Genomic DNA, 142,537 nt, shown 5'->3' with positions numbered 1-142,537 from the left:
CGCTAAACACACAACCAGAAATACAACAGCATAAAGTTATTCTGTACAGGAGAGCCAAAAACAATGAAGCCAGCTGCTGTGCAGACTGGTGACACAGATCCGTCACGCCTCATTCAGGGGCTGGAGTCTTCTGTGAGACGCTTCAGTCGGTAAATACTGTTTTTGTAAACTTACTCTGGGGTTGCAGGAGTGTCCTGTGCCTGTCTCAGCACACTCCTAGTGGGCACGCTGGCATTGTTAACATAGCCGTGTAGTGTTTGTAGCCCATAGAGTGCATAAAGATAAGTTGTAGTTTTGGATTCTGGATTAACAGCAGCATGATTGGCAGATGACAGCAGAGTTTACAGTGTCTGAATGACATCTGCAGGTCCATGATATTGGCTCAGGACTAGACTTTTGACCTTTAACAGAAAATTTGAATAACGTGATCATGTCTATTTAGAAAAAACTTATGCTGTTTATAAAAAATTGAAATGCTGTATCAAGGGTTCATCCTCACCATTAAAATGTTTGATTGTCAACACGTTAATAAATATAACAGAGTCCTGTGTTTATTTTATTGTTGTTGTAACTGTTTTGATGTGTTCTTCAGTCTGAAGGCAAAGGAAAACATTATTGGAAGATCTTTGTCAGGGAAATAGGATCCACATGGAATCTGTAATCAATCAAAATCTAACTCTTGTTCATTTGTAAGTCAAGAGTGAATCAATCAAACCTCCATCTGATTGATTATTAATTGACTTACTCGTGTGTCCAAAGTCTGTGCAGTCTGTGTTGTGTTTGTCGAGCACCATACTTTTTTGGGATAAAGATTTCCAAACGCTGCCAAGAACATACAGTAAATACATACAGTGGGGGTTGATGGTGTGCAGGTTTTTTTTTATGTCGATAAGTTCTCACGGAATAGACCACCACCATTAGCAGAGTGTGCTCACCCCTTCCCCTTTTCTTCCCTCTCCACACTCACTCGCTCTCAATTTGACTTTTGATTCAGTAATGACTGTGCATCTAAGTCAACACAGGCTGAGCAACGTGACAGACTTAACTCTGTGTGTGTCTGTGTGTGTGTGTGTGTGTGTGTGTGTGTGTGTGTGTGTGTGTGTGTGTGTGTGTGTGTGTGTGTGTGTGTGTGTGTGTGTGTGTGTGTGTGTGTGTGTGTGTGTGTGTGTGTGTGTGTGTGTGTGTGTGTGTGTGTGTGTGTGTGTGTCGTTGGGACCCAGGGGACATTCAATCATTTCCGGGCAAAAATATGGCTCCAATGAAACCTAATTCTGTAATCCCTAAGGTAACGATCCAGTAGAGCCCAACTCTCAGTACACACACACACACACACATACACACACAGGCGTATGGGCAAGGAAAATAAGTGCATACTTAGCGGAGCATTTTTGTCTTATTGTGTAGCTGTCAAATCAACACAGACTTTAATGTCAAAGTGCACAGTTGTGTAATTATGGATCCTACTGCGGTTACAGGCTGAAGTGCAGTGATTGGCCCGTCAAAGCCTGAGTCTTTGCAACTGCAGCACAGACTCGTTAGTTGGCTGGCGAGCATCCACAGGATGAGATGAGATCAGGAGGGCACCGAGTGACCTTACAGTCAAATAATGGTCCGCTGGTGAAAAGATACAGCTGGCAACTGGTTGTGTGTTGGCAGCGGTAAGGGGCCTAGAATCTATCAAACCTAATTTGTTTTTGTCAAAAAAAAAAGTGAAACGCCTTGAGATAATGTATATTGGGATTTGGCACTATACAATGAATTGAATTGAATTGAATTTTTTTTTGTGCAGGCATTTTCACCTTGGTTTGATTTTTCTACACAAAGAAAAGTAAATAAAGTAGAACAAAATCCTTAGGGGTTTTGGTAATGTTGTTTTGGTCCCCATTCAAGTGCAATTACTGTGGTCAGGTGTGCACAAATGAATCAGACTAATCAGAGAAAATTAACCATAAACAAATTAAACCAGAATTAACATTGGAAGTTTGAAAACAAGAGTCTACTCAAGCCTTTGTAGTCATGCTGGCCTGACTGTGAGACTGTACTTAGGCACTGTGGTGTGTACTGTGACCATGGCAACCTGCTATAATATCTGTATCATCTGTAAAAAAAACCACTTGTTACTTGTTATTGGAATCCTTTTTGAGAGCATGAACATCTGCACAGAATTTCATTGCAATACTTTTACATTTCATTTTATCCAAAGCGACTTACAATTAGTGCCTTCAACCATAAGGTTTTAATAGTCTTAAGGATATTTAAGTATATAAATATGTTTTTAAAGTAGGCAAATTGGAAGTTTAAATTTATCATATGAATATATAACAGTTTAAAGTATGCTGAAGTTAAATATAAAAATATAAGTAAGGTACAAAATACTCCAGCTCCAAACTCCCCATCAATTGTCTCCCCCCCACTGGGGTCAGTAACGCCCACACTGCGGCTGATCAGCTGGACATGGGGTCACGCCAGCAGTCAAACACAGTGCATCCCTCAGGTTTCCACAGTATCCGTGCATCACCAGGTGCTTTGTTTGTCAAAAATGTGCTGCACATCCCGGTGTCGAAATCCTTCCACGTGGAATACAGCCACACCTTCGACCTTTTACCTTAACATTACATTTCATACACCTCTAGGCATTTCATTGTTGAGTCGACTTGAGGGTTGAGGTAGCTTCTAGCTAACTGCCGACTGACGTTACGTGCTGCCAGAGCCATCTAGAGACTTTGTTGCCAGCAGAGTTATTTTTAAAGTTAATTAGGCTCGTTTGGTGATGTTAATGTTGCCTGGAAGCAGGGCAAAAATTTCAGAACAAAGCTCAGACACTGAAATGAGGCACAGAAATCTGCGTTGTGATTCAGTCGTGTCGGAACCAGTGCCTGATTGTAACCAGATTCACTACAAAACCCAAATGGTGGATTGACCAACTGATAAGTGACAATCCAATTTACCAACTAAGTAATGGAGCCTGAAATCCAAACGTTTGAAAACAATTCTAGAAATCTGGGAGCTCTCACATCGGTGAGAATTCTGCTGTACCATGGAAATGCCCTTGTGCCGTCATAATGACGTCAACCCTTTAACCCAATTTCCCCACAGAACCAAATTTCTCCACCTCCCACATGTAACGTGTATGCATACATGTCCCCATGTGGGCTTGTGTTTAGATGTTTGTGTCTAAGTGTGTATGTCGGTCTGAAACAGGAAACTGAGGGGGGGAATAAATCCCACTTCGGTTGATCCTGTGTGAGGAGGCCACTGACCACAGACAGACCACAGAGTGAGAGGCGTTCACCGCAGCCTGCATGGTGAGACAGGAGAGTTTTGAGCTGACTGGGCACCCAGCAGTCACCAGCACTGTGGCAAAAAGATCTGTGCAACAAGACGGAAAGCATGGGCAATGCATAAACACTCTCTTGCATGTCTCATGTGGCTCACAGATGCCTTCTTGTTTGCACACAATCAAACACAGCAGCCTGTGCAGATACAAGCCACTCTATCTAACTGGATGCAACGTCTTTTATATGAAACAAAAGCAGGAATAATATGCACCAGAGGCCAAGAAGCACCTCTGCTCTCCCAGTGAGCAAACAATGGCGCACAGAGGCCATTCAGGGATTATCCAACTTTTTTCTGTTCTATTAATCTTCAACAATAAAACATGATGCACTTCTGTGAGTCATTTATTACTTTATCAGTTCCAATCAGCAGGGGTGCGTAGTTGAGTAAGAGAAGAAAATTGAGTGTTATTGTGAAAGTGAGGGATAAGAGGGATAGCGAGGTTCCCAGGAAATGAAGATACAGGCAACAGCGGCCTGTGGAGAGGGAGCATGGAGGATGATGGAGCGAGGGGATTGAGAATCGGAGGAGGAGGGAGCGCTTAATCAAAACCATATGCAGGCTGAATCTCCAGTATTGTTCCCAACTCAAACCAGCTGGCCGCTCTTGGCTGATCCATCAAAATAAACATTTTCTCGATGGCCACGAGCAACACGGGCCTGTTAGTCATTAAAAGAGCTTACTTACACCCTGCAGCCTCACACTGACTCCATCACAGCAGCATAGGAATACATTTAGAGGTACAGGGATGCAGAAAATAAAAAATGCACATGTATAAAGAGACTACTTTGTCAAATGCAACAGCCTGTACCGCTGTTGCATTGCATGTTTGCTTATTCCAAAAAGACCTTGCCTCTTTTCTAGCTCTTCAACCTGAGCTTCACGGGCTGGAGGACAAAGCATTCTGAAACAATTACTTTGGAGCCCTTGAAGATGAGTCACACATTTGTTTCCCTCTTTTCCTGGCTTTGTTGCTGCCATTAAGGTTTTCATCAATTTACAAACCGCAGCGATGCTTCAAAGGCATCCTTCAGCTGAATGTCTGTGTGTTGTGGGGCCTGTGTTCAGTCTGGAGGCCAAGGAACCTGCTGCCAGTGAAGTCAGTGCTCTTCAGAGCTCCGTCAGTGAGCTGTCTGTGGCTTCTGATCTTCATGGACAGACACAGAGGAGGAAGTGAATTATGAGTTGTGGAAGGTGCTCTCATGTCTTGTTACATTTCTTTAAATCGCATCGCTGGTCTAACACCAAACACTCGTTAACACACACCCGCACTTTGACAGGGGAATGTGCAAGTTAGAAGCAGACATGAGTACATGTGTGTTCCTCATGGTTTAATGAGCACGTACGAGACAGGATGGGTTATGTTCACTAAAGGACTGTATTAAAAAACTGGAGGGTACGTGATGTTGCTTCCAGATGTTAACAAAACTAATACAGACAATAGTTGGGGCTCTGCAACAAAGTACATTTACTTAGGTGTTGTACTTTTTTGTGTGTATCTGTACTTTCCTTAAAGGGATAGTTCAACAAAAAATGTTTATGTATGCATTATCTACCAACCTGTATGCTGATGGAGGCATGGGTGAAGTGTTTGAGCTTCAGGGGTAAACAGTGTTGCAGCTGAATCCAATACAATTTCAATCAATTGTGACCCCTTCTTCAGACATGATTAAACAACAGACAAAACAAAACTGTCCTCCATACTGCTCGTGTCGCATCATCTAAGTGTTTGCAAGCCCCGACATTCAAATTTGACTCAAGACGACGTCATTTACATCAAGTTTCAGGCCTAAATGTCCTCTGATAGCCTCCTTGGAAACGCATTCACGTACCCTCAGGCACCTTTATTTTTTACCACATTTTGCATTTATTTGTGTGTAATGTGAACTCACAATAGGTTATAATCATCACTAATATAAAGACAGCTCAAATAATGCAGGATACCCTGATTAGGGGACAAATGATGAATAAATAATGACGATTGATTGTTTCAGACACGGACGTATTCAAGGAAATTAACTTGAAATCCTAATGTAATGTTTTTATGTTGCTTCATGACACAGGGTGTTAGGGCTGGAGAAAATGTTCTCAGGAGAACATAGATTTATTATGGCAAAACAAGCTTAAAACATCATCTTCAAGTTTGTCTATTAACACACTGAAACACATAGTACTCAAGAAATTTCAGTCCAATATTTGTTCTCCTTTTCCTGTTTAATCTCCACCAACTCATTTGGGAAAAAGCTGGCTCTTTATTATCTAAATAGGTTTCCTTCTATTATCCTCATAGCTGGATTAATGATGTGACCAAGCAGAGAAGGGATCAGGAATGTACAACTTTTATTTCTAGAATGTTTTTTAGCAAGATACTTGAATAAGCTGATCAACGGAGACGCCTCCGGAGGCAGAGGGCTGATCACCTAAGTGAGGTACAGCCAGATGTTGGGCACCTCTTCATCCATTTCAACAGCTGATCTATGACGTCTTCCAGCACTTTAGCTACCTGCTCTGCTGTTCAACATTTCACGCAGCAACAGGCCCATCCTCCTCCAGCTCCGTGTCAGGACCATGTTTAAACTGACAAAAACCTGGAGCACAGTCTGCCAGAGTGCTCATGGTGTCCTCCAAGCTGCCATGGTTGTGAAAACTGTCAAAAATGATCTGTGAAAGCGTCTCCATCCACCTGTGGCTTGGTTTGAGCAGGTCTGTGCTTCTTCCTCTTTTTTAGCTTGATCTTGATCTTGATCTTGCTCCTTTCCACCATAACCCTGGGAGATTTCTCTCATTTCAGACTCCTGCAGGAGAGCGATAGTGGAGTCAGTCTGGCTGCTGATTTGCTGCATCTCCTCCTCAGTGTTCTGGGTGCATGCAGCATCAACAGTGTCCTCAGTCAGCTTCTCCTTCTCCTCCTCTGTGACTGAGGTCTTCACATGAGGAGTGAGAGTGAGGTCAGTCTGCTCATTTAAATTCACTAGATCCAGATTTTTATTTGGATCTGCACCAAATTGCACACACTTATTAATAATACTCATCAAGATCCATGAATTATTTTCTGAGAAATCTACAGCAGCTGAAAAATCCAAAATTAAATGGATCCTTCCCTGACCCATGTGGCATCCTTCCATCATGTTTTGTAGTAACTCATCAAGTTTGATCACCAATGTCATACAGATTCAGCCACTGGGAATCATTCTATTAGAAATTTTGTGGAAATCCATTCAGTATTTGTGGAAATGCATCAGTCTGGACCAAAGTGGTGGACAAGCCAGATGAGGAAAACTCAACAGGAATGTGTCGTAGCAAAAACATTGTGGCATTTACTCTGGATAATCAGAGACACCAGACACAGACCTCAATTTCAACAATTTCCCTGGAAATGCTTTCAAAGAAATAGTCCTTGTGAAAATTGTGGGCGGCGTGGTCTGTGGTTTATTCTAAGTAGATGGGACTTTGTTTCTGATGAGACACTCATGGTTTTTTATTGTTGTTGTTTGTCGTGTTTTGATTATCTTGAGCTGCACAAATTAAACTTGACAATGGGCAGCAGATGTTTCAGAGACGGAGAGATGAAACCCCAACAAGCGAAACTACCTATTCAGCTTTTTTATGCCTCCGCACCGTCAACAGCCAGTGGCTGTGACTGAAGCAGTCTGGCCTTATGGGACTGTGCAGTGCACATTGGAAATGACAGAAGCCTAGACATTAAAGTAAATGTTGAAAACCCAACTAAAGACCAATATTTACTCATGATTCTCATCAACCACTGGAGGTGGAGCTGGGGGTTAGGGTTATCAGAATTCTGCACCACCGGGCTCAGAATGTGCCCACAAGGACCGGAGGAGGAAGGAGAAGGAACATAAACAGGGAAGCACTAAAATCCTATTCTGGATGATGGACTAATTTGACAAATAGTGTTCATAACAGGGTAAAAGATGTTCATTGACCTGTGTTGAAAATTATCTTGAATATAAGAATCTGATTTAATAATTGTTTATATACATATATATATATACATTTATTAAAATTACCTTGTGCGTGCTGCAGTAAACAATGTGACTTTATACATTCACACACAGCTTTTAGGAAGAGTTACACATTTTTATGGCAAATGGTCTCCATCTACAGTATATAGCGCTGTGACCACTCACAGAACATCAACTACATTTTATCATTCACACCTTTCATTCATTCACCCATATCACTTTATCCTTCGCAGATCATCGACACATGGTTCAGTGTCTTGCCGCCAACTTGTCTTGATGCACAATGGTAGAGCCGGGGATTGAACCACATACCCTCTGGTTAATGGACGACCCACCATATCTCCTAAGCCACAGCCCACCAAGAGGGTCTATAGTTCATGATGTGACATAAACAATATCCTCAACATTGAGATAGTGTAGTGATGAAATATTTGACCCAAACAACTCACATGTTGGTCAAGTAATGACTGACCTCAACTCTTAAGGTCTTAACCCACAAAGGGGTTAAGGCTACATCCACACAAATATGTAGCATTCTGAATCAGCATTTAAAAAGGTTTGTCAGTTGTTGCATTTACTTTAGTCGAGTTGTGACTTAACACAATCCTGGAGTTTTCAAATTAATACAGGGTCAGCAGTGTTCCCAAAAGTCTCCAATTGCACAGCTTAAAATTCCAGATCTTAAACATGAACACATTAGTGTTAACTTTGCCAAAAATGTTGGGACCCTCCACCAGTCATCCAGAGCCGAAATAACCTTTCAGATAAGACAGGGAGCATCTTGAAGAACCTCAAGCAATTCCAGATGCCTTCACCTGGCACTTAGGACAACTGAGAATCTTCACAGATGGAGCCTCTGATGCTCTCAAACCTCTGGCCTCTGCAGAGATAAACATGCACAGCCTCTGTTATAGACACGATGCCACACACAGCAGGTATAACAGACCCTGTAAAAGAAAAGAAAGAACGGAAGTGCAAAGCAAAATAAGAAAAACAGGTGAGTGGGGAGAGAAAGATGAATAGGATAAATGTGGACTAAGCAAAATGCACGTTGAGACAAGAAAGGAAATGAAGATGGAGGCAGATAATGGTCTGATATGGTATAGTAATCTTTAGGCTGCACAGGAGGAGTGGGGAGTGTAACTGCTTCAAGAGGAAATAGGGGATTTTTCTTCTTTTTTTCCCCATGCAAGCAGGAGAGAGTTTTGTTTGCCACTGTCTATTGTCCTACTGTCCATATGTTTCCTACCATCAAGCAGCTATCTGTCAGACAGCAATGGGCTAATGGGACTCGGTTTAACCTCTGCGAACAGACAAGGGCATACAGTCTGGACAGTTTGGGTGGCCTTGTGCCATTAGTGTGCAGCATCCTTCCTCCCCATAGTCCACACATTATAGTTCTTTGTCCCATTCTATTTCAGCGTCTCAGAGATGAAGATGGATTTAAAAGTGTCCTGTGTGTGTTTCTGTGTGTTGGGTTCTGAGGGGTAGGGCCGGCTCTGCTTGACCACTGAGCTGCTGCGTATCCCCCAGCAGGCTTTGTGTGTTCTGCGTCCGGTGCCAAGACAAACAGCACAGGCTTTGAGACCTGGAGAGTCCATATCCTGCTCGGCCTGGACATGTGTGTGTGTGTTTGTGAGTGTTTGTGAGTGCCTGTTTTGTGGGCAAATCAGTGGAGTAGCATATAGATGTGCAAGTGTACACATGTATATACTGTATATATACAGTATATTCATGGACATGTGGCATTCATGTTGAGGCTTTAGCATGCGTGTTTTCTGTTAATGCACTTGTGTGAGACGTCTCAGCCCCCTTGGAAAACACTAGTATGCACACGTGTTTATATGCAGCAGCTCATGAAGCTGTCGGGCTCAGGTTACACGAGAGGAGGCTACAGTACAGTCTCAGGTTTAGACCAGGTGAACTCTCTTTTAACCCAGAACAGTAATGACCTCATCACGCTGCTCAGTATCTGACGGGACTGACAGGGCCCACTGCCTCACATGACTAAGAACTAAGAAGTGAATAGTGTCTTAGACGTTTAGATTTTCACACATAAATTGCTGTGCATTAGACACATACACAACATAAACATCCTGCAGTATGAATGTGCTTCTCTGGGTGTGAAAGTCAACCCTAGCGTAACCCCACCAGGATTAACACAGCAGCTACTGTTTGCCCATAGAAGGAGCTGCTCATTACGTAACCACCAACAGACAGTGGAGTGTTGTGTATGAGAGGAAATACTATATGCTCTACTGGTATACAGCAATTACTACATCAATAGATTATGTTCGTGTAAATTTAGGAATGCAGCGCGTCATAGTTTTTCTTCTGCTGTGGGTTACAGTAATTGATTATTTCAACTCCTTTTACTGCGACCAGTTTTATAATCTTCTAGTGCAGTGTCTGCGAATCTGGAGTGTGACATCACCTCGGTTTCACCTCTGTCTCAATACTAAAGAAAACACACAGTTCCCATGACCTCCAGTGTGCACTGGGACAGCTTGCAGTGTGAATCAGTCGAGATAAGAGTCAGCACCCGTAAGTCCGAGGCCTTGGTTCATTGCTGGAAAACGGTGGATTGCTCTGTCCGGGTTGGGTGTGAGTTGCTGCCCCAAGTGAAGGGATTAAGAATCTCGGGCTCTCACAAGTGAGGAGAGGATGGCATGCAAGATGGACAGGAAGCTCGGTGAAGCGCGAGCAGTAATGCAGGCATTGTACCAGACTTTTGTGGTGAAGAAGCTGAGCCGCAAGGCCAAGCATTCGATTAACCTATGGTCGCAGCCAAAATGAGTTTTCTGCGCTTGCCTTAGAGATAGAGTGAGGAGGAAAGACGTCCTGAGCGAGCTCAGAGTAGGACCACTTCTCCCTCACACTGAATATAGATAGAGATTCCTGAATTTGAAGTGAGATTAGAAGATTAACAATAAGCAAAATCAAGGAACAACAGACTTTGCTCCATCATATCGTCCGTGGTTTCAGGGTAAACTTTGATGTTAAAAGTCTTGTCACAGCCTTTGAAGAAACAGGGATTTGTAAATGCAGCCTTTCCTTGGCTCCTCGGGGTGCTGAGATGGAAAAGAAAGGACTCTCAATTGATTCTTAACACAAACTGCTGACTGTTCTCTCTGCGGGACAAACTCTCTCCCACTCTCATGTTGCTTTCCTGTTGTTAAAATAAAAGACCTGACAGTTTTACTCAGGGTACAGAGTTCAATGGCAGGTCTCTTGTGTCGCTGTTGACTTCAGAGCTTCTGGCCGAGAGCCTTACTGGCAGAGGGGCCTTCTAGCTTCAGTTTCATTCCCAGTTTGATTAAGATTTAGACAACAATACTACTTGGTGATGTTTAGAAATGATCATGGCTCGGGGTAAAATAGACCCTTTCACAAGGTTAGCCTCGTGCCAAGGTTTTCTGGCAGAAAGCCTTAGAGGCAAGCTTCTCCCATGTGCCCTCTTTTCTCCTTTAATCTTTCCCCCTGCAAAGCAATGGAGCTACCAGGTACCAGGTATCAATCAACAATCAGTCAACTGTCTCTATAGCAGGTACATTCCTTTGCAGGTAGGACCATTTCACAGTGGTAGAATCATTTCTGCAAATTAATTCAGCAGGCTCTACAACCCTGTGCTGTAAGTTTTTTTGCATGTACAAACGTTTCCTGCAAGTTTCCTGCTGTACTTCAAAGCTGACTTTGTGGTTCAAGAAATATGTAAGGTAAAAACAACAGCTGGAGAAGTCGACCTGTATTCCCCGCTCACTCTGACTCCTTCTGCACCACTGCAGCCTTTTCATTCATCTTCATATATCATCATTTGCCAGATTGGAAGTGGAAAAGCTACTCTTTTTTTTTCAATCACAGATATGTACAGTAATCAAAACAGGCAAACACCTTTGAAGAGCCTGAGTACTTTCACTTTAATTTTCCGGACTGAAAGCATAGGTAGTCACAATATAACAGTATTTTGTCAAAGTAAAAATAAGTTCTCTAACCCTTTAACAAGCATTTAAATTATTGGTGAGAGTTAGATGAGATAACCAATACCACTGTTTAATAGCTTGACTTATCATAAAACACTTACCACAGCAAAGCAGTGAGGGAGCTATAGGGTTTTTGTAAATCATGGGCCATAAAGGGGCCACACTTTAAACAGAGGGTTCAATTATACATACAACATCTATAAACATTCACATTTAAGTCATTCCTTGTTTATTGTTAGCTCTATAGCTTTGAGCAAAGCCCCACATCATTAAATCAAATTTGAAAAATGTGTTCAAGCGCAGTGTTTATTAAAAAAAAGGGTAAAAAAAAGTGTAGGTGATAAACATTCTTAACAAATTGTCTTGTTTATTGTCAGTATTGTTGGTAGGTTTGTTGCTTGTAGTAAAAAGACCACTGCCAGGACAGGGGCACTTGATATTTCAGCTGAGGCCCCCCCCCTGGATCTGCTCCTGAGGCAAAGGGAAAACGGCTGGCCTTCCTCTATCCTCAGGAAAAGTTACCCTATAGCTGTACTTCTACAGCTCAATAACTAAAATTTGTTATTATTTGTTTAATCTGAACAAAACAGTTCTGTGCTAAACTCTTTCTTGGTTTTAGTAACATAGCTCATCTTGAAATATGTCTTCACCAGTGACACAAAAGGATAGTTTAGCTGGTCTGTGAGTTACTGAAGATGGTGATGATTATTCCATTTTAAAAAAAATGCTATGCCTGAAGAGACATCACCAAACTGTTTACCCCAAAGGAAAAGCTGATTTTGAAAAACTAAAACCATGTTTTATTTTATTTATTATTATGTCTGTAATCATCTTGGGACCTTTTTCATTCAGAATTATCCGTCAGACACGAGTGGAGGTCTTTACCCCCAGGTTGGAAACCATTACAAATTCTTCTGAGTAAGTTGTTGCCAGTTGTTGAGTTGGGTTTCGTAAGGAGGGAGAGAGCCATATGTAGACCGCTGTACTATTGATGTCCACCATTAGGATTTGAAGGATGCATTATGTTTGTTTGTGTTTGTGTGTGTGTTTGTGTGCGTGTTGTATATAAAAGCCCTGACTTGTGCTTTTAACTTTTCCATCCTATTTACAATCACAAAACTTTCAATGAAAGAACAAAAAATTTCTCGATCATTTTTCGAAAGTTTAAGTCTCCAGTAGCCTTATATCCTGCGTTCACTCAATGTTGCAAAAGCCAATCAGTGTTGAGAAAGATACTGTAGGAACCTCGACCAGGGACAGGTCTTGATCCAAGCTAGCAGGTAATCAGACCTGCTGGAACTGGTAGTCTTCCGGACACGGCTCATGGATGACACTGTGAAATTCCCCAGACTTGTGGTCTTGTAGACCCACACATGATGGTGCTGGCTTATCCAGCATTTACACAGCAGCTACAACATAACAATTGTAGTCACTTCTGCCAGTAGTCGTCCTCTTCTCCAAAGCGAAACAGGCAATTCTCAAAGGTTGTGTTTCCTCGCCTCGCTTGCACAAGTACTGCAATGCCAAACTTCAATTCACGTTTGGTGTGAACACAGCATTATAACTACTGCAATGCATGTTACTGTCAGTCGTATGTTTGTGTATATGTTTGTGCCAGAAACAGTTGTTTTTTGTTAATACTAAAACATGATTGCCGGAGAAGCAAAAAACAGCCACAAACCAGTGATTTATGCATATTTGACCAAAGCAGAACAACTTATTAAATACACATTAAATGTTAATTGACTCTGAAATGCTTTGCTGAAAGGTTCCATGGAACTAAACCATTTGACTGAATGTCAAATCTGTGTGCTGTTAGAGACTGTACACATTTGATGACGTCTGATAATTGATGGAGCTGACGTAGCATTGCTTTTATTGAAGAAATCGCCTAAAAAATCTCTTTGTAGTCCAAAGAATTACTCAATAGGACCCATTAGGTTTACTAGGGTATAAAAAAGATGGTGTGACCTGATGATGTTGACAAAGCTCATCTCTGGTGGGCTCCAGCTCAGTAACACCTCTGGTTTTCACATTTATCAAACAAACATGGTGGAGGAACGCATACAGTATTTCGCGGAGCCAGATTTTCCTTCTAAAAAAAACATTATCTGTCAAGACAACAATCGTCCCAAAACAACATAAGACAGTAGCAAATGAAGATGAAATGTTATAACAGAGCCACAAGGTCTTAACAACGTAGTAATTTTAACCCAAACCACAATGTTTTTCTAACATAGTGATACATGTTGCAATGTTACATCATTAAATTGGTAATGTATCTTTTTTGCTGAAATCCTCTTCACGGTCTGATAGCAATCAATAATTAAAGCCAGGACTGTAATGCATGACCAATCATTTCATTTGGAAAGAATTAAATGATTTGCTGGCCTGTCTGTCACTAACCGACCTGCTGTCTGCACACACCCTGATATCGTGCTGCCAAATGAGCCATCAGGTATCAGTTAAACACTCTTCTGTGTGTTCCTGTGGAGAATGATAGATAAATGACTTGTTTAGTCATTTAGAATTAAAAGTTTCAGGAAATAAGACGATGGTACAGCACATTACTTGTAACTTGTTGTCAATGGGGATGCTTGTTTACCAAATGTGTGGATCGAAACCATAATCAGCCCTTCATAATGATGTCCTGGAATGTTTACATCATCATGCTGCATGGTGACAAACAAACACTGAACACAAAGCCACCATCACCACTCAAACACACACACACACAAAATCACATTCAGATGCTAGTACCTTCACTCTCACATATCATCTTCCAACCACTAGGGCTGAGGCTGTTAAATCTAATAGGCCTGTTCATATGCTGCATTAATGTAAAGCATTTATTCTTCACAGTCTCCTTCCACGGAGCTGAAGCGCTGCTGGCCTCAGGCTCTGAGTGATAAAACCTTTTTATATACAGTCTATGGATAAAACACTTGCCAGCGAGGGAGTTGATGATCTCATCTGTTGTTCTATATCTGCAGGTCAGCAATCACACACACACACACACACACACACACACACACACACACACACACACACACACACACACACACACACACAGTGTTGGGGAGTAACGGAATACATGTAACGGCGTTACGTATTTAGAATACAAATTATGAGTAACTGTATTCCGTTACAGTTACAAATTAAATAGATGGTATTCAGAATACAGTTACATTGTTGAAATCAGTGGATTACATGACGGTACTTCTCGAGTTTATTCACTCTCTCGTAAATCCACCGGCGGCAAAGCCCCCAGGAAGCAGCTGGAGACCAGGGCTGCCGTAAGAGCGCACCTTCCCCCGGCGGCGTGAAGAAGCCTCACCGCTACCGGCTCGGGGCCGGGACCGAGGCTCTGAGAGACTTCCGTCGCTACCAGAAATCTACGGAGCTGCTGATCCGCAAGCTGCCCTTCCAGCGCCTGGTGAGAGAAGACCGACCTGCGCTTCCAGAGCTCCGCTGTCATGGCTCAGCAGGAGGCCAGCGAGGCACGCCGGGTTCACACCGGACGCTGAAGCGCCGGGCAGCGCTAATAATATCACCCGTTGACCCAGAAGTATAAAAGCATATGGTCACTTGTTGCTCCAACATTAACTGCAACAGCGTCCCAATTTAATGTCATCTATCTGCAAGAACTTCTCCGCTGTTTGTTCCGTTCAATGTCGGGTGTCGAGGGTAAATTACGTATTCTCCGCCCCCCCCCCCCCCCCTCTCTTTTTATCTTTATGACTGCTTGTGTGTCTGTAGTGGATGGGCAGAGGGGGGCATTTAATAATGTGATCGGTAAAATTGGTAAAATTAAAACTCCAGGACAACAGAAGGGGAATACAAACTATGGGATGCATACTTTATCATTTATATCATATAAAATGTCATCAATATCGTTTAAAATCATTTTTCAGTGTGTTTCCTGGAGCGATACGCTCGCGTCAAGCGCAAAAAAAAATAGACTCGACGCCGAAACGATCGCTGCACGGCGCGAGGCAGCCTTGGCGCAGGGGGGGGGGGTCCTTCAGCCTCCGGTGGGGCCGGCACAGAGGTGGGAGTGGATGGGAGCCGGACATCCAGCTGGCCCACCGCATCGGTGGAGAGAGAGTTTAAACTGCTGCTGCTCCACTGACTATAACAACGCCGCAATCATACACTTGCATTACAAACCGGAAGTATTCCAAGTATTCAGAATACGTTACTTAGATTAGTTAATGTAATGGAATACGTTACAGATTACATTTTTGGGCATGTATTCTGTATTCTGTAACGGAATACGTTTTGAAAGTATCCTTCCCAACACTGCACACACACACCCTACTTACACCAGATATATCTTTCGGGTTTCACATTCTTACCTCTGCATCTGAACGCCTTCATTCCCCCTTGACGTCCATAAAAATCTATAAAAATGTATGTGCGTGTCTGTTATATGTGTATGTTGCTCATAAGTACATGGCATATTTCAGGAGAAAGGAAATATGGTGGAATCAGAGACTTTCGTTACACTTTAAATCACAGAGGGAGAAAGTTAAGGATACAAAAATTAAGAAACCAACATGAGGAGGGAGGTGGAGAAAGGAGTGTAGATGAGGGGGAGGAGGAGTGCAGTTGGCATCATCACAGGACACAGGTGTGTTTACGTTACGAGGCAGTGTTTCTGTGCAATTAGCACACTTTGGATAACTATATCCCCAACAAAGCCCTCCACAACCATCGCAGTGCTAACGCGCCACACGCTGACACCTCCACTGGGACCTCACTGGTGAGAAATCACTGGTGAGAAATCAAGACAATTGCTTAGCCCTTGTGCAGTGTGTGTGTGTGTGTGTGTGTGTGTGTGTGTGTGTGTGTGTGTGTGTGTGTGTGTGTGTGTGTGTGTGTGTGTGTGTGTGTGTGTGTGTGTGTGTGTGTGTGTGTGTGTGTGTGTGTGTGTGTGTGTGATTGCTGACCTGTTAGTTTGTGTGTGTGTGTGTGTGTGTGTGTGTGTGTGTGTGTGTGTGTGTAAAACCCCTGCTGATAAACAAAGCTCACATCTGCTCTACATTTATTCTTCACATCTTGAGTGCAGCACTCCATCCACTGGGCATGCACACACACACTAGCTATCATTTCATGTTAATATATACACGTTGTTGTTTCTCCATTGTGTTCTCTGTAACATAACCCTGTCATGTGATAATGCCTGGAGGTGCCTGATAACTGTAAAACCAAGTGGACCTATAAACATGAGATAAGACCCTGCTCCGTGGGGAGGCCTGAGGTTGGCGTGGAAACCCCTGCAAGAGGTTGAGATGAGTTCAAGATAATTTGACCGGATACTGGATCCAGCTGGAGGTCAAAGGTTAGTGGGTCAGTGTGTCAGGATGGTTATATGTCTTTGTGTTTTTAATGTCTGATGTTTCTCATCTGTCATGCACACACGGCACTTGAAAAATGTAATTATATAGGTAATTATATGACTTTATAAATGACTCAACAGCAAATGTAATTAGTTAAATTATATGTTATTCTCCATTACTCAGCTATGTCAGAGGTGCCTTCAAATACTCTAAAGCTTCAGCATCCACACATCACATATTTAAAAGACATCCAGAAGAAAATGAGACATTTAACAAGCGGCTCAATTTAGACAGTGGGACATGTCACAGTAGGAAACATACAGTGTAAATAATACAGAGAAAGGTTCAGGGTCCTGGTATTTTTCCTGCTGGCTCACTTTCACATGGTCATGCATTACTGGTAGACAGTAAACAGTGTTATCAGTAACACTTGAGCTTTCCCTGCTCTGCATATCAAATTGTCTGTTGTGAATGAGAAATGAAAAATTCAACGGCTCCTTTCTCCACTCTGCACAGCTGGCCAGTCACGGCGTGAATGTGAATGTTGAATTGTCGGTTTCATGTGGTTGCAACACTGATAACAAACCCTCCACCAGCTCCTGGTGCCACAGCAAACAAGCCAAACCCCTGAATGTCAGAGTAATGAAGCATTAGAGTGATTACTCAATTTAATTTACTGACTAGATTTCAAATTATGCAATGTCTTACAATTCAAGTTATTGAAGAAGCAAATAAATGCCCTGATTTATTGAAAATGCACAGCAGAGTGCTCCAGCAAAAAAACTTGGCTTGGCTGGAAAACAGTGTGGTATCATAAGGTAAGACTGGGCACTGAGCAGCTGAATAGATGCAAGCACACATTCCTGTTAGTTTCGTGGTATGATAAGAATTTCTGTAATGTTTTCTTGGTGATTCCCATGACAATCCTGAATCATATATTTAAAAAATCTGTGTTCAGTGTTCTGACACCTGATAGGACTTTAAATTTAGGGCTGAATTACTCATTTTTTTTACGAAGCTTTCCTGGATCATATTTTGAATAAAATTCAAATAAAACACCTCCAATGTTTTATATTAATGTTTTTCTTTCAAAGTTTTAACACCCTAGTATGATGAAAGTGGTATACTGTGTTTACATCTTCATGTATCTATACATCACTGACACATGTTGTCTATGTAACATGGGATTCCAATGTTGATGTTCATGTAGGTGAATGAAACCCCTCACACATCTGTGCTGTTTCTCTCTTTCCATGTCTGGAGGTAATTTTGCCTCTTCTTACTCCATGATTTCATTTAAAAACTGGACTTAATTTGACCTGCGTACTTGTTGCTAAGTCTGTGTGGCCCCAAGTGATTCAGCACAAATAGACTTTTTATTAGTATTACAGTATCTTGAAAAATCTCTGCAGCCTAATGACGGCCGTGTGAGCGAGCCAAGTAATAGAGAGCTGTGGTGCTGTCATTAGGCTTTACACAAGACCTGATTAATTGAAACGACCTGGGAATTGGTCCTGCAACCCTGCTGAGTAGAGTTAAATTGCATTTGTAATAATACACGGACAAAAAGAGTCACACACATGTGCCAGGAGAGGGAGTAGGACTAAAACAATTGCTGTTACATAACCTCATACACACAGATATGGGAAATGGTGCTTTCTTTATGAGGTCACACTGACAAGAACTAATCCCTGCAGCCCGATCTGCGTAACCCGAAACATCCTACAGTAATCGGGGAATGGAAATGGCCCGGACAGACTTCTCTAACAAAGTGACGGAGCAGCTCCTGCAGCCAGGATGGGTTTCAATCAACGAAAAGAAACAAACATTTAAATACAACAAATCAAATCCAAAAAGTCCAAAAAACTCTTATTTCCTCATCCCGAGCGGTGATTAATCAGGGATTTTGTCAGGTACTCCCTGTGGGTGTGGGCATCCATGTGTTTAGAGTTGCCAGCTCATTACGTTGCACTGTGAATGCCAACAAGGGACATTGTTGCCCACTCCTACAGGAAAAAGTCAAAGCCAACAGTTAAGTCACCAGGGAGGAGACGGGGGATACGGACTGTGCAGCAATATTTCCACGAACAAGCACTCAAAACCCCCCAGTGGGAGATCTCTTATCAGTTGATGCAAGAAAGGATAAGTAATAAATATGCGCTTAGACTCGGCCAAATGAGTAGTGTCAATCAAAAGAGCGGCCTTTCCCCAAGCCTAGAATAACTGCTGTGAGATCCGATGTGCGTGTTTCTGTTCAGTATCAGCCGCCCGCTCTCTCTGTCTGCCTCATGTATGACCTATGGTAATGATCCATCTGCGCCTCACCTCTGACCCTGCAAAGCAGGACCAGGTGTGTGTGGTGTGAGCACAGACGATGGGGAGAGGCATGGATGTGTTTATGTGCACGGAGGACCCCTGCCTATATGCTGAGTGACAGGTCCTGGTCCCTCAGGAGTGATGCTGGGGTGCAGAGCCTGAGGAGAGGAGGGAACTCTCGTGTAGTTTTCAATCCTCTCCTCCTTGGAACCAGCAGGACACGTGTCTGTCCATGTGTTCACCAACCAGACCTGACCTTGCAGAGGGGGAGGTAGAGTATAGTGTCCACAACCTGGTGGCTCTGGAGCAGGGGACAAACACCCAGCTGGGGTCACGTGCTGGGCTCACCGACCTCGAATACACGGGTGACATCAGGTAAACAACCTGCTGACAGGAAATCCTGTCTGTCAAAAAGCAGCAAGACAGTGACGTCAGACTCCTGACCCTAGAGGCAGCACGCTTCCCCCGACCCCACCCAGTAACACCATCACAGAGAATCACTCGTTCACATGCACACACACAAACACAAGCAACAAACACATCTATTTCCTTTTTGCATGCGATTACAGCAAATCTTTTGTTCAGAGGATTAGTTCACACTAATCCCTTAAAAATCTATTTTTGCTTTTCCCTTCTGTTGTTCAGGCACATAGATATTATTATTTAAATTAGTCAGCATTCTTAGATACCAGGCTCTGCCATTTTTGCTGGCCCCCCAATATAATAAAAGTGAATAAAATTGCGTTTGTGGTTTTCAAAGAACTCAACAGAAAGATTTAAACAAGGTTAAGGACTCTACAGAATCTGTTTACATAAGGCTGGGGGTTTGTGATATACATTTTTTCCATTTTGCAAATGGAGTAATCCATCAAATAGAAAGGAATTTCACGAAAACCCACTAATGTCAGCCTCATTTTAGCGTTACAACAAAGATGGAGAATTTCTAGAATCCGTAGGATTCCTCCTTTTGGAACCATGAATGTCCATCAGACAGATGTCGAGATATGTGACAGAATAGGAGACAACATTGACCTGTTGGTGGTGCTGTAGGGGAAACCAGTGGATCACCTGAATGCTGATGTATCAAAACCATGAATAGAGAACATCTTGCTGCAGAATTGTGTTCTGGTTCTGTTTCCCTCTCTAAACAGCACAATGACCAGCAGAACCTGGCAAACAATGTAAAAGAGTGAGTACAAGTCGTTAACGCATGTTTCTGTTGTTAAGTCATTAGTCAGTCTTTTGTTGGCCAAGAAGGATCAAAGCCCAGAGGCCCCGTGTATTTATGATAGTTCGGGGATATGGTAGCCAGTTGCGAGCTTTGTGTGTGTGTGTGTGTATGTGTGTGTGTGTGTGTGTGTGTGTGTGTGTGTGTGTGTGTGTGTGTGGTTGTGTGTGTGTGTGTGTGTGTATCTGGGTTAAGGCCCGGTGTTATCACACTGTGGGTTTGACTCAGTGCTCCCACAGGATGCTGCTTTTTTGTTTTTTTGTGTTAGTGCTGCAACATTGATGTCGTCTGATCCACAGCCAGACACACAAACAAGCAGAGTGTGTGTGAGGCGTGTGGAAGTACATGTGCATGTGTGTGTGTTTAAATGTGTTTAGTTTGGACTGGGGGGTAAAGCAGCACATTGCCAGAGAATAAAACAGTCCTGACTGGCTAGGAGAGGCCTAGTGAGGGTCTCGAGTAACGATCTCAGTCGGTGGGTGGCAGTTAAGGGTTTGATCAGTTTGCTGGTCAGGGGCTCCTCAGGGCTCTAACCATAGGATTCAGCAGTTTATTCAAAAAGCCAAATGTAGCGCAGCCTCAGCGATGTGTCAAATTGTCTTTCCAAACGGATCTTCAAACAAAAAGCACCAACAGGATAAGACTGTTTCCCCCTCTCACACATCCCCTTTATCTGGGCTCCAAACCCCTGAGGAGTCTCTTCAAAGCAGAGACTTCTGCCCCACCACAGCATAGACTTTGGGTCCTTTGGCTCTCCTTTCACTTCCCTTCCTTCTCTGTTTCCTCCTCTTCGTCTCCTACTGTCTCTGTCCTCCCGCCTTCCTCCCTCATCTCCTATTTGAGAGCAGATGGAAATCTCGTCAGGTGTGATAGTCATTTGTGGGACTGCCCGTCATCGTTGAGGTGGACATCCGTGTGAGAGGAGCAGTCTGGTGCCTCCGTGGCTGCTGGCACTCCCTGAGACAGAGCTATTTCAGAGCTGCGATACCGGAAAACACGCACACAGACCTGTAAATAGAGCGATGGATGCCCTTTAAAAAGCTGCTCAGTGTGGAGATAGAATTTCCGGATGAGATCCAAGACAGGATCCCCTGTTGCAAATGTGGGAATCACCAGATGAAGAGGTAGAGGAAGAGAGGACAAGAGACGTCACTGAAAATGTCTTAAGGAATATTGCTGAATATACATGTTTCCTTTGTATTCATTTCTTTATGTCATAAAGGCAGAAACAGTCTCAGCAAAAATGTGCATTTGAAAGGTTGAAAATTTACAAATATTGTCAAAAACTACACTTAAAATAGACCTTAATTATTTCCCCCTGACAATTGACCCAGAGTGGACATAATATGGACTATTTTCTCTCAGAAGCAAATACAGATAGAGCGTGACGTCAGAGCCTAGCAAATCATTCTAAGTCGGAGGCCCGGCTGTGTGGCAATGTGGTGTAGGTTGCATTCGTGGATTAATCAGAGAAATTTTGTTTGTGCTGAGAGCAGCTGCCTACAACAGGCTGATGAGAAGCAGGTGAGCGTTAGCCAAGACCAAAGGTGTGGGCCAGAAACACAAAACAATAAGCTGAAAGAGCTGAGCTGCTCTGCAGAGTCAGCTGAAAACCTTCTGTGGGTTTATCATTATGAGCAACACCCTTTGCCTTATGTATACTGCTGTCTTTTTTTAAATATAAAAACATTGATGAGGGCAACTTTAACCATTGAGATGAAGATGAAGACATTCTGTTTAAGAGCTAAGTGAACTCATCATGGTGATTAGTATCTGCTCTAAAACCTATTATTAACTAACTCTTCTATGCATTTATGTTCATAACCTGCAGGTACACTTAACACACAGCCAGTCTGTTTGTATCATCATCCCACTGCTCTTCCCTTCAAGGCTGCAGTCAAATGGGCAGGGCAGGGCTTGGTCCGGGCGGGCCTTGGTCCCCTGAGGTCGGCTTATCAGCTCTTCCACCTGGTGCATCCTATACCTCCGCCTCTGAACAGCCTCGACAGATGGTTATTGTGGTCCTGCAGCTCTGGAAGGGCTGGAAGTTTGGAAGTGACTTATTTACCTGGCCAAAAGCCACCTTTCACTGAAGAGAAAAGCATGTGTGCTTCTCTTTGACTTCAAATAAGTGTGTCTCTTTATTTGTGTGCACTTTCAGGATCTACAAGTGAGGGAAGTATCTGGGTGTCGGTACCACCGAACAGCATTGAGTAATGAAATCAATTGTATTCTAACCCTATTACACAAAGTTCTTGCTGCAACACCTCCACACAGTCCTGAGAGCATTACATCATGCTCATCAGAATATAATTGGCAGTTCCTCAAAAGCCTCCGGACACAGATGTGGTCAGGACCAGAGGTCACTCTGTGCAGAGTTGAATCCTACAGCATGGGAGGTACATTATGTTTGAGAGTGTACATGTCACTTCCAATTATATGTGGTCCCCCACCTCACCACATCCAGAGTGTGTTATGACACAGGATCCTTGACTGTATATAGGTACAGACCAGAGAGGAAAGCACACACCCATCAGCATCCTCATCTGCATCTCAGCAGTTCCTGTTTTTGGGACCGACTATATATATAGGATATCGTTAATGTACAAGCACACTTGGATGCTAACACAAACACATACACACACGTACACAATACACACAGTGCGGCCAAGCAAAGGAGGAAGGAGGGCTGTTGAGAACCTTTAAACAAAAATTCATTTTTAGAAAGGTCCTCTTGAGCAGGGAAACAAAGGACGGAAGTGGCATGACGTTGCACAGGAGGGAATCTGAGGGTCACCGGTGACATGACGGACACGCCTATGGAGCAACACCGCACATACACATTCTCGCTTCACACACTCACACTCACAATTGACAAACACAGTCAAGGTCAGCCGCGGTTCTCTCAAAATAGCCATTTCCTAGTCTCTCCTACTTCTTTGCTGATATTAGAATCATGAGGATGTTTTGTGTCCACGTTGTCTTTCCTTCAGCAGAGGCCACAAGAAATCCAAATGTTTTATCAAGGGATGTTTGGATTATTTGCCCCGATCCACCTGTAGACCTGCGATAAACTGTGATGTAACGCGAAGGGAACATTGTGTAAAGTTTCTCTCAGCGGAATGGCCTGACAAAGCCAATTAATGTGGTTTTACTGGTTTATCACTGGCAGATTTTGGAAAGTATTTTGAAGTCTTTGGTCGCTGTCTGGTTTCCACACTCATTGCAGCATGTTCTCAGTCTGGATGAGATACAGGTCTGTTTACAGGAAGTATTTACCAAACAACCAACACACTTCCTTTCTATCTAAACATAGCTGTGTACAGCACTAATGGCCAAGAATAGCAGATAATACAGCAGAAGACAATAGATGTTAGGATGAAGGGGCTAAAATCATAACTTTGCTGCAAATGCTTCTGTAAAGTATATATGTTCTGGGTGCAATTATGCAAAATTATATGATAAATAAACAGCTGGAGCCAGACAAACATTAAACAGCTCAGCACAGAAACAAGGGAGAAAGCTAACCTGCATGGCTTTGACTATTATACTCATTTGAATGGTTTTATCTGCACAAACTGGACTATTTCTTGGCTGAGATAAAATCCCAAGTGGGTATTTAAAAGTTGTTGTCTTCTTTATTACAAAAATAACCTCTTCAGGGTTCATTGTTTTCAGGCAAACTTGAAAGATGATGAACCAATTGAATACTTTTTGGAATGATGCTTGATCTGGAAAGGAGGACATGGTGTACATACACATACACAAACATGTACGCACGCACACACTTGCACATCTGGTGTTGGTTAGATTTGTTTCACAGTGTATGGATCTCTAAACCAGAGGGGGTAAAACCATCAATCATACCCCCCTCAACTTTTCTCTGTTATCACGTCGCTTGAAGCTGCAGGGGGAAACATATTATTATTGCTTATCGTGAAAAGTTAAGGTAAAACCGGTGTTTTTCCCTTTTTTTAACATGATATAGAACAAACATGGGCGCTACATGCTGGTTCGCTGTACGCAAAGTTGAAATCCCAGTGTGGGGTAGTCTTCATCATCATCGGGACAGCATGAGCTAATCAGAGTTAACTGGACTCTGGTCTGAAGGGTAAATAAGGAGATTCAGTTACATATGATTTGCAAAGGGCAATATAACTGCTTCTGGGGTAAATGTGTTGCTGCTGCACTACCACACACACACACACACACACACACACACACACACACACACACACACACACACACACACACACACACACACAAACAGAGAGAGAGAGAGCTAACAACATTTTCTCATTAATCTAGATGTAAGGCCATACTCCTCCTAATTCAATATTTGGACAGTTCCTCTGTGTAAGTGTAGACTCAGCTTTGATTTCATAACGAGGGTGAGGAGACTGGGGTCAGGAGAGTAAAATGTAATAACCAGTGACACACTGCAGGAGAGAGGAAAACCAGGATTCACACTCACACTCACATCAGTCTCTGATGGATGCAAAGTAAGAATCACATCATACTGATTAGTGAATGTTCCTAACTTTATTCTGTTATTACACCACTGACCCGGACAATCTCCTGCTCGTTGCTCTTATGTGGAAGGCAAAGTCTGGTAAATGTCCAGACTCAAAAGTTTCTAGAGCTCAGGACTGAAGATACGGCTATTTATATTGAAAGAAAAAAAAATTGAATTGAGTTTTTGTGGGAAAGCTATTTTGTCTCTAACAGCTAAGTTGTGATTGAAGACCCCTCTGCTCAAAGTGAAACACCTGAACAAATCTTTTTCTTCTTTTCTCTCACCAACAGTAATTCACTGCAGCAAAGATGGATGACGGACATGAAACAGTGGAGAGTTCTCTGTGTAGTGGGCCCAACTCAACCAAACACCATTATCAGTATCAGGGAACCTCAGACTCACCTGCACTCACACAGGGGGCATGATTCACACATAGAAACGTTTTAAATTCAGGGTTCTGTTTGTAATACTTGATGAACCTAATACTTACATTCTTATATAAAGTATGTGGAAAGCACCTCATGGTGTTCAGTTGCCTGCCGTTTGTGCTTTTACAGCTTTGATGGTTTAAAAATGTGTTAGGTCAGAGAATGGTGTGAGAAGTTTCTGATACTAAAGCTAATAGTAATGATGACAGATATGACCTTCTGTAAAACAAAAACATTGTTTTACAGAAGGTCCAGGGAGGTTTGGTAAGGGGGGGAGTGGGTCTGTGAGGATGTGAGTGTTTTTCTGTCCAACATGCTAATAATAGAGTTTTTTGCAAATGAATGTAGGCTAGGGATGATTATTTTAATGACAGAGAAAGAGCTGTAATAGCCTGGATAATGGCTGCACATAATCTATACATGTTTCAGGGATGAATAGCTGAATTGGCTTGGGGTTTGGAAGCATCGCGGGTGATGACCAAATAAATATAATTGTTTGACATAATGGGAACAGCAACAGGAGGGGTAATGTGATTCAGTGGACTATCAGCTGTCTAATAAGCATTCAGTTCAAAGAAACAAACACTTTCTGTTGGTCAGATAATAACCATGTGCAACTTGATTTTTCCACCAGCCAGACTCAGGATTCATCAGCTCAAATGCATGTTATTTGTTCTCCATGGAGAGCACAGTGGAGAGCACAGTGAGGTTCAAAGCTGATGAAGTTGATGTAGGTTCCCTATTTTCCAAGACAGTAAATATTGCTAGATGTTAAATGTAATAGAAGCGCATGATGAGTCATTTATAATTCGTGCCTGAATGTAATTACTGAGGACCCAGCAAAGATGGTGTTGTGTCGTGTGAGATATTTTGTGGTTCTTAATGTCTTGTTTCACGCTGGGGCGGCGAGGGCTCTCATACCAAGATGAGTCAACTGTGACCTTTAATGCTTTCCGGACACTTATTGTTCATTTGGATGAGCTAATGCACACATGCTTGAAGGAAAACAAAAACACCCATGCACATTGAAAAGGACACACACACATAAACTCTCTCACACTCCAGCATAGTGTGAAACTCCTTTTGCATATTTATAAATGACTGGTTAGCAGTGAACTTCTGACATTTGATGTATTCCTGATGAGTAGGATCTGACTTTTCTTCACCATATATTTTCTTTTATACACAAACCTGGTGTTATCAGATGATCTATCAGATGATATAGAAATCTACATGTAAAGGTTGATTTTATGTTACACTGTCATTTTGCGAGTTAGAGAGCATAGTCTTGCTCCATTATCAGTAATACAATGAGTAATACTTTCACTCGTCAATTAGGGGAAGCAGAGCAACCTGTAAGCACAATATTAACATATTCTCGCCTTATAAATTTAATATGACATACATGTGACCAGCATTCATTCTGATCCCCTGGCAGATATAGGCCCTGATATTCACTCTCCTTTTGGTCTCCATCAAACCCTTGTTAGAAATGTCTGTATCTTCATCTGCTAAATGCTCCATTGTGATAGTTTTGGGCTAGCTGCAAACTTGCGAACTTGACTATTTGATGTATAGTGACGGGCAAGTGAACTTGCAGCAATACAAAAGCAATATTAAAGGTTGTAAAACCAAAGGAGTGGTAAAAAACCTTAAATGCTCTATCGAGTGGTTCAGTTGAATGAAAGGTCTTTAAGCGCACATTATCAACCAACAACATCTTGTGTTCGGTTTCCCAGTGGACTTTAAAAACTTGGTCTAAATGACATTGATCGAGTCGGATATGAATATCTGGACTTCTGGACACTTGGATGACAGCACAGGAGCAGAATGGATGAAGTGTTTTTATTACGTCTGAAAAAGTCAACAGTTACTAATTGTATTGGATTTGGCTGCAACACTGTTTACCCCTAAGACTCCTAAAGTGTTTTGCGGACTCAAACTCCCTGTCCTCCATAGGCTTAGTGGTGAGTAGATAATGAGTCAATTTGAATTTTTCGGTAAACTGTTCCTTTATTATCAGCGATTAAAGCAGCTTTAAAGGTGATATCTGCAGATGTGAAAGTGTATACAACTCTAAATGTATATCATATCAAGGATGAACATATTGTCAAGAATTAAAACAGCTCACTATATCTGTTTGTTCTTCCCTAAGAAAACATATTTCAAATATCAAAAGTCCTCAATGACATTGCACATCTTTCATGACAGAGATTTGAAGTGTTTTTAGTATAAATCTCCTCAGTAGTGTGGTCAGTGTCAGTGTCAGTGTTTGTGAGTGTGTGTGTGTGTGTGTGTGTGTGTGTGTGTGTGTGTGTGTGTGTGTGTGTGTGTGTGTGTGTGTGTGTGTGTGTGTGTGTGTAAGTGTGTGTGTGTGTGTGTGTGTGTGTGTGTATGTGTGTGTGTGTGTGTGTGTGTGTGTGTGTAAGTGTGTAAGTGTGTGCGCGCTACACACAGTAGAAGGGGGAACTGACTCGTCTGGTGCCAAAGAGTCTGAGTGGGTTCTAATGGGGGGGGTCTAAGTCGATGCAAGTCCATTTAGACATGGTGCTGGACACACTGCAACATGAAAGCAAGACTCCTCACAGAGAGTCAAAAATGGGGGGCACAAACAACCGAAGTGCTCAGGGTGAGCAGGGCTAAACTAATTTAACACTTTAAACAGGATTACACAGGGCTTGTCTCAGGTGTTGCTGGTTATGACTTCCTGCAGAGAGATTCTCCTCGGTCCTCATCTCTACCATGGGAGCAGAGCTGGATCTGAGGCTGGAGCCGGAGCCTGACACCCTGTCTCTCCTACCTGCTGGGAACAGCTGGGCTCTGTCTCACGTCCAAAGTAACGTTGCACCTACAGTTTTGTGCCACAATCCCATCTGGTCTCGTTTTACATTTCTAATAATGGAATGACAATGTGGACATTGCCCCGACAATCAAAATGGATTGCATTCACCTATAGAGTCCTTTAGCTGTGTTCCAAGACCTACATACTGTACCTGATGGAAGTTAGCTTATGGGTTAGAGTTTCAAAGGAGGGTGAGCTGTGACATGCTCGTGTTCTTGCGTCCTGGCATGATGAAGGTGTGAGCAGCAGAGTGGAGTGAATGATTGCTGTGCCAAAAGTTGACCTCATGTGGCTTTTCATGCCCTTCCCGTATAGAAGGCATTTGAAGTCTGACACAGTCCCTCAGATCTCACATGTGGCTTGTGTTTGCAGTGAAATAACTCCCAGATCTATTGGCTGCTTTGGAATTGATGTAAACACGAACCTCTTTGCCATTTATCTCGGGCCACTTGGCTGTTTTTACAGTTCCACTGCTTTACAGCAGCGTCTTGGCATTCAGGGCCGTTTATCCCGTCACGGCCTGTTAGTGTAAAAGGACTGAAGAGAGGTTTCACAATACTACTCAATATGTTGATGTTGCCCAATTAGGCGAAATGCTAACTTTGAGCAAGGCCGCAAAAACACAGAACAAATGTGGTTTGAAAATGACTTTTTGAGTGTCCTTGTTCGTTCTCATTCATGAACACAGGCGATATTTTCCCAAACTTTTTGCTTGCTTGTCAGTTACACAACACTGTGGTGTGGCATACTGCCTTGTTATTGTTAACAGGCCCAAAGTCCATTTAAGACTTATGGGGAAACAGCTCCTCTGTTGCAGCTGATGCTGACATTTGTTTCATAGTTTCTCAGTCACATTTCTGGGAATGTCCTCAGGTCTGTCAGACTAAATCATGTGGAGGCTGTATCGTTTCGAAAGATCTGAAATGGAATAATTTCTTTGTTGACTTAGGTTTATTTTGTTCGTTTTGCGTCATCGCATAAGTAAGTTCATTTGGTCTATAAGTTGAAGCTGCAGTGTAATTCTAATCAGAATCATCCTCATGTAACTGATACAAAACCTGGCATTGTATGAGACATATGTAAAGACATCTCTAATGCATTGTTTCAGCCATTGATGTTTGCACTCATCTCTGTTACCTCTTAACGGCCTTTTCCAGCATAGACACTGACCTTGACTCATGGGGACCTAATAAGGATAGCTGCACAAACCCTGTGCGTGTGTGTATTTGTGTGTGCAGTGCTGCATGCTAAAAAGGGGTTTGCGGTCTGAAACAGTATTTTATAGTTGCAGAGGACTCATTGTCTGCACCAAGTCCCCTGATGCTTGTGGCTTATTCAACCCTGAGAACCAGCATCTACATTGTGGAATGTAAAAGAGCTAAAAATGTCTTGTTGACGACTGAGTACAGCTGATTCACAACTTAAATAGGGTCAAATATGATCATGTTACATAACTGAGAATCGAGAACCACTACAAAATAATATAGCCAGAGGTACCTAATGGTTCTATAGGGTCTGACCTAACACTGAAATCTTCTGCCTTCACAACTATAATATAAACCTCCAGAATGGTGCTATACCTCCACCAAGGCCAAATAGCTCACCTACTGCACAAGAGAACCAGTTTGTCCTTAACTGGAAATACATGGAAAAAGAAGATAAAGAAATGCTGTTGCAATCATTTTACATAGGATCCCATACAAACGTGGCAGTGTCATTTTTGACGTATATTTCTTTTGTTTCCCTGCTTCCTTTTCTGTAAAGGCAACACCTAGAATAACAGCCCTTTCTTTTGAAAATACGAATAATTGGAGATTGTGAGCGGAGCGGATGTAAAAATGCTTTGACAGGTCCTTCCATGCTTCCTTCATTTCTTTTCAGCATCACAGCGAAATACATCCACTTCATATGCTTGTACAAAATCAACAACATACACATTCCCTCTATCTGTACTTTCCATTCCACTGTTGTGAAAAACACTAATACATATTTAAAACAAAGTAACAAGTTTCCAAAACCAAGCTCAATAGCTGCAGTGTGGTCTAGAGTTTTGCGGTACTTTCCAAAACTGAATAATATAGGAAAGGTTTACCTATGATTAGTACGTTACCTCCGCCTCTATGCTTGACTGTGTGCTGGCACTCACAGGTAGCTTTTAGAAAACAGCTCAAAAATAATTTAATAGACCTGATTTCAGAGCCATTGGGAGGGGAGAACAACTCATACCCCAGGGCTCTGGAAAAAAGCAGGGAGAGAGGGAGAGATGGAAGGGATCACGACACAACGGTAAATAATGTTACAGTATGAATAATGAGATCCCTCTGTGCCGGGGCCTGTACTGGACTAATGACAGAGACCTGTTTTAGATTATGTCTTACACAAACATACGCGCAAACATGCATACATGGGCATAACGCAAAACACACTCAGACGAGAGGCCCTATCAGCTTAGATAATGTGTTGCCCACGGCAGCAAGAACACTGGGAGGAAAAAAAGGAGGCAGAGGGCAGCTCACACATCTTCAGTCACTCTTTAACCTTTTACTTTGAATTGTCATGTGTCTTTCTTCTGTTTCACTCCATCAGTTTCACTCTTACCACCTATTAAAGGCTGAAACTCAAATGTCCTCCAGCAGTGGGTTAGGTTTTCCAGAGATATATAATATAATATATAATCAACTATGCATCCATACAAGTTCTTATTGTGGTGCAGGTCTGCCACCTGCTGTCAGCAGTAGGTTGGTGTCAAGAAGGCAAACATGCAATAAGCACATCATGATTTATTTTATTTTTTTAAACTCCAGTTTTCTTTGTCAGAATCTCCAAATAAAAAAACAACCGTTCAACCAAATTAAACATGTCTCTTTCATCTATAAACTTCAAACTGATTGTGATTTTCAGCGATCCTCTATACAGTAGCTTTTAAAATAGTGATCTCTTATTAACTTTAGCAGAACGTGGTGCTGTTCACATTCTCCAGGCACATTAGTCTATAAATAAAAAGGATACTGTCTCTGAATGTAGGTTTCAGGTTTTAAGTCAAATTCTCCCTTAAGGGGGGGTTAGTTGTCTAACTTGAACATAATTAGAGGGATGGGAAATTTAAAAAAAAAAAAAATCTATGTACATTGTTCATCATGTTAATTATCTACATATGACAAAAATGTCATTATATACACATCAAACAGTGAAGGGCCGGCCAATCCGCTGTGGTTTTCATTAGATCCAGTCTGTTTCCATCACTCATTTAGGATATGCTGGTTGTTGAGCAGATTTATTCAACATAAAGCATATCTGCAGAGGAATGTGGATAACTGTGCATTCATGTACATCATGGCTGCAGATCCTCTGCCGAAAACAGGGATACTGGAGTTAAATCTAAGCTGAGCACTGTGATACGAGTTCATGTTCCTTCAGCTGCTTCCTCCTTGGTCAATTCTAGGTGTCAAAATGGCTCCGACTTGTTGTTTCAGTCTCAGTTAACATCTTGCCCACAGCTTCTGGCTCCACTGCCAACGACAGACTTAGGCAGGGCAGGGTGAGAGAAGGTGAGAAGCCACCGTAACTCTCAGTCTGCCTCTTCTTCCTCCTCATCGCTTCTCCAGTTTTTTGAATCTGGCCTCTGTAAAGAAGCAGAAGGTCAGGGAATTAATCAGTCTACAATCAAGAGCTACTGAAGTCAAAAATTGCAACACGATCCAGTGACATTTGGCTGCATGCATCTGTGGGCTGTAATGTTTAAATATGTCGGTATGATATGTCTGTGGGATCACAGCACCATCTGTTGGTGGAAATCGTAACAGATGTGGATGGACAATAAATTAACTGGGAATCACATCCGAAGAGAGATAGACTACCATGCAGAAAGTGGGCTCTCAGAGGCACAAACACAATAAGTAAGTTAATAATATTTAACAAGCAGCAATGATAGGATTGCTAGACTTTAAGAGGGAGAAGGCTCGAAGCATTCGGTGTGATAACCAATGACGCATCCAAAAACATATTCTGATTCTCCTGATAAAGAAGAAACTCTGCATTTAGACGAAGGATTGCATTTTTAAAAGAAAATGTTCGACAGCGAGGACAAACAGATTTAGGTTTGCCTCTAGATCACTTCCAATCAGCGCACATCTGCAGCATGGCTCCGATGGAGTTCAACATTGTTGTAGTGCGACTTGCCACATTTGCATATATGTGACCATGCACTGTTAGTGTAATTACTCTCATTGCCAGAAGGAGGAGACAAACCTTCTGTATTGCAGGTTCAAATATGATCAGTACTGCTAATAATAGTCTATGGCAGAACATCTTATACATAGATACACAAGTTGTGCACCTCTGTCTTACCCAGCTTTTTGGAGTACCCGTCCATTTTGTAAGCAGCTTGTTCAAGTGCAGATACTTGCTCCTCAATCTGATTTATTTGGTCCAAGTAGGGCTGTAGGCTTGCATCTGAGGAGAAAGTACATCCCATAGGAATAATATATAATAATATATGAATTAGACATATTGAAAATGCATTTTTGTGCAGACTGTGCACATCTCACTCACACTTATTGTTGAGGTCCTGCAGGTTACGACTGATATTGATGCTGATGTCTTTCATTTCCATGTACTTCAGGCTGGTTAACTTGTTCATGTTCTCCAACAGACGGTAATCCTCGCAGGTGGCTGGGAGGTCAAGGAGAAGTGGAGAATGTGCATGTGAGAACACCAGGAGTAAAGAACAGTGCAGAATGAACAGGAAACCAGAAAATGACTCTTGTACACTGCAGCTGCGTCTGCGTGCAGGAAACACAAGAGAAGGGTGACAACACCTGTGAGTTCCCCTTGCAGGAAGATGGCCATCTTGTCAAACATGTCAGTGCACAGCTCGTTGATGTCCGGCTCTGCAGGCTCCACAGCCTCCTCTGCTGTCTCCACACCTCCATCACCTGTCATGTGAGGCAGCACAAATACACTGAAATCACCAAGTTCAAGCATAACAACCTAAATTAGATTCAAAATTATGACAAAGCCACATTTGAGAATAATATAAGTGTGAGGGGAAACTGGTAGACAACTTGTACCACGCTAAAAACTGAATGTTATTGATTGCTGTGCGCTGTTAGCATTAGCATGCTGGGGAACAGGACCCACTGTTGGTGTGGGGCTTCCTGGGAGCGGGCGCCGGGCTGGCCGCTGCATCCTCCGGGGCCTCCGCCTGGCTGCTGGGGCCCGCGGCCGGGGTCAGAGCCGCCGGGAGGGCCGACGGGGCCCGGGAGATGTCGTCCATCGCGGAAGCCTCGTCCCCGGTCGCTGCCATTTTATCTCCGTTCTGTTTCTCCGAGTCACATGAGCGGAGCGGTCACGTGATGTCAACCCGCCACTACAGAGCACCCGGCCCTGCTCGCGCGCATTGCCACGCCCTTAGGCCCCCCCCACAGCCTCTGGTCCTGACTGTGATTTCTTCATTAAATCATTCAAAGGAAATGGTTAAGGATCAGTGGGATTAATATTGAAAGGCACAATCTGTAGCTTTACTTTGAGTACAAATTATATTTTGACAGTTTGTTGTATATTTCAACCAGTTACTACTGAATCTATGAATATATTCATTGGAAACAACTGCTACTTAGCCAATAATTGTATTTAATTATTTGTTAACTAATCAACTGATGTGTTATTAATAATTATAATAAGACCCTCATTATATATACTAATTTGAGCTTGAAATGTGAATAAGTGTTGTAATAATAATTACACTTAATTTATTGATTGTTATCACAATAATAATCTAAATCACCCGTAGCAGTGTTCATTATTCTCCCATGTATAGCTTTATGTTTTATTACCCAATACCAATATGAAGCCTACAGCCTCTGGTCCTGACTGTGATTTCATAACTTCATTAAATCATTCAAAGGAAATGGTTGATGATCCGTGGGATTCATATTGAAAGGCACAATCTGTAGCTTTACTTTGAGTACAAATTATATTTTGACAATTTGTTGTATATCTCAACCAGTTACTACTGAATCTATAAATGTATTCATTGGAAACAACTCGCTACCTAGCCAATGATTGTATTTGATTAGTTGTTAACTAATCAATTGATGTGTTATTAATAATTATTATTATTAGACCCTCATTATATATACTAATTTGAGCTTGAAATGTGAATAAGTGATGTAATAATAATTACACTTAATTTATTGATTATTATCACCATTATAATCTAAATCACCCATAGCAGTGTTCATTATTCTCCCATGTATAGCTTTATGTTTTATTACCCAATACCAATATGAAGCCTAGACAACACTTGACTCAAATCCAAATCTTGTGTGTGTCTTTGTCTTGCACTGTTCTTACTTTCTTTCGATCCATACTTGTATTGGTTTTTTTTCTTTTTCATATATGCAAATATTGTGGCTCAACTCCTGATGTTTCACTTGCTGTATGAGTAAATCTCATTTGGCTTACGAATTCCTTGCAATGTGATTCAACTATAACTGTTTTCTTAAGTATGGCATATTGCGAATGGCATTTCCATAACAAATTTAGGTCCAATAACCGCATTCAATTCAGTGTGATGCTCACCTTATCTGCAATAAGTAGCTAAACTGGTGCTCAAATACACAGTAAATATTTTCCTATTGACACTTTGGACACAGATGGTTTTACCGATGAATATTTGAAGTAACTTTGACCTGATTGTGTGAAATGTTAAACATGCAACACTTCATGGACGATGAAACTATATATTGGCAATATATATATTTTGTATATATATATTTTTTGTCTGCATAATTCTTCATTCGATTTATTTATTTATTTGTATCTATTTCAGCTTACTTGCATTACTGCTGTTTATCAGAAAGAGTAAGCGACTCTGTAACAATAAATCCCACATCTATAGGAGCTTTCGCAAAGCGCGCTCCCGTACGGAGCATGCGGTTCCTGGCAGGCAGAAATCGGCGCAACACCTGTGTCGGCGCTGTTGTGGGGGGAAGTCAGATCGTGACAGGCTAACAGCGGCGGACTGTAAACATGGCGGCGTGCACAGCCACAGGGCTGCGCCGAACACCCAGTTACTATTAGGCCGAGAGACCGAGACACCCCGACAATGGAGACCGAAGAGGAGCAGCACATCACCACGCTCCTCTGCATGGGCTTCCCGGACCCCGACGTGATACGGAAGGCGCTCCGGCTGGCGAAGAACGACATCAACGAGGCTGTGGCGCTCCTGACGAACGAAAGCCCCGGACTCGGGTATGGATACGAGCCGATGGAGAGCGGGCCTGCCCCGGGCTCGGGCTCGAGTGGAGACGGGGAAACCAGCGGGCGGACGGGCACGGGAGGGTTCGACCCGCCGCCTGCGTACCACGACGTGGTGGACAGCGAGGTAAGAGCGAGCATCCCGCGGAGGAGCCAGGGAGGAGAGCGGGACTAATTACAACTTAAAGGGAGATGGAGGGCTCGCCCATTTAACTAGCTACACCTAGCCGCTGCAGGGCTACATGCACCGAGCACAACGCGCTGTCAGAGCAGGGGGGGGATTACTCCACAGTCCTCCGGGACCGGGCATGTCACTGGGGCATAGTAACCGGATGACTGGATGCTCACATGGAGCTCAGCTACTTCAATCACGGGACTAAATACATTAATAAACTTACAAGCTAACATAGCTAGCTAGCTGCTAGCTTAGCGTCATTTGGGAGTTGAACCCGCCAGTAAGTGGACCAGGGGGGGGACGGCACAGAGGCATCACCGCGGAGGATTTCAACCCCACATTTGAACTGGGTGTGATGTGGTTGCGAGGATCTGGCCGGTGTGTTATCCCGCGGTCAGATGTTTGGATGTGTTTCATTCTGCTTAGCATAGGTTAGCCACCGTTAGCTAGCAGGTTCTCTGACAGCCTCGACCCTGCTCGTGTCCTGCACACATTGCGGTCCACTCGAACCCGACTCACAATCGGTTTCTCAATTTGATTTGTCACACGTGGCCATTTTGATGATTCTCTTGCACACACTGTCAGCTGTCAACATGTGTTTGTGTGTGATAACACTGTGATCCTTCCAGGCCAGTCACTGGTTCTGTGACAGCTATTTGACAGTTGTCAGTAATCTAGCTGCTGGCCCTCTCCCTGGGTGCTAGCTCACTGTCACTGCGGTGTTGTAACAGTACTCTCTACTGGCTACTTATAAATACACAATAATAAATAAAGTGGTACACATGACATGGCAGGATTGATTTGACTGACACCTCGAGGAGCTTGTGGGTGTTTAGAACTTGACCCAAACCTGTTTCTCTCACAGATCTCGTCCAGCTGGTATGTGCAGTCAAAAGATAATAAATCCTTTTATGGCAGATATTCACCCACATGTTGTAACACTTTGACGGTGAAGTTGTTGTGCTGCTGAGATCCAAAACTGTGTGTGTGGGTCAGTACAACAGGTACCAATGAACAAAATCCTTTCTGTTTCATTTCATCTCTTCCTCTCTAAAATCAACCAGTCAATAGAGGAATATATGCAAGCTTGAGCCTTAAATGCCAGAGTTTGTATACATACTTTTGAGACGTCTACAAAAATCACATTTGCGGTGAGACTAAGAAAGTAACAAGTGAAGATAACAGGGCTGTATTTCCTCCCTTCTCTTCCTCTTTCTGCTGTATTTATGCTTAAGACACATGTCACAGGGATTTGGCCTCATGTTATGCTCCTAAATATAGCCCCTGTGGACTCCCGGACATACACAAACACATTGCAGCTTTTTGCCGAGGGGGTCCCAGGAGGGTTGCAGGGTGCATAGTAACAGAGAGGCGATGAGTTACCTCATGCACCTTAATACAAAGTGTTGCAACGTATCTGGAGGTTTGATTTCACGTTTAATGGAGAAAAGTAGGTTCCACTGTTGTAAAAGAGAGAAAGATTCATATTTAAAGAACAGGATGAAATTTTTACACTAAAGTTAAATCAAGAGGGGGTTTCTTTGTGAAACTGTAAGATGGGAAATCTTGCATACATAGATTATGTTCTATTGCTTGTGTTAACATAGTGTCTATCTCTCTGTCCTCTCATCCATCTTGCCTGTCATTTCTAGTTTTCTGAGAAAGGGAAAGAATGAAATATGATGCTTCTCTGTTGCTTCCTCCTCCCATTCCCTCCCCTCCAGTTAGCCTCTACTTAATGTACCTTCCATCAATTTATATTATCCAGCATATTTATCAGTATGCAGTGCACTAACGCATGCACTTAATACATTGTCCATTAATTATGCTAATATAACTATAGGTATAACCCTAGGCAGTGCCCCCAGTTACAAGAGACAAATTAATTGTAATAGTTTTGGAGAATTAGAATGCAGTGTGAGCTGAATCCCAGGACTCAGTCTTGTTTAAAGATACTTTTTCATGCAAGAAGAAACATAAATTACTTGATTTCAAATAGGACATGCATCAGTGATGCTTTAGTGTGCTGAGCCATTCCACTGGGCAGCACTGTTTCAGAGGAGGGAGTTCTGCAGTTTGATCATGAATATTCAAATGACTTCATGAATGTGTAAGCAACTTAATGATATAAATAATTTAAAAATCCTTTGTCTGCTGTTGCTTTCACCACACACACTCACAGACCTTACCCCTCATTGCAGCCGCTTGCTGAGATTGAACTTGTTGTTCTGAGCCATAAATGCAGAAGTTGACTTGAGTGGGTTGAATTTTAACTTGCCTTTCATAACCCGTTCAGATGTGACAGGAGAAGACTGGCACGGTGAATACTATCATATTGCTCTCAAGAGTGTCATGTTATGTGGCAGCTTGTTCATTACCCTTGACTTTAGCTCTCACATAGCTGTCTTGCACATCACAACCCTTTTCATATAATCGCTGGTGCACTATGTGAAATCGCCCAAGTGTGTGGATTTGCCTTGAAAGCAGAGGGGAAAATAAAGCAGAGATGAAGGTCAGATCATAGAGGACACACATTCTTACTGCTCATCTCCCAAAGGGAGAAAATGAATCAAGCATCGTCCTGCATGAATCTATCTTTGCTGGAGGCCATTTGGATTATCTTAGCAAGGCACAGACTGTTGCTGTCATTATAAAACAATGAGACCAGCTGTTTTAAATGAAGTCACTCACTGCGCTAGATTGTGACTTTGCATTGTGCGTGTATTCCAGAGGAGCAATGATGAGAATGGGAACTGCTCAGGGGAAAGCATGGAGTTCCCCACCACCAACCTGTATGAGCTGGAGAGTCGAGTCTTCACTGATCACTGGTCGATACCTTACAAGAGAGAGGAGTCCCTGGGCAAGTGCCTGATCGCAGCCACCTGCCTCGCCAGGCACAGTAAGATTGTTTTTCATGTCTACATGAAACTAAATGCTTTCCATCTTTGTTACTGTGTGGGTGTTTTGTTTGGACCGTCTGGTGTTTATCACATGTTATTTTAAAACCTCGTGTTAACATGGCTCAATCTTTTTTCTTCCCAAGTATAAATGTGGGTAAAATATGTCAATCATCATCTCCCCATCTGTCAGGTCTCGCTGACGCTGATGAGAACTGCAAGCGGTTTATTGATCGCTGCATGCCGGAGGCCTTTAAAAAGGTGAGCAACAAAAAAACAGAGCAAGTGGGTTGTGTCGTTAATCCATATTTTCACTGACTTTAATCGTGTCTGTCTATTTGCTCTCTGTCCTCAGTTGCTGACGAGCAGTGCTGTACACAAATGGGGCACAGAGATTCATGAGGGGATCTACAACATGCTCATGTTGCTGGTGGAGCTGGTGGCAGAGAGGGTCAAGCAAGACCCTGTTCCTGTAAACCTGATGGGAGTCCTGACTATGGTGTGTTCTCTCTTACTCTATCTCTTGTCTTTTGATACCTCTACAATGTTTTTTGTTTCTGGAAATTTTCTAAATCTTTTTAAGAAACTATGTTGCTGGGAAAAAAATTTTACATTTCGCTCAATAGTTGATCATAGTCAATGGTAGTAAGCTCCTTGATGCTTCTTGAGCAATGAATCAGCCATTCAGTTTGTTTCTCTCCATTTGCAAGACAATTTTTTTTTAATACAGCCTTAAAAAAGTTATCTTCTGCTATATACAAAAGCCTTTTGGGGTGAAATTTAGCGTCAATTTATCAATTTGCCATATATATTTGTCTAGCTTTAAAATTAAATTCTTATTTTTTTCCTCCCTCAGTTATACACATGAAATTGAATGTTTAAAACTTTTCTTCAGCATGTATTTACTTTCTGTATCTTTGTTGTCGTCCAGGCCTTCAACCCTGATAATGAGTACCATTTTAAGAATCGGATGAAAGCCTGCCAAAGGAACTGGGCTGAAGTGTTTGGAGAAGAGGCCAACATGTTTGCTGTCTCTCCTAGCAACACCTATCAGAAAGTAAGGGACTACTCTTTCATCTGGACTCACCCTTTACTTTTTAATACTGTGAAGTTTTATTTTAGCCTTACTGCCCATTTGTCTGGATGCACTCACAAGAAAACTTTTGCTATTATTTCTATGCACACTTCATATTCAATTTTGTTCATAGTGTAAAGTCATGTTCACGGGCAGACAGACGAGTTCTTCATCCCATGTGTTGTATAACAGATCTACAGGGACTCAGCAGAACATGTGTGACACAACAGCTGTCAGAAAACCTAGCTTGTGTGTGTCACAGTAACTTATTGTTCCAATTCCTTGCTGATTAAACCCATTGAAAACATAATGTTTTGTTTCAGGAGCCTCATGGTTGGCTGGTTGATTTGGTGAATCGGGTGAGTAACGAGCAGTCACCCCTTTTTTTTTTTTTTTCCATATATTTCATATTTCACAGTTTTGTCTCTAATCCACCTTGTTGCATGTATTTTATGTCCAGTTTGGAGAGTTGGGAGGATTCACTGCCATCCAGTCTAAACTCAACACTGAGGAAATCGAGATCGCCGTAAGACTTTTCTTTAACCTTTGTCTTTTTGCTCTCCTTACAAATGTCCTTGCGTATCTTTGGCTTGATGAAATAGTTCCCACTCTGGTGATGGTTTGAGAGAGGGACTGTAGACAGACTTTAGAGATGGCCTTATACAGGGAAAAGGTCACCATGTTCACCCCCACTGCTCTCAGCTCCAGGGTGCTGAATGTCTCTCTTTCCCCCTCTGGTTAATACTCACTTACACACAAACACGCTCTCAGCCTCCCGCTGCGTGATGGTTGAAATGCTCTGTTGTGTTTTGTGTTCTGAGGCATCTTTGTACTGATGCTTCCTTCTGGGAGCCTAGCCGGAACCACAGCAGCACATAACCATTGATTCAATGTGTGTGCGTGTGTGTGTGTATGTGTGCACCCAGCACACATGCTTCCTCTAACATTAGCATATTAATATGGCAGTGACTGGTTGCAGACCAATGTAGCTCTCCTCAATGGCGGTGGGAGCTCAGTAGAGTGTGTTAGTTGTCAGATACCTAACACACTCCGAGCTTTGGAGAGAGAGTGACTGAGAGTGAAAGAAAGAAAGATAATGGGAGGAGTGTTCCCTCCTCTACTGACTCCCAAGTATAAGTCATTCATTTGTCTGCTTTGAGCAGGAAATCGAGTGCAGGGGGAGGGGGTTTGCTGAGTGAATAAAGGAGGAGGAAGGTGGAAGAGCTGCTCTCAGGGAAGCCAGAGATAGCAGATAGATAGAAACATAAGTCAGGAACATGGGAACCACTCAGTAAGCCCCTATGATTTAGCACTAAATGACGAGTGACAGCTGTGCTCGGCTATCACAAACTCACCCGCACATGTGGTTACGCTCCCTATCTGTTACTCGCATGCAATTTAATCGCTGGCCTGAACATTTAAATCTTAGGAGTTCTTTTCAGTGCTGTTGTTATTTGTGTTTTATTTGATGAGCCGACAAAGACATCATGTAAGACATATTTTCTTGATTACAAAAACAAAGAGATGGAGTGAATTATTCTTATGATAGTGAGACTCACCATAGTTGTTACAGATAACTTTATTTCATTTTAGTTTTGTTGTCATGTCTGAGTTATTCTGTCTCTTTCCATCTCCCTACACAGTGTGTATCAGCTCTGGTCCAGCCTCTCGGAGTTTGTGCAGAATACCTGAACTCCAGCCTTGTCCAGGTAACCTTTATTGTCTGAACACACACACACACACACGAACGTATTTAGCATATTTAATTTTGTGCCCCCCCCCTTTGTTCCTGCTGTGTTTATGTGTATGTGGCCTCTTAGTGTGTATTTTTTCCTATCTATCTGTCTAAAATGATCAGCTTTGTTTGTTTACATGTCTTTTTATGCTCCGTTTTGATGTATTCTTGTTTTCTAGCCGATGCTTGATCCAGTCATCCACAAGATGATCAAATATGTACAGAACTTGGAGGAAAAGGATCTTAAAGACAAGGTAGGCTTGATTTTCACAATTACCCCCTCTGCTATCAGACTTCTTACTTGGACAATTGGATCAGGGAGGTTATTATAAATCTTCCATTGTGAAATATAACATGGTTTATTTAAGATAGGGATTTAAACAAGTCTTTGTAATTTGATTGCATAGCGCTGCAGTAGTTGTGGTTTAGTGAATACGGCTCATTGCAGAGTTGCAGAGAGCTACAGAGCAATAGAAAGTTACGGCACTGTAGAGAACTGTTGACCTCCTATTACACCTGACTCACCTGAATTGTTAAATTAGAAGCATGAGAACTAGGAAAGCCATGGTGTGGTAATTTCCCCTCCGGGTAATAAACTTGTGATTTGTAACACCAATGTTACAAATTACACTGGACATATAACAAGAAAAATATTTAAAAAAAGAAACACAAGAAGTTGTTGGTCGGCAATTTATGTATAATCACATTGTGTAACACTGACTACCACTGCAATCCTAATTAGGACTAGAAATGAACAAACCATGCTGTTTTGGAAATGTAAACAGAAATGTAAAGCAATTACCAGCTTATATCGACACAAAGACTTGGATTCTATAAACTACACACTAATGATTTGTGTGTTTTTTATAATGATAGGACAATTCATGTTTTTTATGTAACGTTTTTTGACTAGTTATCACATAGTCATTCTTTGTGTGTCTTGTAACCCTAGCGCCTGGTGAGCATCCCGGACCTCCTGTCGGCCATCAAGCTGCTTTGTATGAGGTTCCAGAGGGAACTGGTCGCTGTGGTGGATGATTTGCGGCTGGACACGCTGCTGCGTATGCTCAAAACCCCCCACTTCTCCACCAAGATGAACTCCCTCAAAGAGGTCTGCTCTTATATGTTCTATAGTATAAGTATACTATTCTTTACGTATCAGGTTATTGATTTTTCTAGGTGCTTCCATTTTTGACTCAATGTCGCACTATTTTTTATATGTGTTTGTTCTTCAGGTGACAAAGTTAATAGAAGAGAGCACGGTGTCCAAGACCGTGAAAAACGCTATTGACACAGATAAACTGCTGGACTGGCTTGTAGAGAACTCAGTTCTGTCAATAGCACTGGAAGGTAAGAAAATACACACATGTATGGCCACAACTCAGCTTATTATTACAGTCTTTTAAGAAAGTGCTTAACAAAACACACAGACAAATAAGAAGTAATTTATATTAATTGCGTAAAATAATAATAAAGCATATTTGGTTCAAGGTTGACTTTATTCACTGTGGTGCCTTAAATGTTTGTCTGTACCAGGAAACATCGATCAAGCTCAGTACTGTGAGAGGATTAAGGGAATCATTGAGCTGCTGGGCAGTAAACTTTCTCTGGATGAACTCTCTAAGATCTGGAGAATACAGGTCAGCACCATGGAGCACATCACAGTAGATTCATATCTGTGGTATTATTGTGTTTTCATGAAGCACACTCAACAGGTTTATCTTCTTCAATGTAAAAAGTAAAACCCTGTAAACCGACGTGTCCATGATGGATGTATTGATTCTTGTGTGGGCGTTTCAGGCGGGCCAGTCATCAACTGTGATAGAAAACATTCATACAATCATCGCTGCTGCTGCTGTGAAGTTCAGCTTTGATCAACTCACTCACCTCTTTGTGCTCATACAGAAGGTCAGTGCGACAAAGACTCTGTAACAGGACTCCTGAGAAAAAAATCAATATCAAGTGGCTTTTAAAACAGAGCTCTCAGGTAATATTTATGATATTATTTATGATGTGTTTTCATGTGATTCAGAGCTGGGAGGTTGAGAGTGACCGTGTGAGACAGAAGCTGCTCAGTCTGATAGGGAGGATCGGCAAAGAAGCTCGCTCTGAAACAACAACTGGAAAGGTTTGTTGATATATATCTGTCCTTCAGGTGAAGACATTGAGAGGTGTTACAAAATAGTTATGCAAATCTACAGTACATTAGGTTCCATTATTAAAGTGTATGAAAACGTGTCTGTGTGCCCGTTCAGGTGCTGGAGGTGCTGTGGGAGTTGGCTCATCTTCCCACCCTGCCTACCAGTCTAGTTCAGCAGGCGTTGGAGGAGCACCTGGGGATCCTGAGTGATGCTTATGCCGTCAAAGAGGCGGTGAAACGCAGTTACATCATTAAATGTATTGAGGACATAAAGAAGGTGAGACGGATGCTCCAGTTGTTCACTTTTATCTATGTAGTTATGGGGCAAAGGTATTGATTAGTGTCACTTGGTCGTTGAGGATGTGTATATATATTTTTTCTGACTCATATCTGAAGCCAGTGACTGTTTATTATGCAGCTCAGCTTTTAAAGCGAACGTTACATTGGGCCCCTACATTTTTGCTCCTGTTGTGACAGTTGGTCTAAAGTTAACAAGTCCCTGTTAGTTCTAGATATTAAGCTTCAACTTCTGTTTGTGTACCTTCGTGATCTGAGTGTGTCCCAGGCTCGCATCCTTAGAGCAGCAGTGAGCTTAGGGATTTGAGGCAGGTTTTTTCTATAAAGGTGAAAATCTTTTTTAGTCCTTCAGGTCATGATAGAAAAGAGGCCAATGCCACATCACCCCTTCCTTTTTAATCTTTCTTCTCCATTTCTCTCTTCCACAGTTGTTGTTTGAGTCGGCTGCGATTATTTATCATGATGATTTCAGACTAACTTCCATAACTCCTTCATATTCATATTTGCAGATAGAATGATTTAAATAGGTAATAAAATGTACATGAAAACACTCACATATATTGATTACAATGATTTCTTTAATGGAGAACCTTTTGCTTTCATTGATTCTTTTTGTTACACAACCCATTAATCCCCTTATTGTAGTATTAAGGCAGTAATGTTTTAACAGACTACAGTGTAATTATTAATTAATATTATTAATGCATTTGTTGACTTTAACTTGTTCTCTGGGTACCCATAAGTAAAAGCTGATGTATAAACACAACATAATTGTAAAGAAAATATTCTCTCATAGGATAAGTTAGAACTCTAAATTAATAATTGCTTTAATATGCATTTATATTTGCTCATACCTGCATAATATTTGTTCATAGTCTTGATGTATTCATAGATACTTAAATCATCAACATGTTAAAGAAGGACTTATTTTGTTTTACAGATGCAGCCTGCTGTTTAACAATTTTAAATGAAATTCTGTTTTGGGCCTCTGAATCTAAAACATCCATAAAATGTAACAGGTTTTCATCACCCACCTCTGAATATGTCTGTTGTCAATTTGCCAGTAGAGCTATATCTCCAATATGGTCGACTAGTTCTCTTGCTGTGACATGATGTCTAAATATATGCTTTGAAAAAATGACTGTTTGTGAAGCCATACATTTTCATTCTTCCTATCAACCTCCAATAAAATGTCTCTAGACTCACACTCAGGAGGACAGTAAAGGCAGCGACACTCAAAGCTCTTTTCTTTCTGGCTCTTGGAGCAAGAAGAAAGCTAACGCTTTGGCCAAAGTAAGAAAAGGAACCCGTATAATTTCTAATTCCACTGACCAAATCTGTATCCAATCTCACTGCTTCACGCCTGCAAACCAATCGCGGATCAGGGCTAAACTACAAAGGGGTTTCTTTTGTCACAGGTTGATAATTTCACACTTTGATTGTAACATCAGATAGTTTAACAAGGTGTGTGTTAATTTTCTGCTTTGGCACTGACTAATGATTTACACAGTGGTGTTGATCTTGGGTGAGAGTAGAATCAAATGAGTGATTTAGCTGCTGGATGAGTGGACAGCTTTGGTGGAAGTGCTAGCACGGTTACTTAAAGGTCCAGTGTGTCGGGTTTAGAGGGATCTATCTGCAGAAGTCCTAATTTAACATTCATAATGATGTTTTCATTAGGGTTCAATCTGCCATGTTGCACTGCCATGTTGCTACAGTAGCAGTAGAACAGACAAACCAAACAGTGGCTTTAGAGAGGAACCGCCACGTTTTTGTCTTACCTGAAGGCTAACGTTGTTTCTCCTACAGGTTTGGACAGGCAGGGGTGAGGGGAGGGGGATTCAGTTGGTTACAGTCTACAACTTCAGCGCTAGATACTAGAAAATCCCACACACTGAACCTTTAGGCTAAAAGGAATCTAATCAGAGTCATGAATCAGAGTTTGACATAGGAAATACCTGTTTGATATTTGATTTTAGCAGTTGGACAAATACAGATATATTTTTGCCAAATTCTTTATGTCCCTGGCTCTGGTTTTATTTTCATGACGTCTCGACAAAGTCTTAACTACAAAATGGTGCGTCTGTGATGACAAAGCAGTGACATACAATAATGAAATCTGATGAGTAGCGAACGTCACAGACCTCTGTTTATGTAGCATATCAATTTGTGTTTGCTGTACTTAAGCGAATATCATTATCGTGTGTGTGTGTGTCACAACAGGCCTCTCAGCAGAGCAGTCCTCAGGCGGTCTGGGTTGTTCCGGCTCTTCGTCAGCTGCACGAGATCACCCGTTCTTTCATCAAGCAGACCTATCAAAAACAGGACAAGGTACCCACACAGTAACAAACACACACATCATCAAAATGATCTGTTGCACATTCATGCGGGGGTGCCATGGTAACCGTTCTTTGCCACCCCACAGAGCATCATCCAGGACCTGAAGAAGAACTTTGAGATCGTCAAACTGATCACAGGATCCCTCGTGTGCTGCCATCGACTGGCCGCGACTGCTGCGGGAAATAATGGACTTTCAGGCTCGACCCTGGTGGATGGACGATACACCTACCAGGAGGTCCTTTTTTTCATTTCTCTAATGATTATCTTTCCCGCTCTATTGAGCTGCAGCGCTGCTCGTACAAATGATTGATGATACAATTTATTATTTGACATTAATATGAGTCTCTATCCGAGCTGGACTGGGTTTTACACAGTACACAGGCATTAATCAAACTCAAACAGCACAGTGTTACATGTTGACAGTGTGTGATCAGGGGTCGAGCTTACACATGGTTCTCTGGCTCTTTGTTTAGTATCTGGACAGCCACCTGCGCTTCCTGGCCTTCTTCCTCCAGGAGGCCAGCCTCTACCTTGTCTGGAATAGGGCCAAAGAGCTCTGGGAGTGCCTGGTGTCGGGGCCGGACGTCTGTGAACTTGACCGTGAGGTATGGAAACAGTTATGCAAATTAAACTCTTGTCCTTGGCCATTTGTTTGGTCATTGCTAGCACCTTTCTTCTCAATTACTGCTTCGGAGAAAACAAATGCAGAAAATCAGGAAACAGTAGATGACAGTTTTCGAGCCTGGTGTTCGATGTAGTCTAAGAAATAATTATTAATTTGATAAGATAAGAGAGAGAGTGGTCATGGGAGGCACCTTTTACATCTGTTGTCTAAGACTTATTAAATCTGTGGCTCTTATCATTAGCATCATTCCTCTGTCCCAATGTGGGGTCGTGATTGTCGACAGTTCAGTGCACATGTTTACAGAGGATCTAACTAATTCAAATTACAGTAGCGTGTGCAACAGCTGCTCTCTGTGAACCAAAGTAAAATGGGCAGTTGACCATCTGGACAACCCACAATCCAGTGCACCCCAAATCCTGTATCCACAAATGAAGTTAATGAACCTTGAACTTGGCTCGTTCTGATGTGTGCAGATGTGTTTCGAGTGGTTCACCAAAGGACAGCATGACCTTGAGAGTGATGTTCAGCAGCAGCTCTTCAAAGAGAAGATCTTAAAACTTGAGCCATATGAGATCACCATGAACGGTGAGAAACTGCTCAGAGATACACTATTGACCATTGACCAAGTATCTTAATTTTGTTTATTAACAAGTGTCTGATGTTTACATTTAATGCCCCTCACAGGTTTTAATCTGTTTAAGACCTTCTTTGAGAATGTTAATCTATGTGATCATCGCCTGAAACGTCAAGGAACTCAGCTGGTCAGTCCTCACAAACATGCTAACAGCTAACTTATGTGCACCGCTCAAATTCATTCAAAATGTGTGTACAGTAAAAGACACCTTCATGATGTCATATCATGTCATCTGATTACAGTGTGTGGAGCGCCTTGACCTGGCAGGGATGGACTTTATCTGGCGCATCGCCATGGAAACCCCTGATGAAGAAATAGCTAATGAAGCGATCCAGCTCATAATCACATACAGCTACACCAACCTCAATCCCAAGATGAAGAAGGTCAGTGTATATGTGTACACAACAAATACAAATAGAAGATATAACTGAACCATTACAGTATTGATATTTAATGTTAACATTTCATCCATTGCAGGATTCTGTAAATTTGCATAAGAAGTTCATTGCCGATTGTTACAAGAGACTAGAGGTAAGTAGATGAATATGTTCATGTTTTTGTGTCGTTTTGCAGAAATCAAAACCTGATAACACATTTCTCCTTCTTTTCTGTTCAGGCAGCGAGTTCGGCTCTGGGTGGTCCAACTTTGACACATGCTGTGACTAGGGCAACAAAGATGCTGACAGCCACCGCCATGCCGACTGTGGCCACATCTGTACAATCACCATCCAGGTACAGAGGGGGGTTTGGGTAAGAACATAGTTACTAACCCTAATACAACAAGTTTGTGTTTAGTCATTTATTTAACATCTCTTCTTTAAAATACAGTTTTCCCCTGTTATTCAGTCTTATTGATTCTCTTTGTGTGTGCTTCTCTAGATCCACTAAGCTGGTAATAATCGAAAGACTGCTGCTATTGGCTGAGCGCTACGTCCTAACTATAGAGGTAGGCCATGCAGTCTTCCCACTCATGTATCTGTTAAACCAGGGTATAAACAAATAGCACATGTTGTTGTGTCCTACACAAAACACTTGCTACTTAATTTAAAAAATGTTTTTCTTGTCAACATCTATTTAGCACATCAGCTAAAAACCTTTTGATTTTCACATATTTAAATCTTTTTTATATTGCTGAGTATTTTTGTGGGTTTCTCTGTAGGACATGTACTCAGTTCCTCGCACTATTCTACCTCATGGGGCCTCGTACAATGGACACCCTGTTACTCTGCACATCACCTATGAGTCAACCAAAGACACTTTCACCTTAGAGGTATTGTGAGACTTTTCCCTCAAGTTCCTTCTTACACATTAATTATGTAGCATTGAATCAACAGAGGAAGTACCTCCGCTCACTGCTTGTTTGTGTGTGTGTACGCGTGTGTCCTGCAGACCCACAGTAATGAGACAATAGGAAGTATCCGGTGGAAGATATCTGAGCACTTGAGCTGTCCGGTGGATAATGTCCAGATCTTTGCCAATGATAGTGTGGTAAGTCTTGTAAGTCTCCATTATTATTTTTTTATTCTATTTAAGTTCTCTCCCTCATCAAATCATTTTTCTCTCCCAATCATGTGATTCCCCTGAAGCCAGTACAAACTATAAATGGCTGCACAGTTAAGTCCTCTAAGCAGGGTCCTATATCCTCTTGTTTTTGCTGGGTTGCCCCTTTGCATCTTTTGTGTCGCAGTGGAAACGCACCCTTCAACTACCTTCCTTACTGTTTGTTTTTTTCTTTCATTCCATCCCGTCACTGCCCCTGCACCATCTTTTAGCTGACCATGAATCGGGACCAGAAGCTGCTGTCACAGCTTGGTTTTAACGATGAACAGAGCCTGACTGTGAAGAGCTCCGGCACTGGCACCCCGTCTGGCAGCTCCGAGTCTTCGGCCTCAGCCTCTAGCAGTTCCAGCTCCGCGGTCTTCAACTCTGCCTACGCCTTGGAGCAGGTACCATGTTAGACATGTCTTAAGAATGTGGACACACTCAAGTGTTTGGATTGGATCTAATGTGTCTATGTTCTTCTATCTCCAGGAGAAGTCATTGCCTGGTGTGGTGATGGCTTTGGTGTGTAATGTGTTTGAGATGCTTTACCAGCTGGCTAACCTTGATGAATCCAGGTGAGATGTTCCCCCGGAAGTACTTCAACCATCTTTAAATGCTTTAAGTGTCTTAATTAAGATTCATATTCTAGCTACCAAACTGTCATTGAAAACAAATACTTTCAAAGAAATGTCCTTGCATTGATTAGCTGATTTTATTGACCTAGTGTGAAACAGTGGCTATAGCAGGACTTCAGACAGCTTTTTCATAATGCATGTATTTATGTTATCCCCAGAATCACCCTTCGTGTGAGGAAGCTGCTGCTGTTGATCCCAACAGACCCAGATGTGCAGGATGCTCTGGACAACTTTGTTCCCAAAGAATCCAGTGTCTGGAGCCACCAGGTACATCAAACTGTCTGTTAAAATGCTTTAACCTTCATGGTCTATTTTCTACCTATTTTGTTCTTTGCCAATGCCTGTATTCTCCTTCATCTGTCTAATATTCCTGGATGTCTTTATTGTAGAAGACACTGTTCACCCTCAGCCAGGCTACAGGCTCTCGATCTCCATCCATGGCCTCCAAGCAGCAGCACCAGCCCAGCGCTGCAACTATATTGGAGACACTGTTCAGATCCTCGGCACCTGGCATGTCCACCTTCAGAGTGCTCTACAACCTGGAGGTAGGCACACATTTGAACGTGCATAGCACTTCATTTATCTAACACATATTTTCAAATTTTAATGTTAGATAAGTGAGTATGACATCTGTTTTCCCACTCCTTATCTTTGTGTTAGGTGTTGAGTTCAAAGCTCATGCCCACATCTGATGATGAGATGGCCAAAACCAGCAGCAAGTCCTTCTGTGAGAACTTCCTGAAAGCAGGAGGCCTCAGGTAATGGCACAAATAATAGAACTGTTCCACTGTGGGTAATGTCAGATGACGTTATAAGCTATGCTTTTAACTAAAGGCTTCGCAGTAGAGAATAATGTAGTTTATTCTTAAGTACTGACAGTGATGTCCCTGTGTATTGCCTCTGCAGTCTGGTGGTGAATGTGATGCAAAGGGACTCCATCCCACCAGAGGTGGACTACGAGACCAGACAGGGAGTCTACTCAATCTGTCTTCAGCTGGCCAGGTTCAAAATGCCTCATGAACACACACACATACACAAGAATGGATATTCTGTCAAGACTTCCATACTTACCTGGCTGTATTTTCAGGTTCCTTCTGGTTGGTCAGAGCATGCCTGCATCACTGGATGATGATGTCATCAGAGATGGCGAGGCGCTGTCATCCCGTCCGTTTCGTAATGCAGGAAGAGCAGGGCGGCAGCTGTCTCTCTGTGGAACTCCAGAGAAGTCCTCCTACAGGCAGATGTCTTTGTCTGAGCGCTCGTCCATAAGAGTGGAGGAGATTATACCTGCTGCTCGTGTGGCCATTCAGGTACTGGACTAACACACTCTCTGCTCTAAATCCTCATTGATCATACAAGTGTAGAATATTTTCTAGAACACTGTTTGTTCTGTCTCTTATCCAGACCATGGAGGTGGGTGATTTCACCTCCACGGTGGCCTGCTTCATGCGTCTGACCTGGGCAGCTGCAGCTGGCCGGTTGGATCTGGTTGGCAGCCCCCAGCCAATCAGAGAGACCCACACATCACTTCTTCCACAGGGAGTTCGCACCAGAGTCAGCAGTACAGGTGGGACAGAAAACACACTCAAAACCGTTCATGTTTTTCTTATGTTCAAATGAGAAGTTGTTGTGGCATCAACTACATGTTTATATAGTTTGTCCAGGAGGTTTTGTAATCATCCTGGACAACTTCATTCCTGATTTCTCACCTAAAGTGACATTCAATGTTTAGTTGCGAGCATTTGCTATGATAAAAGCAAAAGCTAAAGAAATGAAAGATAAACGGATGTTCTCTGTGTGTGTGTTTGTGTGTGTTTGCAGGAAGTAACTGCAGCTCCAGCAGTGAGGGGGAGACAATACCGACAGCGTTGCATGCAGGGATATGTGTCAGACAGCAGAGTGTCTCCATCAAAGACACCATCATTGCCCGCGAGGCTCTGTCACTGCTCGTTACCTGTCTGCAGCTACGCTGTCAGCAGCTGTGTAAGACTCACACAGGAGTGCAAACACACCACACACACTATAATTAGTGAACATCATTGGTCCAGTATACAGTGTTAGGATACTACGAGGTGTAGATTTATCTATAGATCATCTTTAGGTTGTTTGCAGAGTTCTACAATATAACACAATCTTGTGCTTGGTTTCTCCAGGTTCTTTTTACAACCTTCCCTCCGTCAATGATTTCATTATTGATGTCCTGCTGGGATCTCCGAGTGGAGAGGTAAAAAAACTCATAATAGACTGCATATAAGTAATGCTGCATATATCCTTACCACTCCAGTGTGTGCTCACACATGCTTTCTCTGTCACCTCCTCTGTCAGATCCGCCGTGTGGCTTGTGATCAGCTGTACACTCTCAGCCAGTCCGACACTTCGGGCTTCCCTGAGGTCCAGAAACCCAACCTGTTCCTGCTCTCAGTCATTCTCACTGCTCAACTGCCACTGTGGAGTCCCACATCGGTCATGAGGGGAGTCAACCAGAGGTACTTAAGCCAAGAAAGACAAGACATACATCACTTACACTTTCACTGGGGTCTTTTGTTGATGGTGCTTTCTCTCCCCAGGCTGCTGTCCCAGTGCACTGAGTACTTTGACCTAAGATGTCAGCTTCTGGATGACCTAACGAGTAAGCCAATACATTTCTCCTCAAGCACTTCTATCAGTTCTTGGATATGAAGATGTCAGAATTGTTATATCCAGAAACTAAAGTTGACTGTTTTTCTCTCTCTTACCTTATCTTCCCCCCCCCCCCCCCCCCCCTTTTTCTTCACCTGTCTGACCTGCTGTAGCATCTGAGATGGAGGCGTTAAAAGTGAGCGCAGCCACCATGCTGGAGGATGAGATCTCCTGGCTGGACAACTTTGAGCCCAGCTGGAGCTCTGAAATGGAGACCAGCGAGGCAGACAATGTCCTCCTGGCTGGACACCTCCGCCTCATCAAGACCTTGCTCTCACTCTGTGGCAATGAGAAGGAACAACTTGGTGAGCACACATAAACACGCACATACCAAATGCATTTATAAGATTGTATAATGAAAACTCTTAATATATATGATGGCAATGTGCAAATGTATGTTTTCCAGGTCCATCTCTGATCCAGCAGTTGTTGGACGACTTCCTGTTTCGAGCCTCACGCATCATTATTAACAGCTCCAACCCCACACCATCCCCAGCTCCCAGCCATGACTTCCATCCCAAGTATGTCATGACATTGTAAAAAAAAAAAAGGGATTGATTTGAAAAAGTTTTTGCCATTTAATTGACAGATCACTGCAAACCGCTTCCTCAATAATTGTGTGTGTGTTTGTGTGTGTGTTTGTGTGTGTGTGTCGTCAGGTGTAGCACAGCCAGCAGCAGACTGGCAGCCTACGAGGTGCTGGTGATGCTGGCTGACAGCTCTCTCTCAAACCTCCAGCTCATCACCAAAGAGTTACTGTCCATGCATCACCAGTATGATCCTTCTCTCTGCAAGGAGTTCGATGTAACTAATCTCTTACAATATTAGTTGCTATATATAGTTATAGTTACTGTACTTAAAATGTCAAACTAACTCCGGTCTCTTTCTCAGTATCTGCCTCCTGTAGAGAGCCGATCGGTCTCAGGTTTTGTCGGGCTGAAGAACGGAGGAGCCACATGTTACATGAATGCTGTGTTCCAGCAGCTCTACATGCAGCCAGGTCTGGCAGAGGTACGTGATTCCTAAATGTAGTTTACTTGCTGTATTTAAGTGTTTGTGCACTTTAAGTTCTAGACAGGGAATCTAACTCCAGTGACTGCATATGTTTGCTTTAAGGCTTTCCTCTCCATTGAGGATGACACAGACCAGCCTGAGGAAAGTGTCTTCTACCAGGTGCAGTCTTTGTTCGGACATCTGATGGAGAGCAAACTGCAATACTATATACCTGAGAACTTCTGGAAGGTAAACAGCTCTTTAATTTAACATCGTTGATTCTAATCAACTTACTTTACTGTTATTTCAGGTATTATTGAATACGATGCTAAATGAGAATTGAATTACATGGTGAACAGAAAAATTGAAACCTATTATTTGAACTAAGCAGAGTTTTCATCGTTCAGTGCGTCTCTTTCTGTATCTAGACTGTCTATCGATATAAAATTACCCTGTTGTAAATGTGTTGTGTCTGTTGCAGATCTTCAAGATGTGGAACAAGGAGTTGTATGTGAGGGAACAGCAGGATGCCTATGAGTTCTTCACTAGCCTGGTGGACCAGCTGGACGAGCATCTAAAGGTAGAATTCACACACACACACAGACACTTCACAAATTTAAATAACAAAGATTACTGTGCAACAGCTCAGTAATAATGTGATGATATGATTTCTTTACACCAGAAAATGGGTCGAGAGCAGATCTTCAAAAACACATTTCAGGGAATCTTCTCTGACCAGAAGATTTGTAAAGACTGTCCACACAGGTCCGATTTTTATTTTTCACTCTTATTGTTTCATTTTGAGAGGCATCACAGATTATCCTAACCATTGAACTTTTGTTGCACAGGTACGAGCGTGAAGAAACCTTCATGGCGTTGAACCTTGGAGTAACTTCATGTCAGAGTCTAGAGATCTCATTAGACCAGTTTGTCAGAGGAGAGGTGCTTGAGGGTAGCAACGCCTACTACTGTGAGAAATGCCAGGAGAAGGTCTGTATACTGCTCTGCCCGTTCTTTATTTTACTTCACTGTTTTTAATTGTATCTAACAAGGTTCTTTTTTTTTGGTCATCTCCACACAGAGAACCACAGTGAAAAGGACATGTATCAAATCCCTACCCAGCGTTCTATGCATTCACCTCATGCGCTTCGGCTTCGACTGGGAAAGCGGACGCTCCATCAAATACGATGAACAGATTAGGGTACAGAGAATTTCTAATCCCAAAATCTCATACTTCTGTGAATTTTTGAACAGCAGACTAAAGCCCTGAAATGAAATACAAATATGATTAATGGTCTGTACGATTTGTTGTTGGTGAACAGTTCCCCTGGGTGTTGAACATGGAGCCCTACACTGTCTCTGGAATGGCTCGTCAGGACTGCAGTGGAGAGGGGAGCGAGGGGCGAGGAGATGGGACGTCAGGAGGGTCGCCCAGAAAGAAAGTCACAATTTCTGAGAACTACGAGCTTGTGGGAGTTGTTGTCCACAGCGGTCAGGCACATGCCGGACACTACTACTCCTTCATTAAAGACAGGCGGTAAGAGACGCTGTAGTCAGTATTTAAAGGGACGGCTAGTGCTTTGCAGAGCTGCTTGGTGGATTGTATTTTCCAGCTTCTGCTCCACTAAAAAGTTCCACTAAACACTGGTTGGGTAACCAACCAGTGTTTCATGAGGGCAGCATCAGACTTTTGTTTGGGCTTCTAGTTTAGTTTGTAAGCGTCTCCAGTTGTCTGGCTCTGGAAGCTGGGAATGTAAGAGACCACAGGCATAATATTTGGCACTGTGCTCTCGCTCACTGGCTTGTTCCTACCCCGGTTAAAGATTAGAATAAAGAAAGTTTGTTCTCAGGATGTTGATCTTTTCCCAGGATATTAGACACATTCTTGAGTCAGATATTCTTTAAATTAGATCGACATATATGTAGGTTCAGAGCTTCAGATAGGGACAGGCTGGATGGCCACAGGTAGACATTACATCCTGTCAGAAAACCTACTATCACACCCTCCAGGAAATACATGATATTGATGTTCTTCAGTTACTAATGTATTTATTCCTCCTTGTCTTTTTTGCACTTCACCATCATCAAATCCACCATCGAACTGTTCAATAGCAGCATGGCAATGTATAAGAAACACAAATGCATAACATCAACAATGTAGAAAACGAATAACAAATACACGACACACAAACTTGAACATACCTCGCTGGCTGCACACAACCAGGAGGGAAAGAGTCCACTTGAAAATGTACAAAATGAATCAATACAAAACAAATTGGTATTCATTGAAATAACAAATCAATATTAATGAAATGAATCAAATGCATGCATATAAACAAAATATATCCCAAGAATGACATGGAGATATTATTCATGGAGGTTAAACCTACACTGTTTTATTTTCAGTATAAATACATATATCAGATGTACTGTAGATGGTACCATCTCATCTATTATCATTCAAGTGTAAACAATTTTCTGTATCTGATATATGTAAATCATGAAATAGGTTGATTTTCTTTCTGCCTATTTGTTTATTATAAAAGTTTTGCTGAATTCACTTTTTCGTAGGTGCATATTTGAAGCTAAACCGGACATTCCCCTTTTCCTATTATTTATCAAGTCATCGTTCATTGCTCACTGTTTATCGTCATCTGTGTTTGTCTTGCAGTGGTAGTGCCCGGGGTCGTTGGTACAAGTTCAATGACAATGTGGTGGAGGAGTTTGATATGAATGATGAAACTCTGGAGTACGAGTGCTTCGGGGGAGAGTACCGCCCCAAAGTCTACGACCAGTGTAAGTAAAATGCATAAACGGTTTATAAAAGACATGGCTTTTTTTATGATTCACAAAATGGATGAATTTTGATTTATGTCCTTGTGCGTTTATAGCCAACCCGTACCCTGATGTGCGGAGGAGATACTGGAACGCCTACATGTTGTTCTATCAAAAGATCAGCGACCAAAACTCACCGGTCCTGCCCAAAAAAAGTAGAGTCAGCATCATGAGGCAAGAAGCAGAGGACCTTACACTGTGAGTCGGTTCTCTGTCATGTAAAATATTCACCTGATAAACCTTCTCCGTGGGTCACTGACCATTTCCAAAATGTGAAGCAGAAAGTAAAGGGCTGTAGGTTGCCTTTCTGCCACAGATGGGGAATTTAGAACCAGTTTAGCACAAAAACAATTGCAGATGATAAGAGGAGCCAGGACCTTTGCTGCACTTATCAACAGCCTTCCAGCTGTAATTGTTATTGCACTTTTCAGTTCCATAACCTCTAAATGCTGCACCAGCTATTATTTTACAGCTGTGTTGTTTTGTATTTCCTAGGTCTGCCCCATCCTCTCCTGATGTTTCCCCGCAGTCCTCTCCTCGCCCCCCACGGGCCAACAATGACCGTCTTACCCTCCTCACCCGTCTGGTCCGCAAAGGAGAGAAGAAGGGCTTATTTGTAGAGAAGATGCCTGCCAGCATCTATCAGGTAAAGTGACGTTAAACCTCCTGGCTGTCTCCACAGCACCTTCACATGAGAATCACCTAAAATGTTCACTAATCATGATCGTATTTGACCGTTTGTCTGTTGTATAGAATGTGCGAGATGAAAATCTCAAGTTCATGAGGAACAGAGACGTCTACAACAGCGACTACTTCAACTTCACTCTCTCGCTCACCTCCGTTAATGCGGTATGTGTCTGTGTTTGTTTGCCTGATTATGTTTAAATACATATTAGAGCTGCACAGGGATTTAACACAAGGTTTATATACCACATTACAACACAAGAGGGCTGGGGATCACCACTGATTTCCAAAAACGATTCACAAGGTCTTGATTCAATGTCCGCTTCCAATCAAATCAATATCGAGTCAGTGAGAGATATTTCATTTTAAATTTTATTATTGTCATAATATATGATTATATAAAGGGCCTGTATGTGTGGGTGCAAACTCCGTCTCGCTCGGTCTTCAGAGACATGAGAGAAGCGACTCGCTAACTCCTATGTCACTCATGGGAAAATGCCTTCAGTAAGATATCGATTCCTCGTTTTTAAGAATCGATATCAGATCATTTAAATTAAAATCCATTTTAATCAGAGAATCAATAAAAAAAATTAACCCAGCATTAATGATAAATCATCACTTTATACAGTGTAAAAGCAATGTTACACAATATAAAGATAGCCGATATGAATCATACAGGAAGCACATCAGCGGTCAGTTTAGGGCTTTTGAATAAGAGGTTTCTAAAAACTTTTGTGCATCACAGACAAAACTGAAGCATTCTGAATACCAGCCCATGGCCAAAGAGAGTCTCCAGCTGGCTGTTCACTTTCTCTTCCACACATACCTGCACACCAAAAAGAAACTCCGGTATGTAAACATACATACACACAAACTTAGATCAACATCTGTGACTACTCCCTGAGAAGCATCAGTGTTATATCTGCACTGCTCCTGTATCTCCTGCAGGGTGGACACGGAGGAGTGGATGGCCACAGTAGAGGTGTTGCTGACCAAGAGCAGTGAGGCGTGTCAGTGGATGGTGCAGTACCTAGTTGGACCAGAGGGACGTGAGATCACCAGGTCAGTGAAGTATAAGTGATAATAGCCAAGAGACAGTCCTTGATCCATCAGTTTGAGAAAAGGTTTCTCAAATACTAATAATATTAGTGAGACTGCGTTTTCCAAGCAGCTCCTCAAACAGCAGAAGCAACAGTTCACAATAACGTCTTTATGTTTTATGCAGTTTCTGAAGAGTGCCATGCTGTGATTGAAGTGGTGCTTTTTTTTTTTTTTTGTAAATGTTTTTGTAGGGGCCTTGATAGTTTTAATCACTGCAGCATTTTTCTACCTGACCGAGGGATATGCAATACCACAGACTTGGCAGCTCCCAGCATTGGCTCCTTTAGTCTGATCAATACACATTCAACTCTCTGGTAGAGGTCAAATAACTCCACCCTGTTAAAGCTGCTGCATCTATTAAATCGGGACTCTCATTCAAGTACACATACTTACATACTTGAGCTGTACCTGAGAGTCCTCACTTATACTCTGTAATGGACATGCACATTGACAGCTGCAGAAATCACAGGCGTATAGAAGTTCTCATTATACTACACTTCTAGTAAGCTGTCACCGGTGCCCTTGTAGCAATCACAACAAATTGGAGGGTGCAAGCAGGTCTGCACAGAGCCTCTGGTTATTTCTATGATGACATGGGGCCTCATTCATGACAGTTGCATACCCACAAAACAAGGCCTTAAAGATCCGTATGCCATTTCTCACGCAAACGTTGGGATTATAAAAACAAAGACCAATTGGTGTGAACATTTTGGAGACAGGAAAATAGCGAAGCAGACATAAGAAGGTGAACTGAAGCAGATTATTGATCCACTTCATCATTAACATTAAAAACAACACCGTTATTTTTTGCTCACACAACATAACTCATCCAAAAAGATATTAAAAAACATTCAGCAAATTACGATTAGATAACATTAAATAGCGGAGTTGCAGAGTCATTAACTCTTTTTTAATAACATCTTCAAACTGTGCGTGTATCATCAAGTACACGTGTGTAAAATCAATGCAGTGACTGACATCAGGCGCACAGAGCACACTCGGGATCACTCGACAAAAATGTAAACGATTTACTTTTAAACTTCCATTTCCCAGAGTGGAGGACAGGATCCCACTGTTCCCAGTTATCGGTCCGGTGGCTCTAAATATATAAATACCGCTGTGACACTTGTGCGTTATGGATTCATCTGCACTGATAGTGGATTGCGTGAGAGGAAGGATGAGGAGGGAAACGAGTGTTCAGTGATCACAAAGATTTATTTGTCCCATGATGATGACTCATCAGCTGATATAGATTCTATAGATCTGTGACCTCAGATCTTTGTGCCTCATGAGTCCAGTATTACACAGATCAACCGGACGGAACAGATCCAAACCAGTACAAACACAACAACTCACCAGTCTGGTTTATTAGCCGACGGGTATATGTGTGGTATATTAACACTAAATAATATTTACCTTTCTATGTAAAGCCTCTTTCATCATTTTAAATATATAGTTCTATTAAATTCTATAGATATAACAGCTTTTCATGTATATCGGTGACTGAAGTCTATACAACGGCTTGAGAGAGTTGCCCAAAAAGTACCACTACAGTCCTGCTGATTACAATATTGACCTCACTCTGACCCTTTAGAATGTGAAAACGGTAGCACCAGTCTGACACTGTCCTTAGCTCCATGTCACATGGTTTAAATACAGAAACACAAACCATGTGCCTCTGGATCTGAATTACATCTGTACTGACAGCAGCCGTATCATATACTTTCTGGATGCTGATTGGCTGAGAGAGCAGGTCACTCTGTGGAATGTAAGCATGTAGAGACAGGAGGATGGTTTATGTGCCTGTGTGGTGTGTTGTCTCACACTACTGTGTTTAGGCATGGTGTGATCATATGATCCTGAAACATGATTGGTTGTCGAACATCATCAGACCGGCCCACTTCACACACCGCATGGCTCTTCCCACAGAGACCAGTGTTGCACAGTGTCACACTCAATGTCTCCAAACCAAAGCAACAAGTGTTTTCTCTAACGTGACACCTGGCTGCTGTTTTTCTTCAGCGTTTTCCCACAGATTATCGCCTCTCTTCAAAAATACTTCTCAGGATTTTGTCTCACTATTATCACATTAGTTGCTGGCCTCTGTTCATTCTACTCATCATTTACTCATCATACATGAACCATGTAACTGCCATCTGGCAAATTATCCTGAGAATTTAATCTACTTTATAACTATCAGTTAAATGTATTTATATAACTATATCTAACATTTTCAGGCATGCATTCATGGCACATCTGTTCCACCTGTATCACCAGATGTTCTTTTTTGCATGTCTGGTCACAGTTAACAGTCTGAGCACCAGACTCAGCATGTGGACATGTTGCCATTTTGGATAAAAAACAGTGAACTCTACTAGTTGGCTGTGCTGAGGAGTTGGATCGAGGTCGGCCTGCTGAGGACTGAAAAAAAAAAAACGTATTGAATGTTTTGACAGTCCACTGAGCCACTAATGCAGCAGCACTGTCTGACTGTGACCAATGGGTCTATGTGGTTTTGAAAGCTCTACAATGAAGCTAGAACTACAAGTCATTATAAGACGGTTATCAGTAAATGTAGTCATTATGAAGTCGTGGAAAGTTAAATTAGACAATGAGCAGTCGCAACAGTCGATGTAATTAATGCGAAACATTCTGTTGGTCTGTTTTACTTTCACAGCTGCAGGTGTACGATGATGTGTAACTCCTTGTGCTCTGTTGATAATGCTGCTGTTTACACATGTAAAAATTAACCTTGTTATAATTTTTTATTGTATTTTAACTAGTGTCAGTTATTAGTTAGAAGAAGTATTCAAACATGAATATCCCTATTTATGTATCATTGTATCCTCATTCTACCGTCCTCAGGGTTTGTCTGTTAGAGTGCAGCATGAGGGAGGTGAGGGTGGTCGTCGCAGCCATCCTCGAAAAGACCCTGGAGTGCGCGCTTCACTTTGGAGACCCAGGATTGGACGGTTTGACCGACGCCCTTCTGTCCCTACTGGACAAAGATGTTCCTGAGAATGTGAAAAACTGTGCTCAGTACTTCAGCCTCTTCAGTAACTTTGCTCAGAGGGTAAGAAACAAATTCACAGATTCAGTTGATTCTACTCTCTTCAGGGTGCCAAGGATAAACATTAAATCCCAGCAGGATGACTGAGTGTTTTGTCTTTGTGTTCACTCTCTCAGGGTTGTGGTCCTTGTCAGTTGTTGTTGAAACACTCAGCTTATCGCCGGATGCTCATGTTCCTGTTGGGACCAAACAGGCAGAATAACCAGGTACAAGTGTAAAGAAGTATTATTGAAAAAAATGTCTTCTTTGGACTCTGTCCATTAAACCTTTAAAATTATTTATTGGTAATCACTTTATATTTCTTTGGTAAGGATCCAGAAAATGTTAAAATGCTAATTTGTTTTTGAATTGTTCAATATTTAAGATCACATTTTTTTATAAACTAGCAATATATTGATTTAAGGTGCAATTATGACTAGGGAGCCCTGGGAAACTTTGGGCACTTGACTATATGCTTCTGCATCATTGTGTCATTCTTAACATAGGTCTTTGCACAGTATTGCAAATGTACACAGCCTTTCCTTCTACATTGGATGGGGTGAAATGTCTCCACACATGAGATGCACGTGGCATTGTTCTGTAGAAACAAGATGAGAAAAAGTTTGTAAAAAAACGCTAATGCAATGCCAGAGATATAAATAGTTAGCCAAACAATTGGAATCGTCTGTAAACATATTTTACAATTGATGGATAAATCAATGGAAATAGGCTAGATGAACAGATGAACAATCCTCAATCAGCATGCTAATATATTTTCCCCAGTAATATCATCGAAACTTACCTGACTAGTCCTGCACACTACAGCAGGCCTCAATCAGCCCTGCTGTAGAGTGAAGGATGCTGGGAATTATCTGTGCATGTGATGGAAGAATGCACAGTGGAGGGTTAAAACTCAACGTGCAGTGTGTGCTGCATTCCATACATCTTTAAAATAGAGTTTTGAATGATGTTTTTATTGCTCAGCGTTTAATTTGCGTATTTTAGTTTTTTTTCAAAATTCCCGAGCTAAACTTCCCATGGAAAGTTTCCGGAAGGTTTCCGGAAATTTACCGGAAACTTTCCGCCCCTTTGGAACCCTAATTATGACTTATAAAAGCTTTTGTCGGCTAAAATGTTACTGATTGGTCTCAACTTTTGTCTGTGACAGAACCGGCGCTGGAGTCCAGCACAGGCTCGAGAATTCCTTCACCTCCACAGCACTCTGGCCCTCCTCACCCTGCAGTCTGACCTCGGCCCACAGCGGACACACTGTGAGACATTTAAATGGTTTTGTTTCTCACTCATATAAAGTCCCACTTGGTGCGGCTGATGGTTTTTGTACAGCTCAGCTCAGTCTGACTCTTTATTCTCACCTGTTTTCCTTCGTAGCTCCAGGTGGTTTTAAGCTGCGTGTGGTTAACGTCCCGTCATCCAGCCCACTCCTCCCCCTCCACACGGATATCCTGACCTCGCTCTTCACTCCAGAGGGACAGCCTTACCTTCTAGAGGTAACGTACAAACAGGAATTTAAACTTATTCAGATTTGATTGAAAAATACTTTAAATTTGCTTCCACTGAAGACAGGAACAACCATTCAAAGGGATCTAGAAGAATCAGGCTGTTTGTTTCTGTGGACATACATTGATTGGCTCTGAATCTGTTTGGTTGATGTTCTATTTTTTCTATCTACCAGGTAATGTTTGCCATGCGTGAGTTGTCCGGCCCGCTGTCTCTCCTCATAGAAATGGTGACGTACTGCTCGTTCTGTAATGAGCCCTTCTCCCTGGGTGTGCTGCAGCTACTCAAGGTAAAAAAAAATATATATATCTTTAAAAATGTCACAGAACCAGCTGATACCAGCTTCACATTTTGATTGATTGATAAAAAACGTACCGTAAATCTTCTGGATCCGTTGTTGCCTTACTCACAGATTCAGCTGGAGACGGCTCCACCTCATGAACTGAAGAACATTTTTCAGATGCTCCAGGAGCTACTAGTGAGTGACAGTCATCAGTCACCAATGACCCTTTGACTATTGATAATTTAATAATTCTGTGATGGCTATTATGATCATTGTTGCTAACTTCAGTTAAATCTTCACCTCAGGTAGCAGAAGACCCTCTGCAAACCCAGAGACTCAAATATGCTTTTGAGTCAGACAAAGGCCTGTTAGGTATGTCTTCATTTGTTGTTGTTGTTTTCACTCTCATGCCCATGAGAGTGAGACTGCCATGCTAGTTGGCAACAAAGATTTAATGAAAATATAAAACTGTTTCTTTCTTCCAGCCTTGATGCACCAGAGCAACAACATGGACAGCAGACGCTGCTACCAGTGTGTGAAGTTCCTAGTCACATTAGCCCAGAAGTGAGTACTGTAGTTACTGTGTGAAAGGTCGAGCAGGAATAAGAACTTTAGATGTGATTCATTGAGGGTGATTCATTTTAAATTTAAATTTTTAACAGATTAGGTTAACATAATTCTGAAGATTCTTTTCATTTTCCCACCAGGTGTCCTCCAGCCAAGGATTACTTCAAGGACTTGTCCGGTCACTGGAGCTGGGCAGTGCAGTGGCTACAGAAAAAGGTCAGCTTATAAAAGGCTCTCTGACTTATTATACCAGAGGATTCATATTTGAGCCTTTTTTGGGGATATTTCAGAGTGACAGAGAGAGATGGGAAATGATTTGTTATAAAGATCCCAGGCTGAAATCAGAGCAGTCTGGTCTTGGGTTCATGGTCAACGTCTTAAACCCTAAACCAATATCAACTCCTATAATCTGGAAGTCTGTCGAGAGAATTGCAAAACCACCTTTTCCGTTTAGAGAAAATCTGTGTCATTAGTCTGTGCTCTTGTTTTATTTAAGAAATAGTATCCACTTCTGATATAGCTATAACTAAACTTTTGTTTTTTTTGGAAGTTCCATGCGCGTCATTACATCATGCAGAACATGCATCGCACAGTCTAAACTGCAGAAATAACGAAGCAGTAGAGGAAATTGGTGTGTTCATATGGGTCTTGACCTGTTGAATGCCAATTGTATCTATTTCCATACTAAAGTCAGATGTGAGTGGTTTTTTCGACCAGTGGAAAATGGCCTCAAACATGCCTGTAGTTAATAGTAATCTTTCCCCTTTTTTACAAACTTAAGCATTTCCACAATCTTTCCACACACCTCCTGTAAATATTAGAAGCACTTCCTGGTCAAGAATCGCTCCTGTACATAAATACTATTTATTAAATCCTATGTGCTTTTTGTTTTTGACCCTTTAGATGACAGAACACTACTGGACTCCACAGAGCAACGTCTCCAATGAGACATCCACCAACAAAACCTTCCAACGCACTATCTCCGCACAGGTACACACAAACAAACACACACAGAACTACTGTAATAATATATCTCAGCATGACATGACCACCTCGAGATCCGCCAACACCAGTATCAAACACACAGACAAACACGCACACACTTGCTGTTTATTTATCTCCTCTGCACTAGTGGTGGGGGAAAAAAATCGAGATATAGTAACAGCCCAGAGGAGCACTTTAACATCTGAGCATATTGACCAACTCCTTTTTCTGAACAAAAATGCCAATATTCCCAAATTAATTTAACATTTTGGGTCATGACCTTGCAGCCAACTGGACTGGACTCTAGCAGTAAACATTTGTTTATTTTTCTCAATTTGATTGAAGCTCTAGGTTACTCTTATTTATATGATTATGCTCAGGTTTATGTTACTCTATCATGCCTGCTTGATGTTACTGTATTGTATTTAATTAATTTTAAGTTATGTGCTGGGAGCCCAGCGTTCATGTGAGAGGTCTCCTATTCAGAAAATAATTACAAAGGTCCTGTGTCCTGAATGTTCAAGGACAAAGTTTTTGCACAACCCTTTCTTAGTTTTTGCACTACAGTTAATGTGTAGAAGACAATGTTGTTCACAGAATTAAATGTGACATTTGAAGTGAGTTGAGCAGTCTTATTTTCCTCATTTTGTAATGCCTTTAAATAATATGGGGGACATGAATCGCAATATATCGCAGAATCGAATCGCAGTACTTGCAGTATCGCAATATATCGCAGAATCGCAATACTGTTGAATCGTAACATTTTTGCCAATTCCCACCCCTACTCTGCACTCAGTCTTACTCACTTCTGTGTGTGTACGTGTGTTTGTGTGTGTGTCAAACTCTGCAGGATACCTTGGCCTATGCTACAGCGCTGTTGAACGAGAAGGAGCAGTCTGGCAGCAGTAACGGCTCTGACGGCAGCCCAGCAAATGAAAACGCCGAGCGCAGCCTCCGACAGGTAGCCCTCAGAGGCCCGCCCGCCACTCAGCACAGTGGGCGTGTTTAGTGACTCATTTCATAACAACAACACAGGCGCAGTTCAGGCCAGAATAAGTGGAACATCTCAGTGTTTTCTGTCAAGAGCTATAAAGGCAGGTTGTTACCTCCCACGGCTGCTCTATTCTTCTGTGAGCCTGTCAGGATGCCCACACCACACAAGACTGTCAGAACTTGTTCTGGCATAGATATGAATCCGGCTTATAACAAGTGTCATGAATTGAAATTATAATCCTGCTGTCACTCCCTAGTAGATAGATATTTAATGTTTTGGTCTTCTTTTTCTCATAGAGACAGAGCATACCTTCTCTTCTCCTCATATTGACTGTGTCCTTGTGTCTCTTCCCCAGGGGTCCGAGTCTCCCATGATGCTTGGCGATTCCAAGAGCGATCTAGAAGACGTTGACCCGTAGCGCCTCCAGCCAGCAGGATCCCTCCAGAGGAGCGGCGGCGGCGGCACAGCTCCGGGGCAGCCAGTCGAAAGGGCTGCACTTTGCCTCTGATTGGTCGGGACATTTAGGACTCCACATCATGCCAATCAGAACACTTATTCTCTCGGTCGCCGCGGCAATGAAGGAGCTATGAATAAATCATGAATTACTTCCTTTTTAGAGCCGCTGGGGCGACGATGGAGATGCATTATCATTAAGGGCAGCAGAGTTGAAAACAGTGAGAAGTGCAAAAACCCTCCACAATCAACGGATGACTTTGAGTTTATCCTTTTATTCATTCATTGACTCAGAATGACAGCAAGGTGTCGGATGGGTTTTGGTTGTGTTTTAACAATTTTCTGCTCATATTTGCCAATGTATCTACACACAGACATATTCATATTGTAAAGACTTGTTCCATAGATGTAATTTCCAGTGTAAGATAATATTTTAAAGTCTCCTGTGCTCTTCTCCACAGCCATGCAAATTTGCGAGAGGTCAGGTTAGTTTGCTCTAGAGGAACTTTCAGACACACACACACACACGCCCAACGTGTACTTGTACAGGAACACCTCCACACAGGAGCACTTGGGGGTGGGGGGGGGGGGGGGTGGGGTTCAGCATGCACTTTATAGTCCAGCCCCGTCTATCGTGAGCAGCGCTGCTCGGTTCCTCTAGAGCCTCCACACGCTCACGCCCTCGTCCTCTTTTTGCTTTTATCAACTTTTATTTTCAGTGCCACTTACGCAGTCACATGGATGCCCTGATAGCAACGCCACTCTGCCTGTGACTTGACCTTTGACCCCCCCTGGTGACCACACAGCGTGGCCCGCGGGGGACGCAGTACAGGGCCGGTCCTGTCCGAGACACTGGACAGATCCAGGCCCTCAGCAAATCTTTAAACAAGCAGTGCCATGGTCAGCACTCTCCCTCCTCCTCCTCCTCTTCTTCTTCTCGCTGACAGACAGAGACCGCCTCATGTGCTGGATTTTACTCCTCTCATTGCTGTGTTTTATTTTCTTTGCCACTTTGTCTTTGACTCTTGATGGATTGAATACTGGAGAGGATGTTTAGGGACCCGAGCCTTATGCAAGATTCGCTGACCTGGAAGTGCACAGGTCAGCCATGGTGGGCCGTCAGTGCCAACTGAGTGGGAGCTCAGGAGATTGTTTTGTCTTTTTAGGTGCCAAGGTTACAAACATACATACACACACACACACACACACACACAAATGTTTTAGTGAAAAACATGCAAAGGTGTGTCACTTATTCACTTCGCTCACTATCACAACGAACAGGTCCTCCTCGCCTCACTGTTACCTCTGCTTTATCAGGTTTGATTTTGTATTTTTTTTTGTATTTTTTTTTTTTTCCAGTGGAGTTTTCGTTTTGCTTTGCCTTTGCCTTTTTTTTGCTTTGGTCGACCTTTTGGAAACACACACAGAAGCCGAACCCAAATGTAGCTCTAGTTTCCCTCAAGATCAACACCGCGTGTGTCGCCGCCCCCAATCATCGGGAGACTTGAAGTGCCTTAACCTCCCGATCTCTCTCTCTCTCTCCCCCTCTGTCTTTCTCTCGCTCTCTCTCTCCTACCTTGTCCCAGATGTGACACTGTACCGTCACGTCTCTGAGGAGGTGTGGCTCACGTCTTCTACACCTGTCCTCACCGTGACACCACATGGTCTTGCTTTAGGAAGGCAACAGGGCTTCTTCATCCCCCCATCGGTCCCAAAATGATACAGGGAAGATTTCCCTCTTGTGTGTTGTGACGAAGGACTGTAGGAATGTATTTGTTGGTTGGTGATTCTGTGTGTGTTTGGGGGGGAAGGGGGAGGGGGGTTGGGGCTGCAGGTTTCATCTTAATAAAACAGGGTTCAGGTGACGGGGATGTTGAGTTTTTCGGTGGAAGTCAAACGCTGCTTCTTTTCCCTCTGCACCCACGCGGAGGCACTTTGTAGATACTGGTTCGTGCTCGGGTCGTTTTGAGGAAGCCACACTCTCACTCGGACGTTGTGAAGTCATGAGCCGGAACTAGCCTCTCAGATTAGCTCTCAGCTTTAACGGGTCGATGTTTACAGTGTGAAGACCTTACGAAGCGATCACGCTCAAAGGGTTTCTGTCGGCGGCCGTCACGTGATCAATCCACTGAGGCTCCCTCCATTTCTCCTCTCTCTCTCTCTCTCTCTCTCTCACTTGATGTGAATGTCACGTCGTGCTCTCCGGCACGGTTGCATGTGTGGCAGTAAGTGGTTGGTGAAGTTTGTCTTTTCTGTGTGACAGAAAGAAAAAAAAAACATCCCCCCCCCTTGTGTTGTTTGCTGTGTAGTTTGGTCATTAGCACTTCCTGTCATTAAACACACGCCCCCCCTCCCCCTCTCTGTGGCTGGTTACGTGCTGTCTGATGGAGCTGCATGCGATCTGTGCCAAGCGAGCCCCCGGCCACGGCATCAAGAGTCGCATACAGCGTGAAGTCTCTCCTCGGTTTAGCCTCCCCCCCGTCCCCCCCCCCCCCCCTGTCCCATCACCACAACTACGTGAAGTAAGAAAGAGGGAAATAAGGCTTTGAATTTCTATTTTAATCCTGGGATGCAGGAAGGGGTGGGTACGTGCGTGGGTGGGGATTGACATCTGTATGGGTTTTTACTGTCATTTTGAAAATTCACTGCTGCCATCACAGGATTCTGTAATGCATGTTAAAACTCAGTTTTAATTTGTACATCAGAGTTTGATTAAGGGGAAATTTGATATAAAATAAACTGGAATGCACAACCTTTTGTAAACATGGTTTTTTATGTATGTTTACATATGTTGCATGCTTTATTTCATGATGCTTCAAATAATATTTGAGCCTTTTATGTGTTGACTACAAGATTTCCCCTCATCCCATACCATTGTTCCGACAATACATGAACACCTGCTGTTAATATTCTCGTTAAAAAAGGATCCCTTCACTGATGAGGTGTTTGTCATGAATCAGTCACATCAACGTAGCTTTAATCATGTTTCCTGCTGCAATCAAACCTCATTCCATCATCAGTGCACCACAGCTGCCAGAGTTAGATGGATATCCCTGTGGTGCGCCCACGCTGAAGTCATCCATCTGTGTTAATCAGTAACAACTAGAATGGCACTCAGTACAACTCATACCTCTGCCAAGGCCAAACAGTCTCCTCAAATTTCACACACTCATATATATCTGTCGTTTAATGTGTGTTTTCCATCCAGATCTGTGTTTTTTGGGGGGAAAAGTGTTGATAAACTAAAATTACTAAAATTATCCTAGATCTACTCCCAAAAATTCAATAGGTTCTTTCCAAACCCATAACACCTCCCATCAAGTTTCATAGTACTCCGTCCTGTCGTTTTTGCGTAATCCTGCCAAATAACACAAGCAAATAAGAACTAATTGAAAAGCATCAACACTGTCCGGTATTGTGTTGGTGAGGACTAAAAACGCAGGGTTGAACCTGAAGTTACCTCAATAAGCACAAATCCTGCTATGTGGTACAGATGCTGGTAAAAATAATGGGACTGGAGCCTGGGGCAACTGACTCGGACGATTGTGTTCTAACGTACAGCTCCTCTGGACGCTTCAGGAGAATGTCTGAGAGCATCTCCAGATATCAGGGAATCTGTGAATATCTCTTCAGCAGTATTTACTTGTCTTGTTTCATGAGCAGCTGCCGTCACAAACCACAAAACAACGTGAGCACAGTGCGACATGTTTATTAAGGAGGCTGCTAATCAGGGCTGTGACTGAGCCGTCCTCCTCCACCTGCAGTCAGAGCCCTCTGTTACATTCAGAAGATACAATACGTGCTGACTGGCTCCGTCTCTGCGACAGGTTTAAATATTATCTATATGTTTAAGGTGCATTCAGCTGCTTCACTCTGGTAAAGTTCATGCAGATTCACTGTCAAACGGAGCCATTGATAATGATCCTACAAGTTCTAAATTCTCCCCATGTCAGGCTGATTATTTGAATATCCTTTGGTTAAAATCTTGTGTTTTGCCCTTTCCTGTTAAAGTGCTCCACATTAGTTCATATATACTGTATAGTCCATATAACTATATCCTGTCCTATAAAAGACAGAGCTACCACTTAAATCCATCTATTCTACTTCAAATCACTGTGTAAAGAGAAAACAGGCAGTAAATCATCAACCAAAAAAACACTCAAAAGCTCTTTATTTTGTTTTGTAAAAAGATACAAAAATATTTGGTTGAATTTTACAAACTATGTATGGTATATGGTAAATATTTGTTCTAATCCTATAGCTCAAACACACACTGAGTTGTGTCTCAATTCAGAGGCTGCATCTTTCGGAGCATGCAGTCGTCCCGGCTCATGAAGACCTCCTCCTTTGTGGGCTGTGTAGAATGTGAAGGCTGAACTGAAATGAGATGATCTGCATCTCTAGCCCAAGCCCCAAAAAAATATGTATATGCCCTTTGATTTTTTTCCCCCTAACATTTGCACCATTAGTTGTTCAGTTGAGTTGATTTGCCAGCATCAATACCTCTGAAACAGCATTTGTCACTGAACTGCTATGAATCCTGGGATAGGTTTGTACCGGGAAGGATCCACCCGTTGGAGCCTTCATCTCTCGGCAATTGAAAATAACATTTGTCGGCTGCATGTAAAGGGACTTCGAAATGGAACAGTCTAGTGGCGCTGCTGTGAGGCAATCGGTCTTCACATGCAGCCACTGAAGGATGCAGCCTTTGAATTGAGACACAGCTCATGACTTTCACTGGAGTTTTATCAGTCACGTAAGTGTGAAGGTGTGTTCATGGGTCTAAATGACATCACAGCTGATGAGCGATAAAGACATCAAGACTACTAGAGATAAAGCTAAGCTGTTTTCAAGGTGTAAGACATCACAGAGGAGTGGGGTCGGGTCATTGTGGCGCTGGTGCTGCCCCCTCTGTCGCTCTTATGCGACAGCAGACGGCAACGGCTGCTACCCCGTCAGCTGCTGTTGCACCGCGGATACTGCAACTGTTGCCCTTAGCAACAGGCCCCAAGACAGCAGAGGCCTGAGAGACGGCGCTACAGTCCGTCAGAGTCCAACCGGTGGGACAGGACACCTGGACCTGCATGAGAGCAGCAGTGATGTTAACGGGTAAAGGTGAAGCATGATTGTCAAACACATTTCTTCTCTTCATAACTAAATTACTCACGTGGTCTTTATCAGCTGATATGTTCTCCAACAGGTGGCACTCCAGGGACGGAGCGTGGCAGCACACGGCGTGTGCCGTTACCCCGGCTTTACCAACGCAGCGCTTCCCATCGCTGAGATGTGGACGGGAATTAGACGAGAGCTCAGCAGGGGACCAAGAAGAACAACCTACAGAGGAAGCAGCTGCATGATGACTTTAAATAGCAAAAAAAAAACATTGTCTGTTCTTTCGTTCTCGGGTCTTTATACACAGACTATGGTTTTCAGACAAGAACTGATTCATCGTCCACTCAGGAAACATCACAATGGCACCAAATAAAGAGAATAATGTTAAGTAAGGAAGCCCTGCTCGTAATACCACGCATGCTTTTATTTTTAGTGGCAGAGGTTCATTTTCCTCTCAGGGGGATTGTCATGGTAATTGAACATGGTGTTCTAAATGCAGCTACATCAGAAGCTGGTACTTGGTTTAAAGGGCAGTTTGCATACAGCTCAGTATAGTAGAGATACAAATCTGTAACTCTGCAACAGTTGACTGGTTTAAAAGAGCAGTTAGTGAGAAACATGTTCAAATAGTCTCATTGTGTTTCTTGTCAAGAGCCACACAAAATATGAAACAGGAGGTAAGAGATAATAAAGCCTCTCTGTAATCCCCTCAAAAACAAAGTGTAACATCAAAAAGGTGTGTGTTCACTGTAGGCTTTGCAGTTGACTGTTTCCTGGCTGGGAGCTGGGATTTATATACTGAGACATATAATACTCATATTCAGATTCATAATTTAAATTTATATCATCACTTGAAAAGGTTTAGATGCTCTAATATTCAGAAAAAGCATCACTTTCCTCATGGTGTCTATTGCTGCAGCTCCTCTTTTCAGCCTCTGTCTAAAACTCTTGGATTTAGCTCCTGTTTCTTTAAGGCCCCCCTCCTGCTAAAGCAGAGTCTGCTCTGATTGGCCGGCTGCTTCACTCTGTGGTGATTGGTCAGCCCCTTCCAGCGTGTGTAGAACATGTTGGCCTCCACTCAGACCAGCTGCTATGCTTGAATTATGCTAAGATGGGGCATTATGATGTCACATGACATGACTACATGAAAAACGTACACTAGACCACTAGAGGAAAGAAAAACTGACAACGCAAGTCATTGTTAATTAAACAAACACGATATAACCTGTAAATAAGGGCTGAACGATTTGGGAAAATAATCTAATTGCGATTTTTAACCCCTAATATTGTGATTTTTGTTTGATCCTCTTTTTTTTCCCAACAAAACATAATGAATGATTTAAATATGACCAACACAATATAAGATACATTTAGTGTAAAATATTCTTTTACTGCTCCCAAGTCAGTAACAATTTACACAACTGAAACATAGAATTCCCTCTACTATATTTTGAAAATATTTTTTAAAAATCGAAGTAAATAAAGTTATAAATAAATAACGGAAAAATGCACAGGCCACAGAGTCAAACAGTACAACTCTATTTATGAACAGTTTCCTGATGAAATGGTCCCACTCCTCAGACTGTGATTTTTAACCCTTTCGAACACAAGTCACGTAACAGACCGTGTGTGTGTGTGTGTGTGTGTGTGTGTGTGTGTGTGTGTGTGTGTGTGTGTGTGTGTGTGTGTGTGTGTGTGTGTGTGTGTGTGTGTGTGTGTGTGTGTGTGTGTGTGTGTGTGTGTGTGTGTGTGTGTGTGTGTGTGTGTGTGTGTGTGTGTGTGTGTGTGTGTGTGTGTGTGTGTGTGTGTGTGGCCACAACACAGCAGACATGAGGCGGTGTAAAGACCTCGAGCGTCCCGTCCATATCCGGGTGGTCGTGCAGCTGTACGAGCAGGAAGACCCCCCCCATGCTGAACACCTCCGTCTCGCAGATGTGCGTGTAGGTGACCGGGGGGCTCGGGAGTGAGATGAGCTCTCTGGTGACAGCTATCTTCTGGATCAGCGGAGTTTTGCTGTCCCGCGGCATTCTGGCTGCGGGTGAGGACAGCAGCCCTGTGCCCTACTCTCGTTCGCACGTTATAATCGCGCACGTTGCGATTAGGAAATCTCGTTTTATCAAATCGCGATTTTATCCCAAATGCAATTAATCGTTCAGCCCTACTGTAAAAAAAATTTTGGACAGACCAAGGCTGGTTCCTGTTTCCGGTCTATGACTTCTTTCCCCATAATTTATCAGATGTTAGAATATGGGATCAGTCTTTTCATCTGGTGTATCAAGTGTATTTCCTAAAATGATGACCTGTTCCTTTAAACTCCACCCAACAAAACAACATCCCCAGTCAGACTCCAGCAGATGAGCCCTACCTGTCAGGTGGTGCTGTGGGTCGACACACTCAGCATCTTTGCCGGGCTCAGGACTCGCGTGGGCCTGGCACCGCAGACCACCTATCGCACAACAACGGGCCACAGCGTACACACCGTTGCCCCTCGCACCATTGTCGGCAACACACTCCATCTGCTCGCTGTGCATCTTAAACACAAGGACCGAGATTTGTCAGCGTCTAAATCGGTTATTTTAGAGTTGATCACTTCATTGAACTCACAGCGATGGTTTCTCCGACACGGACACCGTCAGGAGCGTAGCTGCTGCATCCCATCATCTCCTCGCCATGACGACAGCGACTCACAGCCCTGTCGGTGCTCGCGACCCCTGACCTCTCTGACCACACGGACCGACACAGAAGCTCCCCATCTGCACACACATTGTAAATGATAGAAGTACATATTGTGTGCAGTGTGTGTGTCCTTTTTGTGAGTTACTGACTTGTTGTGCTGCTGGTGGGAGGCATGGCTGCTACCAGGTTCGGAGTAGTGAGACGATGTGAGTCAGACAGAGGGAGGAGGTTGATCGTGTTGCTGACGGAGTAACTCAGCATCGTGTGCAGGACCTGCACCGGGGACAGGTTCTGATTCGACGAAAGGATCACTGCTGCTACACCTACACAGACACAGACACACAAATCAAAATAAGAAGCATTTACTGCAACTACTGTCGTGTATTCACTAGAGTAAAAGATTTTAGCATGTGTTTAAATATAGCGACAGGCTGATATTTATGATGCTTATTTTTGTGACTCAGACATTCGCAGAGATTCCTTCAGCTGTTTATTCAAGCAGGTCTTTCCTTCTTTGGAAGGACCTTTGACCTAGGGAATGACCTCTGACCAGCAAATGGATGGAGGTGAAGGGAAGATCCTTGACCATTGTATTTTCATCTTCATGTACAAAACACGTCCTTATTAGGAGGCCTTAAGTGGGATGACATGTTACCCGAAGCCATGGGTGGAACTAACCTCTCTATATAATGTGTGTTTGACCATGGCCTGTCAGACTTCACCATTTGGCTGTGTGATTTCTCCGAGTTCTAGAGCTCGTCCTGACCTGTGAAACTTCTGTGTAATAAACATTATTATACTTGTAAGTATTGGGTCCGCGTTCCTTACCTTCACCATCAACTTCTACAACCACAACCACCTCTCGGCTGACCAGAATACACTTCACTACAAAGGTGGATTGCTTTGCTTTTATTTTCTTGTTAATTGTCTGGGTTGTGTGTGTGTGAGTGTGCGTGTATGAGAGTGCGTTAGTGAGAGCACACACCTGCAGTGTGAGCAGCAGCTTGGGATGTGCCCCCTCTGGTGGTAAAGCAGGTACTGCAGTCGCTGCTAGCACTAACGATGTCATCGCCGGGTGCAAACAAGTCAACGCAGCGGCCGAAGTTAGTGCCACCTGCTCCCTGTGACATGAGCTGGTCCGCTGCATTGACTGCCCCGACTGTGATGACCTGAACACGTAGAGAAGTTGAGGTAAAGGTTGTGTATCTGTTGTGTGCAGGGCACCACTGTGTTCATTAATGAAGTATTGTGTGACCTCAGGCTCTGAAGCAGGCGAGTAGAGGCAGGCGTCATCTCTGTAATTGCCTGCAGCAGCGACCACCACAGCACCGCTAGCCACCATGTCCCGACAGGCCGCGTTTAATGAACGACTGAAGCCAGCGATGAAAGGCAGCAGGACGACCACTGCCTCCGCCGGACGGGTCAGTAAAGTAGCTCGGATGTACTCCAGACCTGAACGTGACAAGAGAAGGATGTTCAGTGAAGAGATGCACCGCAGGAAAGTGGAAACGCTGCATTGGCGATCCATTGGAGAGGCGGTGGACTAGTGGCAGAAACTTGGACTATGGGCAGAAAAGAGCTCTGGTTCGTCTCTGGTTCGACTCCACGGAGAAACAACAAAAAGACGAACCTGGATTGATCTGTCCAAAAATCCAAGAGGATTCTCCCTACCCTGTCTAGTGCCCCTGAGCAAGGCACCTTACTCCCCCAACATCTGCTCCCCGGGCGCCGTACATGGCTGCCCACTGCTCTGTGTGTCCTGCACCAGATGGGTTAAAAGCAGAGGTTAAATTTCCCTCCTTGCATGAGTGTGCTTGTGCATGTCTGTGCATGTGTTTGGGACAAATAAATGTATCTTAATCTTAATTTGCATTATGAAAAATAAGGATTGCATATAATTGCTTTTCATGTGAAAGCAGAAGGACATTTGGAGAGAGCATACCTCCAAAAGGCTAACGTCCTATCTCATCATGTTAAAGAAAGAGAAATCCTTGATCCACACATTTATCTAGATTCCCTTCTCCAAAAGTGAAAAGAGCCTTCCTTCTTCCTTGGGAAATGGGTTAAGAAGTGTTTGCGTACTCCTGCTAGCTACCAAACAAACACCGATGAAAACAGATGACAGCATCCCTGGCCGAGGTCATGACTCCTGTGAGTGGCATGGATGCAAAGAGCTTCTGGGATTCCTGAAGGTGAGTGTCTCAGACAGACTGAGTCCTACCTGCCAGAGCTCCTGATACCGTCCCCTTCCCTTGACAGTTGAGCACACGGACCAGCTTGATACCAGCGCCTCGAGCAACACCCGAATCCAACCCACTCACAACCCCGGCTATGTGTGTGCCGTGGATGTCACACTGACTGGCCTATAGAGGAGAGAGGGTTGGACAAAATGGTGAAATAGATCTCTCGCTGTGTGTGTGTGTGTGTGTGTGTGGGTGTGAGTGCGGGTGGGTGTGTGTAACCTGTCTATGAACTCTGACTCCGTCCTCCTCAGGGACGTTGTTGAAGTCTGTGATGAGCACTCGTCCCTGAACCTCTCGGTGAGAACTCTGAACACGACCATCCATCAGATACACCTCCGCCTTCCCTCCATCATCTGCAGGGGACAGACAGTGGGCGGCTTGGGATAATGAGTACTTCAGGTGTGTGTGTTTTTACTAGGCAGGTACAGAGACAAACTCACTGGGAGGTCGATATGTTCCGTTTTCCGAGGTGAAACCATACGGCCGCAGTAACCTCTGAAGGTTCCAGGGGGCACTCTGAGCAAAGATAGAGGAATCCTCCTCGATGTAGTGGACATGGGGGAGCTTCACAGCCTGACAGGAGCACATTCAAGGATGATTGTGAGTGCGAAGCAAAGACATAGAAGCATGCAGACAGCGCTGATTGAAAAAGGATGACGTTGTTAATTTGCAGACACTGAGGATGTTTTTGACAGGGGATCAAATTGGGACATTTGTGGGACACCACCTTAAAATCTAGGTGTGAGTGATGTTAAGGCCGGGGCATGCTTCTGCAACGGCGCCTGAGGCTTTTCACGCAGTTGTGACGCAGGACTCGTTGTCATTCATGGTTTTCCAAGCGTTGCGCGTGTTGTCATGCAATTCCCCGCCAGAACAATAGGCGGAGTAATGTTTTTTGTCGAAGTCGGCTCTTCTTCGTGTGTGGCACGAAGAAAAGCGGTTTATTTACATCACCACGGCGGCTCCTCAGAGCCTTTTTCTGGCAGACAAATCCGCCGGTCAGTGACGGGTTATACTAGTGTTCATAGTTTCGGATCTCTTCTGCCAAGTGCTCTTCTATTTGGTCCATATTCGTTCTTCTAAATCTTCTGTGGTTTCCGCCGGTATTATCGGGCATGAACCGGAAATGTGACTCCGGAAATGATGTAGTTAGCAGACCAATCACAGCGTTTCCGGCTACGTGCCGCTTGCAGAGCTTTGCCGTCTAGTTAGAAAAATTGGGCGACGCACGTAAGCACGTAAGAAGGGATACGTAAGCACTTTTACGCTCTTACGCTTCCGGGCCCGTGAAAACGCAGAAGCATGCGCTGGCCTTAACTCCTAGATAGTCTCCGAACATTCTCCATAGAGTTGTCAGAGTGAGAGGCTGGATATTCTCCTGTGTGTGAACTCCTGGGAAAGTCTGGACCCAATTGTGCGGATATCTTCCAGAGGTCATGTCTGAAAACAGCTTAATGGAATGATTTGGTCTGTCCATCATTTTGTGGGATTCCTCAGGGATCTATTCTTGGTCCACTTTAATACGCTATCTACAAACTATCTGCTGAACATATCATCCACTGATATATCCCCAGGTTTCCCCCGTCAGCCTTAGGCCAATATAACATAGACTTACATGACCTTGTTGATGCCTTCTATGTGTCACAACAACATTGCTGTTAAATGATTGTTTAGGGTTATGGCCATTACCCTCTTTGTCCCAGCACCTAACGATCTAATGTCTAGTTCAGTGGGTACTCTATCTAGATGTTAAACCACAAGCCCATAATCTTTTCTTATGACTTTGAGCTGTCACTTGTTTTTGCAGTTGACTAATGTCGTGCAGTTTTACCTCAGACAAGTGAGGCATAACATCGACGTTGGTTTGTTTCTCTGATTCGCTGATTTAGAGAAGGTCATCTATCCTTTATCTCCTCCAGACTGAATTATTGTAAAGCACTTTATTTTGGTCGTAGGAGACAAAGTATCTGCAGACAACAGACAAACACTGCCTGGCTTCTACCAAGCTGGAAGACCATATTACTTCAGTGTGAATAGTCGACTGTCAGTTTAATTTGAGGATATTTGGGCTGTTTCTTTCGAGCCTTGCTCTGTGGATCTATTATCCTCATCAAAACTCATTTAATCTCTTTGCATTTAGTGGGAACATGTTCTACCTTCTATCTTTAAAATAGTTTACTTTAACCATCTCTCAGGATTTTGTTTCACTATAAAATACTTAATATTACAGTTTGTACTTCTTTTGCTTTAATTAGTATATCAAATAGGTCTAAATATTTCCATTATGAAGAATTTAAAACATGAAACCCTCAAACAAGATGTGCACAGAAAACCAGACAATTTATTGAACACAATAAATAACTTGTTGATATTAAAGGAAAGTGAGGTAAACCACATTTTTTTAGGCTGAAGCATTTACCAGGGGAAGGACGTCACTGCTCATCTTGACCAGGAAGCCGTGCAGAGCTCCAGAGAAGGTCTGCAGGATCTCCAGCAGGTGACCTGTCCTGGACGCTTTGGCTATCAGCCTCCTGATGGTCCTCTGGAGCTGAGACTCGTGCGTCCCTGAACGCAGCATGACCAGGTACTGACCAGGTATGCGCCATGCTGCCTGGATTACAGCAGAGAGAACAGTAGGTGCAGGTGCTCTGTTTGCATTGCGTGTACAAGAGAAACTACACATGCTTGCAAGAGGTTCAAGATCCTGGTAAATTGTATGAAGCTTTAGATTTTTCTCCTGCTAATAAAATAACTGCTGCATCTGTATCAGACCAGCAGGACTCTGAGCTGCTCAGATCAGAGACCATTGGCTGCTCCTCACTGTAGATTAAAGACCAGAGGAGACTTCTACTCTTTGGATTTCTATTCTACTCAACGTGCTGTAGACTAAGTAGACATTTTAAATGAGAAGCTTAAGACTCATTTGTTTAAACTCTTTGTTTTTGAAGAACTTTGTGACTTTAAGGTATATAAATGTATTTTTATATTTATTATTATATTTAGATATCCTTTTAAGAGCCTCAGGGAAATTAAATAATTTAGTGTTATTATTTTTTAGGAAAAAAAATGTTCTATTCATATTTGCTACACAGAACAAAATAAATAATAATACAATTGTTCATATTTAGATGAAGGTCAATGGGTTTTTCTTCAACATGAACTTATTTCTCTGGATCAAGCATTTGGCAAAGATGATCACATTTATCCAACATCTTTTCAAAGGCTATAAAGCCTCTAGATACAATACATGTATAATTACTTAGAGTTAGTGTGTAGCCCCGTCATTAATAAAGATCTGGATCCGTACAATAAAGAGATTAAGATTTTAAACTTTATTCATAAATGTAAAGTTATAAGTGTTGGCGGTGCATGTGAAGAGGATGCGGCTCAGCGCCTCTCACACTCGTCTTACCTTGTTGCACCTGAGCAGCTCGGCAGGGGGCTCGGCGGGGGGCTCGGCGGGGGGTCCGGGTCCAGGGTGAGACAGATCCAGGACCAGCTCATCGTCCTCGGTGAGGTCCGGTGCGCTCACGGCCAAAGATGCGCACAAACAGAGCGCCCAGCCAATCCTCGTCCAGGCGGAGGTGCGCCGCATGTTCCTCACACCTCCACAGAAAAACGATCAGGGGGAAACTATTAAATCCAACAATTTCCCCAAATGAGAGCTTTTAATTTCAGACTGATGTGTCCAGATGTTTGATGCCCCGGCGTGTCCTCTGTGTCTCCCGGCCAGTAAAACCCTCCAGCATCTGCTCTGATGTTTAGGAAGAAAAAGAACATGGAACAATTGATTGTTATAATTCGAGGCGGAGACTGGTGACGTCCTCCGGGCTCACGCCACCGCTTTTGTATCGAATGATTCTCCTCCGTTAAAAAACACCTCTTACTGCGGAGGAGTCATGTTTCATGCACTCTCTCCCCCCCCCAGACCTGCCTGTGATTATTGCATGTTAATCTGAAAAAACACTTCCTCTGCTCATGTTGATTTGTTGGTGCTGGGTTATAAAGTGCACTTAATAAGAACAATGTGAGTTTCAAGCAAGTGCAACGATATACCTGAGCAAATCCTGCATGGCTATGCTCACTGAGAATGAACAGGGATCTTATATAATTAATTTCTAACGAGACCTTAGTTATAATGAGCAATTAAATATGTCATATAATAATAATTCATAATAATGTAATATAGCACTATTCAAAACTGGTGAGTACTGGTTTAGAGTCTGATTTAGGGTTCATTCAGTTATTCAGACTAGTCCACATAATGTCGCTCATCATACTCCACCTGAGAAAACACTTACATGAACCAGCCCGAGCAGCTTTGTCCAGTCTGAGAAAATATCCCTGGTTATGTCATCAAGGGGTATCATGGATTTATCTTGATGATTTCGGTGTGTAAGTGTAACATTGTGGGGAGAAAGGCCTTATTTCCTGTATGCAGAGCGTCTCTTTTGTTTGTGGCTGCTGCACAAAGGAAAAAGGGTTATTGCCCAAGGTGCATGGTTCAAAAGGGTTGTTAATCTCTTAATTAACCAGAAGCCGCCCTCAGTAGAGCAAAATCCTCCACCAGGACCCAACCGTCTCCTGCAATTAAAACAAGCCTTATAGCTAAGGCCACATTTTGTTTCTCAGCTACACTGTTTGTTACCATACGGCAGCTGAAAAAGAAATTGAGACCCTTTGAATATGTCTGAGTTTTTTCATCAATGTTAAAAAATTCCAGGATCGGCCCCCTGATCTGGCTCTGCACCGCATCCTTTCAAGAAGTTTCAATATAATCTGTTCAGTAGTTGTTGCATGAACCTGCTGACATTCAGATGAAAACACAACCTCCTCGGTGGAGGTCATTACAACCAAGTGCAATCTCCCTTCCCCTTTAACAGCCAGGTGCACTTACACTTTGTTGGTTTGCTATAAGGAAATCAAATCCAGGCATTTGTGTTTAAGAGAGAACCCTTCTCTGCAGAGGAAACACATCTGTGGTTAACATGCACTGTGCATGTTGTGCTCTCCTCCATGTAGGTGTTTAGTACTATCTTGATAATGCTTCCTTAAGATAACAGTGAAATACTGCGCCACTGACGTGAGTCCAGGTTTTCTATGGTCAAAAATCACAAGTGCTTTCCACTGCCTCAAGATACCGATGCGTCACCATGGGAGCTTAGATGTGCGTATGTGTATATAAATAAATATATATATATATTTGCTGTAAAAACGAGGTTCGGTTGTTTCGGTGTAATGCTTTCATTAAGTCTGTGTTTACCCAGTTCACGAGAATTGTCCCTGTGAAGGACCCACCTCCTGTGAAACCTGACATAGTCATTTTCTTAAAGCTCCAAGTTCACAGGTTGTGACGTGTTTGCTGATGTTTTCAGAAATAGGATATCAATCATGACAATTTATAACCCCAGAGAGAAATGATGACACTCCTAATCTTTTCCCTCTGCCATATTCCATGTCTGAAATTACATTACCCACCTGCTCCCTTGCTTGACTCTAAGTCTCTGTGGCTGCTGGACAAGGATTTCATGTAGTCATTGTCACCAGAATCTCACAAGGTGCATTTGAAGGCAGCACATAAAATAATTACTGGAGTGTCCCTTTAATAACATAATAGGACCATCATGTCCCTCCAGTGTGTGTGTGTGTGTGTGTGTGTTTGGTGCAGAGAGTCACTCACTGTCTCTCTGGTTTCTTTCTCTCTCATAGTAAATATTGCCATCTTCTGGTATTACTGTGCAATTTAATCTGTATCCTCCTCGACTTTTCCTCTCGTTACTTCACAGCTCTGCTTGAATTTCACGATGCAGAATGATGCACGTGAAGCGTTCGCCATGTGCTGAAGAGGAAAGTTGTCTGACGTCGCTTTAAATCTGAAGTTAAGACATTTTCAAACTGAGATCACAACTAGTTTGGAGCCAATAAAGTCTAATAATTGAACATAAACAGGTGTGATATTAAACCTCTATGATTTTGTTTCAGTGAGGGAAAAGGAGCATACACTTTTAACTATTCATAAGTAGCCAATTAAGAGTTTTCGTCAAAATACAATCCGTCCATTATCGATACCAGCTGACACTGGGCGTGAGGCGGGCTACACCCTGGACCTCCAACACCATCCATCCATCACAAGACTTCAAAATACCACCCAAGACAAATTATTTTTAAAGCAGAGTATTTTTATGTCTTAAAAATGGCTTTAGGGAATCTTAGGGCACGTCACAGTGACAGGAAGCGGTAGAAAACAGTTCATTAAGTATCACTTATTTCTATTATTTGTACAAATTCAAACAGGTCGTAAAATTGCATCAAACAGTGGCCCCTCATCTCCGTGCAGACTTCAGTGTGGTAGCCTGCAGTGCCTCACACCAGGTGCAGTGTGGGACAGCTGTGACACTGGCTCATCAGTCTGCTGCTGTTTGACTTTTGGCCACAGAAACCCGGTAGAGCATCAGCATGCCTAAAATGAAATCAAAAGAAGGGAACCAGGGGGAGAGATGAAAGCAGCAGTCGGGCTCCAGCATTTTGTCCTAATTTTCTTACTGTTTTTTAAATTGGAGGCAGGGTTTTGCTGATCATGCACATCTGTATCTGGTTGCTGAGCAGCAGTCATGAGATCATAAACACTCACATGAGGAGGAGCTGCTTGGTTCAGGCTCTTTTCAATGCAACAATAACTGGGGGGGAAGTATGGAGTGGAACTTAGCTGAGTGAACATGATTAATGTAGGAAAATATAACAATAATAGTTTGATGATGATGTTGTGTTGACCTTTGTCTCACTAAAAATAAACTTATGAGATGCCAAATGTGGTGCAGGGCATTTATAGGCATCTGAAGGGGGGGGCATGCCAGAAGAAAATTGAAAACCACTGAATCCAAGACAAAAATGAAAGGTCCTTGTTTTGTGGTGGGTGGGTATTACTTATTCACTGTCTCTGTCTTTATATTGCAAAGTAATCAATCATTTTCTGCTACAACCGCAGACTGAATATAAAGATGGACAATATAACTGCCATGTCATTTTAGGTAGCTCTTATCACACTCATGTGCATAAAGTGCTCCTTTTTTTTGAAGAAATGATGATGCACAGACCCTATCTCAAAAGATGGCAGAGTTTGTATCAAGGATATTTTGGCATCATTTATAGAAAGTGGGAGGAGATGCCTGGTCCATCTTAATATTCAGTCTATGGGTTTAACAGGACAATTTCGCTGTTTTTTTTATTCTATTCCACTTCTCCCTCACTTCCCTCCTCTGTTTTGTTGTCATTACATCACCAATCATTTTCCTGTAAATTATACAGCTTAGTATCAACAGTGTATTAGTGCAGACCCCCACTTAAGACACATTACCCTGCTGCTGTCCCCATATTGACCAGCTAGAAGATGGCTGAGCTCCACCACTGACAGACCACAGGACGATTGAAGATATAATGAACGCCCGCTTGTCCGTGGGCCATTAGTGTTTGTGAATGTGCAGCAGTACCTTTGCTCTGTTGCTTCAGCTGAAGTACAAATTAGATCCTCTGGATTTTTCTCCTGAATCTGAGCAGCCAAAGGGACCTGAACACACACTCTCCATTAACAAATCAATTTTTGCTTGCTTGAGAGCATTCACACGATTCATTCTTTCTATCTTTCTGTCTCTACCTTGGGATAGCACTGGCACAGGCTCCATGTAGTCCCGACACACACCATGGTGACGCCCAGGACACACATGGTGGCATAGACGTGCGGTCGCTCCTGAGTCATGATGAAGAGGCCGACCGCCACCACACACAGGCCTGCCACTATCAGCCCGTAGCGATACGGCTTCCCCTCTACCATCGCTGCAAGCGCCTGCTGGCTGAAGCTACAGCCAGAAAAAGAACTGGTGTGTTGTTGTGTCAGGACTTGAAGGTGAGGGCGGAGGAAACGCAGCCGGGGTTCCACTCTGCTGCTTATTACAGCCTGCAGACAGCTGGGTCAGGTCAGGTATAATATTGCAGGTGAGTGTGTTTACCCAATAGGTCACCTTGCCTCGAGCTGCAGGCAAAAAGGACACTCGCGACTCAGCTGCTGCACAGCACTGAGTTAGTGTTTGTTTGGTTTGGGAAATTATTTTAAATGGGACAGCGTAAACCCTTCCCCACATCGCTTCTCCCCTAAATATAAACAACCCGTCCAATCCACCATCATTGTTTTGAAGAGCGACACCACCCAAAGAGAGCTCCGGTGAGTATCTGCAGTTTATAGGAACATCACAACACCAAACAGGGGACATACTGGTAACAAAGCAGGTTGATAAATAACACTATACTGTTAACATTCCGCTGTCACTGGTTAAGGCACCTTGCGTTGGAGTAAGCTATCAAAAACTCGTGTGCAGCGTTATGACAGGAAAGAGTGCAGATACAAAGAGAAGCCTTGAGGAAAGACCTTGTGTTCCAAGAGAAGTGCAGCCACAGTAATAGATCACATAAGTTCAAGCAGGCCCAAACAAATCAGAGTTAGCTGTCTACAGGAGTCTCCGAGCCAATCTGGTGACCCGCTTCTCTTGAGTTTGCTGTGAAAGCTACATGACGCTGGTCTGAACACGGACGCTTAGTGTACAGTGAAGCAGCTGTAGTGGTCATTTCAATTCATTCCACCAACAATCCCAACAACACACATGTAGTTGACATGGAGGCCAGGCTGTGGTTCGGTTTCGTACATCTTTAACCAGCCGTGGTCTCTTCTTGTTCCTCGGCTTGTGCTTTGGATCAAGGCACAACAGGCCCCAGGCAGCGAGTTCACCGATAGCACGGAGTGTTGGTTACAGGTTCTCACTGAGAAGACAGAAGGCACCGGCACAAAGTCAAGATGTCCGACCAGAGGTTACAGCTGCTCGCTCTGCTCCTGGCTCTTCATCACTGTGTCGTAGGAGGGAGGCGGCTCCATGGTCCAGGGGGGTGGGGTGGACGGGAGGGGGGGCTCAGGCTCCGGTCTCTGTCCGACAGAGTCCGCTGACATCTCCCGACGAATTCGATCCAACCTCCTGAAGGCAAGGAAAAGCAAAGAGAAGTTACTTACTTCAAACCCAACTTTAACTGGCGCTACGAATCATTTCAGCTTTTATAAACTGACAATCAGCTCCTCTCAGTGATTAAAGTCAACCTAACCCCTCAAATTATAGCACTAACACCTCAGCCAATAATCAATTTGTAACAATATTTACCCTGTAACTTAGAACACAAATCTTCCACTCATTTCAGCCTTCATCCTTTCATCTCTTTTCACTTAAACTGAGACTCCTTTCTGTGAATACATTTCATCTAATACTTAACTAACCCTAACTCTTTTAAATTTGAATACTTTCTTTACAGTTTTATTCACCAGACTTATAACTCCTCGTTGTCTGTATATGGATTGAAATCTGGACATTGAGACTGTGTGAGACACCTACACACACATCCTCACCTCTTTTCTATTCTTTGGTTATTTTTTGTTGACTATGTAAACATGTAAAGTCAAGTCCAACATGTCCTTCAGTGTTCTCTTATTTCCTGTTCCAAATGGCAGCTTTTTCATACGTACTCACTACAAAGTACTCAGAACTCTGCTTATTGTTACAGTCCTATAGTTCCAAACCTGTTGTGTGTTCGTTCAGTGATTCTTGAGAAACTTGAGTCCAATGACGACAGTTGCACTTAGAGAAATAGTTAAATAATCAGAACCAACCAGACAGGCTTAAAAATAGAGACACCCTCCTCCTACCTAGCTAGCTACCCATCTACATTCATGAGAAATATGAAAGCAGAAATTGTGTTTACTGTTTACGAGATGGGCACAGCCGTACAAGTCCACATCCAGAAATACTGTTTAAATATTTCTTTTTTCCACCTAAAAAATGTCAACTTCTCTTAGCAACTGACTGATGCAGATATGAATGAAGTGTAGCAAAATGAAATGGATGGAACCAGGCTGCTTCAACTTCAGCTCACTATGCTACATTTCTTTCCTCCATCCTTCCTGCACACTCCTCTGACAGTCTCCCTTCAGCTGCTTCTTCATTCACATTTCCCGCCGAAGGTGCATTCTCCAGCTTTCACGTTTTATTTTCCCAGTGGGGATTTTGTTTCAATATTCTAATACCTAAAACAAACCCTTTAAATGGTTTGTCCACTTCCTGAGTCTCAGGTTTAAAAGAGAGTTCAGACTTGAAAGTGCTGCTTGTTGTGAGTTTGGTCAGCTCAGGGTGTGGAGGTAGAAAGGCTCCTGATGATGGAAGCAGTGCATCTGGCAGCTCTCTTCAAAAGGCCGGAACAAAGAGCAGAACACGTCTTGTCCCAATGAGCAGGCTATCGCAGATCGCCTCAGACGATGCCAGGGGGAGTCTGTCAGCCACATGCATGTGTCTGCTGTTTTCTCCATGACCTACTTCTATAATCAGCTCATAATCACAAAAACCTGCTGCTCTCCTATTCTTAGTGTCACAGTGTTTTCAAGTTGCTGGCGCCCTCCTCTGTTCTTTGTCAAACTTGGCTCTTAACCTAACACATGATGGTGTGTCCAAGGGATCTGTTCAACAACAACAGTGTTTGTCAGTTCTTCTCCCAGGATGGTGAGCTCTGCAATGTGTCCGTATGTGTGTGTGTATTTGTCTTGAAAAACACAAGTGAAGCTGGAAGTTACTCACTTTGACTGTTAAAATAACAACTGTATGTGACTATGGACCACATGGCTGCTCCCCAAAAGTGAACCCTGGGCATCTTCACTTCCCCCTGGTGGCTGGCTGCAGTATCTGTCATATACCCCACTTCCTCATTGTTAGTGGATGAGACCAAAGGACCAAACTTGTAGCCAAACTACACATCATGTAAGTTTTTATCAAAGATTGTTGACATTTATGTGAATTAATTATTGACATTAATGCTCCTGAAAGTTTAGTTTTAATTAGTTACTCAAAGCTATGAAAACGGGTGAATCGTCAGGATTAACAGCAAAGACTGACTTGCGATTGGATGACCTGGATCCTGCAGCTGAAATGGCAGTCTGACCCTAACCCTGTGATTTAAAATGTGGCAGAGTTTGTTTGATAACCACCATGTACTTAATAAATACGTTGTTCGAAGTGCAAACCTTTTCATGCCCCCCTTGGGATGAATTGTAATACCTTAAATTCATATCTAGCATCATTAGATCAAAACTCTAACTTTAACTTGAAACTTTGGTTTCACCACCAGATCCCTTTAAAACTCTTTTCCATCCATATCAGCAGCCTTTTGTGAGAATTCACTAATAATAGCATACTAACACTCAAAACTAAGTCAGTGAATTTGATCAACATACCGTCTAACCATCACTATGTTAGTATTATTACTTTGAGTACCTTAGTACTTTTAGGATTTAGCTCAAAGCACTGCATTGCCTATAGAGCCTCACAAAGATGCTTTTTTAGACAATTCCCTGTGGTAGTTGGTCGCTTTAGAATTTGTGAACAGATGTCAGTAAAAAGTGAATCTTACAAACATTTCTTTGATGTCTATCAGATGAATTTATGTGATTGTTCAATAGCTGACTAATGTTTGGCTAGACTGCACTCAGGCTATGGTTAGACGTAAACTTTCACTGTTTCAGCCAAGACGTCAGGTTTACGTACAGACTGACATATAATTAAATCACTGTTTATCTGTCCCACGTCACAGTTCACATGCTCCTCTGTGCACGAGGACCTTTTCTGTCAGCCCCCCCCCCCCCACACTCTGTGGAACAACCTCCCTGAGGAGATCCGTCTGGAAAACCCCTTTTAAAATCATCTTAAAGACAAATTCTCGTTCTCCTAGTTCTGATCTTACCAACAATTTTACAATGTTTTATTTTATCTTTTTACCCTTTTTTTTATTAGTAACCCTTTCTATTTTTGCATTTGTGCTGTAATGCTGTGATCTTCGATTTACTTATTAGTTACTTACTTAGTTTCCCAATCTTTGCTTTTTTTTGGTTTGCCTTCAATTCGTCATTTTGAACTTGTAAAGTACTTTATAACTGTGTTATGAAAGGTGCTATAATACTTTTTATTGTTATTATTATTGAAGACATGAAGTGGTCTTTTTTAGCCCATCATACATCCTTCTGACCCCCTGTGATGAACCCTGGGACTCCACTGGGGAGATTGTCTATGTTCCCACATTTTTAATATTCATTACAAAATTAGGCCCTATGTTCCTACAGTTCCCACATTTCTACCCCTGCCTGGTAGTAAAGGGTTCACCATTCCGTAGCTGGGGAACCCTTACCTTAACCCTAACCCTCTCTTGAGCTCAACACTGCTAACCCTAACCCTAACCCTAATTTTCAGAAATATCTAGAAATCTGGGAACATAGGGCTGTGGGAACATCGGGACTAATTTTTCAAAATAAATCTGGGAACATAGGTCTGTGGGAACATAAGGCTTAATTTTCAAAATTGTAACTGAAAAAAAAATCCTTAGAAATGTGGGAACATAGGGCTGACCCCCTCCACTAAGGGCCCCTAACCCCGGGTGGAGAACCATCCCACACACTTTCTGAGACTAACTTACATTCAAACATCTTACGAGCCCAAGTTTCTAAAGCCCTGTCACTAGTCTGATGCAACACGGGGAGCACTGAGTGGACCACCTCTGTATGGCCAGAGCCTGCGGCGGGCTGAAGCGTGTGCCCGTGCGGGGGTGCAGGAGGAAGTGTCCGGGCACCGCCACCTGGATGTTCTGCATGGCCATGAAGAGCACGCTGACCAGCAGGCTCAGACCCGCCATGCCCAGGAAGGCCCCGACCACGAAGAACGGGACGGACTGGAAGGGCAGCGCCACGCCCAGGACCGAGACCCCGCCGACAAGCAACAGGAAGACCCCCACAAACAGCAGCGTCCTCCTGGGCTGAGGCATGTCCAGCTGCTCCTACACCTCCGCGGGGGTCTGCAGGGGAGAGGAGGGGAGAGACAGCGCCGCCAGGAGGAGGGAGTGGAGGTGAGATGGAGAGAAACAGATGTGTGACTCCTGGGAGTGAATGCAACATGTCTTCACACATCTGTACCTGAGAGGAAGCGAGGAGGCGACCGGCGGAGAACGTCTTCATCTCTCTTCTCGTTCCCATCGACTCCAGCTGTTGTCGCGAAGCGGCTTCCTCCCTGGAAGAAAAGGAAGAAGTGACAAACTCCGGGAAACAGAAAGCGCCTCAGAGAGGGATCGGAGCCGCCGCCCCGCCCCCCCCCCCCCCCGGTCAGGATGCGCCTCCCCGCCGCCGCGTCGCCCGCTCGGACTCTTCTTCGTCGTTTTTTAAAGTTTTTTTAAGGGCGGGTGTCAACCAGTGTATTCGGTATATGACCGCCACCTACTGATCCGGAGTGTAGAGCGGTGATTAAAATCTACCTATTAATTCAATTTGAATGGAAGTGTATTACATTCACTGACAAAATACAATAAACTGAGTTTTTTTCAATTAAAGAGATAGTCCACCCCAAAATGAAAAGGCACTCACTCACCAATATGCCGATGAAGAGATGGTGGAAGTGTTTGGGTCGACTAAACACTTATGAAGTCTCAGGGATACACCTGAAGTAGTGTTTATTGCATCATCTTTATTTCTTTGATTATTAATGATTATTGGTTTGTTGCATTGTGTTACATTCATATGCTGCAGGTATTTGTTTAAGAGATTTACATTTTGACTTCTTCCTTGTTGGCTTATTCAAGCCATGTTGGGAGTTTGGGTGTTTTCAACAACTTCCAAGTTTGCAATATCATTTGCAAATTGCATTGACAAGTATTGTTATCAACGGGAGTCTGGAGAGATACCAAAACACGATAAAGATGTATAAACAGTAGGGCTGGGCAACGATTAAAAGTTTTAATCGCGATTAATCGCATGATTTCCCTGATTAATCACGATTAATCGCATTTGTATACGCAAAATCCAATAATGAATTAAAAAGTAGTGTATAGCGCAATTTTATTTTCAATGTTCTGCCATATGAACGAAAGTGCCATAACATTTGTTGTGTAAACACTTTTAACATCAGCATTTAATACAGTAGCAGTTAAATAACATATTCAGTGTAAATCTCAACTTAACAATGTTATCAAAGCAAATACAAAATTAAAGCTCAATGCCACTGCCAGGGCATTAATGTTATCCTCTTCGTTATGAAAAATGTATACTCCTCCCTGCGTCTAACGTAGTCTGCCGAAGCCTCGCTCCGCTCGCTGTTTCGTTGAGTGATTTGCTGATATCGACTGTGTGTTTTGCATTTAGGTGATCTTTTAGACTGGAAGTACTCCGGTGATAAGAAAATTCACCTTGGCAGTGGCTACAAATTACTTTGGTTCTGTTGACTCCGCCGTCTGGAAGAACTTTAAAATGAAAATGGCCATGTAAAAGCCCCGTGCCCTTATCCATGGTTGTTTATCCGCCAATTATTTTCTTTTTTCCGGTTCCGCAGCAGTCAGCAACAGACTTTCACAAAATAAAAGCCTGACTTTCACAATAAAACAATAAATAATCAAACCTGAGTTAATGCGAGATAAAATAATTGTCTGAGTTAAATAAGTGATGAGTTAACTCGATTAAAACGAGTTAACTTGCCCAGCCCTAATAAACAGTAAAAATACTGATGTGATCCTTTAAAAGCGTGAGATTCTATCCTTACAACAGGCCAAGTTGTGAAACTAATGGCTGGCGGTGGAGTGAGCAGTGGAAAAACATCTGGTCAGATGAGTCAAGTAAATGGTGACCAATGCTTCATATCTTGCCTCCGTGCTGCTCCTGTGGTGTCATCCACGTGTCCATAAGTCCCCACATTTAAATTCAACTCGAAAAGCTTCATTTACACCATTTGGCCTAAATGTTCTCTGTTCTCCTCCTCCTACTGCTGCAGTGAGAACTTGGGAGTATCGCGAGAACTCCCGATAGCTGAAGTAACTAAGAGGAGGATAACAGCAGACATTCAGGCATTTAGGCTGTTTATTCAATTTGATTCATCTTTAGCATCATGGGTCCAAATTGCATCATAGTCAAAACTGCTCTTCCTTGTGCTGTTAACAACACACTTACCAAGTGTGAAGCTGATAAGATGAATGGTTTGCAAGAGAGTCAAATGTTTGTGTAATTAGTAGGTAAATGAAAAGGAGAAGCAGTTTAATAACTGACTGTAGCCTTCACAGTTCTGAAATCACAAACCCACATGATCTCTTCACTTTCTGCCTGAGGGCCTCAGATGTCCTTTGATTAATTAAATAAATCTATTCTATATAGTGTCATATTGAAGCCATAGACACAGTATTTTTATGGATCCACCATTTTGTCAGATGGAAAATCTCAAAAGATTTATGCAGCATTTTATTCACATTTTCCAAGACTCCAGCCCACTTTAAGCTGTAATTTTTACACTCCAGCAATGGATTGTAGCCTCAAATCACAGAGTCCAGGTGTTTGACGATGAGGATGTTATATAATCTACTGCAGATTTCACTGCTTAAGATATGTTGTCGTTCGTCACTGTTTAATTAAATAAAGTTAGTTAAGTCAATTAAACAGAAGAGGATCTGTGTCTCAACCTTGTCCTCGCACAACTGGGGTACATCAAGGTTCCGTCCTGGGTCCCCTCCTCTTCTGTCTGTACACCAACTCTCTTGTGTCATTCACTCACATGTATATGCTGATGACACCAAACTAATCCTCTCTTTTCCCCAATCTGAAACACAGGTAGCAGCACACGTCTCTGCTTGTCTGACTGACATCTTAGTAGATGTCTGCACACCACCTGAAAATTAACTTTGACAAGACTGAACTACTTTTCCTTCCAGGGAAAAGCTCTCCCACCCAGGACCTGACCATTACCTTTGACAACTCCATGTTAGCCCCCACCCAGACTGCTAGGAACCTGGGTGTGACACTCGACAGTAAACTCTCCATTACTGCCAACATTACTGCAACAACACGTTCCTGTAGATTCATGCTGCACAACATCAGAATAATTCGTCCCCTTCTCACTCAGAAGGCGATGCAGGTTCTGGCCCAGGCCCTGGTCATCTCACGTCTAGACTACTGTTACTCCCTCCTGGCAGGTCTACCTGCTCGTGCCATCCGACCACTGCAGCTCATCCAGAATGCAGCAGCTTGACTGGTCTTTAACTTAAATTCAATCACACTACTCCGCTCCTTTGCTCCCATCACTGGTTACCAGTGGCTGCCTGCATCCGTTTCAAAACATTAACACTTTCGTACCATGCTGCGAACGGCTCTGGTCCAGTCTACATCCAGAACATGGTCAAACGTTACACCCCAGTCTGTTCACTCCGCTCTGCTTCGGCCAATCGGCTCGTTGCTCCTTCAAACACTCATCAAAATCACGACTGTTTGCTGTCCTGGCTCCTAAATGGTGGAATGAGCTCCCCATCGACATCCGGACAGCAGAAAGTCTACACATCTTCTGCCGCAAACTAAAAATACACCTCTTCCGACTATACCTTGAATAAAATGTTTAACTAACAATTTAGTAGCACTTAAATGGCCATTACTTATAGCACTTTGTAGTTTTGCTTTTTTGAAGAAATTGTACTTTCTTGATTCTTGTTGTTCTCGGTTTGTACCCTCGAGGTTGAATGCACTTATTGTAAGTTGCTTTGGATAAAAGCGTCAGCTAAATGTAAAGTAATGTCATGTAATGTAAACACATCATCAGAGGGGTTAATAACATTTCACAAGATTTTCCCTTGATAATTTTTCTTTCCCAGGAATAAAGCAGTTGTTATAAATGATTAATATCCGCTCTCCTCTGGCAGTGGTGTGTGTGTGTGTGTATTTGTGGTCCTCTACATTTCTGAATTTTATTGTAGAGGTAATGAAAGCCGAGGGACTCCTCTTCTTCCTCTGCACAAAAAAAATCAATACAGTAAATGTGTGATGGCTGACTATAACATATACTGTGCATTTTTATATACATTTTTAATCAACCTTGTATGCTTATCTTTTTTAATTGTAAATAATACATTACACACAATCTAATGCTTGGGAGTAGGCCAGGAAAAAAGTTATTGAGGATTTTTATGCATTTTCTACATTAAAAAAAGGAACATTTAAAATTGAAACAAGTTTTTCTGTTAAGATAAATTTTGAACTTCAATTTGAAGAAAGTTAATTAATTTGTATGTTCCCATCAAATAACTGTAGTTTATTTTAGCTGATCCAACAATTTTCTTTTTTGAGTGCAATCCTTTTCTTATTTTCAATAACTAACAATATCAAAATCAACCTGCAGAGGTTCCGAGCTGACTAACTCTAAGATAGTTTAACTTTCATAGTGTTTATTGCATCATCTTTATTTCTTTGATTATTAATGATTATTGTTTTGTTGCATTGTGTTACATTCATATGATGCAGGTATTTGTTTAAGAGATTTACATGTTGATCTCTTCCTTGTTGGCCTATTCAAGCCATGTTGGGAGTTTGGGTGTTTTCAACAACTTCCAAGTTTGCAATATCATTTGCAAATTGCATTGACAAGTATGGTTATCAATGAGAGTCTGGAGAGATAGAAAAACACGATAAAGATGTATAAACAGTAAAAAATACTGATGTGATCCTTTAAAACAGTGAGATTCTATCCTTACAACAGGCCAAGTTGTGATACTAATGCTGGTGGTGGAGTGAGCAGTGGAAAGACATCTGGTCAGATGAGTCATAGATCCGCTGCTTTCAACAAACTGATAAGTACATGTGGGGCACTCAAACTGAAAGACCTCCACAGGCTGGGTGTGCTGCCCAAAATGGATTTTCACATCTATCCTGTGGTGGAGCATGTTAATCCTGGGGGGAGGAAAACAATTCTTCAGTGACATTCTTGCTTCTCCCACTGGATTCCCAAGGATCACAGCATATAGACTAGAAATAGAGAAAACTATCTGCAGCCAGTTCAAGCCAGGATTTCGTCTGTGCTCCTCTAACAATTGCAGCTAATTCTGAAACTCACGTAGACATGGTAAATTAACATAATCTTAACTTCTGCTGGTTTTAAGCTCCATGTGAAACCACAAATTCCGTTTAAAACTCAAGTTTTTTATCAGTGTCAGATTCTATGTAAAGCCCTTTGGTTACCGCTCTAAAACAAGTATTTATTCATTTTCATGTTAATTGTAATTCAATTCTAATTAAGAACAATTCATTATGATAACTGAGAATAGGCCTGTCGTAGCAGTTTAACTTGTTCATCATTAAATACAAAGTGGGACAAGGAGATCATCAAATATATATATATATATTTTAAACACGGCATTATCCACATTCAGATGAATCTAACAATAATTTGATCTTTTGTGTATAATATCGAAACTGTTTGATTAAATTAATCCTCTTCAGTGTGACCATGCATCACATTGATGTCTGTAATTTGACTGTATATAAAATGGTCATAGACTCAGGTACCAGAAAGTGTAGCCAATGCAGAAGTTTGTGAAACTTGTATTTCCAGCAGAGGTCTTTACCACTGGTTGATAAAAGAAGTCAGTTTCTCTAGAATTCTGTGAGAAAATTACCCAACTTGATTTTTAACATAAGTAAATATTTACACACTGAGTTTATGGTTGAAATCACTAGATTTATGTCTATCTCAATACTACCATCTAATGTGTGCAGTTTGCAGGTGTAGGTGGGCGTGAAAGACAAAAAGGCCTGTTCTCAATATGACAAATTACTAACTGTAACTCTCTAACTAAGTTGTGCGCGATGTTTGTTAAATTTACTTTTATAATGTTCCCTAAGACACAGCTTATTGGTGGCTCCTTGATCAAACATCTTTATTTTCACCATATATTTGAACATTTGCTAACACCTGCTTTGTTATTACAGAAATCATGCTAGGACCCAAGAAAGAAGCATGCTCCAACTGTTTGAATACTTTTGTTGCTGTCAAAATACAGTTTCCATACAGTCTGATTTATCTCAGTCTCCGGTTCATTCATCTTTTGTTCTGATGAACAGAGGGGTGTGGCGTCCACGTCATCCAGCGTCACACCTCAAAGCTGATCTCTCTTGAGCGTCCAGACAGCAGCTCTGTCGCCAAGTGCGTGTCTGAGTACGCACGCCGCAGGTGTGTGGAGCTGCACGTGGTCTTGATGGCAACCTCATAGGGAGGCGGGGGTCCCAGCCAAGAAGGAGGGTGAGGCGTTGGACTGAAACCACCAGAGTCCATCGGAGGGTAGTCGAACTCCTCGCCACGAGTTCCATGCCTTTGGCGTTCCATCGTTCTGCAGAAAACAGAGGGAGGATGAACACAGGTGAAATAAAACCATGTTGAAGATGCTAGATATCAGATCCTGAATGTCAGGTGGTCGTGATCTGTTTGTTAAGATCTGTAATTCCTCTCATGGGTTTCACAGAACTATATTAGATATGTTGGCTGTGAGGGTTGATAAAAGTCTGATTAGGACAGCAATGGTCTGCACCGATGTCTTTTGTGTAAGCAAGGTTTATTTGCTGATATTTTACCAGTTTATTTGAGTAACTAGCAGACATCTAACCAGACCTGTTCTGTTTCAATGGTTTCATGAGTAAAAGGAACAGTTGGCAAACACACTTTCATAATGCCTGTGCATTACATATGATACAAGCAGCAATTTAGCCTAGCCTTGCATTAAAAAAATGGAAACATGGGGAAACAGCTAGTATAACAAGTTGTTTGGGACAACATTGTATTTTTTTAACTACACAGCCAACCTAAAATTATATTTCCAGCATTGAAGGAACAAAGAAGTTGTTGTATTTGACATGATTAATGGAGAAAGAACCAAATTATATTAATATATATAATAACGTGCTGCCAAATACAAAAAGCACCCTTTTAAGTAGTAAACGATACCTCTTATTGCATCAGTGGAGAAAATATCACTGACAACCAATGTAACAGGTCCTTGAAAGTAAGTCAGTATTCATAAAATTTAAGGAAAAGGAAGTCCCTGAACACCACTTTCTGTTCTTCCCTAACTCACTTCCTGCAGCTACTTGTTTTTTGACAGTAGATGGTACTGAGGAGAATATAAAAAAAACTGTCCTCATGCATACCAATTAATTGATTGATTTATCTTCTCTGTTTAATATTTCTTGTTTAGTTTGACACTTCATTCGTTTAAGATGTTGAACCAATAGACATAGATACTCTAAAATATGTGTTAGTTCCGCAGACAGGACTTGACTTCCAGGAGACAATTTGTTGTGAAGCAGGATGTTAAACGTTTCTCCTACCACTGGGATGTAATTCTTCTGAAGGAGATTGTTGAATCATTCTTTGAGCTGCCATCTTAATTATATTCCAACAAGGATCATTTTGACATCCTGTTTTAAGTAATCACGAAAGAGTCACCCCCCCTACAGAATATATATTCAGTATCTTAGAGAGATCACTCTAGCTACACAAGGAGCATAAGACAAGGTCAAAGAAACCTTTGGAAAATTCCATTTTGCAGCAAATACTTTGTGTTACAACTGTGTGCACAAATTTCTTCAGCAGCACAACTTTCATTCACATATGAACTATAATTTGTAAGATTTATTTTTTAATTTACAAATTAACATTACTTCATATTTGTAAATGCAATTACTCACATGCACTCAGAAGGTTATTTACAACTGCAGGCTGTGAAATCATTTGTGAACATCCTTTCACATCATTTATTAATGACCATACACTGCTAATGCCACACTTTTCCATTCTGTGTTCCTTTTTTTTTTTTTACATTTCCAACTATTCAAGTCATCAATTCAGTTTAGCTTAAGTCTAACATTTAGATAACTGAGGGCAGTATTTTAATCAGTTTCTATTATTCAAGCACAGTTTTTCTATGGATTTAAAGGTCCTTATGTAATTTGAAAAGATGACAAGTTAGAAGGAAAAGATTGAAAAGAGAGACGGAATTATTCGAAAAGGTGCGGCCATGTTCTGTGTACAAGCCCCTGGTACAGTTATTTGTGTGCCTGTAAAGCTCTATCCCAAAAGACATTAATGAAAAGTGATTTTAGAAACCTTGATTTGATCAAAACAGGAAGAATAAATTAGATATCAATGTTATCCTGTGTTTATCTCCAGTAACACCAATAGTTTGAGTCTTATATTTCTTCCTTTAGGATGAAATTGATGACACCTACTAATTCAGCTTGACCTGTGAAAAGCAGCAGTATGTAAAAGGCTAGCATCTTTCACCCACCTGGGCAGAAACACTGACTGGGACTCTGGGAAGCGGCTCCCTGGGGGTGTGAAGAGGGGATGGCTGCCAAAGTTGGGGTTGTCATATGGATAATGTGGGCACTCTGGGTCGAAGTCCGGGTGGTTGTAGTTCACGGCACTGTTCACTGCCCAGAAGAGCCCCAGGATGAGCATGACCACCCCCAGCACCACGCAGCAGAGGGAGAAAGCCTGCAGGCGGCTCTGGGACGAGGCCAGGAAGGCTGTGGATCCCCCGGTCACAATGAGGAAGGCTCCGATGAGGATAGCTCCGTGGTGCAGGGAAGGCATCCTCCTCCGGGACCGTGGGTGTTTCTGAGGTTACTGTGCAGGCTGGTATGGCCGGGATAGAGTCACTCACACACCAGCAGTCCCACACAGTGCGCTTCCCATGCGCTCTGACACTCACCGGACATCCAAGTGATTTACTCCACACTTACAGAAATCCTGTTATGACAAGGAAAAGCTCACCGAATCTTAATTTGTTCCCATCATTTCCATCCATAATGATAAAAAGTCATCTCAGATCCAGAAGTAAAGATGGAATTGATGTTTTCTTGGAAAATGATGAAAAAGAAATGAGTGGAGGCTTTGATGCGCATCAATGTGGAGAAGCTGTGTGTTTATCATCAGGGCAGATAGACGAGAGGACAGCAGAGCCCATTAAGAAATCTTTACTGGTGCCCCACCCTCCCTCTGTCTAATGTGTCTGAAGGGTACCACTTTAGCCCTGTGTGTGCGTGTGTGTGTGTGTGTGTGTGTGTGTGTGTGTGTGTCTGTGTGTGTGTGTGTGTGTGTGTGTGTGTGTGTGTGTGTGTGTGTGTGTGTGTGAGATAGCGAGAGACACACTCTTTAAACACAATAAGTTATTTGACATTTTGAAATACAGTGACATGAAGGCATCTACCCTTTTACAAAATATGATGTGTTGTAAGCTCATGTTAATAGTTTACTAAATTATAAATACAACGTTTTGGCAGTTTTGTCTTGAAAGACCACATTATGAAACAATTCTCATCATAACTTAAGATTCTTGACAAGTCTAAGTGTCTAATAAAGAGGCTCAGTTTTCAATACTTGAAATATCCCTACAGCTGTTATAATAATAATATAATCTGAACCACCTTTAAACAATATTAAAGGGTTAATTAGTATTTTACTTACCCATAGCTGTTTAGTTTACACATTTATTTAGACTTGCTAGTCTGTCACGACTGGATTTGATGTGATCTTGCAGGCTCTAAATCAGAATCTAGCTACAACTGAGAACTCTGAGGTCATGTCCTTTGTATTATATATGAATTTGAATCTGGGTTTGTCAGTTGGCACAGGTTACAAGAAGTTATTTATATCATAAACAAAATATAGATAAGTTAAATAGTGCATTAGTATATACATACATATAATATGAAATGAACAAATAAATCAAAATGAAATAGACACAGCAGTTAATCTACACCTAGTGGCTTAGTGTGGTTGTATTTAGACCATAGACTGTATAAAGACAGAATACATGTCTCCAATTCCTCCCATTGGACAAAAAGTGAAAATATCATGGATACTAGCATTTCATCTTTCAGTTTTGATGCCATAATTGACAACATTGACTTGTCATCAGGGCCGTACAGCAGTGATCGGGGGTGCAGCTGTAGTTTTGAGGTCATGTCGAAAAGCACGCTGTACCGATCCAAAGTCAGACTCGGCTGTCGTTCATGACATTTCACCAAATGTTTTTCGTCAGTTAACTTAAAAATATGAACTTACTTGGACAAGTGAATGCTTTAAAAGTGTCAGTGTGTTGAGAAATGATGACAGAAACCATCTTTTTGAAAACTTAATTTCCTGTGGACTAACATGAACTAAAGAGGTGGGGTTTATGACCTGTACTGCAGTGCTCAATCAAGATAATTCAGCTTCCCTTTTTTGGAGCAGTTCTGTCGTGTATCTTCTATTGGGTCTATGATATATAGACACTGTGCTTTGAGCTTAATGCCAACACCAGCATACTATCATGTTCACAAACAAATGTACACCTTAGTCATAAAACAATGGACATGATCATATTAACATTTTTGAATTGATGGTAGAAGTAAATGAAAAGTTCAGTAGAAATCGTCCTTTGGAACCATGAATGTTTGTATCAGATCAGTCCAACAAACGCTTGGACTCTATCATGGTTTATTAGTGGCTTCTACCACACTAAGCTCACGATTCATATCTGTTTGTAATCATGTGCTGATATGAATAAAGCTTGGATTCTTAAGCAACTTTCCAGGAAATATATGTGTATTTTTGCTCAGACTCAGACTTCCTTTCTATTCTACTCTACTCTTTCTCCAGGGCTGATATGAATAGACCTTACATATACAGTCTATGGACGAGACACAAGCATGAGAACAGCTTTCATGGCGTGACAACCTCTGCTTCCTGATTGGTTTAACACCAGAGAGCCCGTCTCCCGAAAATCAGATTCCTACCAATGAGCGTGGAGCTTCCGCGTCCGAGCCCGCCCCCTGTCCGGTTTTGACCAACTAGGAGTGAGCAGGGGAAGTAACCGATCCGCCACCTCGCACCGCTGACCAATCAGGCTGCAGGGCTGATGTGGAGTGGGTTTTGGAGGCTGGGTTGAGTTCAGCCACAGGAGAAGCAGCAGTGGTCAAAGGTATCTCACCTGGAAACTGTCCCACAGTCTCCCAGTCTCTCAGTGTGGTCCCTGAACCCAGCAGACGACATGTCTCTGCTTCTGTATCTGGGAGGACTGGTCGCGCTGCTGCTGCTGTGGATCCGAGTCAAAGGTCTCGACTACGTGATCGTTCACCAGCGGTGGATCTTTGTGTGTTTGTTCCTGCTGCCGCTGTCCGTCATATTCGATGTCTATTACTATGCGCGCACGTGGCTCATATTCAAGATGTGTTCTGCGCCCAAACTGCACGACCAGCGGGTGCGAGACATCCAGAGACAGGTGAGCGACCCGCGCATGCGTGGAGTCTAATGTCTAATGTTTATTCTTTAACTTTTAAATGCTATGCAAACATCATGCAAACAAGCTATAATTGTCACATGAAGTGAAAGGGAGATTATGTAAGTATGTATGTATAAGTATGAATGAGAATAAATCCATGTATACTATTGATGTTCTTATGCAGATGATATTTCAGTATATTGATCATCTGCACAATATTAGCTATCATCACACTTGATCACTAATATCATATTATTACACATTATGAAGTTTTCACATGTGACCAACCTTTCCAAGTGTTATCAAATGGTGTGTGTTTGTGTGTGTGTGGTGGGCCAATTCACGCTAAACTCAATAAACCTTTTTAAACTAAATAAAAAAAAGTTCAGTTCACTCCCCAGCACTTCCAAGGTAAGTGGAATCTGGTGATCGCTGATGAAATTGTTTGAAATTGCATCTGAAAATCTTAAAGGCAAATTAGTTTCTAAAAAATGTCCTGTTTAGTCAAGGTGATTCATTGAGAAGTTTAGTCAGTGGCACAGCTCCTAGAAAGTTGTTTCAATGAAAACTATCTATTTGGCAGTGTATGTTCAATCCCAGAAAGGGACTGTACATGTCCTCTGAACTTCCAATCTGATTAAAATATTCCTGAAAAAAAAGTTAAAGTCTCGGTACTGGCTGCCTGAATGTATCAGACTCAGTGAGAAAGACAAAAAGAGCCGCTGAGAAACTGGGAAAACTCTGGGGTTGGAGCAGCCAGCTCGGACACCTAATACCTAAAAGGATTTGGTCAGTAGGAGAGAGGTAAATAAATCTCACTACAGGCCAGAGAAAACTTATCAAGACCTTTGACCTCAGTCATTGATACCAGGAAACTCCTCTGAGCTGGCCTAGTACAATGTGTTGTACATGCCATGTAATATCTGGCCATTAATAGATCATGTTTTTCCCTGTATCGTGTGTTTGGACACATTTCAGGTGCGTGAGTGGAAGAAGGACGGGGGTAAGACCTTCATGTGCACCGGTCGGCCCGGCTGGCTCACCGTGTCTCTCAGAGTCGGCAAATACAAGAAAACACACAAAAACATCATGATCAATATGATGGACATTCTGGAGGTGGACACAAAGAAGCAGGTACGACAAATCACACGCGTTGTGTTTTTCATAACAGACATTTCACCACTTCATAGTAGGAAAACTAACAAATAATATTAACAATTGCTCAGGTCCTTGTAATCCACTGCAGTTACCCAACGTTCTCTATTACACAAGTGCATTTCCTGTTATGTCATATATTAAAATATGTTGTGTACAAAAAGTTAAACTCCAAAAACACAAGCTTAGTTAATAAAAACATTATTCTGGTTTGATAAAATGTGGGTCTTCTTTTTAGGGAATAAAGAGAAGTTTAAAAGTAAGGAGGGTTGTTTGTGTACACTCAATGTATGCAGGCCACATACGTAGTCTCATTCAGTCCAGCAGATCACTATACTATCCCTAGTTTAAATGGAAATATACTAATCTGCACTCAATATGACCCCCACTCTGTCCTTATAGTTCATTCTGCAGACATTTCTCAGCTCTAAACTCAGAGGTTGCTTATATGAACAAACATTCGTGTAACTTTTATTAGTATACCTGCCATGATGAGACCCTGAGGACATGAGCGGTTGTTCAAACACAGAGCAGGAACATAACTTGCAATTCTTGGGTTCCACGAACCTAATTAGCCTTAACTCAAGCTAACTAAAACAGATTGTCCATTACTGTACCCAGGAAATACACATCCCCATTGAACAGCTAATTACCATAAACCAACTGTAACCATAAATCCAATTATATGGTCGTACAAGGTTTTTGTGTAAGTTTTAGGTTACTTCAGAAACTTTTACGTTACCAACTTATTACTTAGAGCAGAGAGCTCTGCTTCATGACCCAGAATGGTCATATCCAACAACTCTATAGTCCACAGTGAATTCACATTTTATTAACCTCACCTCAAAGAGCATGACATGAGACAAACAACCTGAGCAGCAATTTATTATTTTGTCCATGCTAGCCAGCCTTTGCTAGGGGAGCGCTGCACCAACAGATTTTTTTCAACCAATTGACCGATAGCAATAAACAGCTGGATTACATGTTAATAATGTGGGATTTGTTGTCTGAAGTCAAAATCATATATTTATTTACACTGATCTCATTCAGGGCCTCATTGGAATCTATAGTAGCAATGGAGAACTTAAATCCCTGGGCTCCATGGATAGCAATGTTTGTCCATCTATTTGGTCCGACAAAAATATCTCCAGTATTTGATACATTTCCATCAAATCTTGTGCACACATTAATTTTCCCCAGAGGAAGAGCCGTACTGACTTCCTCATGGTTCACAGAGGATGAATCTTAATGACGTCTTTGATCCCTTGACTTTTTCCTTTTCCTCTTCAACACTTTGATTGATCACCACTCGGCTGTACTAATAAGCATATGTTAGCATGCTAATGCATGCTAATGTACTTTAACATGGGTTAAGTGTTTAGCTGCTAGCATGTCCATAGACCCTTAGTGTTGATGAAGTTTAGTCCATCATCTACTTTGCTCATAATAACATCATAGCCACCAACATACAGAAAATGCTGACATCTGGAATCACAGAACCATCAGTCCAGCAGGGAAATAGAGACAAGGAAACCATACCCGGTCTTAAACAAGTCTTCAACCATTAAAACACTCTATCTGAAGGGACACTTTGGTCAATGAATTTACAATTACCTTGTTTTTAAATGCATAACCTTTGTTTAACACCCCTTGTGTTTCTGCCCTCATTGTATTGTACTGAATGATTAATTACAATGTTATTATCATCAGAAATGCTGGCTCAGTCACAGAAAGGATTAACATTTTTAATTGCTCAGGATTTTTACTTTTATCATAAAATATGTTTGCTAAGATTCTGTGCCCTCATCCCATCAACAGATATTTACTCCCAGTGGTCTTTGTTCTTTAGGTGGTGAGAGTTGAGCCGCTGGCCAACATGGGCCAGGTAACCGCTTGCCTCAACCCGATTGGCTGGACTCTGCCAGTGCTGCCGGAGCTGGATGACCTCACTGTGGGTATGTTGTCCAGGTTACAATCAATGTGGGTTATTTCCAGGGGAATCAGCCCCGAGTGACATCATCTGGTTTCTAGAAATAGAGACGTACTGATGATTTCCACAGCTCACCGTTCAGTGACTTGGATCCTGCATCTCCTCCATCCATCTGTGTATCCTGTTTAGACTTCACTAACCACATTAGAGGATTAATGTTGGAGCTGAAAAGATGAAACTGGAAGGAAATGGCTGCAGCGTTGGAAGCACCCCTGGATCGGGTTTCATTATGGATTTCCTGATGCCATAAACTGTGCATCAACAATCTAATGTTTTCCCATCAGGCTGTGGTACACTCATTTATCCCGTTGTTCCCAGTAGGCAAACGCTGATTTCTGCTCATGTGTTCTCCCTCTGTTGCTCTCGCCTGGAACGAAATCAAACTGCAAAGAAGACATGTTTTATTCTCTCTCTTCTCTGGCAGGTGGTTTGGTGATGGGTACAGGCATTGAGTCGTCCTCTCATATTTACGGCCTGTTTCAGCACATCTGTGTTGCATTTGAACTGGTGCTAGCTGATGGCAGTTTAGTTCGCTGCACTGAGGTGAGCACTGTGTGTGTGTATGATAATTAAATCACCACAGTCACAAACTACAGAAACTATTACATCCCTTTTCACTGTTTTTATTCATTGCTGGTTGATTGTGTCGTGTAGAACATAAATGTGTTGAAATGAAAAAGACCATGAACCTTTTTTTAAACTTAATACGGCAGCTTCCAAATAAGTTTGATGCTACATTGTCTGGGAGTCAGATGAATAGTCCCTCTGTCATTCCAATGCCATGAACGTCTGGCCTTGCTCTATATCTCTGCCCCTGTGAGAAGTGTGTAACTGACTGATAATTGTCATGGAAGTTTTCTGGAAGCTGGTGAAAGGAGAACTCAGGCAGCAGCTGATGTCTAATGCAGAAGAGTTTAATGTAGACTTGATTCATCAAGAAAACCAGAAGGTGAAACAATATACAAACGCTAACACAGGTCCATGAGCAATTGTCACCCCCCAGGCCAAGACTGAAGATGTCTCCCACAACATCCCCTTATATCTCCCTCTACTTGCGTCACCCATTCTAACAGCACAACCCATGAATGGCTAGAATTGCTGTCTCTCTCTGTTACATGTAGGTGGTCATATCCTATTGGATAGTTAAGCCTAGTTTATGCATTCCTAAATCACATTGTGTCCTTACGTCTTGCCAGTAGAATCTCAACATGGGGCATCTGAGTTAGATATGAAAATCGCTGAGTGTAGACATTACAGTGCACTGTTGGTTGGCCCTTTATCTATTACCTGACCTTTGGTACTGCTTGGAGAGAGTGTGTGTGGAACTAAACAGGCCCTACTTACACAGAAGTAATATATACTATATATAGTGGTATATACAGTAATGTGTCAAAAACTCCTCAACAATAGTCAAGCTTAAACTGTCAGAATCAGCAAGTTCAAGAGCAATGTTGAACTGTAGATCAGTTTAAATGAGAAAAGCTATGAAATATGAAGAATTCTACACAGTTTGGTGGATTTGATACAGTTGCAGCTCTTTTATTTTTTCATATGTCATATAATATGTAACAGTCAACTAACAGTTCTGGTGACGCTGCTTGACTCTGTCACATGAACATGTTTGTAAGAAAAACAGCTTCATAGCCACTTTAATGATCCTGGTTGTTCAGCATCTCGAGTCTCCTCCTCCTGGCTCCTTATTTTCTGGTTTGAAATTTAAACATCTACTTTAACCCAAAGACACTTAGGTATGCGGAATGAGAGAGACCCTCTGGTTAGTGGACAACCTGCTCTACCTCATAAGCCACAGCCGCCCCATAGGTGATGTTGTGAAGCAGAATAAAGGGAAGGAGACTGTTGGCTAGAGGAAACCGATTAGTGGCCTCGTTGTGGTCGATGCTGGGAGGTTTGCTTGCTGGTTGGTTAACATTAGACACCAGAAGACAGAAACAACACTCATCATTGCAAGTGTGCTGTAGATCTGTTTGTTCTTGTTCAAACAGGAGATACATATACTTGTTTATTTATTTTTCTGTCACACAGGAGGAAAACTCCGACCTGTTCCACGCTGTCCCGTGGTCCTGTGGTACTCTGGGATTCCTGGTCGCAGCTGAAATCAAAATAGTCCCCACTAAATCGTGGGTGAAGCTGACCTATGAGCCAGTCAGAGGGCTGGAGAACATCTGCAAGCGCTTCACCGAAGCGTCGGAGAACAAGCAGAACACGTTCGTCGAGGGCCTCCAGTACAGTCTGGACACTGCTGTCATCATGACGGGAACCATGACTGACAACGCAGAGCCTGATAAGGTAATGTGTATGTTAGTAAGAAAAGTTTATTTAATGCAGACCTAAGTCACAAAGGGCTTTACATGGATAAAATAACACCAGGAAGCAGTCCTACACAATAAATATATCTACCTACTAATTCCACAAATGCCTGTCTGTATGTGGGATGCATATCTTTCGAACCATTCATCTTATTGGCTACACACACAGCATTTGTATTGTAAATTGCTAATGTAAGTGCAGTGCCCAGTTTGGTGTGATATGGACATATGGAAAAATGTAATAAAAAGGCAATCAGTGGAAGGAGGGCCGCGGGCCTTCAGTTCAACGGGTCTTCTTCCAAGTCCTCGGATAAACTATAGCAGTGGTCTGTAACTGGGTCAAAATCGCCACCAGATCATTTTGATCATTTTGATTCCACCATATACAACTTACACACAGACGGTCATTGAACCACATTCATCGTCAGTTGTTGAACACAATGTTAAATCTGTTGCTGCAATGCTTTATATCTAGCAGAATTGGATAGCTTATATTTTATTTTACTTATATTACATTTGAATAGTAGTAATCAAATTCAGATAAACCAGGTAGGATAAATACAACTTTTTCTAACTTTACTCTGCACCATAGACTGTTTATAAAAAACATCTGTGCAAAACGTCAGCTATAATGACAAGGAGTGATTCTGAATTAGCTCTAGAGCATTAACACAGGACAAGAGAACAGGCAGGTTTAGAACAGGCACGTTACTAGTATAATATAAAACAATGAATACAAATGTATGGATTCAAACACAACAGTGCACGTGGTGAGACAAAAGCCAGTGTGAATAAATGGGTTTTCAGTTGTTTTTTTTAAAGGCTTCGAGATAAACTGCAGACTGTGAATCTATAGGGAGAATGTTCCTTAGTGCTGGGGCCAGAACTGAAAGCCTCATCACCTCTACGTGTTATTGTGAATGTCAATTTGGTTTTCACATGTGTGATCAAATGTAACTTTACTTTTCTCCTTTCCTGCACCAGATTAACAGGATCGGGCTGCACTTTAAACCCTGGTTCTTCAAACACGTGGAGAGCTACCTGACGAATGACCACACTGGAGTGGAGTACATTCCTCTGAGACAGTACTACCACAGACACACACGCAGCATCTTCTGGGAGATTCAGGTAGTCACAAAACACACATTTTGTACTCACATATACACACACCATTAGCCATTAGTGAGAGGGGCTTGGCATCCTCTATGTTCTGTAACAGTAAATGGAGTGATGAATTATGCATGGTATTGGTTTGACAGATATCTAAAGGAGCTGGCTCTGGGCTTTTGGGTGCTCTCTGTTTTTGAAAGGGTTTTGTTCTTGTGGATGGTGCAGACGAAAGCTGGAGCAATGCTTTCATTAAATCATTAATCCACAATTTGTCATAGACATCACTGACGTGTTGATCATTGACACTAGAAAGTATTTGGCACTGCTTGGTGAGTTGCTGCTGCCCCCTGGTGGAATTTAGGAGGAGTGAGCATGTGTTGGATCAGTGACAAACGAAAGTCGAACATAATTTACAACCACCATGTGAAGTTTTAAATGATATCCGTTATGTAAATGTTTGATTAAATGGTAGTAAAAGGAAAATAAAATACAATTTTTGATACCTATTGAAATTGGGACAATTACATTTTTTACAATATTTATTTTGTCAAAATCATGATCTAAATATGCTCTTTCCCAGATGAAAAAGCAAATACATTTTTGGGAATATTCAATCGTTAAATTGAATTGAGTTCAATAAATTCATGAAGCCAAATCAAGTCAAAATTAAGTTGCTCAAATTGGAATAGAGAATTTCAGACACCAAAATTAAAGATCAAAATGTTTAAGCCTAAACATTTGAGCTTTTAAGATAATCAATCAAGTCTGGATTGAATTGATTGACGTTACATTCTGTCAGTCACATGATTCACTGAGATCCAGCATCAGATGGGCCGACCCTGTCCACTGGAATCCTGCATTTGAATTTATGAACACAAAGGTTTTTCAAAGGGGAGTTCAAGCCACATAAATTCTAATTGATTATTTTAAAACCAAAACATTTTGTTGCCATAAATTCTTTGGTATTCAGCAGTGACTGATTTTAAACCGCTACATATTTAGTTGCTCATAAAATGAGAACAATTATTATTATCAGTTACATGCTTTCAAACACACACGTTCATCTGTTTTTAACAGTTCTTGAATCAACTTCTGTCATTTTTGTTGAATCTAGAAAATTTAGGGGAAACAAGTTCCCAGAATCACTCCTGTTGTCTAACTAAAAGTCTTATGCTAATAGATATTAAATATTCCATTATATAAGACAGAAAAACTGTAAAACAGAAAGCAGCACCTTCTCTCTTTTGAGAAGCTGAGATTAAATCCGTAGACACATGGATTTTAGCTTGATAAATTATTTTCTTTTAAAGTTATAATATTCCGCTATCTGACGACTTGTTTCAGGGACTTTTGTATCTCACAGCATCACAGAAAGACACTTTGGCTAATTCTTTTAACCTGTTTGTGTCATTCCTTGTGTATTTTCTTCAGGACATCATCCCATTCGGTAACAATCCGGTCTTCCGCTGGGTTTTCGGATGGATGGTTCCTCCTAAGATCTCTCTGTTGAAGCTCACACAGGGAGAGACCATCAGGAAGCTTTACGAACAGCACCACGTGGTCCAGGACATGCTGGTTCCCATGAAGAATCTGCAGGACGCCATCACATGCTTCCACAAGAACATCAAAGTGAGACTTGCAGATAGACTAACCCTCTGAATACTCTGTGCTTTCAGGACAAATTGATTGAAATCTGTGTGTGTTTTTTCAGGTTTACCCTCTGTGGCTGTGTCCGTTCCTGTTGCCTTCAGGCAGAGGGATGGTTCATCCCAAAGGTGAAGAGGATGAGCTGTACGTGGATATCGGGGCTTACGGAGAACCTAAAGTCACACCCTTTGAAGCTAAAGCAACAACACGTCAGCTGGAAAAGTTTGTGAGAGATGTGCACGGGTAAGTGTCAAGGGATACGTGACATTTAGCATCTGTAACTAAGCTGACATCACAGTCTTTTGCTATTACATTGACACACCTACTTTTGTATCTGTCTTTGTGACTCCTGCAGGTTCCAGATGCTGTATGCAGATGTGTACATGGACCGAGAGGAGTTCTGGGAGATGTTTGATGGACAACTGTATCACAAACTGAGAGAGGAACTGGGCTGTAAAGAGGCCTTTCCCGAGGTTTACGACAAAATTAGTAAATCTGCTCGACACTGAGACAATGTCTGCAACTCACAATATGAAGACATTTCCTCAAAAGCAATAAGCTGTTTTACACAAAGAGACATATCAGACTTTTCTATGGTGGAATTAAGCTTTGTACAAACAAGCTAAAACGATAGACTGTGTCTTTAAGGTTCAGTGATTCTAATCTAGTGACATCTATTAGTGAAGTTGCGTGTTTAATGACAAGCCTTCAGTTTAATTATTTGAATACAAACAGGCCATTCTAGGGTAAAGAAAACAACAATTTGTCAAATTCAGATGAAACACACTAGTGAAACTTGACAAGGATTATTTTATATTCAACTTCTGCCAATATATCACTTTCTTACACGCTGGACCTTTTAAGAACGCTCTCCTATCAATGTGAAACAGGAGCACAAGTATCATTAAGCTTTGAAGTCATGAATGTATTCACTATTTCCTTTTACTGTGCACAAGTATTTAACACTCATGGTTAAATTTGCAGCTTGAATAAAAAACGTATATGTATCATGTGCTTGTTTCAGAGCGTACTTCAACAAAGGTCTTATTTTTTCCCCTTCTTTTAAAGTGTGTTATATAACTTTACTTTACTATACTGTAACACCCAAGTGCTGTACACTCATTACATATTACCTCCTAATTAGCTTCATACAGACATTTTAGCACTCTTTATGTAGAGTCCAGATAAAAACAAACTGTAAAAAATTGGCTTCTATTTTGACATGTAAATGAGATCATTGAACCATTGAATGTAACCGTATCAAACCCTTTTGGTTTTAAAATGTACGTTATAGAGTGGTTTCCCCATTGTCCTTCATTTGTCACAGAATAATGTATGGATATTCTGATGAAAGAAATCAGGAGTGATATTAATGCGTGTGAAATTTTGTGCAGATCCAAATAAAAATGCTGGTCTACTGAGTTATTGGATAGATGAAGAGAAGACAGATGTACTTGATCTAAAAAATTACTTATTATTATATATTCTGAAATGGCTCATTTCAGAACATTTTGTACAATGGGTATACTTTGAAGCTAATACTGTTGTACTTTAAGTCAAGTTGAATGCACCTCCACATTACTTCTTAAGTTTAACCACAGTTGACTATCCAGGATATACCAGTGAAGGACTTTACATTTAGTAGAATACACACTACTTCACACTACATCTCCCAGCAACACCCACCGATGCTTCGCTTCAGTCTCCTTATTCACGTTCACGGTAACGTAAAGGCAACACGTGTTCCCCCAGTGGAGGGAGGTGTTACCTGAGAGTTGAAGGAGAACCAGTGGAGACTTCTTTGCAGCACATCCTGACACTTACTGTTTCCGCCCCCTTCTTCTTCTTCTTCTTCTCCCGCTTGTACAGTGAGTTAGCAGCTCGGCTTCTGAAGTTAGCTTCACCGCCACATCTCCGACCTCCTGCTACTGTCACCACAGGTAGGCTGTCCTCTGACTTCTCACTGTCAAACATGTCCGCTCCGTGGTGTGTGAGCTGCTGTCTTACAGGACAGGGACAATACTCCAGAAATAGGTTTCCAAGTCAAGCCAACTTTACTCGAGGTTAACTTTAGCTAGCTGTTAGCAACTAGTCGGGGAAGTTCCAGTAACCACACGGTCATATTTGACTTCTGAGCCGGTGGCTTTCAAAAGGTGACTTTGAAGGGTTGTTGACGCCCCTGTGTGTCTGTGTGTGCGCAGGGTGTAAGATCACTGTCATGTGTGTGTTAAAGAGTTTGTCTGCTTGTATTTGTGTGTATGTGTGAGCGAGAGAGAGAGAGAGAGAGTGTGTGTGTCCCATATATACAGTCTATGGTGTGTCCTGCAACTCTGAGAGTTTTAGCTAGCTTTAAATTATCCATGTGAGCAGTGGGCATCGGTCTCTCTCTCTTTCTCTGTGTGTGTGTAAACTTCAGGAGTGTAAACACGGCAGGAATTTTCTCTCTCTCTCTCTCTCTCTCTCTCTCTCTCTCTCTCTCTCTCTCTCTCGCAAACGCTTTGCTTCTGAACTAATAAAAGTGACGGAAGTCAAACATCCAGCTTTTGTTAGTTGATTGATTTTGGGAGCTGAGAATTATGTCTGCATGTCACACATCTGGGACTGCAGTGGCTGAAAGGTGCAGCTCACTGTCACTGCTCACTGATCATGTTGTTATACTCTCCTTGTGACAGATTGGTTGTGTTTGCAGAAGCTTTGAAGTGGAGCACCAAGCGCCCTCCAGACTACAAGACAGGACATAACAAGGCATAGCTAGTCGTCCCCCCCCCCCCCCCCCCACACACACACACACAGTGGAGTCCTGACCACAGAAGAGAGGCTGAGGAGGAACCATGTCCACCGACCAGGACCCAACGTTCTCAGTCAAGCTGCTGCAGCTGATGCTGCTCTCCACCTACTGGGGAATGCAGATTTGGGTCACCTTTATTTCAAGTTGGTACCAATCACACACTGTATAAAAGATCACTGTTTTAATTCTTGAGAAATTGTCAAAAAAGGGAAAAAAACAACAACTTGGATCCGCATCTGCCCACCCATAAACTACTTGGTGGAAGAAACAAGTGAGGAGTTGATATAGAGGGACCGGGAGAGGCTGGGAACTGGGTAGAGGTTATGCTATATGCTATATGTCTCAGGGTGTTTTTAGTATGTCCTCACACATGTGTGTATATGTATTCAATTATTTCTGGACCAGAGTGTCTCCCTCTGCCAGATGTGAACAGGACCTCAGTGATCTTTACACCTGTAAAGCCGGCCACCTTTCACCTACATTCCAGCTCAGTCATTACAATTATGCGGTTTGTAATAATTTAAGGAGTGTCTGCACCTAGAGATGTGCCATTCACGTTCCTTTCTACATAACTTCCTCTCTATATAATCACCTGAAAATGACCCCTTGACCTCCAGTACATTACAACATCTGAGCTTCCTGCCAATATTCAACTACAAAGCTTATATATGTATCATGTTAGTGCTGTGGTAGATTTGTAAAATGGTCAACTTTCCACCTGAGAGAGGGAACAGGCAAAGTCGAGCATGCACCAAGGAGTTTGCTCCTGAAATTTTCAAAAAAAATCTCTGATAATAATAATGGGATTAAGATGTATGCACTTAAATTTGAGTAAACTTAGCAGATATGACTAACTTCAGCTGTAAATCTAAAATGGAAACTTTAACCTTGTTATTTTCAGGAAATTGTTATAGCAACTCTTTGGAATTAGTGTTTGTCTATAAGAAGTTTACTGCAGTGCTAATGAGTTGCTGTGATTTCTGCACAGGCTTTGTGATGGACAGCCACCTGAGCAGACACACGTACGGGTTTATTCAGAGTCGCCTTGTCCCGTTCTACCTCCACCTGGGTTCAGCTTGTGCCTTCTTCAACCTCACCATCTACGCTGTCTATCACCCAAGCGACATGCTGGACGAGAGAGAATCCTTCCAGGTGTGTAGTGTCGTCCACATCCTCACATGGCACTTAACCTGTATTTGTGGTCAAAGTACAATGTGCACTTCTGCTCGCTCCCCGCCAGATCTTCATCTTCTTTGTGTCGGTGACGGTTGCGGCAGTCAACGCCCAATGGTTTGGCCAAATGACATCGGAGATCATGGCAGACATGCACCTCATTGAGCAGGCGTGCGGACTAGGGCAGGACATCGGCCTGTCGTCTAACCGTGAAGCTTACGCCAAGCTGTGTGAGTCGGATGTCAAATACAGACACCTCAGCAGTCGCCTGTGGCTGTACAGACTGCTGTCCTCCCTCTGTAACCTCTGCTGCATCGGCTGCAATTTCTACAGTCTCTGGTACTTGGCTGAGAACCTCGCCACACTGTAAAACTGACACTCAGCAGCTGGACTGTAACATTGCTTGGAAGTTGTCCGTTTCTTGCCAATCTAGAAACCTTTTGTATCAAAGCCATAAGTTATACATCTAACACGTAAGGTCAGTCTCTCCACATCTGCCTTAGAATGAAAATGGATTGAAAAAATCTGTTGGTCCCGATGTTCTTCTATCTTGAAGAATAATGAAAGGATTTATCTTCCATGCAGAGATTTCATTCCCACTTCTTGTCGGTTTTGACAAAGTCAGTCAAGCTGAATTTCTCTCTGAAATGTTATAGGGAGCCAAATCACTTCCTGCAATGAGCCTAATGACTGATCTTTACCCTCGTGAAAGGCTGAGGCGGGTGCCTTACAATTTATTTTCATTTCTTTTACTTCATAATATGGTACATTATAGGAATCTATAAAAGGGAATGCTTTTAAAATCCCAGAGACAATGCAGGCAGAAAATGGCTCAAATGCACTGAATATGCACTGAACTTCTTTTAAATCGAAGCAACAGAAAGGCATGTTTAAATAATACAACTACTGCTGTGCTGCTCAGTCCTGCTCTCCCTGTTTGGGTGGAGTTCTTATACCTTGCTCACAGTGTTGTGTCACAGGTTTATCTGGCTTTCCTGAAGTAAAATTGAAAGTGACACTATCTTTATCTCTCCTGGCTGCTGCTGGTATAGAAATAGGTAAAAAACTTAAAGTATATGATAAATAATTACAACTACACTTGTTTAAGCCAGCGGCTTCTATCAGATAGGACTTATGCAAATAAAATAAATAGCATTATTCAGCAATGCTATATGCTGCTGTGAGAGCTCAGCCTTCATTTGTGGCTGAGAGGGAATGCATCACAGGCAAAAGTCTGTTTGAAAACCTGAATGGCTTCTCAGCAGTCAACATCCCAGGATGATCTTAAAAATGACATACTATATATATATATGGTGGTGAAGGATTTTGTGCTTCATTTTACAAACCTTCATCGACTGAACAAAATAAAGAGAATTTTTAATTAAAGCTAAACATTTTTTCAGTTGTACTTCTACAAGTATGGGTAATGTGCTCTTGCAAAAATGTTCTCAGGTGTCGGAGCCTTTTTTGGCCACAGTCCATTGTAGTTGAATCTGTGGTTTGTTTGTTTTATATTGTGTGGTCTCTGTGCACGTTGAAAGCATGTTGTCTAACTCCTGCTCTGACAGCACCTCCTCGTTGTAACCTCCTCCTGAAGAGATACTGCAGCTCTCTGACCTCTGTTCTTCTGGATTGTGTTTGTGCCTGTGAGAAACATCCATTATACCAAAGTAGAAAAATACTTGAACACAGTTGAACAGCTGTAATCTGAGCAGAGGATTGACTCTGTTCCTCTCTCTTCTTCTTTTTAATAGTTAGTTCAGACTGGACTGATTAAGGTGCTTATTATCTACTGTTAATGGCAATAACAATGCAATTGTATTAGTTGGTTGTTTTAAATTCCACTCAGTTTGTCTGATAATTTAATTAACCTTGGATACATCCATATTAATATAAAAGCTATTTGTGGATATGGATTTTTAGAAATTCTCACATAAGTTTCTTAATGATGTTAAAGATATGTTATGGTAGTGGGTTTATATTGAGATGTTTTCACCTGTGTGGTTCTATGTTTTGCATAAAAAACATGTTCTCAAATCAATCTTCTGCCAATTTAATTTAATTTAATTTGAGTCTATATATTAGCGATCAAGAAACATATTCTGTTTTTGTCTCTGATAATACTTTTATCTTAAAGTCTCTGAGGATGTTCACATGTTTTGGATGAAAGTGAAGATATGTAGCCCTTCTGTGTGTGTGGCAGTCGTCGTTGACTGTTTATTTACATCGCCACAGCAGCTCCTCATAGCCTTTTTCTGGCGGACAAATCCGCCAGTCAGTGTCGAATCTTCCGTGGTTTCCGCCGGTATTATGGGGCATGAAACCAGAAATGCGACTCCTGAAAGGATGTAGCTAGTTAGCAGACCAATCACAGCCTTAAGGGCTGCGTGAGGCTTGCGGAGCTTTGCCGTCTAGTTAGAAAAATTGGGCAACGCACGTAAGCACGTAAGAATGGATACGTCAGCACGTGAGAAGGGATACGTAAGTACTTAAGGGGCCGGGAAGGGCTCTTGCGCTTGCGGGCCCCTGAAAACGCAGAAGCATGCGTCGGCCTTTATACTGCTTATTAGTGAATCCACATATGCTCACTTTCTAAGTGAGGCAATAATATAAACCAGGTCTACGTTGTATCACTGATGGGCCAGAGCACAGGCATTTTGAAGTTAGTGGAGAGAGCGAAAATGTTTGATATTCAGTATGTAGGTAGACAGAGAGGTCCTGAACACAGGCATATTGGTATCTCTCTGAACTTATTGAGCAAAGTTTCTTTACAGTACTTTGAAATATCCAGGAATGAACTGATTTGATTGTACACATGTTGGACTTTACTTTGAAAAATCTCCACATCTACACAGTAAAAATGTTTGCTATTCAGTATGTAGGTAGTCAGAGAGGTCCTAAACACAGGCATATCAGTCTCTCTCTGACCTTATTGAGCAAAGTGTCTTTACAGTACTTTGAAGTATCCTGAAATGATCTATTTTCTACAGTGACAATCCTGAAATGATATATTCCACAGTAAAAAACAACCACAAAGAGACACTAAAAAAACAAAGATACATTAAACAAACACAAAGAGACACCAAACAATAAGACTATTTGTATAAGTTTTGTGTGTCTTTCAGTTTGCCATGTTGATGGACTGGGTCGCCTTTCTTTGCAAAGGGGCCTAATTTTGTCACGATCTTTCCATGGCTGCCCCATCCCAACCACACACATCAAGTTATCCTGGCTGACCATGGTCAAACCATTTTGTAACCAAATTACAATAAATATATATTGTCACTCTTGAAGTCTCGAGCCATGCAGATATTTTTGGTTGCAGCTGTCCATCCACTGCCTGAATACAATGAATGCTAATATTTAATTTGTGGTGCTCACAGCATATAAAAAAATCATATTTATCAATGTGTCTTTTCGGAAACAGTAAGGTAGGTAAATTACCATGCTTTTTTTGATTTGATAAGAAGGGACCACTTCCTGTTAAATATACACTGTATCATTTTGATTTCAGTGGGGGTGAGTTCCAACTATTCCAGTAATGTTCAAATTTTAGTCTAGGTATATTCATATACATCACAGGGTTTCTCCAGTAAAAATAACTTCTATCAGACAAAATTCAAGAAAGGCTTAAATAAAAAACAAAAAAATAGTATCATTTAGGTTTAAGATAAGCCTATTGAGAAGGACAAATGTAACTAAAACCTATGTAGGCCCCCACTCCTTATAGGTTTAGGCCTTCCAAACAAATGAAAAGGTTAAGGAACCATTGACATGTCAGGTTATGATGCATATTACGACTATATATATATATAGAGAGAGAGAGTGAGAGAGAGGCGTATTTGGGCTCCCAGGTCCAGGTATTAAGATTAAATCGTGATCTAGTTTCATTAACCTACAAATGCCTAATCTCAACCTATATCAAGAGATGTAAAATTAGTCTTACTATTAAAACCCAAATTCAATTTTGATGCAATATCAGGAGCCCAGTGACAGGTGACGCCGTCAAAACTGATGTATTCTGGAGTAATTGGAATGGTTGTGGCAAAATGGCTCAACAGCACCACCTAAAACGCAGGAAATTCATTACACACGTGTATCATGACCGGATGAAAGAAAACTCCCGCCACCAATTTGATTAACGCAGTAGGAAGTCTGCCATTTTGGATTTAGTGGCTAACTGAGGTCATTCTAACACTGTCTGAGCAGATAGTCACCTTGGATGGTATTAGTTTGGCCCCTAGTTCCACTGTGAGGAACCTGGAGTTATGTTTGACCAGGACATGTCATTTGACCCAAATATAAAACAAGGGGCGATAGAACAACTTTCTTCCACCAGTGCAATATAAGGCAAAAATTTGAAAATTAAGAACATCCTGTCTCAGAAAGATGCTGAGAAACTAGTCCATGCATTTGTTACCTCTTCACTGGATTACTGTAAAGCTCAGAATATAAATCAAGATCCTGCTCCTCCATTAACATCCATCTCCTTCATATATCAAAGAGCTAACACCGTCCCAATATATCACTTTGCTCCTAAAACACAGGCTCCCATGTGGTTCCTAGAGCTTTCAGCTACCAAGCTCCTCTCCTGTGGAACCAGCTCCCACTGTGGGTTCAGGAGGCAGACACCATCTCTACATTTATGGTTAAACTTCAAACATTTCTAATTGAAAAAGCCTATAGTTAGGGTGTTATAGGTCTATACTGCTGGGGGAATTCCCATCATGCACTGAGCACGTCTCCCCTTCTTTCTATTTCTCTGCCCCCAAATGTATTCATTTATTTTACTACATGTCACTCACTTTTATTTTTTTCCCTCCCATAGTGTACAACTGTTCGTGGTCTCTCTCTCTCCCCCTCTGTGTTCTCTCCCCTCTTTTCCACCCATCTCTTCCCCATTTTCTCAGCTCACCATAATCGGTCGAGGCAGATTGCCGCCCACATCGAGTCTGGTTCTGCGAGAGGTTTATTTTAGTTAATCAGGGAGTGATTTCTCTCCCTAGTCAGTTAAGTGCTGCTCATTCAGGGAACTGTTGGGGTTCTCTATGGTTTTTAAGGTCTTGACCTTCTGTGAAAAGTGCCCTGAGATAATGTATAGTATGATTTGGCGCTATACAAATAAAATTGAATTAATAGATGTGTAATTTTTCTGGGAGGTCCTGTTATGGGGCCTGATGCTCACTGAGACAAACTGGACTTACTGCTAAGTGTTATGTGTGAGAGTGTCTATGAGGTCAGTTGAAGCACATGTGTGAATAGAGCTTTGGCTTTGATTACTGTGCAAATTAAATGAATCGTATGATTATGGTTTAAGATATGGAGGAAACCATGCATAACAGGTAATAATAGTAAGATAATAGAACTGTGCCACACACTTGTTTTAAACATATACACTAATGACACTTCTACTCAGTGGATTATGTGACTGCACTGTTTCCATTAAATTTATTTTCCTTGGTGCTTGTTTTTTTCTAGCTTGAGGTGGCCCTGTGATTCTGACAACACATTCGAAGACTTCATAGAGCGATCTGTAGCTTGACAAAACGGACACGTTTTAGTTAGGACACATATAGCTGGTAAAACCTTTCATTAATTTAATTCTCATGATGGCAGAATAATAATGTGATAAAGAAATAACAGTGATTTAATTCTGCGATACAAAAGGACAGAATAAGTGTACTTAATTCAGGCAATTCCTGTTACACCATAGAACAAAGTACAGTATCTGCTGTTGTGTTGTACCATATGCGCCTACACTGTTTTGTTAATAGCAGTGAGGCCACAGTACATATATTTACCATCTGGAGAAGCAACGAAACCAGAGGTGATTGCTACTGTACACTAGTGAATATAGAAACAGAACTTTTAAAACAATCTGTTAAATAATGATGGCTTTCAGCCTTTCAATATTTATCCATCCATCATCCGTCTCTCTTATCCTCTAAGGGTCACAGGGGGTACTGGAGCCAATCACAGCTGACATTGGGTGAGAGGCGGGGTTCACCTTGAATAGGTCGCCAGCATATTACTGCAGCCAACATAAAGAGACACACAACCACTCACAATCACACCTACGCTCGATTTATAGTCTCCATTTAACCCAACCCCAATCTGCATGTTTTTGGACTGTGGGAGGAAGCCACAGTATACTGAACAAAATCCTCAAAGACAAGAGGAAAACATGTAAACTCCACACAGAAAGACCCCAGCCAAACTGGGATTCGAACACAGAACAATGTGTATGAGGCAACAGTGCTCTGAAATATGCATCTAATAAATACAAAAATAAATACAAAAGACAAGTGTATTTTAAAATAAACTTTGTGATTTTATTGTTTTAATACTTACTCTTACACATCATACAATCCTAAATCTTTAAAAAGAAAAACAAAATAAAAAGATATCTGGTGGTGTTTCTGGGGGACTGGAGTGCCAAAGGGACAAGAACTACAGCTTTTGTGAACATTGTAGATTTCATTTCATGTCCCTCAAGCTCACCTCAATAAGACAAAATGAAACATCTTTTGTCCTTCCTTCTGCAGTTTGCAGACTCATCACAATGTTCAGGATTATCATAATGATCAATAATAACCCCTGCATGATGAAGACACTGATTATGAAAGGTTCTGCGAAAAGATGGGACTGAAAACAGCAAAATCATATCAGAGCAACAGACAGAGAAAACAAATGTACGGATAATATCTAGATTACTTAGGTATGGTTGCCATAAATGCTGGTGCCAAGTCCTTCACCACAAACAGCAGTTTTAGCTATCCAACTGTCCAAAATCGCATGTAATAAAATTGGGCCTAATCAATATTAGGGCTGAGTAGTTTGATAGAGGATTTCACGGCTTATTTTGTGAATTATGGTGGTTTACATTCAAACTGCTCATGTCTTACAAAACAAAACAAGGGAGGTGTGATGAGCCGTCAATAGAAACCTTTAAACCATGAAGTCCACATGATTTACAATCATCCCAAGTAAACAAGTTTTTTCTCTGACAGCACTTTCAATCCGAATAACTGAGCACTCTGTATGCAAAAAATATTTTGTATTGGTCGTCAACCTAGCAGGCACAATGCAGGGAACACAAATCTGCAGAGCTGCTCCGACCACAAGCCACAACAACATAATTATCACTTAAGAATCCGCATGGACTCTTTTCATGTTTTAGTTTTTCACAGCTTGGGGTTCACATGACTCATCCCAGGACAACACCGTCCCAGTCTTGTATATTCAATCACAGTCATTTAGACATGTTCACCATCATCATTGCCAAGACTTTCACATGAATCCTGGTTAAGGCCAATTTTCCAATCATAGGCGCCCAGAGTAAAACTCAACTAGGTCCAACATGATATTCTGTGTGTACAAGAAGAAGTGTCATTCATGTCCAACCCATTCTGCATTGGCTTTTCAAACAACACACATACTCTGAAAAAACCTTGCAACTCCAGATCAAGCATTTTAAAAGGAAAGCGATAAGGAAAAAAATGTAACCTTATTTGCCCGTATATATTTCACAAAACCTTTAACATTTTCTGTAATATTAAGGGTTATATGCTATGACTAGACTTCAGTAGCATGGTAAAAGAAAGGACTGGAATACTTTGTAATTCATCGAGGTTAGTTAAGCTCAAAGGGGTTTGTTAATAATCGGACTAGTATTGAAAAAAAAAGAAGCCACGTGGTCTGTTGAGATTACTCATGGTAAAGACAGCTACTGAATGGTGTTTGAACATGATACAGGCAAATGCAAATAAAAGGGGAAACAAGTTGGGAAAAAAAAATTCTGTGCCATTCTAGGCAAATTCTTTTTTGTGGATAATTATGAAAAGCACTTTTATACACATAGTACTATTCTTCACCTTAGTCCCCCACCTTTATTACCTGGCAGAAATCTACAATAAGATTATACTATATGAATAGGAGCCATATGTTATTTACATTTGGAAGAAAACACTTTAGAGTCCTGTTAACTTGAACCTCAAGGTTGCTGCCATGCATTGTGCTACTGCTGTGGCTTTTTAAAACATTCCAGCTTCATTTCAGACTGTGCAGTCAGTTACGATATGGTACCTCATACGTTTGTCTGCACACATGCAAGTAGGTCGGCTGGCTAGAAGCGATCTTCGTAGTAAAAGGACTCGTCTGTATCTGAGCACATTGTATAAGCACAGCAAGCAACTCTGCAGCATCGCAACAATCTTTACATTAGCTGAGGGTGTGTGTTAGTGTGTGGAGTAGCCGCTGCAACCCAGGTCAGTTTTCATTCAGCATGTGTCAGTGGTCTGCTGGTGGTTAGAGAAACGTGGAGCTTCACTCAGACTCCGTCGAACGTAAAAGGGCATTCAAGGAGTACGCCTCGCCTCGCTCCAATACGGACACCCTTTCCTCAGTGAGGCTCCTGTATACATCAAATATAAACTGCGAATGACCCAAATGCTGAACAAAACTGAGCAGGTGTGGCACATTATCTTGTGATCTGAAGTTGACACACTTTGTTGTGCTTAGTTTCTAAATCCAGAACAATGGACATTTCACTGCAAAATCTTAATTGTAACAGCTTAACTGGACTCTAATCCATCATGTCAGAGCTAGTGTGTTTTTTCTTCAATGGTTATATAATTAAGATGGAATTACTTAAATATAATTGCAAAGGTTAAATGCACATCTCAATGATTTGCTGACACATGCTGCCAATCCTCCAGCACAGACCAACCAAACGATAAAAAATAAATAGAATGCAATCACACAATTCAAGCTAACTACAATATATTAATATAGATCTTCTGATGTCATACGCTCATTAAAACAGGAAAAAAAGGAACACATAATTCAATCACTCAGTTAAGTCAAGGTTCTCAGTTTCCCCTACACAGTCCCTCCCCAACCTTCCCCCACCATTAGCTGTTCATGCACCCAATATCAGTATGATAAGTCAATATATCAAAGAACATTTCTGGAAAATGCTGAGACTTGGGAGTTCAACATGTGGTGACCCATGGAACAAAGGTTGGAGGGGCAGGAGAAAAATAAAATGCCAAATTGACACAGAGTTGACATCAGTTTCAGTCTGGGAGAAAAAATAAAATATTCCAAAGCCCTTAAAAGGTCTGGCTGATACATGAAATCTCGCAGTTAGCTGTTTTCTTTTTAACTCTATAGACCCTAAAAATTGACCTCTGTGTCGTTATCCAGGCTGCAACACATTCCTTAACAGCTTATCCCCGTCTCATTTCAACCATCTTACAGGGATTGTATAAAAATAAACCACACGATCCCCCAAGTTGAGAAACAAAAAGGGGTAAAAAATCAAATGCCTTCCCTTACCACACAGCAACGTTTATGTCCACAAAGCCTCTACGGCTCTCTCCCCGACTCGCAACACACACACACACGCTTTCATACAAACACAAGAACTCGCACACACACACAGGTTCAGCCACAGTCACCGGCGGAGAGAGAGGGAGAGGCTAGTTGGGGAAGCGTCAGGACAGTGGCTGCGACCTCACCACCCCAACCCGCCCATCTTAGACTACCATGAACAAATGAAGCCATGATATCAGGTGTTTTCATCCAAGTAGCCATTGTTCAAATTCATAAAGTCAGAGAGACTCTTGATCCACTCAAGTCCTCATAACTTCTGAATTTTCTCAGCCACCACGATCGGGTTCTCCTTGCGTATGCGGGCAGCCGCTGCACTCCGGTAATCATAGGGACAGTCGTGTTTGTCGGAATAACGGTGAATGGCACAGAACAGGTTGCCGCAGCGACAGTCAAAACCTTTAATAGGGAGGAGTAAACAGGGTCAGTCAAACACAGAAGCTTTATAATGAACATCATTTCAAGAGTTGGCACAATAATGATTGTATAGAGCAGATGTGCAGGTTGAAAGGTTAATAGATGAACACCCAACATCCCCGTCTAGGTATATTTGCTTTTAAATTGGAGATATTAATAAAAATACAGTACAAGAAAACAGAATATGAATATAGGTGTGTAAATTAAAACCAAGTTTGACAGGTTACTTTCATTATCAGACTGTATTCAGTCGTTTTGAGTCTCTGAGTGAGGATTGGGATGAGGCTTATACACAAATACAGCTATTCAATATTAAATAGTCCCCTTGGAGTTTCTTGTCAGGCAATTCTGCTTTGGAAAAAATGGAGGCCAAGCAGTTCACTGTGAAATGCTTTGGTCTGTGAAATGCACCACTTAATTGCAGAATGATTCTCTCTGCACCAAAGTATTTGGGTTTGGAGAATTTAACAACAAACCATAGCCTGGTAGAAAGATTTTGAGAAGGTGAGTTACAGGCATTTTATTGTAAAACCCTTGAAGTTAGCCACTGATATTAAGTAATTTTTAAATAAATCAATAGGACAGGAAGTTTGAATGGCCTCTCTTATTTATATATATATATATATATATATATATATATATATATATATATATATATATATATATATATATATATATATATATATATATATAAATATTGAAATTTCAAAAGACAAAAAAAAGAAGACAAACACTGACAATAACAGAAGGCACCGTAAAGGACAAAACAAAACACACTATGGGATGAGGGGGGGGTTAGAGTTACTCAAGGTCATATATGAGGTCTTGGATCAGGTCCTACTCAAAATCAAGTATGGTAGCCAGGTTTGCCACCTACTAACATCCTTAAAGTCAGTACATCGTTTTATTTGTCATACATTCTCTCATAAGTGTCTATGGGGCGTCCAGTCCCTTATCGTAGCTTTTAAGTATTGAGGATGCACTCTCCGTCCATAACAAATAGAGCACATCCATCAGTCAACTATGTATATGTAGCAAGGAGGTAGACGATTTTTCCATTTCCTGAGTATTGTTCTCTTTACAGAGAGGAAATGGGGCGCATTTTGTTTCACAAAGCTATGATATTAAAAACAATCAATGCTTAGTATGGGTGTAACGGTACACAAAAATCACTGTTTGGTACGCACCTTGGTTTTGAGGTCAAAGTTGGGTATGCTATCGACCAGGGAACTTCCAAACGGGACTCGATTACTTTAAGTGTTTGAACCCTGCTTCCTCGACAACAGAGAACGGTCGCATGTCTGCTGTTTTTTTGCCTTGACACGGTCTGAATTATATGCAAGTGGCAGCTTTAATGTCGCGGGGAGCTGGGTTTGCAACTCGTTTTTTCCTTGTCCCACTAATGTTAGTGGACATCACTCTGGTGACGCCATTTCAAACAAGTCTGCATGTTCGATGTGCTACCAGCTACATGTTCGATAGCAGTTGCACTATGTCGGCTTTTGTACGATCCCCTCGTCTTTGCCGTTGTGATTACACAGCGGACTTAAATGATGAGGGAGGGTCTTCACACTCCTGTTTGCCTGCGTTTGCTATGACTCACGCCTGCAGCATATCCGATCCTTTGCTAAAGTGGTCCATTGGAATTTATGACGTACACAAAGAAGTTCTGCACGTAGACTCACTGCATTCGTTTGATACAAGTGCGTTCAGATACATGTACCATTACACCCCTAATGCTTAATGTCTGTTCTTGTAACACAAAGGGTCATACAACATAAGGATGCTGCACAATAACAAAGAGCTGATTAAAAACAATGTTATTTGTGTATTAAACCATTCTGAATTTCATTTTCTGACAGGTTGTGACAGATAAGGGGAGTAAAGTCCCAGCAAGGGACATTCATGACTCACAAACCGTTGGACCTTACCAGTAAAAAAGAAGAATTCACAGTTTTGTGTGTATGTGCGTGTGCTCCATAAACATCCTCTCTTCCTTACCAGTGAGGCCTACTTTCTTTCGGCATGAAAAGCAGCGGTTCTTTTTCTTGTTTTTATCTGGGGTTTGGTCCCCATCAGATGAAGCCTGTGCCCCTTCCCCCAGTGGTTCTGGTGGAAAAGGAAAACAATAACGGTCACAAACAATAATAACATATATGTTTAACACTTGTAAAACATTGGTAAAATACTGAGGCTAACAGAAACCCAAAGAAAACATTGAAAATGTGGTTAATATTTTTGAAAGTGGGGATTTCTGGAATCCATAGGGAAAGGACACATACGATAAGTCATGCATGAAAAGAGCTTTACAGTTTCCAAGGTGAAGGAGGTTTCTTGCACACTGCCTCTTGATTGAGGCGGTGTTATCCTTGAATACTCTTTTCTGTTTGAATGGAGTCAGAGTGAAGCTCCATGTTTTTCTAACCAGCAGCAGACCGCTGACAAATGGGGGGTAGAGGGTAGCAAGTTAATTCCTTTTGTTTGTCTGTGTATTCATACGTAAGGAGTGTCCTCCAAGTGCAACTCATAGCATGCGACATGTGAATTGATTGGGAAAAGAGAATAGTATTTCGACGATGTCTACCTGTGCTGTTGGAAGTGCCCTCCTCTTCTCCCTCCTCGCCATCTGCTCGATCAGGGTCTACAGCTCCCGAATCCTGGGAGATGCTCATTGCGGTCATCTGCTGTGTTACTGGGCTGGGAGAGCTAGGGCTGAAATCACAACATAAAATAAAGTTAGTCACACACAGGAATTATTTTCTAGTTCATAAAATAAGTGCAGAATTAACGCGGCTTAAATTCAGTTGGCAGTATATGTATGGCAGAGAGATTCATGTCTATTTACATGAAAATATCGGTGATACCCCTCTTAGAATTCACAGACAACCTAAGCCGCTTTCAGACATGCATTGAACTCCGCAGTTCCTCCGTATTTTCTACAGAGGAGCTGCGTGTGTGAACGCAAATTTCCCAATGAGATGCTTCTAATATGCGACAGATGCAATGATAAAAAAAGGAACACCAAAATCTCCCAGTGAAAAAGCAGTGACAGACTCATAGAAGACACCGATTAAGATGTCAAGAGAGTTTGTGGTGATTAGCGCTGACACCAGTGTCTGTGTGATCTCTGCAGCGGAGTTAATTAGTCACTTCCTGGCTCTGTCTGCTCCAACACTTGCATGAATAAACGCATCCGTGCAGAGAAGTGTGTTGTGCATCTGTGAAAGGCAAACACTGAAAAAACTCTGTAGCCAACTCTCCGGATTTTACCCGTAGGTCATATCTGAAAACGGCTCTAGATGCTCTAGCAGCCCTTTAGAGTGACACAAACAATAACGCTCAACTATTCTGAAACTTTTGTTTCTCGTTTTGTGGCATAAATTTGATTTCAAGGGGGAAAAAATAATCGGGGATTGTTACAACTAACAAGACTCTAGGGGTGCAAAAATCGATGACAAAAATAGTCGCTGACGAATTTACTCGTCGATGAATCGTTGGTTACGTCATAGCGCGTGTTTCTCGTGCCGTGCAGCTGAACTAAACGTCGTTTAACCAGAGGTGCTGATGGAAGTAGCTGAGGAGTGAGCCATCTCGCTTCCTTACTATCTCTGAAAGTCACCCATGTGCAATAGTGACAGAACACAGACCAATGGCGGCGTCCGTTCCATCGCGTACCAGGAAGTACAAAGTTCGGGAGAAATTCACTCTTAACATAGCCCGAAAAAAACTACCTGCAATATCTGTTAGGCGGACCTGATCTCCATGGAACACGCGCATTTGAGGAGGAGGCACGTTTGACTTCGTAACGGAGACAATGCAGACTCGCCTCGGTCAGATAGCCTGTTAGCTAGCTTGCTATATACCTGTGCACAGGATTCTAGAATCCATTACAACAATATGGTTTAAACTTTTTTTTAACTAGTTTAAAAGCGAAAAGTTATCCTATTGCCTGACAAACGTCTTTTTTAAATCACAGTTATTTAGTCCGAAGAAGACTGTAGTTTTTATTATTAATGTTATTTTCCCTTTTTGTTAACAGGAAAAATGGATCCTTGATTTTTAATTTTTTTTTATTAGCACTTTGCCTGTCCTTGGTTTTAAATGGACAAAAACTTGATTTTTCTTTGGTTTTGTGTCAACAGTACCCTTATATGCAGCAAAGTTTATTAAAATAATTTTTTTTTTAATGAAGAACTGATCTTTATTTTCTTTATTTTCAGTCATCACATGCCTCGAACAACCTCAAGCTGAATTTAAAAGCTGTTTGCTGAATAAGAGCAATTTAGAATTTGTGTCATTCATAATACGATTAGTTGATTAATCGTTTCAATAATCGACTATCAGAATAGTCGTTAGTTGCAGACCTACAAGACTCATGCAACTATGAACAGAAAGGGCCAACAACAAATGTTCAGTGGAAACAAGTATTGATGATAAAACTATGCAGAAGCATCAGTTGCCAATTTGTCTGAAAAAATTATTGGAAGATTCTGGAAAGAATTAACCCATCAAAAACTAGTGCATTACAATGTGTGATATCTGTTTTCCATAAAACTTAAAATTTTAGACGTGGGTATTATTTATTTACTGCTCAAATATTTAACCCTCCAATCTTCTATTTGGTTTTCTTTTCTAATATGTACCCTGGTCTTTTGCCTGTGTTTGTTTGTTTTATTTTAAACGGTTGCATCTCTAGCACAATCCAACACAAACAGCAGGTTATAGTTAATAAACAAATAAATGAAACAGCCTAGACATTTTCAGGTATTTGTCTCAGCAATCACACTTTCTTCAAAACGGAACAAATAATAAAACATAAAAATCTATTTTACAAATCCACCTACAGGTACAAACAAAGTAACCTAACCTGACCCACTTTATTGGCATATCTGCAGCAAACCATACAGGGAGACGACAATAAAGCTAAATTAAAAAATTTAATTAGGTCCGCAACTGTTATTAAACATTACACAGCAATATTTAACAACCGGCCCTTCAGCAAGATTTAAAACTACATTACAGTACACTTCAGCTTTTTCTTTCAGTGTCAACCTTAAGCGAAAGAGGATTCTCATACATTACTGTGTCTTCTAATCACTCAATAAAATGTTGGTTCATACAAGGCATTGCATTGGCCTTGTGTTGTTATGTGCCTCGCTGACAACTATTCTAATGTGTGCAATATCTCAGATTACAGCGCTCCTGCTGCGTCTCTGTAAAATGGGGTTAGATGAGCGTAGCACATTGTCGTATAAGACATTTTTGGGTAAACGGGTAAAGAGCCCTTTCCAAAGAGCAGAGTCGTCTGGTTATATACGTAATATATGTACAATTATTGTAATATAATCCCAAGAGACTGTATGTTGATAAGCAAGATGAAAATACACAGACACACATCTCAGATTTCTGCTGAGACAAGCTGTTATACTCTTAATAACTGAGGGGGACTAATGAGAGGACATCAGAACATAATGTGTTGGAGCTGGTGATGAACTAATCTACTCATTACGTCCATTAAATCATAGTTTAATTAACAATTAAGTACAATGTCCAATATAATGATAAACAACATGTGCAGGGTAAGTTTCCACATCTTCATATCAATAGTAAGTCTTGTTGGCCACGTAAAATATTTTACAATGCACACTGCAGATCAGATTCATAATTTACTTCAATGCATTTGTAGAAAAACACAGGTCTGAGTGATTTCCTTCTGGTCAGTCAACACACCTGCTGGTTGGTTCCTCGGGGGGGTTCCCTGCTACCTCTGTACTGGGCTCTGGGGTTGTACTTTCCACAGTCACACCAGCTGATCCTGGTGATCCTGCAGGTGACGTAGCAGCTGTGTGGGGGAAAGAACAGTCGCACATCACGGACAACACTCAGGGAACGTGTTGTTTTGAACCCCGAGCTTGTGAACTTAAACTCTCGTTGAATGCCACTCATTGCCTGTGTATGTCTACCAAGTTTAGGTATGTTTGGAGTTAATGAGAAACAGCAGATGGAATAGGTCACTCTCTTGCTTTCTGATGCCACAGTGCAGGCAGCTACTTCTACCTCGGTTCTCCAAACCCTTTTTTTTTTGAACTGCTTATTACTTGATTTATTAGTTAGGATAATATATATATTTTTTTTAACAATGTTTTTTTTATTAATTTCCAATAAGAACCTACAAAACACATTGACACATACCACACAAGTTGCACAATGAAATGCAGGCGAACTTCACTGCATACACATACATACAAAAATAAATAAATAAAGATAAACACGGACACAAACATACATACCTACGTAAAATAATAACAATAATAAATTAAATAAAATAAAAATGTCACACTCGATATCCCTACATATAGATATAATCTACCGTTGCCTGAGAAAGTCCATTAAGGGTGTCCAAACCCTTTTAGCAAATTCGAGGAGTTTTACTATTTTGTTTCTGGTGTCCTTTGACAGCTCTTTGGTCTTGGCCACAGTGGAGTTTGGAGTGTGACTGTTTGAGGTTGTGGACAGGTGTCTTTTATACTGATAACAAGTTCAAACAGGTGCCAATAATACAGGTAACGAGTGGAGGACAGAGGAGCCTCTTCAAGAAGTTACAGGTCTGTGAGAGCCAGAAATCTTGCTTGTGTGTAGGTGACCAAATACTTATTTTACCGAGGAATTTACCAATTAATTAATTAAAAATCCTACAATGTGATTTCCTGGATTCTTTCCCCCCATTCTGTCTCTCATAGTTGAAGTGTACCTATGATGGAAATTACAGGCATCTCTCATCTTTTTAAGTGAGAGAACTTGCACATTTGGTGGCTGACTAAATACTTTTTTGCCCCACTGTATATTAGCGGTTGGGAAAAAAAAAAAATTCTGTTCAGTATCGCGATATTTTGTGCCCGCGATTGTATCGATACTGTAAAACAAAGTTTTACAATTATATATATAACAGCCCCTGGCTGGCAAAGCATGACGAGGAGAGTTTCAGAGTTTAAAATATACCTAGTGTGTCTGCGGAAAGGATGTTCTCCACTGCAGGAGATATAGTAACGTTCCAGAGGAGCACTTTAAAATCTGAGCATGTTGACCAACTCCTAATAATATTGCCAATATTCCCAGATGAATTTAACATTTTGGGTCATGACCTTGCAGCCAACTCAGGTTTATGTTACTCTATTATGTCTGCTTGATGTTACTGTATTGTATTTAAATAATTGTAAGTTATGTGCTGGGAGCTCAGTGTTCATGTGAGAGGTCTCCTATTCAGAAAATAATTACAAAGGTCCTGTGTCCTGAATGTTCAAGGACAAATTTTTGCACTAACCTTTCTTAGTTTTTGCACTTCAGTTAATGTGTAGAAGACAACGTTGTTCACAGAATTAAATGTGACATTTGAAGTGAGTTGAGCAGTCTTATTTTCCTCATTTTTGTAATACCTTTTAATAATATGGGGGACATGAATCGCAATATATCGCAGAATCGAATCGCAATACTTGCAGTATCGCAATATATCGCAGAATCGCAATACTATTGAATCGTGGCCCAAATATCGCAATACTGTTGAATTGTGACATTTTTGCCAATTCCCACCCCTACTGTATATCCAGCTTCCCCCAGCTTTGTATTAGGTCACGTCTCCCCCATCTTCCTACCTTTCTCTCCCGGGGGGCTGGATCGCCCCCCGCCCTGTTGTCTCTGCAGGTGCTCCTTGTAGCAGACCGAGCACATGCCGTTGGTGCGGGGGTTACCATAGAAACCGCATCCCATAGTGCAAAGCATTGGCACCTGCGTCTGATTGGTCTCCTGGGCCATGCTCTGGCAGAGGGGGCAAGGGGGGATGGGAGAGGATGTTCCTGAAAATGGTGGGGGGGGGGGGAGTTAGTGAAAATGATAAGCAGTCCCTGTCTGATCACACTTTAGTCCGTGAGCTAGAAGAGCTTGGAGACTGTCATTGGACCAAGGGATGAGACCAGCTCATTGTAGATAGATAGATAGATAGATAGATAGATAGATAGATAGATAGATAGATAGATAGATAGATAGATAGATAGATAGATAGATAGATAGATTACTTTATTCATCCCCGAAAGGGAAATTAAGTCGTCATAGCAGCCGGTATATTTGAATACAATAAAATACAATACAATAGAATAAAAAAAAAAATTTTTAAGGTAGAAAGAATAAAAACAGAAACACAAGATAAATAGGTAGATAAGGTGCAGTGGCAAGATGATGGTAATAGTACTGATGATATGATGGTAATGTTATTGTTAGACAGTATATCAAAATAGTACAGTATATATAGTATATAATATAACATAATATATATTTATATATGATAGTAATTATACCAATATAATAGCAGTATATAGTAATAATGGCTGCAACAGTATATATAATAATAATAGTAAATATAATAATAATAACATTTTTTAACATCAAATAAGTTTTCGCCCAACGCCCTCAACAGAATTACAGAGTCCGGTCGGGCCACTAAAGCAGAATTGGACATTGTCTCACTTAAATGAGAAAATACACTCCAGCTAAAGTTTACAATGGAATGTGCTCCTCACAAAACGATGTCTATCATTGAGGGAAACATGGGACAGGACATAAATACAAGATCAAATGTGCCACTTGAGAATAGGATGCTTCCCTGAAAGCATGGGAAAGAGGCACCAGTGGTTTCTATCTAAGTATAAGACTGTAATTCTGTTAGAAACAATGTGGGAAGAGTTGACTGCAACCTACACAACGAAAGGTTCAAGGTAAGACTTAGAGAAAAAACAAGTTACAATCTGTGAAACCAGGAGCTGGCTCAGCTGATCTCCACCCCCCCCCCCCCCCCCCAGCAAGGTGTTCAGTCCCAGGACAAAGTTAACAATAAAAAACAACAAAAGCTACAGACGTGTCTCCCACCACCAGACCATCAGGAAACTTACACACCAAACCCGACCGAAGCGATGCCCTAACCCTCGCTAACAACAACAACAACACTTCACTCACGATCTCTCAACTCTCACCTCACAGCTGACCCCCCCCACCCCCCCCACCCCCCGGCTGGAGCAGGAAACAATCGGGGTCCTGTGTGCAGCTCGGAGCAAACACTGTAACATTAGCAAACAGCTTTTTTGTTTGTCTGACATTTAAACACAAACACAACGAGAAGGACCACAAACTCCACGACTCTTCTTCCATCACGCTGACAAAACAGCAAAGGAAACTAAAACCAGGAAAGCGTCCGGAGCGACAGACATGTGAACAGACCCGTTCGGGTTTTAAAGCGAATAAAACGCTGATGTTAGCATGCTAGCGTGTTAGCCGCGCCGCTAGCCTCCTCAGCCAGCCCGACACCCCAGCGCCGCCCGGCCGGGTCCCGGCTGCTCTGCGGAGCCGGGACCCGGACCACGGGGCTCTCTCACAGCAGGCCGGGGGGACACAGTACCTGGGGTCAAAGTACCGGCGGCTGTCCACGGGCCTGGACCTCGGCTCTGTCCCAGTTCCGTCCCCAGCAGAGTCCGCGGCCTCCTACACAGCGAGAGCTCCCGACATGCGAAACAACGACCATGACGTCATCCCAGCATCGATTCAAACCGGCTAGCTCTCACGCACGGGCACGCACACACACACACATCGTCACTAAACCAACCAAATATGTCCAGAATGTGTGTCCGCGATTTATTGACACTTCAGTTGATTGACAGCTTCAGGACACACACGCACGCACCCGCACACACTGAGATAAAAAACTGCAGATCCAGAAACAAATAACACACGTCACTAAAGATGCGTGCGTGTGTCCTTCTCAAGGGAAAGATTAAAGTGGTCTTAGCCCCAGGAATGATTTTTATTCTTTGAAGGCACTAAGGCAATACAGGTACAGATTAACAAACAGATGTAAAACACTTGTTCATCTTTTACAGCATCAACAGTAAAGTAAATATATTTTTAAAGAATAAAGTCGTAACCATACGAAAATAAAGCTTTGTGTCATTTCAGAGGGCGAATCGGAAGATCTGCTTGTCACCTGCGTTACAATGAGAAAAGTCGAGCATCTTGTATTTATGCTTTTGTGTAAATTTCGCAAATAATGATATATTTAATCATTTGGCTTATCAGTGCCACATTATCTTAAGCATCAGGACTTTAACGAGCACAGATTCTCCTTGATCTAATTCTCTTTTTCATTATTTTAGCAAAAATAGTTTTCTAGTTAAATTACAACTTTATTCACATTTTTTAAATCATTGAATTACTTCTTTATTCCAATAATAGCATCAGTGTCTAACAACATTATTATTGTAATCTCAAGAATTTCTTTCCTTCAATGTAGCGCTCATAGTCCGTCATACTCTAAGGCCTTGTGCCTGTGCTTTTAGTTGTAATACAATTCAACTAACAACTAAATCACAAACGTACGAGTTCAAAATAAATGAATCATGACTCCAATATTTTACAAATATAAGCCATCTTTCATCAAAGCAAATATATGAAGTGTTTCTTTAAATGGTCCATCCACAGTAAACCTTGGCCCTCTGTCGCCACACTGATTATTAGGTGAAGGAGAAACACGACCAGGTCTTGAGATCTAGTTGTTTGGGCCAGCAGGCGTCTTCGCCACTTGTTCCTCAGCCCTCTCAGTGATCAGTGGGTTAAAGGGCCCCACCAGCCAGTTGAGTGGTGTGTTGTTCAGCAGATACTCCATGACACCATCCAGAGACTGTTGAACCTGGGAACAAGTGCACACGAGTATAGCTTTATCACAATTTCTTAACCACACACATAATCAAAGCAAATATTTGACCTACAAAACAATTTAAGTTTTATTGTGGGTGGATAATATTGACGTTTTAGCTGTGCACATTTACTACATACAGCATGCTTGACTGATGTAGCTGGATAAAAACACATAAATGAGTAGATACCACCATGACTGAATGCTACTGTAGTAATTGCATGAGTTTCCTGTTTCATTTATATTCACTACGACTCTTTAGACTTTCTGAGTGTTTGTTATTTAGCGGGATTACACAAAAAACTGCTCAACCTAAGGAATAACCCCTTAGATATATATTTTGCACTTTCTTCAACATTTGGTGTTTTTCAAACTGTTCTTTGATTTCTCAGTGAATAATTTATGGATCTTGATGAAAAAAAGACACGTTTGGAGGACAGATTTATGAGTGTGTGCAATTTGGTGCAGATATAATAAAAATCTGGAGCAAGTGAATTTAAATGTGGTCTCATAAGGAGGCTGCCAGGCCTGGGTGGAGGTGTCCATTCTTCTGAGGGCTATTCGAGATGTGTTAAGTGATAGTATTGAAACAAAGAGTGTTAAATATGAAGCACTGAACTATTCTTAGCTGAGCCGATGCAGCAAAATAAAACACCACACTAAACAAAGTGTAGCAGAATCAGTACTTGGGTCAGGCGGTGGCGGCTCCGCTCCAGGAGGACAGGTGTGAGGGTGCTGGCGCTCCCCAGGGAGGAGTGCAGTTCTTCAGCTGACCGTCTCGCGCTGGTCAACTGGTCCTGGACGGCACCTGGCAAACCCTGAGCACTTGAAACCACACTGGAGCACGCTGATCGCAGCTGCTCACTTAAACCACGCACCATGGAGAGGGCCCGCCATTCCAGCTGCTGTGAACAGAAAATGACAAATAAACGAATTGTTAGATTCACACCATTTCCACATGATTTCCGAAAAGGGATTACAACACAATGTCAGCCTCTAAAATGCAAGTGTTTTTTATTGTTGATGAGATCTCTTGCTTTTGTCCATCTCAGAGAAATGGGATCATATTCAGTTTTATTCTTTTTTTAATGTAATATACTAAGACACTAGAGTGTGCATCCTGTACAGTTCATGCGCTGTAAATGCTTTGAAATGCACACATAATCTGATTAGAAAACATTTGTTCAATATCCAATTGCTTCAGCCCTGACCTCAGACTCATCTTTGGTCCCATCCGTCTCGGAGTCGGTGTGTCCAGCTCCAACCTGCTTCTCCTTCCACTCTGCCCAGCGCTGCAGCAGCTGCTCGGAGGCTCCTCCTATCTGGTGACTGGCCGTACCCAGGCTGGTCCGGGCACTCTCGAGCAGGTCCATAGTACTGGTCATCTGAGCCACAGCGGCGTAGGTGGCATCCCTGGCATGCCGCGCACGCAGCAGGGAATGCTGCAGGGCTCGCTCCTGGACCATGGCAGAAAGTTTCCCCAAGCGGACAAAGTAGCCGGGGCTTTCAGGCTGGGTCGTCACGGCAACCTCACTGGTGGCAGGTTCAGCGATAGCAGCTGAGAGAAAAAAATAGTTTCTTATATTTTGATCTTCCACGATATTAAAACTGGTAATTGGTTTAAATGGTGTGACTGATCAGTATATATTTTCATATTCATGAAAAATAAGTGAAACTGCGACATACGTTTTAAATCACATTACTGATGGTTCAGAATTCATTATTTCAAAGCAGGCAAACCGATGCACATAAATTAGAATTTTAATGTGATTTAAAATATTTAGTTATGATTATAGCTTGTCTGCGATTTGTAAGGGCTTGAGGGGGATCCATACATCCCCCTCACATCTGTTTGTGGCAGGTTACTGGATGGTTAAAGCAGATCTGCTCATGAGCGACAATAAGACTTGAGAATCACTTCACTGCCCCAGCCATCGGTCTGTGGAAGCTAAGAGGCATGCAGAGTAACAGTCTCCCTGTGCCTCTGTTAAAAGCTACTCTGGTGGGTCTTTGCCACAGTAACCACTTAACAGATACTTTATCTGCCATTATGGGTATTTTTCCTGCTACCGCTGATTATAGTTGCAGACGAATCCTTTTCATATCCATAACCAGAGAACAGGATGGCCTATTGCTATACGAGTATGGCAGGTTGTCACCAAAACATGACATCACAGTAGCAGGTGTCAAAACTGTGAGTGTTGGAAAGTGTGGATGCTTCATGGGCCAAGCTAACAGAAGGGAAGTTGACTTGGAGTGCCCTGCCTCCCTCTCTATGAATAGCATGAACCACTGATGTGTCCGGATCCAGACACTTTATCATGATCACTCCCATCTTACCATATCACACTGTCTTGCCTTTATAGTGATAATTTAAGTGGAAAGCATCATTAGATTTGCTGTTTGAGCTATAGATCAATGCAGCAAAGACCGAGTGCCAGCTACTGACTCTCAAAGTAAATGGAAAATAGTGCTAATGCCATCATGCTCGCACATTACCATTAGAATAAATCAAGTTTAAGTAAGTTGCAGTGATGCCAGATGCAATTTGGATGCTTACTCTATAATATAGGAAACCAATGTTGGAGTAATGCAAGTGATATAAAGATAATAACTAAATTGAAAAAATGATTTTCCTAAAATCAAAACTAAAACGTTATAAAGGCCTCACTGAAGGTAAATGGGATTCCATGTCTGTCATTTACTTTGTGTTTGGCAGTGTGGGACAAAATCCAATCTTTGTGAAAATGGGGCCAGAAATCAGATTATGGTGATGTAGCAGCTACCAAATTAAAAGTTTAGGAACAAGGAAAACGTTACACTTTGCTCTGTTTGTACGATACAAACGCATAGGGCTAAAAAAAAATCTTTGATTGATGGTTCTTAAAATAAAGGTGTGTGAGATAATTATATTGAGCTTGTTGCTGGTTGTATGAAGCCCTTCAGTGAAACTGCCATTTTTTTTCATTTATGATCGACAGAGCAAAAGATTGAATCAATATCATATTTCAGTTTTATATGGTGGAAAATATTCATCAATTACCCATTAATCATCTGCAATCATCTACGACAACAAAAGAAAACTGACTACTTGTCTTGCATAATTAATTTCGATTGCAGCCTTGTTTCAGCTTCATTTGATCCAACTGTCAAAACACACCTGTCTCCATCTCAGCAGGAAATATATGGGTTGAATACTCCCCTGGTTTTCATGGACTGATTATTTTTTCCACATTTAGGACAGCTACTGACCCAGGTCCTTCTCGGTGACTGGCAGGTGGTGGTCAACCCAGTCCTCGGATCGGCTTAGAGCCAGGCCCATCCCACTGCTAACCATCTGGCCCATCCTGGTGCCCATGACGCTGGTGATACCTCCGCTGACTGCCGCCCAGGTCAGCTCGTAACCACCCATCATAGCCCCCATCACAGTGTCTTTGGCACCTGCCACCGACTGGTACACCATACCTACTGTGTCCGACACCACCTGGGCAACAAAAGAACAGATTATCAGATAGTCTTGGAGTTATGGTGGTGAGACAAACATTTTCTACATAGATCGTATCCTATCAAGCGACATGACATTTGGGACAAGGAGCAGCTAACAGAGTGATAAAGTCGGATGCAACAGTAAGAGAAGTGGAGGCTTGTTTGATTTTTAAAAAAAGGAAACCCCAGAGTGTATTATCCATTTATACTCTGGTCATATCTGTACAACATTTAACTCCAATCATTTACATTGGTGCCTGTTGGCAGTTTAACCCATGGCTAGGTTATTTTCCAAAGGGGTAAAAGCAACTGTTCATAAATTGTTGCTATGGATACCTGTAGGGGGCTTTGTCCTAATTCAGGAGCCTGATGTTTTGCAGACTACTCGATCTATGAAGGCCTGGTGATAGTAGGAGCGGGGCAAGTTGGAAATGGTCGTCGACTGTCTGAAATGTCTTCTTTGCATTAAAGTAGTCTGGCTTTTTTCTGACCTTGTCTGCTGGTTGGTGAAGAATAGGCAGCTTCTCCTCCATCTTATCCAGACCCATCAAGGCATACTCGTTCACTGTGGCAACTGACACAAACAGAATATTTTCCTTTGAATAAATATATAACAAGTATCATCAGCTAAATTTGTCGGAGAGGAGCAAAGCAGCAAACAACAAAAACAGTCATTAAACTGCTTCATGTTTACTGTACAGCAGGAGCTGGAAAGGCTTTAATGATTGCTCTGAAACTCAGAGTAAACATTCTGCTTTCAGAAGAAGATACCTATTTTAAGTCCTATGTTGTATTCTAGCCGCATAGTAACAAGAGGGCCTGACATTCAATTATAGTTAAATCAAATGCTGTGGTTGCACATATATTACATCATATTTTTCACAGGGGAGAAGAACTCACGTTGTGGTTCTATAATGTCCCGGAGAGGCTTGGACCCGGTGGTGGCAGCTGCACCCAAGGTCCGGGCCCCACTCTCTGCTGCATCCATCACTCCCTTCAGCATGGGCGAGCTGTCTTTGGTGCTGGTGTAGGCGCTGGAAACCACCTCGTAAGCTGAACTGACCAGTGTCAAGTTGCTCACTCTGGAAACAACATTCTAGGAGAAATATTAACAGAACCACCACTGAGGTCATTGAAAAGAATTTTGAAATACACGATACTGCCTCTATAAATCATCGCATATCAATACCATCAATTCAGTACAGTCTAAGTGGGCTCTTAGGGATAATGAGCGATTCCGTTAAGTAGCTCATCAAAATGGAGTGTGCCAAAGTGTCAAATGAGTTCATAATAGGCCTCAGTTTTGTAATGGGTGTCATTCTGGGTCACAGCGCTCCTCACCTGCTGGTCTCCATTAGCTGCTTCTGCTGCTGCAGCTCCACTCTCATTAGTCTTCCCACTGTCTGCCATTGTGACTGCTGGATTCAATCTCTGACACAGAATATGGACAGTCAGAATCAGTGAGTCACCTCACATTGCTTCATATGCACGACGTGCGTCTTTCCTCTCTGAGATTCTTTGTTGAAGTGAAATGGAAATTGCTGTCTGGTCAGAGTGTAATAAAGGCAGAGGCAATGCAGCCATGTTAATTTTGTTTATCAACACTATGATGCAACGAGGAAGAAACTGCCCCCTAAAGTGAAAATGTTGCAGCCATGCAAACAATTCAAGTCTGTGTGTTTTGAGATACAAATTGGATAATGATACCATTTAGAATGTTTATTATTTTCACACAGCTGTATTTTTGCATTATAGCATTCTGAAGTATAGAGTAGAGAGAGTGGAAAGAATTTAGGATTCACTCGTGAAAATGATATGTTTTTAGTTAGTTTGGCTGATCAAAGTGTCGCATATGCATCTGTGAAGTTCCCTAAGGCACAAGAAAGTGAAACGGAAATTAATCAAATAATAGTGGCACATCGCACACAAACAAACACACATACTTGGATTGAGAGAATCATTATATCCCTGCACATATAGTACTGTTTGTGTGGTAAATCTGCAATGTAATGCTCTATATAGTGTATGTTTTATTTCTGTACCTTATCATGATAATTATTTACTTAATACTCATAGGAGCATCCAATATTTACATTTCAGAACCAGAACTTAAGCTCAGGGGACTTTAATGGTTAGTTGATGATCAAAATAATTGTATGGTCGGTCAGCTAAATTGCTTTGAAGTTTTATTGTTAAATTATATATAGAACATGTTTGTTCTACAGTGATATAATACGTCACAGATCAAATATAAGATTAAAGAAGCTTTGTTGATCCCACACCAAATAAATTAGCTCGTTACAACAGCGTATAGTTAGAATTTGTACAAAAATTGAATTACAGACAATATGTACATAATATACATGTTTCACTTTGAATGCAAAAAACTAAACTGAATTCTAAGAATTTAAATCTGGAAACCAACTGGAAGATTAATGGATAATTTTAGCAATCAAAGAAATGCAGATGAGGAAACTGGAGTTAGTAGGAAAGACCTCCCTGCAGTTACCTCCTCCTCCTTCTCCTCCTCCACCTCCTCCTCCTCCTCCTTCTTCTCCTGCTTCTACTCCTCCACCACCTCCTTCTTCTCCTTCTCCTCCTTCTCCTCCTTCTCCTCCTTCTCCTCCTCCTCCACCTCCTCCACCTCCTCCACCTCCTCGTTCTTCTCCTACTCCACCTCCTCCTCCTCCTCCACCTCTTTCCAGCATGCGGGCAGCATCTGTCTGTGTTCTACCAGATGGTGCAGAGAGACAGAGGTGGACACCAATCCACCTGTCTTTACCTCAACACTGTTAACAAGCATCTGACACGTTCCACCTGATGTGTATAGAGCGGATGAGTCCGAAAAAAGGAAGTGACCTCTGTGATCACACTGCAGGAGACACATGAGCAGTAGCATGACGACTGAGTCCAACAAGCTGTGACCTGTGATAAATATCATGTTTTCTTGTTCTTTTTCTTCTTATTCACACTATCGCTATATATATTTAATGTTCTCCCACAGATTTGTTATGTTTTATCATAGAGTTTAAAACAGAAAACTTCACACAGGAGCAAAACCTCTTTGAACTTTAAAGAAATACGAAAGTGATATTTATGATAACTTTCTAGCAATATAACTCTTAGTCATATCGCCCAATTCAAAAATCAAGCCTTCCTGCCCGACAAAAATACATGTACGTTTTAACCACAGATGACCTTCTTATACATAGTTTATTCGTCTAGATGTCGACAGTGAATAAAATCTTCTCTCTGATGCTTTCTCCAGTTCCAGGCGATCTCTCTGGAATTTTGTTTGATTGCGAATTGCATTTTGTTGCAACAGCTTTGTTGAGCAACTTTTTTTTTTCTCTTTCAATGCGGCAGTTGACGATAAGGCTTTCATTGGCTGTATTCCAAAAGAACGTCTTACACTATGCTACCTGATATCTGATTGAGATGAACCCAAGATAATTTTCAAAGACACAGTTTCACATGATGAAGAAAGCTGTTGAGCAACACTGACAAACGGTTTCTAACTTTCAGAAATCATCCTCTCAATGATGCGAGTCCAGCTGAAGAGACAATGTGGCCTTTTCCTCATTGGATGTAAGATTGTTTGTCACATCCTCACACTGTTGAGCCACATCATCCCCTTTTGGGAAAATGAATAGTGACTAAGCTCGCTCAGAAAGTGAAACACTATGTGACCTTTGATAATAATACACAAGCTGATGTATCGCCAGGAAACTATTGAGACACTTGTCAAAGGGGACAGTGTTAGAGCTGAAACAAACAAAATATCACAAATAAAGAGTGGGTTACAGAGACTGCAGTTGTCCATGATCCAAACAGACAGAGAGACAATTGCTAATGTGGACTTAACTAATACAGAGTGGACTATATGTGACTCAGTAGAGCACATACCTCTGCCAAGGCCAAATGGTCACCTTAAATTCACACACTTACAGAAATCAATCCTCTGAACATTTTCAAGATCGATGAATTATTCCCTTGGAAATCAGTGATAGAAAATGAGCTATAAGAATTTACTGGATCCGACCCTGATCTGGATCTGCACCAAAATTTTTATAATTTCTTCCCCAACACATACCACAACTTTCCACCAAGTTTCATTGTAATCCGTCTTGAAATGTTTGAGTAATCTTGTTAACAAGCAACAAAACAACAACCAACAAACAGAAAATATAACTTCTTGGTGGAGGTAATAAACCAGAGAAGGAAGAAGGGTAAGGTTTATTAAAATGATACTGTCTTTTTTAGTTGTATCATTTCTATCTATGATAGTGTAGACAGACACAGATCAGTGAGATCAGGCACAGATCCTCAAAGTCACCTCGGGATAGTTAAAGCACAAAGCTCTTTTTCTTATGAAACAATGGATACGTCATTTGTTCTGGCCACTGAATTTCTCTCACATGGATCAGTTGGAGAAATTGAAAATCACTCATTGGATGAGCTGCTCATAACTCATGTGGACACAGGAGATTGCTGCATTTTTAGTTAGGTTTGGAAATCACCACTTCAGCACAACAAGTTAAACAAGGACATCTGGTAGGAAATACACTGGCAGTCCCTGGAGTAAAGTCCAGAAGGAATCCAGTGTGGAGCAGACACAGGTCACGTCTGCCACAACCTTCATAGAACATGTCTGATGCCAACTGTGCTCATAGCCCTGATCAGCGGTCTGGGGATTTTCCAGTGATCTCATTTCAGCTGATGTTTTTCCTTTCACAACTTTATTTACTAAATTATATATATATATACACAAACGTTGAAGCTAAAGGGACAGTGTAGTTAAATAAACAGACACGAACATAAATACATAATAGAAATAAGAAGTACATACATTAGGTTTATAAATATAAAGAAAAGAAAGTGACTGACACTGAAGAAACGTTTTGATACTTTTCAAGTTGCAGAGTCTTGATATATTGTATAACATATCTGAATAAATATTCCTATAAATTCACATATCGATCTTCAGCTGGCTTCCTCTCAGGTGAGGGCGCAGTGTGTGACGTCAGCAGCTGTCACCTCTTCTACTTTATGGCTGATGCACTTTAACCGACAAGAGGGACAAGAGCAGACAACCTAACCTCAACCACACAATAAGCACACAACTCGTCCAACCTGTGTTTACTGACCTGTGTTTACTAACTGCTCTTGTTTACTTCAGTTCACACGCAACACGTCTCCTCGGCAGGAAGTGATTTTAGTTTGACAGCGGCTAACTTAGCTGGTCTGGCTAACACGTGGAGGTGTTGGTCTAAAGACGATAAAAAACAGGAGGAAGCCTTTGAATCACTGACCTCTGGGAGCTGTCTGTTGGCGTTGGTCTGTCCTGCGGTGACCTGTTGGTCAGTGAACTTGTGCAGTCTCCAGATAGGCTGAGGTTTTCACACACAGGCTGACCAATGAGGGCGGAGTGTGGGACTGTCTTAGCAACTTTCAACCAATCACATTGCAGAACATAGAGGCAGTGGAAGCTACAAAACAGATCAATGGGCTACACTACACCTATTTTTTATATGTATCATATATCAGATTTATCCTTTTAATAATAATAATTTTAGATCTTGTATTACATCATTTGTTGTCTTTGATTTTAAATGATATGTTTTATTTTCTTGTTTTTATTTTCCTATTTGTGAAGCACTTTTCAATGGGTCTTTTGGAAGGTGCTATTATAAAAGACGTACAAAAAAGACTATATTAGGTCAATTTTGCAGTGGTACCAATTGTTTGTGTGTGAATTAAGTAACTATTGTGTCCTTGTGAGAAATTTGCATTTTATCCGTGGATTAACACACTCTAATCTTGTTGGAGGAATTAAGTGTGAACACAGGTTGTTGCACTGTGTTATTTTGTTTTCCATTTGCTGATATGATGAAATGATGGATCATCTGTCTATCTATCTATGTATCTATCTCTCTATCTATGTATCTATCTATCTATCTATCTATCTATCTATCTATCTATCTATCTATCTATCTATCTATCTATCTATCTATCTATCTATCTATCTATCTATCTATCTATCTATCTATCTATCTATCTATCTATCTATCTATCTATCTATCTATCTATCTATCTATCTATCTATCTATCTATCTATCATACAGGATTCCAACACAATGTACACAAAAGTACATTATTTGCCACTTAACAGAGTGCAAATATATTTTTATATTACTTTTTCACGTTCATGTTTCAAGTTTTATTTGTCATAAGTTAGTTAACGAAGGGTCAACGGTACAATCAAAAGCATTGGACGAGGAGGACATGTACTGTATAAGTACATGTATATATACGTTATTGCACATTTTCTAGAGGAGAGTTAACAAACACTTGAAGATTCCATTAGGATTTCACATGCAATATATATGAATAGTTCAAAAAATAAGGGACACCGTTCAAATAATCTCCATCCATTGCTTAGAATATTAATGTTCATGCATCAGTCATAATGGCCAGAGATGGAATAACTATTCTGATCATTTACTCAAGTTAAACAAACAATTAAAAAAATATCCCTTTACCCTACAGGTAAAAAGCCTGCCTGGAAAAAGCTGCATATCACTGTTGTAGCAGCTGGAAGTGGATAGAGTAAGTTTGAATGACTTTATATATGGTTTTATACACTGG

The 142,537-nt window shown here is 41.8% G+C and overlaps 9 protein-coding genes and 1 pseudogene across 14 annotated transcripts; 4 read left to right on the top strand and 6 right to left on the bottom strand.

Moving 5' to 3' along the window:
* Window positions 1–30,736: 30,736 nt before the first annotated feature.
* Window positions 30,737–33,291, bottom strand: bloc1s2 (biogenesis of lysosomal organelles complex-1, subunit 2). Of its 2 annotated transcripts, none has more exons than XM_061077916.1 (5): window positions 33,111–33,291; window positions 32,789–32,905; window positions 32,523–32,642; window positions 32,319–32,423; window positions 30,737–31,593 (listed from the first exon to the last, which is right to left on the bottom strand). In XM_061077916.1, the coding sequence occupies exons 1-5, from the start codon at window positions 33,274–33,276 to the stop codon at window positions 31,562–31,564; spliced, it is 540 nt and encodes a 179-aa protein (XP_060933899.1). In that variant the 5' UTR covers window positions 33,277–33,291; the 3' UTR covers window positions 30,737–31,561. The 2 variants fall into 2 exon arrangements, with proteins under 2 accessions (XP_060933899.1, XP_060933900.1); XM_061077917.1 differs by lacking the exon at window positions 33,111–33,291 and adding an exon at window positions 33,041–33,083.
* Window positions 33,292–34,995: 1,704 nt separating this feature from the next.
* usp24 (ubiquitin specific peptidase 24) lies at window positions 34,996–66,038 on the top strand. 4 transcript variants are annotated; one of them, XM_061077562.1, is made up of 67 exons: window positions 34,996–35,358; window positions 38,137–38,305; window positions 38,497–38,564; window positions 38,659–38,802; window positions 39,235–39,360; window positions 39,702–39,737; window positions 39,839–39,904; window positions 41,022–41,087; window positions 41,293–41,367; window positions 42,066–42,224; window positions 42,349–42,463; window positions 42,650–42,753; window positions 42,914–43,021; window positions 43,146–43,241; window positions 43,369–43,530; window positions 44,751–44,843; window positions 45,774–45,881; window positions 45,976–46,125; window positions 46,364–46,495; window positions 46,989–47,100; window positions 47,200–47,276; window positions 47,392–47,532; window positions 47,627–47,680; window positions 47,766–47,881; window positions 48,029–48,095; window positions 48,309–48,419; window positions 48,539–48,637; window positions 48,922–49,095; window positions 49,181–49,266; window positions 49,485–49,593; window positions 49,716–49,871; window positions 49,987–50,084; window positions 50,233–50,328; window positions 50,414–50,636; window positions 50,731–50,893; window positions 51,148–51,309; window positions 51,480–51,550; window positions 51,652–51,812; window positions 51,894–51,955; window positions 52,119–52,310; window positions 52,412–52,526; window positions 52,665–52,809; window positions 52,897–53,016; window positions 53,122–53,247; window positions 53,480–53,578; window positions 53,681–53,763; window positions 53,847–53,988; window positions 54,080–54,199; window positions 54,321–54,535; window positions 55,670–55,794; window positions 55,890–56,031; window positions 56,329–56,479; window positions 56,587–56,682; window positions 57,263–57,366; window positions 57,466–57,579; window positions 60,484–60,691; window positions 60,805–60,894; window positions 61,836–61,938; window positions 62,057–62,175; window positions 62,361–62,474; window positions 62,598–62,663; window positions 62,774–62,840; window positions 62,954–63,032; window positions 63,176–63,251; window positions 63,939–64,025; window positions 64,870–64,980; window positions 65,369–66,038. In XM_061077562.1, exons 1-67 carry the CDS (start codon window positions 35,080–35,082, stop codon window positions 65,429–65,431), a joined length of 7,866 nt encoding a protein of 2,621 aa, XP_060933545.1. In that variant the 5' UTR covers window positions 34,996–35,079; the 3' UTR covers window positions 65,432–66,038. The 4 variants fall into 4 exon arrangements, with proteins under 4 accessions (XP_060933545.1, XP_060933544.1, XP_060933543.1 ...); XM_061077561.1 differs by having other exon boundaries at window positions 48,539–48,646; XM_061077560.1 differs by having other exon boundaries at window positions 47,766–47,899.
* A 3,582-nt stretch (window positions 66,039–69,620) lies between these two features.
* pcsk9 (proprotein convertase subtilisin/kexin type 9) lies at window positions 69,621–79,281 on the bottom strand. Its single transcript, XM_061077865.1, has 12 exons — window positions 78,910–79,281; window positions 77,917–78,108; window positions 75,938–76,070; window positions 75,717–75,850; window positions 75,476–75,617; window positions 74,510–74,706; window positions 74,240–74,423; window positions 73,404–73,577; window positions 73,183–73,331; window positions 72,944–73,109; window positions 70,634–70,800; window positions 69,621–70,546 (listed from the first exon to the last, which is right to left on the bottom strand). Exons 1-12 carry the CDS (start codon window positions 79,090–79,092, stop codon window positions 70,352–70,354), a joined length of 2,016 nt encoding a protein of 671 aa, XP_060933848.1. The 5' UTR covers window positions 79,093–79,281; the 3' UTR covers window positions 69,621–70,351.
* A 4,073-nt stretch (window positions 79,282–83,354) lies between these two features.
* On the bottom strand, window positions 83,355–88,662 carry si:dkeyp-51f12.3 (uncharacterized protein LOC107988041 homolog). Its single transcript, XM_061078315.1, has 3 exons — window positions 88,534–88,662; window positions 88,120–88,415; window positions 83,355–84,514 (listed from the first exon to the last, which is right to left on the bottom strand). Exons 2-3 carry the CDS (start codon window positions 88,383–88,385, stop codon window positions 84,355–84,357), a joined length of 426 nt encoding a protein of 141 aa, XP_060934298.1. The 5' UTR covers window positions 88,386–88,415; window positions 88,534–88,662; the 3' UTR covers window positions 83,355–84,354.
* On the top strand, window positions 88,384–91,961 carry LOC133011192 (uncharacterized; annotated as a pseudogene).
* Window positions 91,962–94,501: 2,540 nt separating this feature from the next.
* si:dkeyp-51f12.2 (uncharacterized protein LOC100151460 homolog) lies at window positions 94,502–97,000 on the bottom strand. The gene is made up of 2 exons (XM_061077527.1): window positions 96,693–97,000; window positions 94,502–94,739 (listed from the first exon to the last, which is right to left on the bottom strand). The coding sequence occupies exons 1-2, from the start codon at window positions 96,998–97,000 to the stop codon at window positions 94,502–94,504; spliced, it is 546 nt and encodes a 181-aa protein (XP_060933510.1).
* A 2,336-nt stretch (window positions 97,001–99,336) lies between these two features.
* dhcr24 (24-dehydrocholesterol reductase) lies at window positions 99,337–109,321 on the top strand. Its single transcript, XM_061077703.1, has 9 exons — window positions 99,337–99,671; window positions 100,650–100,805; window positions 102,676–102,781; window positions 103,241–103,359; window positions 104,860–105,123; window positions 106,128–106,271; window positions 107,685–107,882; window positions 107,965–108,143; window positions 108,256–109,321. Exons 1-9 carry the CDS (start codon window positions 99,441–99,443, stop codon window positions 108,407–108,409), a joined length of 1,551 nt encoding a protein of 516 aa, XP_060933686.1. The 5' UTR covers window positions 99,337–99,440; the 3' UTR covers window positions 108,410–109,321.
* Window positions 109,322–110,690: 1,369 nt separating this feature from the next.
* On the top strand, window positions 110,691–113,253 carry si:ch211-121a2.4 (transmembrane protein 205). The gene is made up of 3 exons (XM_061077704.1): window positions 110,691–110,831; window positions 111,677–111,840; window positions 111,929–113,253. Exons 1-3 carry the CDS (start codon window positions 110,732–110,734, stop codon window positions 112,229–112,231), a joined length of 567 nt encoding a protein of 188 aa, XP_060933687.1. The 5' UTR covers window positions 110,691–110,731; the 3' UTR covers window positions 112,232–113,253.
* Window positions 113,254–118,167: 4,914 nt separating this feature from the next.
* On the bottom strand, window positions 118,168–131,234 carry zgc:77486 (uncharacterized protein LOC405808 homolog). Its single transcript, XM_061077908.1, has 6 exons — window positions 131,114–131,234; window positions 129,321–129,521; window positions 127,402–127,513; window positions 124,256–124,383; window positions 123,673–123,780; window positions 118,168–121,653 (listed from the first exon to the last, which is right to left on the bottom strand). Exons 2-6 carry the CDS (start codon window positions 129,478–129,480, stop codon window positions 121,505–121,507), a joined length of 657 nt encoding a protein of 218 aa, XP_060933891.1. The 5' UTR covers window positions 129,481–129,521; window positions 131,114–131,234; the 3' UTR covers window positions 118,168–121,504.
* A 221-nt stretch (window positions 131,235–131,455) lies between these two features.
* On the bottom strand, window positions 131,456–141,265 carry plin3 (perilipin 3). 2 transcript variants are annotated; one of them, XM_061077665.1, is made up of 8 exons: window positions 141,202–141,265; window positions 137,231–137,320; window positions 136,790–136,985; window positions 136,381–136,463; window positions 135,656–135,887; window positions 133,615–133,961; window positions 133,090–133,308; window positions 131,456–132,397 (listed from the first exon to the last, which is right to left on the bottom strand). In XM_061077665.1, the coding sequence occupies exons 2-8, from the start codon at window positions 137,297–137,299 to the stop codon at window positions 132,257–132,259; spliced, it is 1,287 nt and encodes a 428-aa protein (XP_060933648.1). In that variant the 5' UTR covers window positions 137,300–137,320; window positions 141,202–141,265; the 3' UTR covers window positions 131,456–132,256. The 2 variants fall into 2 exon arrangements, with proteins under 2 accessions (XP_060933648.1, XP_060933647.1); XM_061077664.1 differs by lacking the exon at window positions 141,202–141,265 and adding an exon at window positions 141,037–141,195.
* Between the last annotated feature and the right edge of the window lie 1,272 nt (window positions 141,266–142,537).

The sequence above is a fragment of the Limanda limanda genome, chromosome 9 (genome assembly GCF_963576545.1).
Source record: "Limanda limanda chromosome 9, fLimLim1.1, whole genome shotgun sequence".
Taxonomy (NCBI): domain Eukaryota; kingdom Metazoa; phylum Chordata; class Actinopteri; order Pleuronectiformes; family Pleuronectidae; genus Limanda; species Limanda limanda.
Note: the sequence above shows the minus strand (reverse complement) of the source record. Positions and strands in the feature narration are given on the sequence as shown.

Bases quoted from the DNA above. Each gene is read 5' to 3' on its own strand.
- usp24 (XM_061077559.1), top strand. From the start codon at position 35,080: ATGGAGACCGAAGAGGAGCAGCACATCACCACGCTCCTCTGCATGGGC. The intron at 49,096-49,180 runs GTACCATGTTAG...TTCTATCTCCAG, and splicing joins CTGCCTACGCCTTGGAGCAG to GAGAAGTCATTGCCTGGTGT. The intron at 60,895-61,835 runs GTACAAGTGTAA...TGTCTGTGACAG, and splicing joins CAAACAGGCAGAATAACCAG to AACCGGCGCTGGAGTCCAGC.
- plin3 (XM_061077665.1), bottom strand. From the start codon at position 137,299: ATGGCAGACAGTGGGAAGACTAATGAGAGTGGAGCTGCAGCAGCAGAA. The intron at 136,986-137,230 runs GTGAGGAGCGCT...TATTTCTCCTAG, and splicing joins CAGCTAATGGAGACCAGCAG to AATGTTGTTTCCAGAGTGAG. The intron at 133,309-133,614 runs GTCAGGGCTGAA...TTCTGTTCACAG, and splicing joins GGACCAAAGATGAGTCTGAG to CAGCTGGAATGGCGGGCCCT.
- si:ch211-121a2.4 (XM_061077704.1), top strand. From the start codon at position 110,732: ATGTCCACCGACCAGGACCCAACGTTCTCAGTCAAGCTGCTGCAGCTG. The intron at 110,832-111,676 runs GTTGGTACCAAT...ATTTCTGCACAG, and splicing joins TTGGGTCACCTTTATTTCAA to GCTTTGTGATGGACAGCCAC. The intron at 111,841-111,928 runs GTGTGTAGTGTC...GCTCCCCGCCAG, and splicing joins ACGAGAGAGAATCCTTCCAG to ATCTTCATCTTCTTTGTGTC.
- si:dkeyp-51f12.2 (XM_061077527.1), bottom strand. From the start codon at position 97,000: ATGCCTTCCCTGCACCACGGAGCTATCCTCATCGGAGCCTTCCTCATT. The intron at 94,740-96,692 runs GTGGGTGAAAGA...TGTTTTCTGCAG, and splicing joins CAGTCAGTGTTTCTGCCCAG to AACGATGGAACGCCAAAGGC.
- pcsk9 (XM_061077865.1), bottom strand. From the start codon at position 79,092: ATGCGGCGCACCTCCGCCTGGACGAGGATTGGCTGGGCGCTCTGTTTG. The intron at 74,424-74,509 runs GTCACACAATAC...CTACGTGTTCAG, and splicing joins CGCCTGCTTCAGAGCCTGAG to GTCATCACAGTCGGGGCAGT. The intron at 73,578-74,239 runs GTGTGTGCTCTC...GTGTCTGTGTAG, and splicing joins AGCTGCTGCTCACACTGCAG to GTGTAGCAGCAGTGATCCTT.
- dhcr24 (XM_061077703.1), top strand. From the start codon at position 99,441: ATGTCTCTGCTTCTGTATCTGGGAGGACTGGTCGCGCTGCTGCTGCTG. The intron at 103,360-104,859 runs GTGAGCACTGTG...TCTGTCACACAG, and splicing joins GTTTAGTTCGCTGCACTGAG to GAGGAAAACTCCGACCTGTT. The intron at 108,144-108,255 runs GTAAGTGTCAAG...TGACTCCTGCAG, and splicing joins TTTGTGAGAGATGTGCACGG to GTTCCAGATGCTGTATGCAG.
- zgc:77486 (XM_061077908.1), bottom strand. From the start codon at position 129,480: ATGGCCCAGGAGACCAATCAGACGCAGGTGCCAATGCTTTGCACTATG. The intron at 127,514-129,320 runs GTAGGAAGATGG...TCCCCCACACAG, and splicing joins CAGCCCCCCGGGAGAGAAAG to CTGCTACGTCACCTGCAGGA. The intron at 123,781-124,255 runs GTAGACATCGTC...CTTTTCCACCAG, and splicing joins GGGCACTTCCAACAGCACAG to AACCACTGGGGGAAGGGGCA.
- bloc1s2 (XM_061077916.1), bottom strand. From the start codon at position 33,276: ATGGCAGCGACCGGGGACGAGGCTTCCGCGATGGACGACATCTCCCGG. The intron at 32,906-33,110 runs GTGGGTCCTGTT...CTCACATGACAG, and splicing joins CAGGAAGCCCCACACCAACA to GTGATGGAGGTGTGGAGACA. The intron at 32,424-32,522 runs GTGAGTGAGATG...CTTTCTCCTCAG, and splicing joins GCAGGACCTCAACAATAAGT to ATGCAAGCCTACAGCCCTAC.
- si:dkeyp-51f12.3 (XM_061078315.1), bottom strand. From the start codon at position 88,385: ATGCCTCAGCCCAGGAGGACGCTGCTGTTTGTGGGGGTCTTCCTGTTG. The intron at 84,515-88,119 runs GTGGTCCACTCA...CCTTGCCTTCAG, and splicing joins CAGGCTCTGGCCATACAGAG to GAGGTTGGATCGAATTCGTC.